Source organism: Saccoglossus kowalevskii, chromosome 7 (assembly GCF_978046115.1).
Source record: "Saccoglossus kowalevskii chromosome 7, keSacKowa6.1, whole genome shotgun sequence".
NCBI classification, from domain to species: domain Eukaryota; kingdom Metazoa; phylum Hemichordata; class Enteropneusta; family Harrimaniidae; genus Saccoglossus; species Saccoglossus kowalevskii.
The window spans coordinates 26,259,400-26,384,103 of NC_140647.1; the positions used below are offsets into that span (position 1 = coordinate 26,259,400).

The 124,704-nt window shown below is 35.8% G+C and overlaps 6 protein-coding genes across 7 annotated transcripts; 1 reads left to right on the forward strand and 5 right to left on the reverse strand.

Moving 5' to 3' along the window:
* Positions 1–2,542: 2,542 nt before the first annotated feature.
* LOC100313654 (mesp-like protein bHLH transcription factor) lies at positions 2,543–4,498 on the reverse strand. Its single transcript, NM_001168114.1, has 2 exons — positions 3,685–4,498; positions 2,543–2,912 (listed from the first exon to the last, which is right to left on the reverse strand). The coding sequence occupies exons 1-2, from the start codon at positions 4,426–4,428 to the stop codon at positions 2,877–2,879; spliced, it is 780 nt and encodes a 259-aa protein (NP_001161586.1). The 5' UTR covers positions 4,429–4,498; the 3' UTR covers positions 2,543–2,876.
* Positions 4,499–16,874: 12,376 nt separating this feature from the next.
* LOC102809938 (RNA-binding protein 45-like) lies at positions 16,875–44,774 on the reverse strand. Of its 2 annotated transcripts, none has more exons than XM_085501379.1 (10): positions 44,427–44,774; positions 36,972–37,098; positions 33,284–33,409; positions 30,238–30,426; positions 29,050–29,217; positions 27,260–27,470; positions 26,975–27,088; positions 26,192–26,334; positions 21,884–22,013; positions 16,875–18,535 (listed from the first exon to the last, which is right to left on the reverse strand). In XM_085501379.1, the coding sequence occupies exons 1-9, from the start codon at positions 44,733–44,735 to the stop codon at positions 21,895–21,897; spliced, it is 1,506 nt and encodes a 501-aa protein (XP_085357505.1). In that variant the 5' UTR covers positions 44,736–44,774; the 3' UTR covers positions 16,875–18,535; positions 21,884–21,894. The 2 variants fall into 2 exon arrangements, with proteins under 2 accessions (XP_085357505.1, XP_085357504.1); XM_085501378.1 differs by having other exon boundaries at positions 30,235–30,426.
* An 882-nt stretch (positions 44,775–45,656) lies between these two features.
* On the forward strand, positions 45,657–62,172 carry LOC100374658 (uncharacterized). Its single transcript, XM_085501380.1, has 16 exons — positions 45,657–45,781; positions 46,203–46,323; positions 47,560–47,778; positions 48,402–48,572; positions 50,045–50,183; positions 50,713–50,771; positions 52,463–52,528; positions 53,783–53,848; positions 53,953–54,060; positions 55,753–55,844; positions 55,937–56,002; positions 58,474–58,561; positions 58,855–58,965; positions 59,085–59,184; positions 59,345–59,417; positions 60,519–62,172. The coding sequence occupies exons 1-16, from the start codon at positions 45,684–45,686 to the stop codon at positions 60,583–60,585; spliced, it is 1,644 nt and encodes a 547-aa protein (XP_085357506.1). The 5' UTR covers positions 45,657–45,683; the 3' UTR covers positions 60,586–62,172.
* Positions 62,173–64,443: 2,271 nt separating this feature from the next.
* On the reverse strand, positions 64,444–78,715 carry LOC102809712 (short transient receptor potential channel 5-like). The gene is made up of 8 exons (XM_006825504.2): positions 78,712–78,715; positions 77,162–77,460; positions 76,735–76,888; positions 68,526–68,695; positions 67,565–67,768; positions 65,555–66,315; positions 64,939–65,203; positions 64,444–64,632 (listed from the first exon to the last, which is right to left on the reverse strand). The coding sequence occupies exons 1-8, from the start codon at positions 78,713–78,715 to the stop codon at positions 64,444–64,446; spliced, it is 2,046 nt and encodes a 681-aa protein (XP_006825567.2).
* A 4,146-nt stretch (positions 78,716–82,861) lies between these two features.
* Positions 82,862–98,069, reverse strand: LOC102810037 (short transient receptor potential channel 5-like). The gene is made up of 9 exons (XM_085501882.1): positions 97,830–98,069; positions 97,438–97,591; positions 96,641–96,810; positions 96,308–96,511; positions 85,476–86,242; positions 85,090–85,354; positions 84,270–84,449; positions 84,126–84,167; positions 82,862–82,984 (listed from the first exon to the last, which is right to left on the reverse strand). The coding sequence occupies exons 1-9, from the start codon at positions 98,067–98,069 to the stop codon at positions 82,862–82,864; spliced, it is 2,145 nt and encodes a 714-aa protein (XP_085358008.1).
* Positions 98,070–108,169: 10,100 nt separating this feature from the next.
* LOC100374506 (uncharacterized) lies at positions 108,170–120,362 on the reverse strand. Its single transcript, XM_006825503.3, has 3 exons — positions 119,368–120,362; positions 109,112–110,387; positions 108,170–108,892 (listed from the first exon to the last, which is right to left on the reverse strand). Exons 1-2 carry the CDS (start codon positions 119,451–119,453, stop codon positions 109,124–109,126), a joined length of 1,350 nt encoding a protein of 449 aa, XP_006825566.2. The 5' UTR covers positions 119,454–120,362; the 3' UTR covers positions 108,170–108,892; positions 109,112–109,123.
* Between the last annotated feature and the right edge of the window lie 4,342 nt (positions 120,363–124,704).

The window sequence follows — 124,704 nt, forward strand, 5'->3', positions numbered from 1 at the left end:
TCATGATGCTTGGCAGAGTGTAGTTGACATGGTGACCATGAGTCTTGTAACGCCTTCGTCATAACAACTGATATCAGTGCAAGTACCATTGTATAATGGGCGGTGATATGAAACCAGATGTCCCCTAACAGCTTCGTATTCGATTTTGTCTAACATCATAAAACAGCTTGTGAAACAGGTTACTGTAGGAACGATATCACGTGATTATTTGACTAGTACTAATTAATTGAACTTGATCGGAAGTCAAGCTGATTCGCGTCGGCAATGATCAAGGTAATCATCGCATTATAATTACTGTCTGTTGAATTACGTCGTTTACTGGGGTGTTATAAAACCTGTCTGCCAGACAGTGTGGCGCCTGGTTGACCAGGAAATGATTACCAGGTCAACTTGACAGCAAAGTGTTTAAAAATAATACAATTCAATTCAATTCAATACAATACAATACAATACAATACAATACAATTTATAAAATATGTCTAGGGATTCCATCAAATGTTACCAGGAAACGGTACTCGACTATTTTGGTGGTATATCGGTATGCATGTTTTGATATGTCCTAAATTCTATTATATTATTCTAGGCTTAGTGCCCTAAATTGCAAATTGTATAGTAGTATGTGGCGAAATCGCTGCTTGATATTAATGGACGGCGATGAAACAAACATGGTGTTCATAGCGAAAAAGTAAATAAACAAATCTAATCAAGTAACAGACAGTAGATAAAGAATAGCGGTAGTTCCGGCCGAATCTATACCGGTCATCTAACAAATTGGCTTCAAGAGTTCTTCAAATCAAAGACTATAGAGAAGATGTCCAAATGCAAAACAACCTTTGACATGTAATCCCGCCATGCATGGTGATCTTTAGTATCATAGGAACTGCATGCCGGTCCACCGGTTGTTTCCAGCTGCTTAGTTATCAGGCTTCTTTTAGCGAGATTTGTTTCTTGCTCTTGGTGGTCGCGATTTTCATTATATTTTCCACCACGATAACTTTTCTCATATCAATTTTTGGGTCTAATAACAATATCTTTGTATTGTGTAAGTATATCGTCAATAAAGCCTGTGTACTCATTTTTCTTAACAGCCTGGTATATGATTACAGAAGTGGAGCAATTAAACTGTTTAAAATATAGTTAGAAAACCTAAGTTTGGGCCCATCGCAATCAACATCGTAATTCACTGTGTTTAATTTGCTATTAGAGTAACACCATAACTGGTCTAGTGCACTGTTACTAGTCTGAGACTACACTAAGAGCATACGTCTTCTGACGAACAACGCAGCCACTTGTCAGTCAAAGCGTATTAAAATGAGTGCCACGCCTGAATTGACAAATAGTGTAAAGTTCTTTCTTGAAATCGCCCGCGTGTAGTTTTTTTATTGTAATATTTGCATACTGTATATTCTCTCTCTGTCGTTTATTACTGAACCTGAGATCAATACCAAGAATGAAGTTTCCAAAAATGATGGTTTTCAATACCTTCTTGATCATTATATCGAAGGTTTACTAATATAACTTACTCAATTGGCATAGTTATGCTAATTATGACGTAAGCTACCACGTGATGTCATGCTAACGTCACCAACGCACACACTGTTTACAGACGAATGGTCTCGTGTGTCGACAGTGAAACACAGAACCCGGACAATAATTTAGCTTTCTGGATATACAGAGTACTGCGTATAAGTTTCTTGAATTATACCACGGTTATTAAAAGTAACGTGATTTATATTGATACATTGCTTTCGGTGGACACACTGCAGCGATAAATCCATGCCACAGTCTCTGAATTGTGAGTGGTAAAGCTATCCGTGTCTTGGTGGAGTAAAGTGTTACGTAGTAGGTGACTGAGACATAGGAGCGGTAGGTTTGTCTGGATGACGGGGATGTTTTCGGGGTTACTGTAAAATTCTCCTGGTCACGGTGAGATGGATTTTCCCAGTGTGGACACGTGTAAGTTTTACCTGCGTCACGGTGGGGTGAAGATTACTCAGTCGCATATAGATTCTGGAAACGTCAAAAACATGAACCTATTTTCTGAGGTCTATGATCGACGCTAAGCGCGGACATTAATTTCATCTCTGAATATGTGGGCGCGTTTAACTTCCATTAACTAGTATACATTGAATGCTGACATTGCATCACAAAATTTTGACATTTTACCTTGTTAAAAATAAATTATTTGTTGCCATGGAAACAGCGAATGTATAACCCTATTGCATTAAACCTTATTCTGACAGTCATTTTAAAATAATATTGAGGGTCATGATTCAAACAGTTAATATAGGTACCCCATGTTTTCATAATACCAGTCCAGGGCATGCCAGAAAATCGATGTGTCAAGGGAGCGTCCACTTTGACTTCGATACGCCAGTCAGACCCACTCGACTCGAGTACAATATACTAATCTACATATAATGTATGTATGCATGGGGACATGGATGGGGGGAAAAGATCTTATATAACTTATGTAGATAGTTATCTGTGGTAAAAAGATAAAGTGTTTGTGGAAGAGAAACCAATTGACTCATTGACTCCATACAATCATATATTTACATCATGCTTTTAATTAAATTATTAAAATAAATAAAGTATAAAACATCCATATTTTACAGTCATCGAAATCAATTCAAAAACGTTGACTCTTAGTAATCGAGTCATAGCATAAGCACAAATTTATTTCAAACGAGCGTCTTAGTTTTGTGTTTTGTTTCTTCTTTCTCGGTAACAGTCCGGGTAACAGTTATAAGATGAAACGAAGTTGCTGTCGCGGTTCCTAGAGTCTTCGTGGCTCGATTATTGAATGAAGTCACGGTGGGCTCTGCCTCTGTAGTTGCAAGTTTACATCAAAGGGTATATTACTATAGTAGAAATCAGTGTAGCATGCAGTAGTCCGCGTCCTCGGAAATCTGTAAAATTAAAGAGAAATGAAAAATTTATAAAATCATCACATTCACCAGAGGGGTCATATTAATATTGGGGTGGGCCAGGCTCGATTTCCTTCTACAGGGAAAAAGATTTATTTGGCATGGAGGTAAAATAGAATCCACGTGGTTTCCGCGTATACCTATAAGGCTATAAGGTACTACGTGGTTTTACTGAAACCATAGAAATTTATAAAAGCACGTGCCTGTGTAAATAAAACCATTTACCTCTAGGATGAAACCATTGTTATTATTTTTTGGTGTGAACGTTTTATTTGCTCATCCAAAGTAACTTAGGATTGAATAATGCGTCTTTACAACTTGTACAATGGGTCAGATTAGGGTGGGACAAAATCACCTGTCAATCAGATGCATAATCCAAACAAGACGCTTACACAAGCGTGAAGTTTTGTTTTTGTCTGCTCGAAAATGAAGACAAATCAGAATAGATGACAAATACTGTAGAATACTTTATTTTCGCTTGGAATTTATTTTCGCTGAAGGGATGATTCCGTGAAAATAAAATCCAGCGAATATACTTTTTTTCCTATATTTCACATTCAACTCATCAAAAATCAGTGAAAATAAATTCCATAAATAACGCCCAAAAAGCCTTTTCAGAGAAAATTAATTCCAGCAAAAATAAAGTATTCCACAGTAGTTACTAACCCTAAACATGCAATATATTTCATAATCAAATTTCCAAAAAAAAGTACAATAGATCCTTTGAGCTTAATGTAATGAAATTATTTCTTACCGGACTGTAGACGTTGTTATTCATTGCAGTATATGAATGGACTATCTCTTCATTGGTGGCAAATTTCGCTTTGCTGTCATGGTGATGATGCTGACATGGTGATGCTGGAACTAAGGTTGAAACTGGTGTGGCTCGCCTGTAGGAGGTCTGCGTTTTTCGAGATACAATCTCATTTTGTGTCTGGTTGGATTGTTTTTGCTGACTTGTAGATGCTGGACTGCTACGCAGTTCTTGTATGTGTTTCCGGTATTTCTGATTGAGTATGGCGTCACAATTGTCCTCTCCGTGCTCCAAGAGATTCCCTAAATAACCGATATACTCAATGGCCGACTTTAGGGTGTTGATCTTCGAGAGCCGCTTCGTTGAAACTGACTTAGGTAAAACTTGTCGCAAACTGCCAAGACCGTCAATGATTTTGTGCATTCGGTCTCTTTCTCTCTTGTTAGCCAAACTTCTGTCTTTGACGCCGGTACCCTGACGCGTTCTGTCTCTTTTCCATGTGTATGACGGTGTTGGTTCTCTTTCTAATTCGCCACACTCGTCGTTGCCGGACAGACCGTGACATTCATCGTATTCCGTACCCTGTGAAAGATTTTGGAAGTCGATGGCGTTGACTTGATCTGCCAGGCTTGTGTAGGAGTGTACAGACATCGGTGTGCATTGTTGATCGTTTTTCGTAACCAGATGATTCCCGTGACACTCATCCTTGTCATACTCGATACACGGTATGGAATCTGGATACATAGAATCTTCAAATGGATACGTCTGGTGAGAGTAGTCATTATACTGGCAACTGGTGAAATCTGGAACTTGTCTCTCCATCTTGATATGTAACTCAGGTGGTATACGTCAGCAGACTGGAAGCTGTGATGCTATGAAGCCAATGCAAAGGGAGGGGGTACTATTTATACTTTTGACTTCGATTGACAACAACGAACAAACAAATCTAACTAATCCAACATATAAACAACCTTGCTTACGTAATGAATAGCTCAAACTTGGCGCGTGGAGTGGACGATTCCATTATTCAAAAAGTAAGATGGGAACATGAGACGTAAGTACATGTACCATGTACTGGTCTGGGTGTGCATGCGAAAGATAATAAACTATATTTTTCATAATAAAAATAAAATTAAACGTCAAACTGTACGACCAGATACTGAAGTTTCTCTACTCTACCATTAATTGTGTATAATTGGTCTATAATTAAACACGTGATAATTAAATAAAACCAACGCCTGGACTGGGATCCGACATTCATGGTAACATAGTTATAAATATGACCACTGCCCGACCTTTTTGGTTATTTCACCCACCCGTTCGTTGGTGTTGTTCATTGGGCCCTGTAAACACGTAGAGTGAATTTTGGCAAGTTTGAAAATTTTACTCGGTGCTTCGTTACAAAGGAGGCCAATCGTACTTCATTTGACAAGTGCTGCAAAATCCGTATGTGATACATGGAGATGCGTATGAATTCCTTGCTAAACTATCGGTGAACGGGAAACATTGAAGCACGTGGTAGCTCAAATAATGAGGCACCCAACTTATCCAATGTTGAATATTGAACATTTGTCGGTTTACATGTTAAGTTTTAAAAAATCCAGAAAAACAAAGAAAACAACAGATCAAGAGAAAAAAGAACAACGCCCTTCCAGTTCTAACATACACGTCTTTTTGAACACGATTGAAGCACAATTCGGCCGGCGGCATTGACTTCGGTCCTGGACGTATGTGCCGAGTGTTGCGTGGTTTAGGCCGAACGTTTCATTTCATTTCACATGTGACTTATTGTGGGGTTCTGAGATTTAAAAACAATTACATTTATTTGCCTTCAACATACAGCATATCATGTCTAAGTCGGGGTTGAAATGGACTTATTTGTTTTTGATTTTTTTGGTGTGTTTTTTTTAGTAAAATAAAATATTCATGATATATATATAATATTATGCGAGTGTATAAATGGCGAAGCCGGGTTAACGCGTAATAAATAAGGAATTTGTATTCTTTGCAGAGTCACCTCGCTATTAACTTTAATGATAATTTCAATAACTTCACAAATTGCGTAATTTACATATGACATGATTTGAAGGGCAGAGCATGCGTGTACATATAGGTTTTTACTCTCTCAAGATGACCGTGAATGGCGGGTACCAGAGTGCTAGCACGCCGACAAAAACGAGCCTCACAGCTATCGTTTAGCCGAGAATTCGGGAATGTATTTGCATTGTACGGGGTAGTATTTTATTTTTTTTATTGAAAAAAAATGTATGCACGTCTAGTATTACATCTTTTTTTTAATATTCGGTTTTCTGAATGTCGGAAAAAACGAAATTAAGATGAACCGTTAATTAAAAAGAAATAATAGTACTTATTCTTAGCTAGTAGATAAACAATGTTCGATGATGGTGGTTTGTTTACAGATCCAATTTCTGAAATAACGTTACACTTATCACAATAATGTAATTGTAAACCGAGAACAGACTTTTCAAGGCAGAGTGAACAAAGTGAGTATTGGTCACCAAATCCGGAAGGAGAATAATGCACTGGAGAGGAGCACTTGTAGCTAAGATGTTTATTGCTCAACTGCTAGGCCTCGAACTGAGTCTAAATACTCACGAGATGTTCTATACAATGTATCAATATCAATATCATTATGCAAATAACTAAACTAAACGTCATAGCCTCAAATCATTACAGTACTGTAATACAGTGACATCGTTATAAATTGTGCCCTCTATCGATCAAGGTAGAATTTCGCTGTACTTGCAGATTCGTCGAGACGTCAGTATCGATTGGATTTACCGTTGGGGGCGGGCATGCGAAGTTATCAATCAGTCGAGTAATCAGTCGCTGCCATAATTGTGATAAATAGCGTTGTCGAACACAACAAGTAGTTCCGCTTTAGAGTTAAATATAAATAACATAGTAATACATTCACAGAAATGTTAAGGAAATATGTATCAATATGTACCAAAAATTATTGACAGCAGAGACCACAACATTTCCCAGCATGCTTTGCAAGTTAAACATTATACCGTTTTTTCCCCAGACAAGCTGAGTGTGTGTGTGAACGTTGTACAAGTTGGGGTTGTTTCTTGTTGGGGTAGTTTGCGGAGGATTGAGTGATTGGTACAATGGCTGCAATGTTTTCATCACCCTGTGAAATAGGTTGGCCATTACTCTGGGTGGGTTAAAATTGACGTTAGGGGGCGTACGTTTTGTCACCTAATCATGTTTGTTGGTCTAGGATTGGACTGTTTTAAAGTTATAGATTTATGAATTTCTTTTGAATATGTGAGAGTGTTCCAGTGAGTTTTTTTTTTATCAGTATTCAAGCATCATTTTCCCAGAATATTGGCCCACAATGCATTGTGTTTCGTAACTTATTTGATGGCATGCAGTGCTTAGCCTATAATAAGTATATAGAAATATAATTTGGTCTATAATGGGATATATTTGTGGAAATAGTCTATAATCATGATGCGTCATGGGGTTTGGCCAAATTTGATGCACAGTTACCCTGGGCAATTACTGCTCTAGAATACAGAGAACTGCAGTACAATTATGTATTTACGGCTTTTTACAAAGCTTGTGTGGCGCGCAGGTTGTCTGACATGTCACTTTTAGTACATTTAGCAGTTGAGCCTCGGGCCGCAATTCTCCAATAATGAACATGGTTATTAGTATCAACAACGCCACCAGCGTTGAATTGGTTTAATTCATTTTTACCTTCGTTTAATTGAGGGCGGCCTTTATAACGACATACATCAGTCAGACAATACGGATCGATATTTATATACTAGTATATGAGATGTTGTAACTCGAAGTGGTTATTCCGAGTAATGTAGACAGCACGTGATGGTGCTTATATTTAAATTGAATCTAAGCAAAATCAAAATGAAATTCCGCGATTGTTCACATGGTGTGGGCGTGGCACTTTATGCCATCATACTAGTATACTGTGTTTCCGACTACATTCTAAAGGAATGAATGACGCTTCATAACTGCTGATATCATCGCGATTCTGAAACGCGCCGTCAAAATACTCACTCACTCCCAACTCGTTTTTTCCCGAAATCCTGAAATAAAATACACTGTATTTCATACGAGACATGGATTGCGAGATTTGGATTTGCTTACGGACAATTATTTGATAAATGAAGATAATAATGATCAAGACATTTCTTTGTCACTTACAGACTGTGTAATTATTGCACATCTCAAACTGTTTGTTTTCATTCGTTCGAAGTACAAGTGTTGAGTTATAGTCCTTATTGTTGAGTTCTAGTCCCTATTTAGATATGCTTCGTGTCTCATTTTGCGAGTACATACTTGTCACTAAACAGTTACTTGTACGGCTGTGTAGAGAACGAAGTGAAATGGCGGACTGAAAATCGGTTCTGTTTTCAGTCATGTGATTTTGAAATTTGTTGAAGGTTGTTCGACTTCGTTCAAAAAAATTAAACTCTCTTCATTCTCAGACTAGTCTGAGCTTCATTCAAGTTGCCTGCCCCACTACACCAAACGGTTTTCATCGCTGAATACAATAATGAGTCACACTTATAACTGGAAAGCCCAACATTTATTTTAATTTATTTTAACTGAATTACACGCAATAGCCTCATGACAAGGATGTTTAGGTACAGCTCTTTGATTTGTTTTCTATTTCCGGGGCTTTAAACACAGCAATATTTAAAAAAATTTAATAATATTGTCAAACAGTGCCTCTGTCATGAATTTGTTTTTGTGTATCCGTTGACCGACTTAATTAGCTGATTATTAGCGAATTGCTGTGTTATGTATGTCATCGTTCAGGCCTATTTGAAGTTTTGGACGGAACTTGGCTCAGTGATTTGGAACTAATTACGAGATAACCGCCGCTATTCGGACTACTCATTTTGACAGTTGGTATCCGTAGTTATTAATGTAGTGAACGATTAATCAAAGATATGACGTATTCAGTACTTAGTGTGATTGGCTTTATGATTGAAGGTTACGCCCTAGAGTCTTTTTACTGCTTTGTAATTGGTTAGAGTTTTTAAAATGAATAAAGAGAGTATGAGTTGGTCTTGGGGAGCACAGCACGATAGACGCAGTCGAGGGTGCAGTCCTGGAGAGCCTTGGGGCGAGCCTTGACGCAGTCTAAAAGAGTCTTGGGTCAGCCTTGCGATAGTCTTGGGGATTTTTTCCCCAGGACGCTGTGTCTTATAGAGTGCTCCACAGATCGACTAAGACGAGAGTTGAAACGTATTTCGTTGTGTGCGTCTTATTTTACTGTAAAGTATAAGTGACTTTCCCGATCCCGTACCTCAAGGGGACGAGATATAGAGACGAGACGAGATTCCCCCCCCCAGACAAGTGTGGAGAACCCAGAGGAGAATTTACCCCCTGATACCTCTACCATCCATACGGATTCAATACGATACACTATTGGGCTTATCTGGGTTATCGAACATAATTGTGCCTAATGAAAACAGAATTAAGTGATTTTCGAACAAGGGTGTCTGACACGAGTAAATAACTGTGTATTTATATTTTACACAACCCCTCCACCGGCTGTGGTTTTTGGACAACGTCACAACGGGCGAGAAGGTCATTAATAATAAGATTATCCATGTTACCGACAGACGGGAATTATTATCAAAACTTTACCTCTACCGTTCACCGCGACAAATACACGTTCAACAAACAGGATTTGGATATGAAAAACTAACTTTGAACTAAATGTATACTTTTCTTTCTACTAAGTGGTCAATTATATCCAATTTTACTTTATATACGCTGTTTATGTATACATATGTACTAGTAATCGTGACCGATGCGAGATTCCTCCCACAATCCATCGCTTCGTACAAAGCGAGGAAATGACTATTACTATTAGAACCATAGGACATAACCCGTGATAGTATACAAATGTCCGTAGTTCTGAATAAATAGAATCGTCGCTTCGGTCTCACGCCCGTGATTTTTATGTTGTCAGATATTCGTGAAGTGAGTTATCCTTCCACAAAAGAGCTGTGATTTGCCGTAAAATCGCCAAATATTTTCTTGTTCGTTTATATTCGTTCGTGGTTATTTACGTTGTTGAATATTGGAAACCCATCGGTATCTATAGTGTACTAGTAGTACACGATCCCCAGTGTCGGTCAGTGGTGTCGGTCAGTGGTGTCGGTCAGTGGTGTCGGTTCACGCATGTGTTATAATAAAGCCATTACCAAAACGCGTGAATTCTAAACATATAATACTCAGTTATTCGCTTTTGTGTTTATCAGTCTAAGACAATTGTGTATCGCATACATTGAACATGTTTAAATCCAACAATGCATATCGACACTTAAATGTGGCCTTCTCCCGATGATGGCTGTCGGTTTCCGGATAACTGTTGGCGAAGTATAGCAAATAAGCCACTGTATGGTTACAGTGTCACGCGATGAGTGCGTGCCTTTGTCATCTCTTGTTCATAACTAAGTCGTGGTATACTTAAAACTAGTCTGCTCCAAATATTGCGTTGAACATAACGAATTAGTAAATATAAGATTTCACGGGAACGCGAAATTAAAACATTATACAGTCGCATGGTACCAATTTGTATATGCATGAGTCACATCGAACTAGCCTACTACTAGGTGACGTAGTCCATGGAGGTAAAATAAGACTCTCCATGCGTAGTCCAACACACTAGAAACTAATGTTAAATCACAGTCCCTCTATATGTGGACTGTGGTTATATTCACAAGCGTGTCGAAGGACAGAAACGTAGGAAGTGGAAGTAAGCGTTCACACAACCACAGTCCCTCAACACCGGTGTCGGGAGACTGTGACACAACCTCAACGATGGAAAACGCGAATTGTGCCATTAATGAAAACCAGTCAACATTATTACATATAGTAACATGCCACATCCTACATAATGGTACGATTTACTGACAAATATGTCGAATTGTCCGATACTTGACTAACCACGGACTTAAATAATTTAATAAAGTTGTTTTATCGCCATACGGAAATTATTATTAAAACTTTCCCTCCTCCGTCAACAATAAACAATCAACAAACACACTTATCACAGAGTTCCTTTAAATAGTCCATGAACGGTTACCATAGTGACGTCGTATTGCTGCAGTACCTCGTAGTGACAAGCAGCGAAATGTCTATGTTGAATTAAACCTCTCTCTGGACAAGGGTATATGTCTAAGCCTGATTATTTGGAAGTTATACCTATTATCAGTATACGTCACGGTTAAACAACAAGAGCATATGTACGCATTCACGTGACCTTCAACCAGATTAAATGTTATGATTTAACGAAGAGAAACTGACTCATTCACCGTGTTTGCATGTCCTTAATGTGACGCGGAAAACGTAATCTTCGAGAGTTACTATAGTATCACCCTCAAACTCTACGTCGTGTAAATTATCGTGAGTCGTGGTGTCTCAGGTCATGTGGTTGATATCATTTATTATTATTATTATTATTATTATTATATTTCCATTTCTCTAAAGAAATATACCCCACTAACCTGGGGGAACAGGTTACAATGCATATAAAAAAAGTTACAGGCGTGACTTTAATCGCCTTAATAAAATAAAATATTATAACTCCTGTATTGAAGAACTCACACTAACAAAATATATCTAATCTGAAAAGCTGTGTATACAAATCTTGCAAGAAATTGGATGATTCCATGGTTATCCTGAGTCTGTTTTAGTAACCGTGAATGCAGTTAATTCGATCAAAAAGTGGTTTTCGAATATGGTTAGACTAGACAAACTACCAGAAAATGAGTCTCATCTTCAACAGCATATATACATATTTGGCAGGTTCTGCCTTTATAAACTGAATGCGGTCGTACAGCTTACGTGCCCTCGCAAGCTCATGTGCTTCTGTCGCACCTCAGTCCGCAAAAGCCGTATAATAATCAGTGGTATTAGCCCGATGACGAGTCGCGTGAGTTGCGCCCTCCGCGGTGCTCCAAACCCAACATGAGGTCTGGTGCCGTTCGGCCGGTGAGAGCCTACTCACGTCTACATGTCAGGCTACAGTGGTACTTGTATATGATGGCATATGCCACGCCCATATTAGAATCGTGGAATTTCATTTTTATGTTTTCAGATATTCAACTTAAATGTATGCACCACTACGAGACAAGAAAGTAGTAAGTGGTGTTTTGTCTGTGGAGGGGCGAACAATCAAACGCAGACATGTTAACACAGAACACAATTCGATCGCCATGAGTATTTAGATATTAAATATGTTGGTAATAGATCTCAGACGGATCAGAGAATAGATGGAGAGACAGTGATGATGTGTATTCACGCCTGCCTAAGTGTCTATCGACTTTCGACTGCCACAACGGCGAATGGGTTACATTGTTCGAAAGACACTTACGCTCAGTGATGGACAGGCCTTTGAACAGTTCCGGTACATTGCGATATCGTGTAGGTGACAATTAGCAAACACATGGTCTACTTCCTAACATCTTGACATAGAGTCTGGTGAAGAAACGTCCGTCCATCCATAGTGCCATATTGGGAAACCCGGAAATAAAAGATTTTCTAATACTAGTAGACATTATGACCTTAGACACGGTTACGTTAGTACCTTCAATGCTTTTAGTAAGCGTCTTAAACAATGTAATACAGCAGGCGCAGCAATACATTTGTTCTTAGTTATTTTATTTCAGAGTATTCTTCGTCGTTTACAACATTGTATGAGTGAAAATTACGTATCGTTATCTAAACACAGACATCGTTTAGAAGACGTTTGATTATTTCACTCCACACATTGCTCATTTTGTTTGTGCTCTACCTCTTGTTAGTCACCGATAATCACGAAAATACTGGCCCTGTATGTAGTTTCGGATTGTTACGAATACAAAGAGTTATTATTATTAAACTAGGACGTCTTTTTTTTTACTTTCATACTTACGTATACACGACTGTACAGAACGAACGCTACCAACGGTTACAAACAATATTCTTTCATTCGGTGAAGGCGCAAATCATATACATGTGTACCTGTTGTTTCGATACAAGTGATCTCAACTTGCTTATGGCTGCCAAAACTTTCTGTATTTTATGTTTGTTTTTATTTCTGAAGCCATGTGTTAATGTCACCATAAGTTTTCAAACTGCGTAAACTCTTTGGTGTGCCATGTTTTTATAATCGTTTTTCCAACGATCGATCTGTTGAGATATTGAGCGTCTTTGCTCATTGTCCATATACCCACAACTTGAGTTAAATTCCTGACAAAGTTGACAATTATAAGAAATATAACCAAACAATTAAACATTGATTTTCCCAATTTAGAAACACCACCAACAACAGTAATGAATAGAGTGTGATTAAAACAAGTAACACACTTTATATTGAAACGATAGCTGTGATAAAGGCATGCTATCATCTAATAATGGTTTACTGACTAGATAGGTTTTGTCCGCGACTGTTCTAAAACTGTACTTTAAGAAAGTGTTTTATCAGAGTGTGACCCAAAATAAGGTGTATTTTGTCCGTTGGAGAGAGCGAAAAATCATTCGAGACAGGTTGACACTGCATTTACTTACGGCGATCGCCACTATTTCGATTTTCCGGTATATTAATAATAGATCCCCGACTGGTCTGAGAATAAATAGACTGTGATAAAAGGGATTGACACATGTCTAAGTGTTTACCGGATATCGCCCGTCACAACATCTGATCTGTTACATTGTGAAAAAGATAACTATACGCTTTGTGTTCGACACACCTTTGAACAGCACCGGTACTTTGCGATATAATGCATGTGACAATGTGAAAAACATGCATACGTGTGGCTCACTTCCTAACATCTGCATAACAATAAAGCAAACTACTTTTTATAAAAAAAAAACAAAAAAAAAACTATTTATTTATTTATTTTCAATTTCACTATTTTGATGTTTTGAGCCATTTCACTAGGTTTTAAGTTACCAAACTTTGCAGAGAAACGAGTTCTTTTGTTATTCCACAAGCTCACGTAGATTATTAGCGAAAAGAGCGAAAATTAAAAACCGGTGAAAAATTAGTGCATTTACACTAGTTTGAGGTTCAGCCAGGCAATTGGAAACATTTTGGCACCGTGTGAACAGACGTTTCAGTTTTAGATTTTTTTCTAATCGCGGTTACTGAAACATATTGTTTAAGTAACCATGATTTGTTAAAGAAAACGGTCATAATCCATCTAGAAAAAATGCATTTTACTGCGTATTATGGGCGGGAAAACCGCGTCTTTATATGCTCCTCTTTGTATAGCTAGCGTTATGTCATATTCCCGACATACCACACTTTAAATTATTTTGTGTGTGATTTTTTATGATATTAACAACGTGTGTGAGTACCCCCATAATGTAAGCCCGATGCCCCCACACTGTCTCGCTTCATTTGGCTTATTTTTAGTTTGTGTATATGTACGCTCTCATAAGTATGTGATTGAAACGTATGATGTCGAGTACCAAACCTACTTATAAGTGTTACCAATGCATTTATTTGACGAATATACGCATGTTTTATTGACGAACTTCAGTATATTGTTGAACTACAAATAGATTGAACGGAAAACGCGAGAAACGACATGTCACTCTCACTTTTGACGATCAGACTCGTCAGTATTGTTCTCGAAATCAGCCAATCAGCAAGCGTACCCATCGTAGAAATTATGATCTTTTGTTTTATTCTTTAGCATTCAGATATGTTTCTAAAGACAATGCCATTATGCAAAGTAGGTTCAGAAGATAAATAGCGCCACGTCACTGCTTCTAAAATCAGTACGTTCCTTGGCACGATAAGGCGAACTCTTCAGTTATAAACCATACTCATTCCTTGTTATTCGATTTAACATGGAAAGACGTGCCCCAGACGTTATCGATGCTGACATTCAGACAAAGATATCCACCGAACTCTCGAAACCGACTGAATTACCTGTATGCAAACTAGTTGATGAAACTAAAAAAGGTTACCCAGAAACAATGACATCCAAGAAACGGAAAACGTGTACAAAAGAAGCAAGAGAATTAGCAAACGCGAGGGAGAGAGCTCGAATGACAGCCATGAAGGAGGGCATCAACACTCTACGAGACAGATTACCCAAGTCATGTACACCGATTGGAAGTAAACAACTATCGACGATGAGCACATTAAAAGCAGCCATCGAATATATCACGTATCTAGGCGAAGTTTTGGAATTTGGTGCGGAGAACTGCGACCGTCGTCTTAACCTGAGATATGACAAGCATATACAAGGACTCCGTGAACGTCCAGCACCCGATCATCTCAAGAAACAGACTGTTAGTTCACTGGTTACTGGCCAGGAGAGAAAGACAGTTAAAGCGAGAAGACGACAGATGTCATCTAAGAAGTTACCACCAATTTCTTCTGTCTTACCAGCCGTGACAGTGCCAATTTCGTCAAGATCAAACCGAAGGGCAGAACTCCGACCAGAACGCAAGGACGAATAGTTAAATACACATTGCAAATTAGTGTAATAACTTCCCCATCCCTCTATCAGGACTGTTAATTACAGTATAAGCATTATTTTGTATTATTTACAGACACCCCGATGAAAACTTTGCCACGTGCTTTATTCGACTAACTTTTAACGTTTCAGATTGTCGGTACGCCGTATGGTGAATATCACTGAACATTGGTGTGTGAAACGGACAGTGTCTGCCACTTTCTTGACGCTCAGACTGGTCGACGGTGATGGCGCATTATCTATATACTAATAATTTCTAGATAATGCCATCACGCGACACGTTCCTGTTAACCAGACCAGCGCGCGACAGCGTTTGACATTTTAGCATGCAACTATTCTACGTAATATATGCATTTTTTTATCGCTTGATAATTCTAGTTAATTATTCAATAAAATTATTGTTAGTCACAAATATTGGCTGTGGTGACGTATATTTAACTATCCCAAGAGCCAGATATTCCCCATGTACATTACACTACGTGTATTTGTACATTTAACTATCCAAAGAGCCAAATTTTTTCCATGTTGTTATTCTACGTATATTCAACCATCCCAATTATCAGATATTCCCAGTAGTCCTTACATTACCTATATTCGTACATTTAACTATTCCAACAGCCAGATATTCCACGAGGTCACTACGTACACTTACCTATCCTAACAGCCAGATATTCCCTTTGGTCGTTACACTACGTATAATCGCACATTTAACTATCCCATGCAGTTGCCAGATATTCCACGAGGTACATTTCGTACATTTAACTATCCCAATTACCAGATATACCCAGTGACCCAATTACCAGATATACCCCGTGGCTGTGCTTTTATTCTACGTATATTCTCGATGGTCACAACACTACGTTAGTACCTTACATGGTATATTTGACTATCACGACAACCAGATACTCCACGAGGTCGATGCACGACGTACATTCGTACATTAAAATATCCAACCAGCCAGATACTCCATACTTATCTTTAATCATCCCAGTTACACAATGTATATTCATACATTAACAAGGCACGGGAGGCCAGATAGTTATTTGCACACATTACATGTATTCATATAAAATATGGCACCAACACCAATGAAGCAAACTTTGCAATTCGCTTCCGATATGCTTGTTATACTTGTTGGAGGTAATAGTTAATAGAGCACATTAAATTTAGGCGCAGCTGCCATAACCATGGTTGCAGAAGATGTTCTTTTGCTTGGTTACAATAGTGAATGTCATCTAAACTAGGTGGGGATGGGGGGAAACAAGCAATCCTGGAAACTTGTGTGCTTTTAAAACTCCTACACATGCAATACTCGCCAGAAAATTTCTTCAGTCTTACCACCCGTGACAGCGCCAATTTCGTCATGACCAAACCGAAGGACAGAACTCCGACCAGAACGCAAGGACGTATAGTTAAATATATATTGCAAGTGTAATCACTCCCTCACCCCTCTATCACGACTGTTAACAGTATAAGCATCTATTTTTTTTGTCCGAAGTTTTTCTTGCCATACAAAGAGTAGTGGTTTGCGACAATGGCTCGTGCTACTAACTTTGTCGACTACACTACCAGAAAATAGCGCCCCCATCAGTGATTACAATTTTTCTTTCTTTTTATACAGTCCCAAAACCTGATTTTATATGGAGCAAAAAAATCAGATTAAATCATTGGAGGGTTCAACAAAAAGACAAAAGACCAAGATTATTTCAAGGATATTTTTTTGTTTCATTTATTTTAAACATGCAAACAAAGTTATACTGCATAAAATGACAGCCACACACTGACCATAAAACACCACTAATAGAAAACATCCTTCAGGTTCAAGTCAACTTACCGTTTGTGTTAATAAAACTAGACTAATTGATCTGAAAAAAGGATGTTTTCTTTTTTTAACCAATGTTATAAAAAAAGTACATAATTATCACTTTATTCTCCCTCAAATAAAGTTATTTTAAGTCAATAAAACTATGGGGGAAATATGACTGCACGTGATTTTTAATACTGGTTTATACAAGATCATGTAATATTTTTTTTTACATGTTTTGTTTTCAACAAGAAAATCATCAGAAAACTTGTGTCTGACATGTAGTATATTTTTCTACACTAGATGGCAAGAACCAGACAATTCAGAAAGGTAAAAACAAAAAGATTAAGTTCTAAGGGTACTGACAGGAGAGGGGGAGGGGTTTGTGCTTCAACAGAGCAAGTAGTTTTGCAGCATACGACTTGGAAGCCCCCTATTGCTCCTACAGCACCACACTGAATTTAATGCACGAAGAATTGATGAAAATATTCATGAGAACTTACTTTTCAGTTTCAGTCCCAGACAGGACAAATATTTAAATTTGAAATACAAATCAACTTGTAACAGACAATCTGACAATCCATCCATGGTACACATTTTACAATAATTACTAAAGACATGATCACATGTGATGATCGCCATAGCAACTCTGAAAGAAAGCTAGTGATCTTTGAGCATCGGCCGAGCACTATTCAAATAAACATAAAGGAAGAAAGAAAGGACAACCATTCCCAAACATTTGATAAAGAGGTGAAAATTTAAATTTTTTTCCTTTTATTTACTGTATCGACCGAAAGTAAATTTAATGCTCACATTTAGGAACCTGCTTACTGAAAAACACAAAGAGGGAATTATTTTGAGCAACAAATTCAATAAAGTTGAAAATATTATTTTGACTTGAATAAACACTTTTCGGATATTCTAAAGGGTGGGTATCTGGATATATATATATATATAAAAAAAACACATAAAATCTGATTTAAATTTATAACATAATATTGGCTAAAGCAGTTAAAAATACTAAACTACAACAAAAGTGCATGCTCTTTCTCCATGCTATCTCCTTGCATCTTATCATCCCTGTCACCCCACAATGAGTTAGTCCAATAAACTGAAGGTGATTCATGGGAAAAATGATCTCAATAAAGAGAGCGGTGAACTTAACGTCAGTGAGATGTTAAAACTATAAAACCAGAGCACAATTTGAGCTGTAACATGTCCGGGTGCCTTCTTAATCACACGTTTGGTTAGTCGGTTCACTGCACTGTTAACTTGTATGGTAGTCTTCTGTCTGTTATTTTCCCAATGTGTATCATAGACGGAATTTACATGCTATGTGCATATGCACACACGTACACTCTCACACATGCATGCATGTATGGGCAGTGTCTTGTTCATTTGCACGTAGTCCTTCAGTCGGTCAAGCTCACTGTCGAGTAAAAAAAATGATCCTGTCAGCTGTCCAGTCTTGTCTTGCCGTTGTTGTTTTTGTTATCTGGTTGGGTATAGGGTTGTTTTAACAATCTGTCAGGTAGTCTCTGTTCTCACACTTGTATGTCTGTTAAAAAAGAAGCAATTATATATGATAGGATAATTGGAACATTTACTTGCTGGCCCTCTAACAGCAGTCCACCATCTCCATCATTATGTCTTTCTCAAAATAAAGAAAATGGCCGAACTTGATTAATGCACATTTGGAAAGACCGATCACAGAATAGGGCATTCCTATTCACTTGATTTGGCCTAGATGACCATTGGATAAATAGGTACACCCCCCAAAAAAATCAGATGATTCAAGATGCACATCCGATTGAGTACATTTCTTCCTGCCCGATCTTGATCGGCCCACACAATCTGCATAATCAAGTTCAGCTAAAGAGAACAAACTACTGATAGTCATTAGTCATAATTGTCTATCTTCCCACAATGCACCAGTTGTCACTTTTTACTAAATAATACTAATTGTGGGTGAAAACTAGCCAACTGTCAGATTCGACAGACAGCATGGCGGTTGAGCATGGATACAATACCAACTCACCTGCTATTACTAAATCTAACGGTATAAACCAAATAATTTGTCAACAAGAGGCAAGAGAAATATTTTTAAAAATAAAGGAAAGCATAGCTACATGTATAATGACAATGATACCATACTTACCACAAGGGGCAAAGGTTGAGAAGCCTTTATTCATTGAAAAAGAATTGGGTACCCTAACTTAAATATATTAAATACTAAGTAAACAAGTTTCTTTAATGACACAAAGATATTTTTAGCCCAGCTAGTAAAGGTGCAAATGATCAAAAGATATATATTTCTAATTATGGGTTCTTTTACTTTCCAGATTGTGTACACTGGTTTTACCTTAGAGGCCCAATGCAGTATTTGTTTAGTGATGTGCTAACATAAATGCATTGGCATTAAAATGGATTTGGAATGTTTAAAAGTCCCTCGAAACAATCAATTTTAGATCTGATGCCCCTCTCTGAAAAAGGAGCTTGTATTCATGGATGCAAACAAATTTTTTTTTTCTTTCACATGAAGCACTGAAGCTAGTGAAAGAAAAAACATTTAATTATAGTATTGGAACTGATATTTACATTAGACAGCTCACAGTTTTAGCTGCAATAGCAATCTGGTATGATTTTACTTTTTTTGCAAAAATGGAGAAAAATCACACATCAGGGGTTTGGATTCAAATTGTCAGCATGTGAATTACCATGTTAGTCATAAAAACAGATTTAACGCCTCGCATACAATTTTCTCTATTTTCATTGTAGGGGTGAAATAGCGAAAATCAAATCTATTGCCAATGTTCTTTCCCTTGATGCTTTGTCATATCATGACAAATAATTTAGCATTTTTTAGCAGATTAATACCAGCGAAAAGTACTTTGGATGATTGTAAGGAAATAAACAAAAACACTGAAAGATACTATACCTACCGCAACTGTGCAATAACCAAGCAAACAAACAAAAATAAAACAAAGTAAAGAAAACAGATTGAATTTTGTTGTTGTATTACTATTATTATTCTGTATTGTGCATACAGCGACATGGAAGCAAGTCAGTCCTACACTCTTGGCAGTACAAACCAGATGTCACAAGAAAATAATTTGCATAAACCTCCCATGATGCAAAGTACTTTTACCACACAATCTATTCAATATTTGTTGCTTATTCAATAACTTTCTACTTTTGACAATTCAATAAATTTAGGCCATACATCCATGTAATTTACTAAGATTGAGACACTATGACATTCTGGACTAAGTGAAAAATAAGAAGGGAGGACGTTGTGTAAAAACATGACCTGACTGCCAGAGTGGGATCTCTGAAAAACCAGTATGATGGATACAATTGTCGTGTGCACATCATCACGCGGTTCATGAATTTATAATTTAAGTATTTAAATGCTTGAGACAGGAGATCGTCAAACATAATGCTTGGCAGTTTAATAAATTCTTATTATTGGATTGAAAACCTTTTTTCTTTCTGTGATAAAACTTTGCACTTTGCTTAGGATTTATTGACAAGATAAACTGAACTAGATTGTGAAAACATTGACAGAATAATATCACTGAGTATATCTGGAAACTGGTAACCAACAATACAGGACTGTTACTTGCATCCACTGTGCCAGGTATCTTAACTGTTGCATCAAACAACGTGGCACAACGACTGTGATGTTTTAGGATCTTTAGAATTGCTAACTACTCATTCTTGTCATCTATGTTAAGAAAGTACTGTAAAACATGTTGAAAAAGCGGCATGCAATTTTAGCGAATTGTGGTAAAATGACGTAATAGCGAAATGTTGATTTAGCGAATCTCTCTTGTCATTGTTGATTTCTTTGTTTGGCGGCCATTTTGAATTGATAATAAGGTCATTAGCGACATCTTGAATTAGCGAATCAGTTCTCTCGCTAAATTCGCGAAAAAAAAGACATGCTCGCGAAAAAGACATGTTTTACAGTAGTCTTAAGCACATCGCCAGCCATAACTAATAACGCCATGCAATGGTGCGAATTTCAAGGTCAATTTCTCGGTGGCTTTTGTACCATGTGACGAGACAACAGCAAGCCTGCTTGTTATAAATATATGATCAGCATCAACAATGTAATAAAATGCATTCACAAGAAATGGCTGGAGATGTATTAATTAATATTGTAATTGACTGTAAGAGCATAGGGAGAGAAATGCACACACAAACAAGAAGAGATAAGTTAAGGCAAAAAATTACTCAAGAAATAGGGTCACTATAAAGCTATGGTTACCATAGTAATGTTCCAAAACTCCTCTCTATGTTATTGCCATCCTACAACCAGACTTAAGCGCAACTCTAATGAAAGTAACATGCATGAGACTGATTTGTTGTTAAGGACATTTTACTTCATTTTAATAAAAAGTGTTTACTTTACAAAATTCATTAGAAGTGTAATCACAAAATTTACATTTTGTATTTACTTCAACAGTTGAAGATAAATATAATGTACATTTCAAAAACTGTAAAATACTTTATTTTCGCTTGGAATTAATTTTCGCCAAAGGAATGATTCAGTGAGAATAAAATCCAGCAAATATCCTTTTTTTCTTATATTTTGCGTTCAACTCGTCAAAAATAAGTGAAAATGAATTCAATACAAAATACCCAAAAAGTCTTTTCAGCAAAAATTTATTCCAGCTAAAATAAAGTATTTTACAGTACGTGCCTTGCAACAAATAAAGACATTTATTCTGAGATTTGGTAAATAGGTCAAATGAATTCAAATATGTGCATGTAAAAGATCTAGTTTGGAATGGCAATACCACAGACAGAACCCATGGAACACTACAGTACGTATATTAACAAGAAAACAGTAAAGAAGAAACCAAGATAGCTGTGCATTGTTATTTGCATATATACATACCTCCTTATTAATTAATCAGTTTTTTGTCTTTTGCGCGATTCTGGCGGTTCAGCCGGCAGTACCTTCAACCTCATGCCGAATACCTCTTGCCCATGCAAGGTCTGCATTGCCTGTCTGGCACTCTCTTTGTCTGTGAATCAAAGCAATAATTGTACATGGCTAACATACATAATGGCACATTTAATGGTATTCATAAACCTAATTCAGTTACCGTAACAAGAATTGTTTTTGAACCAATGATCACAGGTTACAATGAATGTAGTCTCAAAAATTACTACCGTAGATACCCTAATTTAGGCGTCCTTTTTGCAACATTTCAATTCTTCATGGCGCCAAAATTAGAATACATTTAGCACAATTTGTTGCAAGCGGCGCCTATTCAAGGGTCACAGGGTCAAACAAGTATGATTTTTTTTATTTGCACCTTTCTGGTTTGTGGAATGTGGGGCATCAAGAATATATAACTTCTGGTTGAGTGTTAATTGGAACAGGACTTTTTAGAAGGATTGTCAACAAAATGGAACAAGACATATACTGATGAAGAACCAGGTGATTTACTCATGTAAATGTAAACTTTATATACAAAATAAACAAGCAGTGATCAACACATTTTTTTGTACTTGACATGAAAATTTATTATTACAGTTTTTAATACAACTGTCAGGTTAGTGATTTAAAAAAAAAAGTATATTACCAACATTTTTATGAAAAATTAAAACAAAATAGTGTGCATGATATCACGATAAAATAATTAAGAAAAATTTCAGGAGTTCAAACATCGTCCACATTAGACAAGTGTAAACAAAATAACTCACGAAATACGAAACCTGAAAAAAAAACAAGTAAAAATACGTTTCGTTTAGAACATATTTAAACAAATCAGAATCCCAGAAATTCCTCTTCATCGTCATCACTGTCACTGTTGAAAAAACGTTCAATCATTTCTTCATTGGACGGAAGGTTCTCGGAGTCGCTATCGTTGCTGGAGTCGGAAGCGTCGTCGTTCTGATGTTCGTCCTCCGCTTCTGTCAAGTTGACATTCATGTTATCGGCTGCCGATGACTCCACCTCTTTCTGTAGTGTTGGGCATCTGTACAACTGATCTTCGCTGCCGTCCAACGAATTTGTAATCCCAGTAACTTTGAACGACTTCTTCACCATTTCCGGGTTGTCTATCAATTTCTGCCATGCACTCGCGACCCAGTCGACAACATTTTGTCTGGTTGCCGTCTTCGGTCGCTGTCCCTCTGGGGTGTTCTCTACTTGTTGTCGTATAAACGCCAACCATTCTTCTCTCATGTATTGCTTAAATGGTTTATTTATACAAACATCAAGAGGCTGAAGTTTGGAAGTGCACCCGCCTGGTATAACAGCACGTCGTGAAGTGTTAGCTTTGAGCAGAGCAGTGATATCGTCGTGCAAGTGACCACGGAAAGAATCAAAAACTAGTAGTGACTCGCGTGACTTTGTATAACGAAACCAAATTCGCCGCAACCATATTTTCATCATATCCGTGTCACACCAGCCCTTTTTCTGGACTTCGACAACCATACCAGGCGGGACGTTAATGTTGAGCTTACGCACCCCTTTGAAAATAACCATAGGGGGGAGGGACTTTGCCATTACCAGTCCGGTCAAAATCACAGTGAGGTGACGTTTTTCAGCTCCCGTCGACCTTACCGAAACAGACTTCGCCCCTTTTCGCTCCAAGGTGGTTGTCGGCAGTAAATCAAAATACATGGGTGTTTCGTCCATGTTTACAATCAAATCCAGGGGAAAGTCATACCTCTGTGGCTGTGAAACTATGAATTCATGGAAGGCAGTTATTTTTTCTTCTAAATCTCTTGGGAGGCGTTGTGCAACAGAAGTGTGTCGACGAATAACCAGCGAATGGTGCCTACAGAATCGTTGGGCCCATCCTTTCGATGCCTTAAAATCGATACAATGTTGGCTGATAAGTTTTTTTGCCTGCAGTCGTAACAACTGCGTTGTAACTGGAACGTGGTTGTCCCACAACACCAAAATTAACTTTACAAGTAAGTCTTCTATTTCTTGTGGGTACGTCAATTTTTTTCCGGAGCCGGGCTTGTTGCCATATTTCGAAACACGCTGTCGGCTGAGATTTCCATTCATTTCATCTTTTACCCAACGGTAAACATTTTTGGGATGAACGCCATACTTTCTAGATGCAGATTTTTGGCCATGTTCCCTCGCATGTCGGACAACCATTCTCTTCTGATCTGTCGAATATCAACGACGAATGATCGCTGTATCAGCGCATCCGGCTGTGGAGTTCGTGTCACCGGCACGACTCAAGCTGTCTGATTGATCAGGTGGCTGCTCATAAACTGTTTTACCAAGTTGAGTACGTGGTAGCTGGCCTATTTTCTTTTGAAAAATAGGAAATGACTTCTTCTTAGGCGATGGAGTGCATGGATCATCTTCTGTAGGACGTTTGGCAAAATAATTTGTAATAGAATTCATTGTCGAGTGGCGTTGTGCATCACGATGCGAGAAAGAGTGATTCATCGACTATATTGGTTCTATATTTATACCGTAAAAACAAAAGTGTTTATCACAGGTACGTGCCAGACTCGAGAAACGATGCCAGGAAACCACCCAGGCAGCGGTTATCAGTGTCAAACTTGGTAAACGAGTATCCGGTGGCCAGCTTTCGGGACTGTATGCCTAGCACGAGAGGCGAGAGATAATTTATACTCAATTATTTGAAAGTAACTGGCCTCATCGTTCAGTCGAGAGTTACGATTAATCCGGGATAAATGTATTTTAAACAATCTTGTTTTTAATCGTACAACCGAGATTTGTTTTGCCGACTGTACCAAAAGTTGTGCTCAAACACTCCGCAATATGTTGCAATCATGGAACGTACCTTCCATGTTGCAATAGAAGTGCGTGAACGCGGCGTTTTGATTGGATGTTAATGTGACCTCCTGTCAAACGATGCAGAAACTAACGCATTAAGGCGGTCCTTTATCACGCGATGAATTCGTGAGACCGAGAGGTAAAAAAAAGCGAAAATATATAGTGGTCTGTAATCGTTTTTTAGAATGAGAACTATCTGTTTTCCACATTTAATGTGAACAACATTACATATAGACATAATTTACAGCATGCGCATAATATTTACATACACCTAACTCCCGCACCCGGTAGTTAATTACCGAGGGACTTAGCAACATCCCCAGACACTTTCCGAGACACTCCATTGACCGCTGCAGACGCAATAAAGTTACATACTCGCTCACGCGACAGTTAATCAAAACATTGGACGCGGTATGCCTTTGATGTTTTTTAGGTACAAAAATCATTGCTGTGTAACACTTGGAAGAAATATAATACGAACATAAAACTGGGAATGAATATTAACAAGAAATGATAAATGTAAATTCCTTTGATTGGTAGTTTATTGAAATGGCATTGTTTTGTCTCGTGCAGACGCCATAAGCTCCTTTGGTGTACTGCATTCACTAAATTTTCTTGTTTTAATTAGCCATGACGTCGTTTAGTTAGAAGCTACTGTAAAATGACTAATTTTCACTGGGTTTAAATTTCACTGATTTACCATTTCAGGCATATTCAGTGGGTTTTAAATTCACGGTTTCGTTATTTAGATAATGTGTTTTATGCTAAATTTTACATATTCACTGGGTTTTAATTTTGCGCATTTTTCCATTCAGCGAAATAAGCTAAATTAAAACCCAGTGAATAATTACCCCCTTTACAGTATCAGACTTTTAGATAAGCCACTTTGCATCATACCAACTATGGCAGTACATGTACATCGGAGATCGAACGAAATACGGTAGCGGTATATGACTGTGCCCATGTGATCATCGCTCGACCAAAATTGTGAAGTTGTTTTTGCATGGATTGGTAATTCACACTTGATGTACTAGGTCTGAAACAAAGAAAGTGCCTTTCTAACAGGAAGTCAAGCTGTCTGGATTTGACTGGGAAATTTAACACATGTTCTTAGCTTGGTGCACTTTACAACTTCGATACATTGTGTACAATTTCAGGTTTGGGTGACGCCTAAATTAGAATTCTTTTGTTAGGTTTGACCTTTCGGGGACGCCTAAATTAGAGGGACGCCTAAATTAGGGTATCTACGGTAGTCTGGATCTGCCTATATGTAAAATATCTGCAACCACACTTGTGCTGACAAGAGGCATAATTATTTAAAAGCGTGAGCGAAACAAAACAATTGATTTCATCACTGCAATGTATTCATGCAATTTACGTAGGAAATCTTGCATGACATAGATTATCATTAATTTCAACACTCACCTGAATATTTAGCATAACCATAGTTTCTATTCCCCAACATGTATATATCAATCAAGTTTCCAAATCGACTGAACACGTCTCTGAGCAGATGTGCTGGTGGTGGTTGCGGGTGACATATTACAAACAACCTCTCCGCAGTTTCACTGTGTGGTAAAATTAATAGACTGTTACTACACTGTCAATCCGCAATACATTTAATAATACTTATTTCCAGACCTACTGTAAGGAAAAGTTGATCTGTGTTGACGACTACAATGTTTTCTATTTTAACAACTCTCTGCAATACATCTCCATATTTTCGTTTTGAGACCCAAAACATTTTTTGATTTAACGGATGATCAAGTTTTTTTTTGGAAAGCTGTATACTATACAGCCAAATGCCACACATACAGAAAGTGAGTCATACCCTCCAATGACAAACAACTACTACAACATAAACAGACAGTTTGCTGCTACAGCTTTGATATCAGCCACCATTCAAATGCAGTCTTTGAGAGATATGCAATTTTCTAAATGATTTTTAAACCACCGCACAACCAGTCTACCTCAACCCATCATTAATATAAAGTGCAACTGATTGGAAAAGTGACATATTTTGATATGGTTGATAGAATCACGGTCTAGCCTTTAATTCATGCTTTCAAGATCTCACATATTAAAGCATGGGTTACTATTTTTAGAGGAAGCCACACGAGAATAATAAATTGTAGCAGTTTTCCCAGATGTTAAACTGATTAATATATCAATGAATGCTTCCACACATATGGGAATATGCAGACGTACCTGCCATTAGGAGCAAGCGACTGCTGTCCTGGCAGTGTTGCCGAAGATAATTGCGCACCTCCATTACCAAATCTTTGCTGTTGACCGCCACCGCCACCTCCTCCTTGCTGAAAACTGAGTTATGGACATTAGAATCAGAAAATTGAACACCAAACTCGTACAATAAGAATTAAGCCTATTAAAAGATTGATCAGTTTCAACAAAATGATCACATGTATCATTCCAGTTATGAAAATAAGCTTGATGTTGAAATTGTAATGAATAACTTTGAACGCAGTAACTTACAGTGATTGTGGAGCTGTTCCTAACAAGCCACCTGCTCCAGAACTATCCATATGAAGACTATTATTACCACTACTCCCTTCTTTACAGGCACCAGGGTCATCTTGGATATACTTGACAGCAATTCGGTAACCAGGTGGGTACTCAAAGCCATTCAGCTTTTCTTTGGCATACATAGCAGCGGCAGTGGTATTGTACCGTACAACAGCGATAGCTGACAAAAAGAGAGCAATTGTGGAAACAGTTCAGGAAATAAGAAGGCTGAAGGAAAGCAGTGACAATAGACAACACTGAATGAAGCATATCCAAGCGTCCAATGATGTCTAATATTATAACTATGTCTGCAGTGCAAGACCAAATAATATAAACATCATTAATCTATTAAACAGCACCCTCTAGTGTTATATATTGGAAATCTTATCTGAGGGTTAACTACCGTATTTGTCTTCAGTTAAGCGCCACCTTCAATTAGGCGCCAGTGCCACAAAAACTTTGTATTTTACACCTCAATTAAGCGCCAGACAAAGTTGAAATTTTGGCACGTAATGATCGTGAATTGGGCGCCGGCGGATCGACTACCGGTTACCGGTTCGTAGCGATGGACGCGATCGCAGAAGTCCCTCGCTGTTACTGTACGAATGGCTTTTATGTAAAAAAAAATTGGTTTTGTTTCTAACAATTTTTAAGAAATCGGTCTATAATCTCTTGAAACATGTCTTTTTAGTCTACTCATGGAGCTAAAAAAAGAGCTCCATGGTCTACTGTAGAAAATATCAGCGTGGTTTTTAATTTCGCATAGTCCATAAAAACGAAATTAAAACAACGCAAAAATGTTCTGTTTCAAATGCGCTGTTGTCACAGTAAACAGTGTTAAATTATTCTTTAAATGCTCAGTTTACTTTCCAAAAATAACTAATTTCTTGATTTGAAAAAAAAATCATGCCGTTTTTCCCACCAAAATCAAAGCCAAAATATCGCAAACATCGGCAAATCACTTCCGCATTGCGTTCATACATTATTTAAATGAGCTATGGTAATTTGATCACGTTGGCATCATCCAGCATTTTGATTGGTTAATTAACGACTTGACCTATCAGGTCAAAAAACGCGTTCCAGGTCAAGTCCTAGACAGGAAGCATGGCAGACATCGAATCGCGCCGAGCGTTTACATGCGACCAGAATCATTCGCTTACGATGAAATTAAGTTGAATTTTACTTGCATTTTATTTTTTGTACGTTATTATAACTACTACTGAGTAATAATCGTAACCGTGGAATGCAGCATAACCGGATTTTGCTACCGTGATCATTGACTAATAAGCGTTGAATTTGTGTTTGTTTTATTTTTCTGTTGATTGTACGCAAATTGTGAATGTTTTCTAAAGAATGATATTTTTTGTATAACTTTCTAAACTGTCTGAAAACGGGTCATTTACTCAGTATTTAAAATAAAGGCTACAGTGACTAAGCGTCAGACTGTAATGTAAAATATTGTCAATAATCTATCACCAGAATGGAGCAAAAACAATGGCTTGTAACACAATTACCGGTACTAGAACTTGAAGTGCTTGAAATAAGCGCCATTTGAAACAAAGTTGCTCAAATTTAACCACAAATAAGCGCCACCAGGACATGAAAGTGTAACAAAGTGGCGCCTAATTGAAGACAAATACGGTATAAAGGTAAAAATGTAAGAACTGAGAAACAACCGATTATTTTCAACTTTAAAACAATCTATATTTGTATATATATATGACCAAAGAAGCAATATGTTTTAATATGGTGTCCCATACCTTTAGCGTTTCCAGTTGTGTAATCCCAAGTTAAATTACAGTATTCTAAACCTGGTACTAAATCAAATAGTCTGGATAACTGGTCTTGAGTGACAGTTGACTCTGCCATCACTTGTAGTTTTTGGCTAACACTGAACAGATCTGGTAAAGCCATACCAGAACCAAAATCTGAAATGAAAAAATAAACGTGTAGAATCACAAGCAAAAATATTTTTTTTTCACCCTGTGCTACATCATCAGATGGTTATGTAATATATGTAGTTGGCGTAAGAGATATGCAGATCACTTATTTAAACATGCATATAATTCAGCTAATGTATATGAATGCATCTTTGATCGACTATGGCCCTCGCTGTGTGGATGTGTGATACAAGAAGATTGTTGTTGATTTCGGTAATGAAGGATGATGCACTGACCATTAATGCATCTTATAAATCACCAATATCAGAATACTGTAAAATACTTTATTTTTGCTTGGAATTATTTTTGCTATTTTCGCTGAAGGAATGATTCAGTGAAAATAAAATCCAGCGAATATACCATTTTCATACAAAATTCCATACAAAACATTCAAAAAGTTTTTTCAGCGAGAATTAATTCCAGCTAAAATTAAGTATTTCACAGTAAGAGATTTTTATGACGCCATATATTTACATTATCACACGATAATGTAAACCTCTATTTGCAAGAAAATTTATTTTCCACAAATAACTGTTGTTTAAACGATCTATACAAATGTGAGGAAACGCTGAATGTAAACGAGTCGCTAGCATGCACAATCTTGTTCGTATGCTTGTGCGTTGACCTCAAAAACTGCACATGGTAACGATCGACCAATGAGAATATGGTGTTTCAATAACAGGCAGTGCACGGTATTATAATCCTAAATGACATTGGTCTTCACAATTGCATGATTTCAAACACATTCAAGCCATATATGGATAGGTCTCTAGAACCTACATCAAACACATATTGTCATGAAGACCACTACTCTTCATGTATAGCATGTACTCGAGGGAAGCTTTTAGAAGCGGGCACACATCAAACCATTTTACACCATAGATTCAGTTTTACATACGATAAATATTAATTGATGAACAACTGAATGCGAACATTTTTTTTTTTGAATAATTTGCTTTGATTCAAAAATAGATACAGGGAATCACGTCAAATGTCAAATACTACTACCTGATTTTCCTTGTGAACCGGTATTATAAACATTGGCGGCATAACTCTGATAAGGATCATTATAAGGTATGCTGTTCTGATGTTGCATTGGCATGTGGTCTCTGTCTCTGTCTCGATCTCGATCTCTCTCACGCTCTCTCTCTCGGTTGATCTTAGAAATTTTGGGTTCAGCCAAAACTGCCTTGAAACCTGGAAAAGAACAAAATATTCAAAACATACACTTAGTCTGAAAGGGGAACTAAATTGGTGTATTAACCTAGATCATTCAACTATGAACTATAGCTAGTTTATGTTTATCAAAATATAACAAGGTTTGGGTAATTTTAATCAATTTATCGTGACCACCATCATTATTGTTAACACCGACAATGAAAACATTGCAGATTGTTGTAATTTTCATCATCACTGCACACAAAGTAAAAATTGAGATATACCAAGAAAAACAGCAGTTTGTTATGTTTTCTACGAAGCAACAACTACTAAAGGTGAATCTGTCTCTAAGTCACTGAGCAAGCTTGCCAATAAAAAAACTGTCGGTAAATTTAATTCAATTTAATCACTGTTAATAAACTAATTTCGTTTTAACAGATTAAGATTTTAGTAGCATTAATCCAAGCCGTCAACCTAAGGGAAAATATAAGATTAAATATAAATATATTTTACAAGACTATATTGAAAACACATCAAATATAATCCCTCATAATACACCACCATATGGGAATCAACAATTGAATGATTGATGGAGATTACAAGCCACTTTGACTCAATACTTCAGTATTTTAATAGAACCCTGTAGTTACTGGGGTTTTTTTTGTTTAAATTTGAATTAATCACCCACAAGTGCTGGTATCAAGCTACATTGTCAGGATGTTTATGCAAAATAAAAAAACACTTTTGCGTTCAAATCATCACCACAATTCTGTTACATGTATATATATAATTTGTTTGAGAAGGAAAAACGAATGTTGTATTCAATGAATGATATATTTGACAAAGTAGATCTCAACAGGTATCAGGTATATGATCTATTCACTTCATTTGTTGCTATCTGAATACAAATGGCCCTTGACAACTGGTGAATTTTATTATTTTTCAAAACTCTTCTGTCATTCAAATACAGTTTATTTTGATTCTGACACCAGCATGTAACCCTATTTTTTTTATTATATTCACATCCTTTTATTAAACATTGCTATCAGAACTAAAACAAGCAGCCTATCGGCTGAGATAGCTCCGCTGTTAGCAATGCACATTTCAATTAAAGAACTGAAGACATCATTAGAAAATGAACAATATGAATAGTATCAAAGCAATCGGACTTGCAGTTTTTAACAAGAAGTCAAAAATATCACTTTTTACCAAAAATGACAAAAATATTCACCAAAATTAGAGAACTGAAGATATCATCACAAAATGAACAAATCTGAGAAAGGTCTACATGTAGTATCTATATATGTAATATCAAAGCAATTGAACTATTGGTTTTTAACAAGAAGTCGAAAATATCACTTTTTACCAAAAATTACAAAAAATTTTACCAAAATTAGAGAATTGAAAATATCATCACAAAATGAACAAATCTGAGAGAGGTCCACATGTAGTACCTATATATGTAATATCAAAGCAATCGGACTTGCGGTTTTTAACAAGAAGTCGAAAATATCACTTTTTACCAAAAATGACAAAAATATTCACCAAAATTAGAGAATTGAAGATATCATCACGAAATGAACAAATCTGAGAGAGGTCCACATGTAGTACCTATATATGTAGTATCAAATCAATTGGACTTGCGGTTTTTAAAAAGAAGTCGAAAATATCACTTTTTACCAAAAATGACAAAAATATTCACCAAAATTAGAGAATTGAAGATATCAACATGAAATGAACAAACCTAAAAGAGGTCTACCCAAGGTACATATACACCAAGTATCAAAGCATTCAGGCTTGTAGTTTTCAAGAAGAAGTCGAAAAAGTAAAACATTGACAAGGACGACGACGACGGAGACGGACAATCACTCATATGATAAGCTCCGCTCGACAAAGTCGACAGCGGAGCTAAAAAACAAGTCATTGAAAATGACACAGTCCCCGTTAAGTTCTCTTTGTGCTCATCATATTAAAGCGGAGGGGTTGTCGCGAGCGTGTCCTTGAAACTTGAGTTCCAAGTGGCGCATACAACAGATTGTTTATTTACATCAAAACACGCGTTTCGTGTCATAGTAATATGGCCAAAATAAAAACAGCCGTTATTCAGCCATCTTTGATCTGATTATGAAACACACTGATAGGTATGATGTATGTGCCAAATACGAATGAAAATGGTACATAAATTGTGGAAATATAGTAGTAATCCAATTGTGAAATAAATCATCATGGACATGTATCCTAACATGTATAATCTATGTACCAAGTTTGAATGAAAACTGGCAAAGCATGTCCAAAATACAACATTTTCAAAAAACAAAATGGCTGCCAGTCGGCCATTTTGAATCGAATCGCTAAACAACTGCATGTGCATATGTCCCACATAAAGTACTAGGCACATGCAAAGAATGAACGGAATTCTGAGATACGACTCCGGACGGACGGACGGACGGATGCACGGACGGACGCACGGACGGACGCACGGACGAAGACCGAATTATAAGTCCCCGTTTTCGGACTTCGTCAAAGGTAATTCACACAATTTAAAAAAAAAAAAAATTATTTTCAAAAGTGCAAACATGGTCTTATTTCTTAGTTGTCACATGTGCTAGATCAGTCAACAAATCTGAAAAATCCTGATAATTCAATCAGTCACACGGGACATGACGCGCAACATTCCCTGATGATTCAATGATTTTACACCAATCTTATTTTTATATACATTGATTCAATTCATCATTCAGCCATACTGACTTCTCAGAATCATCAGAACGAGCTATAACTCAATCCTGAATAGCTGAAGTACAATCTTCAACATCCAATTTAATTTTCACTTTAATCTAAAAAGGAGGACAGATAAAAAAAAAAAAGGATAAATGAACCATTATAGTAAGCTTACTTCTGTCGACCTTCTCCAGTGCCAGCAATGCATTTGAGGCCTTGTGATACTTGACATATGCAAATCCTTTCGGATCTCCAGACTTTCTATCCCGAACCAGATTGATGTAGTCAATGTCACCGTATTCTGTTAAATTAAACCAGATACGAAATATTATTGGCACGTCAACCACACGAGTGTAAAACTAATGCAGCTGATCATTTCTGAATACATGCATTAATGCTGGGACACAATAGATGTACTGTAAAATACTTTATTTTAGCTGGAATTAATTTGCATTATTCTCAAATTGCATTTATTGGATACAGAATCATTAAGTTGGCCATAAAACAAAAAGTTGGCCATAGACACATTTTTTGTCATTGTCATTCAGAGCAAATACAGTATGTGTCAATAAACTTTTAGCAAACAGGATCATAAACCATAATATTGTATCAGAATTTTAATTTTTAATTGCGAGTTGGTAAATACTATTATAATAATACTGTAAAATACTTTTATTATTTTAGCTGGAATTAATTACGACTTTTTGGGTGTTTTGTATGGAATTTATTTTCACTGATTTTTGACAAGTTAAAAGTAAAATATAGGAAAAAAGGTATATTCGCTGGATTTTATTTTCACTGAATCATCCCTTCAGCCAAAAATCAGAAAATTAATTCCAAGAAAAAATAAAGTATTTTACAGTATATCCAATACAGTCAAACCTGTCTATAGCGGCCACCCAAGGGACTTTGAAATTTTGGCCTTTATAGACAGGTGGCCTTTCTGTACAGGTTCACTAATTTATTCATGAATATTAATTAGGCACTGAATGTATTAAAACGGATCTCGCAACCCCATTTGACACACTATTACACTACTGTACACAGTATCCAAACACTTTATTACAAATAAAAATGTTGATTTTAAATTGTATTATGTAAACTAAAATCGATCATTGCACAATAATGAGTAGTATGAAAATTATTTGAAGATTTGTACAGTAAAGTTGATGTTCAGCAGCAGTTTGAGTCTCATTTCCTACTAAAGAAATCACTCAGCTTGCTTTGCTTAGCTATTCTGAATTTCTTTGTTTCTTTAAATATCTATTGTGCCTGGTAACTGTTCTAATAAATCGGAATGTTTCTGGGTTATAGCAAATTCTTTCAAGGAGAAGGAAGAGGGACAGTTAGCAGTGCTTTATTGATCTCTACAACGTTACGTATACGGAAAGAACACTTATCTATTGTATCCTTCCAGTTACATGTACGTGACAACTTGAAAGTTTCCTCCCAAATCACAATTCCCTTAACATTTCGTTCATTTTTTTTCAAAAATCTTCTCGACCTACCTCACTTACGAAATGGTTGATCCCTAATCAAAACATTACTTTGCGCAATCGAAATCTGTGCGACTTCCATGTTATTGTACTGGTGCAACAATAGAAACATGTGAAATATGCCTGGCGGCTTTGGCCGGCCATGGAGGTAATAATGGGCCGGCGAACTGGGGCCAATTTAACATCATTGTTAAAAGCATCTATTGTTACATGTACCGAGGCAGTAGCGACCGAAAAAAAATTGTTGAACGAATTTAGTTTAGACAACGAGACGATACTGCACACACATTCCCTCGCAGTGATCGATACACACTGACGCAGGGCTAACGGAAACGACTCTACTTTTTGACCCGAGTTATCATAACCCCGGAAGAACAAGAACGCATATGCGCAAGGCTAATTAGCATAATTTATTTGGATGGATAAACAGGCATGGCCGTTGTGTTGATTTTTTTACTTTTTGCTATCAGTTCCAGTTACATGCGTATTTATCGGTATTTATAGGAGTTCAAAGTGAATAAATATCGATACTAAATAACAAGTGAGCTGTTATGTTTTTTTTGTTGGTAATCAATTTGATCGGGGATTTACTGTCGGCATTCCGATTCACCCCAGCCACATGCATAGGGACCGTGACTGTGTCCCGGCGACTCACACAACTTTTGCGGGTCGTCATCATTGTGATTGCTCGATTCATTAATTGAACAAAATTGTAAGTTATTCCAATGTATACATATTTCAACAAAACATTAATGACAGCATGACACTTTCAAATTCGTAATTATGTTTTTGGCGTTCCATAGCCATCGGTACGGTGTGCTTGCCGTGGTAAACTGAATTATAAACAAGAATAAAACATAATTGCCGAAGCCATCGGTTGAATGAAAGGTGTGAAAACGTGCTAACTTTGTCCTTTGTGAGCTTATTCGTTGTCTGAGGTGGAAGGCAGTAGTCCGCAAGACATCCGGGATCTATGTCCGTTATATGCAGTTCAACTGATCACTGCGGCCGCTGAAGCGTGGCCGTTGGCCGCGTTAGGCAGGTGGCCGCTGTAAACAGGGTACTTTACATGTAAAATTCGTAGGGACTGTTCGGTTGTGACCGCTATAGGCAGGTGGCCGCTATATCCAGGTGGCCGTTAACACAGGTTTGACTGCACTCAAAATTCCTGAAAGTCTAGATGTCGATACTGTTATAACAAATGTATGCCTACAATCTCATCAATATTGTTTCAAATACTGTGGAATACTTTATTTTCGCTGGAATTTATTTTCGCTGAAAAGGCTTTTTGGGCGTTTTGCTTGGAATTTATTTTCACTGATTTTTGATGAGATTAATGTAAAATATAGGAAAAAATGTATATTCACCGGATTGTATTTTCACGGAATCATCCCTTCAGCGAAAATAAATTCCAAGCGAAAATAAAGTATTCTACAGTAGTTGCTCAAGTGTCATCAGTAAGATTTCCATGTCAAATATCTATGCAATATGACAAAACCATGTTTTTCTATGGTGTACACTTTTTTTTTATTAGATAGAGGAAATAATAGAAGCAAAATAGTTACATTTCCTGTCTGTACTCAACAGGTGCAAGCACATGCATAATTATAATGAATAATATACGCGAGTAATCAATTATACATGCTGTGACCATTCAGGTAAAAAACGACACATCCCAGGCAGAATTCCATTACATTTTTCTATTTTATATAATTTTATTCAATTTTTTTTTTTTTTTATTCTATTGAATTTTATTTTATCACTATTATTTAATTTTCTATTTCTCTGATAAATTCAATTACCGATTGCTTTAGGAATACATTCTGGAGCCAAAACATATTTATCTCGATGCACATCCCAAAAATAGAATAGAAATAGAAGTGATGAGCGTAAATAGCTTTACTTTACTAAATACTTTTTTTTTCGCTTGGAATTTATTTTTAGCTGAATGGATGACGACTATACCTTTATTCTTCTACATTTTAACATTTAAAAATTAGTGAAAATAAATTCGCTACAAAACAACCAAAAATTCCTTTCAGCGAAAATTTAATTGTTTCTGGTGAAATTAGACTGCAGTGCTACTGAAAACACACGTACATAAAATTTAAAAAGAAAGAGATGCAACAGCAGCTGACACCCCTGCACATTGGAAACAAGTAATGCAGAGAGAATCACAAAAGTATGATGCACTAGATACATCAAGGTAATCGGTAACATCGTAATACAGTATACACAATAAGACCACGTTAAAGCTAGCCGACATTTGAGAAGGGATGGAAATGATATGCATTCTCGATATACGATTCAGATAATTGCCAGGTGCATTTCCTCGTAGAATACAAAATTACTCATCATATAATTCACCTTCAAATTTCTCTCTGATATCATCTTCTGTGGATTTCTTAGGAATGATTATAAATAGCCTCATTAACTCTTCGCTTTGGTCAATATCACGTGAGCTTCCAGATGATCTGGAGTTAGCCATCATTACCTGACAACAAACAAAGAGAATATTATTATTATTAAAAACATTCAACTGCAATCTCGTAAAAGCAAGATTTCTATTTACCAGTAATTCAGGTACCTGGTACTTGACAAAGAGCTATATAATACATCAGTACTATGTACAGGGTTTCTAAAAATAGTGTTTCCATTTGATAGTTAGATGCACATTCAAACTATTGAAATCAACAAAATGAATTGGGCATCTCCTATACAAATGTAATTCACAATACTGTATTTGATGTATTTTTAAGTAGCGAATACACTTTGATAAATGATGTCTATGGTTAAAATAAGTCATATTTTGAAGATCAAGCTCACAATAAATGCATTCCTAGTAGAGCAAATAAACAAGCTTCTACTGGAAATGCATATCTGCATTTTCCATTTGCTCTATTAGAAGTGCAATTGAAACACATGTAAGCCTTCAACAGCATTGATTGTATACTTGATCATTCAAATATTACATCTTTTAGTCATGACACAATGATGGAATTTCTGTAAGCGTATGCACTACTAATAGAGCAAATACTGTAACATAGCATTCAACATCATTTGCATATATCCAATTTCAAACTGTATACATCAATATAGTACGACTCTGATTTATACCTGTTCATGTATGCACAAATTCAATCCAACAAGCTAACCAATATACAAGACTCAAAGAACAATTACTACATCATGCGTGTTGTCATAGATTTTTATATCCTCTGCCACATCAGAAATGAACATGCAATTTTAACTGACAAGCGCAATGACCAGAAACGAATGTACTTTCTAGACTGAGCAATTACGTGGTCTGCTTTTTGATGTGGAAGGAATTGAAATATGAACAGCATAGACAGAAGACAGATAACATGAAAGTACATTAAAAAAATATAGACACGTCTCTCAGAATACCAATATATTTTACTTTTAACACTGCTACTGTATAATCTTTCCCTTAAAATGTGGGTGAAATATTTTGTGCACTTTAATAAAATTCATGTACATGCAAAGGTGACAAAAGAAGTTGACTTTGGCGTTCAAGGGGTTGGGAAAAAAAATTCCCAATATATCTGGCATCTCATGCACTTATTACCAAGAATCAGTTCACAGAAACTGAATAGTCAAAGAGGCAAGGCCAAGTCTGTGATACAAAAAAATACCTCTGGTGAAGAACTACTGTCGGTTGTCAACAAAAATACAAAGGAAAGTTAAATAAAACAACAAAAAGTTTTCAATAGCATTCCGGAAGGTAAATGTAACCTCTGCTATGAATTGAAAACATAGGCTTATAGTGTTAGTATTGTAAGTGGAGAACGCAGGAGTACAACAGAACTGTGTATAAATCTTACTCCACTTCCCAACACACTTGAATGATCCGCTATTGTACAAATACCAGACTTGTTCCCAAAACCCAGATTAAATTAAAAAAACACAATCTGATTTACATGATTGTATACTCGTGCCTTGGTATACAAATATGCAATGAGTGAAACTCTGGACATTGCCACTTCACTGGACTCGTATCTCGTCAATGATCAATGATTTATAGCAAACCAACAAACTGAGAGGGAAGGCTAGTATCGGAGTAAGAGCATTGTTGTCAGCAAGACTGAATTAATGACACCCCTACAGCACAAGTGGCTAAAGTTTCTTGCCTGAAATATGCAGAAAAGAAAAGAAATGCATCAATAAATACTTGGTTGACAGGCGATAATACCAATACTCCTCAGGGAAGATGTCTAAAATTCAAACTGCCCACTCTGGGCTCTCTCTGGAATTTGCTAGGTAATAGTAAATTTACTAATCAAGAAAAAAAAGTATTAGTAAACTTTGTCTGGAAACTGCGGAGCATTTTCCCGCGACCGAGCACAACGGGGAAGAGAGAAGGAGAGGGAGGTGTTCCCTCTGTCATCCGCCGACGGAAAACAAGAACAGCATGCTGAAAATGGTGCTTGCTGGTGCAACCTGAGCTCTAATTTTGTGTGTAATTTCATGACATCAAATTAGGCAGTCTGCTCTATAAAATGTACCATTTATGATGGTACAACAAAACATCACAACAAAATATAAAATGTAGACACCAGAACCTTTATTTGAATAACTCAGTATTAATTAAACATATTCATGATAAGCTCACATTGTTAACAGTGGGGAAAATAGTCATCATTCAAAAGTTCAATGCCTAGAACACAAGTCTGTGAATAAATTTTCACGGGAAATTTCTCAAAAAAAAAACTCTATGCCAATCAATATTATTATGAAGTAATCTCCCGTGCTCATCATGCAAACCCGCATGTTGACGTTTATGACGACACAAAATGACTATTTATTTTCATCGAAATTTCTGAATTAAAGTGAAAAAGTAACTAAAGTAACTTTCGGTCTTGTAACTCGATCTCAATGCTAAGAATGCCCGGTAAGAATGTTACACAAATTATAGTATTTTTCGATCGATTCGCTAACATTTTCTCACCTTCCATTAGCTGTGGAATCATAGCCCTATGTTGCCGACCGCATTATTTACGTGACAGACACTGGCCGGCCCATGTTCGACATACAACAACAAAAATAAAAACAAGACGTCCGAATGAAATTGGTAGGGCAAAATTAGATTGTATGTCGCACCAAAGAGCTACGGAACCGCAGCTAACCTTCCATTATTTCTGAAATCGTGCTGCAGTACGATCAACTTTCCGTTTCTTGGTGCTGTCAGGGTTAGGGCACCCATATGTTTCTGGTTCTGAACACGATTTAGCGGTTTCTCCATCTCGTCGTGAAAAATATTCGTCGAGCAGTTGTCTGCTTCTTTTTGACGTACTCTCCATTTTCAATAAATAAACAAATCACGTGTTTGATAAGGGCGACATGAAACCGTTCCATACTGAGAGTAATGTCGCGGGGTATCTTGAAACACATGTCGACTAAACTACGCATGTGCGATGACACCAAAATAACTTTAGAGTGGAAAAATACATTCAGTGGCAGTTTCATGTTGATCGTGATCACCATGTAACAATTGTTGCAATCTTAGAAGTAACGGGACATTGTTTAACTTTAAAATGACAATCACTCAAACCGTAACACGCGTGATGATCACAGTCGAGTCTTGACAATTAAATGAGGGCGATTTGCGAGGGTATTTTGTACAAAATGTGTTCGTAAATCCTACTAATAGATATTTATTTTGTTCGTAAATCTCGTCAAAATTTCGTAATTTACGACATTTGCGAGCGACAGCGAGAGCACAGCCACTAACTAACAATTTTGAATTTGTTGAGCTTATTACAGAATTTACTCTAGTATTAGAAGCACATCTCTCTAATAGAAACTCATAAGCTGGGAATCATATTCCATATATGATGGCTCATTCAAATATGGCTTATTTGAGCAAAGACCCACCTTCTCAGTCTGTCATTTCACATAAGCGTACACATAATAACATTTTTTTTTTTACACATGATATTCTACATTGGAGAGTGGGGCTTCAAATAAAATGCTTATTGCCCCCAAAAGACAGTAAAGCACTTCAACTACAAAACATATTTTTATAGCCATTGCTGGTAACACTAAACATGCCAGTACAACAGTCTTGAAAAGAAACAATTACCAAGTCATTGTTATCAGTCGTAAAAAACAGAATGCTGAATGCAATAAACAAAAAGCGTGGCATTCTGTTCCCAACAATACGACAACCGTCGCAGTAAGTGTACTAATAAAAATCACAAAAAACAGACACACACTACAATACAAACAACATATACAACATCTGTTTGAAAACCATACGCACAATTGTTATCATCAATCTAAAAAATATTCATAAAATATCTCATTTTGGATGAAATGCGTTCTATACAAAATAAGTACACAGTTAAAAAAATTTAATATCCAGGAGAGCCTTAATATAAAAGCTGTAAAACAGTTTCCCTCAAAAGTAGTGAGCTATACTGAATAGCAAAATGCATTCAAATGTAACGAGCATTGATGGAAACAAGAGCCTTTCTTAATCGGCAACAGAAAAAGATGAACAGGTCAATATCCCCGCAGTGCAAAAAAAAATATAAGTACCATTAGCACAAAACATTCCATACATGTATGTTCAAAGTTTAATATATTATTGTTATGGTAACAGAAATACTATTGGATGAAATGTTGACGCTATAGTAGGATATCCATATAAACAAGCTTTAAAAATAAATTTTTTCTTGGATGAATTGCAAACCAAGGTAACGTCAGTCCTTGTGTCAATATGTTGCGCATTCTGATTTTTAGTTCAATTTCATCTCCAAAATAATAAGTTATTCTAACATCACTTAACCATGAACATTTAATCGCATTTTTTTTTTTTTAAATAAGCATGTAGGGGCAAAGAGCAAACATTTTAATATAAATCTCCATTAATCAGCAAGAGGAATGATGTGGTTAGACGCATACTTTACACGCCATTAACTTAGTCTAAAACGAATAACATTACAACAAAGAAATACCGATGAATAAACTGACGATTATATGACTTCTGAAAGGTTTCACAGTGATTTAAGTCATCAGTAACGACCTAACAGCCAATGAAGTAAAAAAAAGAACTGAAAACCTTTCACACAGCTATAGTTACATGTACCTTTTTTTTGCAAGAGAAAACAATCTGCCAACACACGAGAAGTTGATTATACACTGAATTTTGATATTATCAGTAAATGTATAGGACACTGAAAATGTTAATTTTAAAACCATCAAGCTTTGCTCACTTCAGAGCCAATTTGAGCCTTATAATTGTTGCTTTTCATTTACTAAAAATACAAACCAAAGTAAACAGGTTATATACACATTAAGGAAGTAATAGGGAACTAATGACACTTTTGCTAACATACAAAACGGTAAATTCATCTTTTACTTCAACACAAGCATAAGTTCTAAATACAGCAAAGAAATCTAGTTTTGAACAATGTAAAAGAGGGCGAGCTTATAATACAAAAGAATGTGAGATCATGGGGGTAATGAGATAAAACAATGAATAAATTAAATTACATTTAAGGCCTTCTCTGATGATCTTTGTACAGTGTAATGTCAAATAGAAAGTCAGCCAATTTAATTTTTAGTGGCATAATACAGCTGCAGTGTAATGAATTCAGTTGTGCTAATCATCTCGTGATTTTTAACAAGCTATATTTCACTTAGTTGCCATGACTATACACAAGTCAAGTCCACTCAAACCAAACAGTGTTTGCTCAAACATTTGACATTTAACACATAAGCCTACTGAAAGCCTTGACAGTAGCTAAAAATGAATAGGGAAAACCCGAGATCTGCAGGCAATATGTTAATGAAATTGAATTTTATTTGTGTGGTAGTTGCTACAACTGTACATGTACCAGGGTACGTTAAAAACAATGAATCAATATGTAGCATTGTAAAGACATTTTCCTATAGTAATTAAATGACAAAGCTATTTATCTGAAGAGAAATAATTTGCTACATCACAGTATTTTTTGTTCACTTTTTATATATATATATTTAATTGCCATCATATTTTAAGTGTTTGGTAGACTTCTACGATAAGAGACAGATTTGGTCAGCGGCATTCTAGGAGACCCAAGTGTATTACAGTACAGTACAGTTTGGCAAAACGTGTTTGTTTTTTGTCACTCACCCCTCAGTCATCTAACATTTACATCACTACGAGGTCTTTGTTCTGGCCAGTGCACAATTCTCATTTTAGAAAAGGTACAAACTCTGAAGTACACATCAGTGAGCAAACTTAAAGTAACTGACTATCACAGTCGATGACAAGTGAAGCATGTTTTATTACTACATTTTGGATGCATCGTTGACTACTATATTAAATCATTCAAACTGTGAAATATCTCACTGGATGCAGTGACATTTTAGGCACAAATGACAAGCTTCAAGTGAACCGCTTCAGACAGACCATTCAGGTAAAAAAAATAGATCCTGCTTTTACTGTCAAAAACAAACAGAAAACTCGTGAATTCTGCAGCTTTGTTAATAAAAGTCAAGTGAGTTTTTATTCAGTTGTCTGATTGAAGATTTCCTAGTCTTGGGACTGCCCTTAGTGTCAAGCCCTACCTAAGGGTCTACAGCTAAAATTTTTTTTTTTTTTGTTTGTTTTAAATATACAAACAAATTATTGAAACATGTCAAATATAAACGGCAATATATTTTTATGGAACCTTGCATAACAAAATGCCCTCAATGTAATTCCAGAAATGAGTAATAGCTGAACGAAACTCAAAGATCATTATTGTTCTGTCACCATTTTAATTTGAAGAAATTACATTCCTTTTTTTTTTAAATACATGTAATACTTATTATTTTTAATTTGAATTTTTCCAACATGTTTGATACCATTTTCGCAGCAAGTCTGTAAACAGAGGCCTACCAGATTTCCATAGAACAGTGGATGTCACTAGTTTGATTTATTTTCCCCAAGTTAATTAAGAAAATTGCGAATTTAGAGCCAGTCTTAAATTTATTTGTTATCACTGTTCAACGAGAAAGCAGCCACACACAGTGCTCATTAGTGCTTTGCTGGATATTCAGCAAGTTGTTTAACAACAAAAGAAAAGAAAAAATACAAGTGATGAAATTAATCATGAGTTGAGATGCAGCTATTGACTCTTTAATGATTTATTTGTCAGTAATAATTATACGCAAGTTTTATTACACGTAATTAAATAACACACTTATGACAAGTAAAACCCCATCCTTTTTGGAATTATTATGTTGAATAAATAAAGTACTGTAAATCATCAAATTTTCAATTTTTTAAATGTTAACAATTTGAGAGTTTTTGCAAGGGCGAAAGTAACCTATTCAATGCTACAATATTTCAGTTTTCCCAGACTCAAAAACATGAGACATATTGACAGCATGGATCACAAATGTTGCATAGTCGAACCATTGTTTAAGCTACGTTACACATCACTGATGAAATAGCTATTAATTAATAGTGAACCATGTAGACGGGCAGAAAAAAAGTAACTTACTGACTGTATGTCCTTTGTAGAACGTATTCCACTGACTTACCTATCTTTTTCAGCTCTATGTTTTACCTAGCCTCATAATACATAATGCATTCATAAAGTTGGCTACATTATTAGTATATTCAAAGCTAAATGTGCCATACAATGCAAAACGCCATGCTTAAAGGAGAAAATGCAGTAAAATAAAAATAACTAAAATTTGGCAAAACGGTTGCTGACTTTATTGTTTAAATGTGATATCCCATAAAAACATAATCAGAACATGAATAGTTATCGAGCGCAATTTATGTATTACGTAGAAGGAATTACTAATTCAACAATAACCCACCTTGATTGGCTTCGTTTCGCTGCCCAGTGCCTTTCCGTTCATTTCCTCCATAGCCAGCGCAGCCTGTGAAGCCTTTGCAAATTTCACATAAGCCACGCCACGGCTTTCCTTCGAATTTCGTTCGCGCACAATCCACACATCCTCGATAACGCCGAAGCGATCGAAGTAACCCTTTATATCGTCTTCAGAATGATGCCTGGCACATACAAGAAACAAACGGCTGTGTGGTGGAAAATCACAATTTACCCCGCGTTTACGAGAACGATGACTGTGGTCGTCTCGCTCATCACCGTCAGTCGCCATCGCCATGATTCTAGGTTTAGTTTCCTCAATGTTTGGTGAAACCTCTAAGTTAGTGCGAATGAACTTTTTGCAAATATTTACCCGCGAACATTTGTTTTGTATTTATCTCTGTTCTCCACTCAAAATGTAATCGCTATACAAAGATAACCGTATAACATAAAAAGAGAAAAAAATAAACTAATGACGTTTTATTCCCTTTAAGACCAGAAAACGACTGTCACATAAGCAAAGGCTGCCAACTTATTATCATGATGAGTCACTTTTATACAAGACCTAAGTTGCCCTTATGTAAATGAGAGCATTGTGTTAGCAACAGATTTGCCACATATTCAAGTTGAGATTCCAGCAACAGAGAGCACACACAGTCAACAGTATTAAAATACAGCAATAATTTTGAAATAAAGTTAGGATTTTTATTCTTACACTTAAATTAACGTAAGAAATTGATTGTTTAAATCATGTATGTGTGAATTTCATGCCAGTAAATAAATAACAAAACTAAAATTAAAAAAAATGTTTGATATTGCGATAAAGTATTTTAAAAATAACTAATGAACTACATATTTGAAAAAAAAACATTCATTGCATAGATCTTAATTAAAATCAGAGTTTATTGACTTTACTACAGTAGCACAGTAAACTAGTACATGTACTTTACTATGATTATTACTAATACTTGTAATACAATCTGTTGCTGGAATCAGAATCTGAATCTGACTGAATCTGTTGCTAACCTCACTCACGTAATTTGCTGGACTTCAAAATTGCTGTTCATATTTATTGCGCCCACTCTTTCAAAGAAACAAAAATATCTAAATACCAATTTTTCAATTACACAATGTCTTTAATGTGTATGAAAACAGATATACTAGTTAGCTCTAAGCGACATGTTTTACAAGCAAATAACTCTCGCAAAGAATTGTGGGTAAAACCTCTGGTTAGCAACAAACCAATATGGCGGATGTCCTGACTTTCCAAGAGCTAGCGGCGCTGGCTCTTGAAGATTCGATACTGGCCAGGATAGAAACCTCAAGTGAAGATGATTACTACAGGTGAATTCTAGATATAACTAGTAACTTATCTAGCTAGCGAAAATACTTAGAATTTAATGGAATACCTTTCAAAATAACACTGAAAGTAGTTGTTTACATTGATCGTTTAACTACACTCGCCAATCAAAATATTATAGCATGCATGTTTCCTCATCGTCACTTTGCGCCGGGGATCTGTGGTTTCCTCAATAATGTTAAGAGTTGGGCGAAGTGCATGTGTTCCAATAGCCTGATGAACGTTTACTCACATATAATCATTATCACAGTAAACCCAAATATTAGCACATCATAAGAACTCCCCCACACCCCCACCCGTAATTAATCCACCGTTTTACCCATCACGTCTTGTTGGCAGTCAGTAAAAGCTGCATATTGCTAAACATTTATTTAATTCATGGTGATATTTTGTCTCACTTTTCAGGCCCTCCATTGCAGATCAACAAAAAGTGGGATTTTTCAGTCAAGACCGGGCTACGCAAACTACACACTCGGAAATTGTTGACTTGAAGGAAATGACAGATATTTTAATTAAACTCAGATCTGTAAGTTATCAATTGTTGTATTGTATGTTTTTTGTCATCTATGGCTGCATATTTTTAAATGTGAGAAAGTGACAAAAAGTGACCTTTGGAATATATTATTAAAGTTACAAATAAAACCTGTGTGATTGCTGTATGCTGGACAACTCGACCCAGTACCCATAGACATCTCGACCCACCTATTTCATACGACTCACCACCTCAACCCAATAATAGCGTCATACTTTTCCTAGTTCACTCAGACCACAGTGTTTGTTTCACTGATTTATTATTTTTTGCTGCTTTCGCTGTTCATTTCACAGCACGCGACCCCTGAAAATGACATCATTTTTGGATTGATCCGTTGCACTGGATTGCGTTTTAAGGATCGGTTTGATCTCTGGGTTCAATGTTTCGAATCAATAGATGTTGATCGTTCAAATACAGCACAATGTATAAGATCGCGAGAATATTAAGTTATCAAGGGCGACACTATCAACGTTGAACTAGATAGAGGTTTGCGTTGCCACATTGAGATAGGGTCGGGTTGATGCAGTTGGTCGAGATGCCAGGAGGGTGTCAGGGTCGAGATGTCCAATTTGGGTCAAAGTGTCTTGGGTCGAGATGTCTAGAAATCGTTATTGCGAAATGTTCATAAATGTTTTAAATCTAAAAATTCCTCCTATCATCTTAATTAGCTGTTGCGAATTACATGTGTTTCTTGGTGACAGTTTGGTTCATTTGCAAAATACTGGTATGATACAAATCATAAAAGTAAATAAATCAATCAGGCTACAGTGGATGCATTTGAATATAGATGAGAATATGTCAATATTTAGTCTTATTGCTTTATACTGTATGTTGATAAATATACTGCACTAAGATTTATCTTGAACTGAAAAGTTAGTTGCTGCATTCAGTTGAGTATTCATTCGATGAAACAATTTAATTCTCTTATCTGCATCTCAACTGGTTATTTTTCTACTTTAAATAAAACTCACGCATACTGGTGTTTTCTTATTTTCTTACAAATACTGTATGGTTTGCAGTAAATCATAATACAATTCTTTCATCAACAGGCAGTTGATCAAACATATATGTGGTCATTATTACATTTTCAAAGTTAACACTAAGAATTGGGAAACCAAAATTTAGTTATGGCAAATACTGTTTGCTATATGTAAATATTTTCTCACTACCTATATGTGTTCATATGTTACACACTAGTACAATGTAAATGTCATTGTTTTTCATCTTCAGGATGCCAAAACATTAAAGAGAGAACTATCTCTAGCCAAACAAGTTATGCAAGCTGAATATGAGAATAAATTACAAGAGAAAGCATTAGATTTATACTGTAGAGTTAATGAGAGGATAGATGATGTTGAAAGGATGCATGACGAACGAGTTGGGGTCGTTAGAAGAAGTTTTAGACAACAGTTAGCTGATGCACTCGTCAAGGTCAACAATGACTGGAAGGTAAAATTTTTACTCCTTTTACATGTAAGCATTTTAGTTGATGCCCAACAGCTTAAGCCAACCGAAATGACCGTGTAAACAGATTTAGTTTGAGCCAATCATCTAAACAAAGAGCAGTCAAGGGCTCGGCTATAAACAAACACGGTCTGACTTATTCTCTTATTCTGCCAAAGTTATGTCATAAAACCCTAATAAATGCACCAGATCTCCTGTTAATTGGTGAGAGGAGTACAAGTTCAGCTCCGATCAAATGCTGTTATGTAAACTTAGCAATTAGTTCAACATATTATTATGGTCTATAGAAGCTGAGTTAAAATCTTAATTGTTATGTAATATCATGTATCATGGTAAAGCTTATTCAGATTTGTTTGTTTCATGGTACAATACAATTCTCTATTAATAGATACAAATTTTCGTTCCAGCTGACCATGTGTCCACATTTTTCAGACATGCTATTACCAACATATGTACAACAAATTGTTAAACGTATTCTGAATGTATTGATTTTGATTAAATATATAATTTATATTACCTTGAGATAAATCTCACCGACTGAGTGACAAAGTTACTTACTTATCTACAATGACGTGTTTGCTGACTTTGTTTGCAAAATTTCTTGACAGCGACATTATGGCTTAAAGATGAAAGAAGAACAGAAGAAAGAAAAGAGTAAAAAGAATGAAGCTGCGGAAGAAATCAAAGATTTGCAAATGCAAATACAGCAACAAGATTCAGTAATTCACATGCTGAAAATGCAACTACAGCAATACACCGGACAACAACAACAACAACAAGTAAGATATTGGCTAGAAATGATTTTTATTTTCTCAAGTTATCAATGAAATTGTTAATAGTCCATTGGTTCTTATAGCAGGGTGTCACAGTGTTTTACAGCCATTATATTGTCAAGTCATGAACAATAGCAATTCTGAATGCAGTATGTATCTTTAATAATTACCATGAAATCTGTATTAGAAGCTTCATTCCTAATGGTCTCATGCCACTAATCAATTTAAATGCAAGTACCAATGAAATTTTTTAAATATTTTTTTTCTCGAGTGCTCCCTGTTTGAGGGCGTAATCACCTGGGTCAAAGGTGAGACCAATATGTGGTCTTTTGTTTTCAACTTAGCGGCTGTGTACCTGTGGGTTTATTCTGTGTGTATTTGGATGTTCTAATCTTGGTGTTTTTCCAGTGATTTCTCTAGGTGCAATCCAAATAAGAGTTTGAGCTGGCCAACATGTTCACTTTTTTCATATGGTTGATTACTGGCATGTTGATTTCCCACTTTTGAGCCATGTTTTCAACTTTCTTAATCATTTTCATATAGCAATCTCGTCATACGTTAACATTGTCGTCTATGGAAATTCAATTAGTGGTATGAGCCCTAATAGAAGTTGCACCCATTCTTTTTGAACAATTGAGAACCAAAAAATGTGTATGTAGATGCTCTAATCTTAATCCCCTCTGTTGCATTTAACCATTTTAATAGAGGCTTATAACACCGAATAAACGGCAAGGTAAAGACTATGTCTAATTATAGTAAATACGTACTGCGTGCGTGACTCGAACCGGCGCTCGCGTACGGCACCTAATCGCCTAGCTTCACGCCAACATTAGACATAGTCTTTACCTTGCCGTTTATTCGGTGTTATTTGCTTACTTTACTTCCTATGTCGACAGCAACTATGAGTTTAATAGAGGCTTGGCTTCTAATACAGAAATTACAGTCTGTTAACACTCTCCAATGACATCATCACATCTAGGCAATATTATTTTATTTTTGCTAATAAATTCTGACTACCAATAGTCGTTTTGTGTCACAATTTTAAGTTTTCTAGTAAAATCTGAGCTATATTATGTAAATCATAAATGGTGGATTAAATCTACAGGTATAGTGACATTACCAGTACTGCTGTTAATATTTGCAGAAATGTTGAAAAATTGTGTTATTTACATCTTTTGAGCACCATTGTCATCTTTTGACACCATGCTACAAAATTATTTTGTATAGACTGCTTCTCTTGACATAAAATAGTGATAAGATTTTGTAAAACCTTTTGATCAAAAACTAAAAGCAATATTAAAAACTGTCTTTATGGTTCAAAATAAATTTATTCAAAGTTTCATTGTTTTTTTTGTTTTGTTTTTAATATTTGCAAAATAATTTCATCTCTACTAGAAATAAATACTGCCCTCTCCTTCCCTGATCCAATGTCTGTTGTCTATTTCTAACATGATTGGTGCATTTCTTCTTTATTGTAGGATGATTCAGTGTCATCGAGGTCAGCTAGCTCTCTTCCTGAAGTACAAGAGTTGAAAACAGAATTAGACAAGATGTACAGTAAGATCGGCCATTTGGAAGATGCACTTGATACTAAAGAGGAAATTACAGAGCAGTTAAGTGAGTAATTTTATTTGTTTACAAATGTCATAGTTGGTAGTCTTTTATATAAAGAAGGTGCTGAAAGAAGTGTTCTACTTATGCAGGTTTCCAGTTTTCATAGGGTTCAGATTTCACTATAGGCAGGGATTAGCTGAACAATTTTGGGGAGGCTAAATTATGGTCCTACATATTGCCTATTTTTATGTATTTTTAGTTACCCGTAGTTGGATAATTTTGTACCACATTGACTACAAGTCTTGAACGAAACTTTTGAAAAAAAATATGAAAAAAATGTGGGTTTTATTTCAGTTGGCTATGGTGCTCAAAGAACAGGTTTTACTCTACTCAGGGTTTGCGGTTAGACAAATTTTACTCTACACTGGATTGCATCTATGATAAATATACATACATAGCATTTTGTTCAGAGACTCACATTTCAACAATGCCAGCATAGTCAGTAACAGAACAAGCAAAAAAAAAACTTGATCCTTGCATTTGTCATTTTTATAAAGATGCTGATTATTATGTCATGCTATTTTTGTTTCAGATAATGAAATAAGTCAGCTGCATCAAGAATTAGAAAAAGAACGAGTTACTATCAACCAGGTAAAGTACTTGGATTAAAATGGCATTGGTCTTGGTGCAGCATGTGTTTGAATTTCATGTGAACAAACAATGTATTTTACATGTGTTGTGTATGTCCCATATTCAACAGGGGCGTGGCACAACGACCGCTTCCATTTAAACCATACTTACTACTATACCTAGCACAGTGTACTAGGTCACTGTTATCTACAGTACATAGTCAAAAGGGTTTCGCCAGTTTTTGAAATTTCTGCAAAATTGTGTATGTATGATGGTTAATTTTAAAGTTATACCTGTCCTGCCAAATTGTTACCAGCCCTGCATTCAAAGGTATTTTTTTTCAACTCCTACATCAAAGTCAAGTACCAATAAAAATAGATTCATGTTTGATAAAATTACAACTAATTTGGAATCGGATTCAGTTGTGTACACTAGTTTCGTCTGAGTCTGTTGACATTTGTTTACATATGGTAAGAATTTTGTCTTTATTATATGAATGCTGTTTTTTAGCACTTAGATCATAAATTGATGTTGAAGAAGATTATAATCATTCTCATTTGATTGCCTTTGGATTTGTTTTACTTTACTAATGTCTATATTTTCAAATTTGTCATTATAAGAATCTATAGCTATAAAACTACCTAACATCTGATAAATACAACTGAGAAGTGGAAGAAATATTCATAGAATATCAAAAAGTTAAATCAGACAATTACTAAATAGTATCAGCTATTGAAGAGCATGTACCCCTTGTGCAAAACATTTTGAGCTTTTTACCTTGTTCGTATCATCATAGATTAAAAGGCAATGTACATGGGGGGGAAATGTCTGTGCTTATTGTTGTTGTTGTTGCTGATAATGCCGTAAAACGTTGTTTTTTTTGTTACAATAACACAAACAATTTTTCTCTGATCATCTTCAAATTTGGGAATCTTAATCAATTTTCATGAAATGTCAACCAAGTTCAGTTCTGCTGTATTTAGCAAGGGCAATATTCAAGATATGGAGTAAAATTTGACTGAAATAAACATTTAGATAAGTGTAGTAATCCCTATGCTTGTGAGTATAAATAAAAAAAGTGACAAGCGCAGTTTTTCCCCCCACCTTTTTCAAATCTGGTTCGTATTTTATTTTGCTTAAACATATTACTGCACTATTATTTGGGAACATTTTTACAATTCATGCTACATTATTCTTTAAGATACATTGTGATTAATACAGTATATGTAGTATTAGTTGAGAAACACATTGGCTAGTGTGTTTCTTGCCAAATTTTGCTTAGATATGTTGCCGTACTATTATATTTTAGGAACTTTCATACAATTCAAGTTGTATTATTCGATGTGGAGTATTGAGTATTATTCTTTATGTAATTGTTTTCCATATAAAATGCTTAAATAATATATTATTTTTATACTCACTTTTGCCATGCAAAAGATAAGATGTTGCATTGTCAGTTTGTATACATCCATTCATTTGTTTTTCTTTGTGGTAAAAGTTACGCTAGGTTGTTGTTGTTTTTTGCCACGATATGAGGATTTTATTATTTGAATTAAAGTATACTATCAATAGATTTACCTGTCCCAGGCATGCTGGCAGGTAATTTCAGCTGGTTTTGTATCACATAGCCCCAGCAGTGTACAGATACTGCAGCATTGATACTTCCCACCATATTATAAGCAGCATTTAATAATTTTCTCCTATCTTTTTAGCTTATGGCTGAAAAACAAGAGTTGTCTGCATCAGCAGAACAGGATAAAGCTGCCATAAGGAGACAGGTGCGTCAAGAGTTTGTTTTAGCTTCTCAGTTAACAACATGACACTTACAGTTCGTCAGTCATCTACTTGACTCCTGTGTGCGAAGCACACAAAGGGTGTCTTTGCGGTTAGTGCATCTGTATGTGTGTGTGTGTGTGTGTGCGTGTGCACATGTGTGGTAACAACGTTGTGATGACAGGACCTACATTGTGACGACCCTCACAATTTTTATAATTTATATTAATATTTAATCGAATTTAAGTCAAGTTTGCGAAGCTTAGGTTTGGTAAAAGGGGAAGATATGGTTCAATTTATATTAATATTAATATAATTGTACCATACCTTCCCTCATTACTAAACCTAAGCTTCGCATATTAATTTCAATAATACAAAGTTATTATTAGTTTTTGGATGAAGTTCATGCATATTAATGACCTAATTTACATAATAATAAGCCTATTTTAAGCATTTTCATTTACCATTCAACAGATTTGAATGAAACATGGTACATATATGCTCTTGGATAAATCGCAAACCTGATTAGTTTTTGGTTGAAATCCATGTATATTAATGACTGAATTTGCATATAAATTATTTAACTTTTCCACCAGCATCTCAATCACTCAGCAGATTCAATGAAACTTGGTACATATACATGTTTAGTTTAGGGTTAAAATTTGTGCTTACTAATCACCTGCCGGTAGTTTGCCTAAATTAACCATTTTATAGGTGCTCCATAAATATCTTGTGTACCGCTGATCAAATTTTAATGGCACTAGGTACATGGGTGCTTTTAGATAATCCACAGTACTGATTACTTCATTTTTGGTCATTATTTCGTTAAATATTTATAATTTATAAACAAGTACATATTTCAATGATTTTGCATTAAAAAAAACGCAATGCTTTATGTGTAATGAGGATGTGCTTCTAATATAGTAATAAATAGAGTATTCCTTAGTTGTATTTCATGTCTCCAATACTGCAGCACATGGGAGTTCTTTCTAAGCTTTCTTTGATTGTAAAAGACACTACTTCTCCAAAACTGTCATTCAGATTGTCTTTATTATTGGTATTCATGCCTTGGGATAATATCATTCAGATTTGTTTATTTATTGCCAATACCTAAGATTTCTTTTTCAAATTTTGCTATATTTGCCTTCTTCTTGCCTTCAGATGGCTTGAACATAGAGATTGAGGACATGCAATTAGTTTCACTTGCTATTTTCTCCTGCTGATAGTACCATTTTTTGTGTGTGAATTTTTGTTCACAGTTAGAAAAGCAACGATTGGAGCTGGAACGAGAAATGCACGACAAACTTTCAAAAGCCAAAGATGATGTAAGTTCAGTATTTTATTTGTAAATTGTACAAAAATTCAACCACTGCAATCATTTGCTAATTAAAATTTATTTACATTGTAATATCCATTGTTGATTTTGCAGGTTCTTAACTTAGCCAAAAATCAAGCAGAAGAATTACAAAAACGAGAAGAAGAGAAAAACAAACTTCTGATAGAACAGAAAAAAGCTGCTGAGTCTCTCATGGCTAAGGTAGAATCTTCATTTTAGTAGAGGCAAAGTGGATTACAATACATAATGTGTCTTGCTGTATTTAATCTTTTTTATCACCAAATTGTTGGTGCAAAGTTTTTCATTTTTAGCTCTGTTGTCATTGAAAATGACATGCAGGGTTGTCGGTATAGATGATTGTTTGTTGTCGTCTTGTGTCCTGCGTCAACTTTTTAGCTCCGCTGTCGACTTTGTCGAGCAGAGCTTATCATATGAGTGATTGTCCGTCGGCGTCCGTCGTCGTCGTCCGTGTCAATGTTTTACTTTTTCGACTTCTTCTTGAAAACTACAAGCCTGAATGCTTTGATACTTGGTGTATATGTACCTTGGGTAGACCTCTCTTAGGTTTGTTCATTTCATGTTGATATCTTCAATTCTCTAATTTTGGTGAATATTTTTGTCATTTTTGGTAAAAAGTGATATTTTCGACTTCTTGTTAAAAACCGCAAGTGCAATTGCTTTGATATTACATATATAGGTACTACATGTGGACCTCTCTCAGATTTGTTCATTTTTTAATGATATCTTTAATTCTCTAATTTTGGTGAATTTTTTTGTCATTTTTGGTAAAAAGTGATATTTTCGACTTCTTGTTAAAAACTGTAAGTCCGATTGCTTTGATATTATATATATAGGTACTACATGTGGACCTTTCTCAGATTTGTTCATTTCGTGATGATATCTTCAATTCTCTAATTTTGGTGAGTATTTTTGTCATTTTTGGTAAAAAGTGATATTTTCGACTTCTTGTTAAAAACTGTAAGTCCGATTGCTTTGATATTATATATATAGGTACTACATGTGGACCTCTCTCAGATTTGTTCATTTTGTGATGATATCTTCAATTCTCTAATTTTGGTGAATATTTTTGTCATTTTTGGTAGAAAGTGATATTTTCGACTTCTTGTTAAAAACCAAAAGTTCATTTGCTTTGATATTACATATATAGATACTACATGTGGACCTTTCTCAGATTTGTTCATTTCGTGATGATATCTTCAATTCTCTAATTTTGGTGAATATTTTTGTCATTTTTGGTAGAAAGTGATATTTTCGACTTCTTGTTAAAAACTGCAAGTCCGATACTATACATATTGTTCATTTTCTAATGATGTCTTCTGTTCTTTAATTGAAATGTGCATTGCTAACAGCGGAGCTATCTCAGCCGACAGGCTGCTTGTTTTCAAATGTATTTTTGATCATTTTGTGATAATATTTTCTATTCTGTATTTTTAATGAGTATTTTGGTAATTTTTGGTAAAAAATGTTATTTTCGATGACTTCTTGTAAACCTTTACTTCGATTGGTTTGTATACTTGATATATATATATATATCTTGGGTGGATTTCTAATAGATTTGAACATTTAGATATTTTCATTTCCCTAATTTTACCAAATATTTTTCTAATTTGGTAAAAATGCATGATTTTTCAAGGGGGTTGCATGACCCAACCACTTTGATTTTTGGAGCAGTCACCCTAGGTGCTAAATCAGTCAAGAACGGTAAAGAGCACATAACAGTGGTCTCTAGCATCGATAAGAGACAATAATTTTTATCTTGTGAGTGGGCAATATTGATCTTTATGGCTGCAGTTAATAAAATATTGCTTAAAAACAAAATGGGTTGTTATTATTTAGATACCTGAAATTACTGTGTTTCATTCTTTTCTGCAGCAACGAGAAGAAGCTTTGAAGAACACAGCAAGTGATAATGAACTTCATCAACTGAGAAAGTCAGACATGAAATTGAGGCAGGAAGTTGCCAAGTAAGTGGCTGTACTTCTGACAATTTATCTCATTATTTACTGAGCATGCTCGCATCTTCAAAGTATATTCAAGGGTCATTTTTTTTTTCCAGATTAAGAAGAGAATTAGATAAAACAAATAAAACCTGGGAGAAGAAGTTTGCCATACTTCAGTCCAGGTAAGAATTTTATGAATATTCATTCATTCATTTTTGCACATTAATTGTTTTCACTATTACCGGTATTATCTCAGTCAGTCTTTGTATTTCTTAATCCAATATGCCAGTTACATGATCTCTGTGTATGCTATACACTAGCAGCTTAAAATTGCTTTTTGTTGAAACAACAATACTTTCTTCATAGGTGCTTTTAACCTTTACACCACCAGTTCTCTCTTTTCATCACAAATTCACAAAATAGTCCTGTTTATAGTCTGTATATTCCTTAAAAACAAATTTAGTCTATTTTTTTGAGTAAAAACTGAAAATTTACTTAAATTTTGTCTGTTGGCTCCAAAATTAGTGTTCATTTCCAGAAATATTGAAGAATACTAGAAAAAAAGTGCAGACAAATTTGAGCGAGAAAGTCTGTTCGTGAAAAGGTTATTAGAAACCATATGTGTTCATTTAGTGCCACAACAAATTAATATTATTTTTAGCTCCGCTGTCGACTTTGTCGAGCGGAGCTTATCATATAAGTGATTGTCCGGCGTCGTTCGTCGTCTGGTGTTCGTCGTCTGTGTCAATGTTTTACTTTTTCGACTTCTTCTTGAAAACTACAAGCCTGAATGCTTTGATACTTGGTATATATGTACCTTGGGTAGACCTCTCTCAGATTTGTTCATTTCATGATCATATCCTCAATTCTCTAATTTTGGTGAATATTTTTGTAATTTTTGGTAAAAATTGATATTTTCGACTTCTTGTTAAAAACCAATCCAATCGCTTTGATATTACATATATAGGTACTACATGTGTATCTCTCTCAGATTTGTTCATTTTGTAATGATATCTTCAATTCTCTAATTTTGGTGAATATTTTTGTCATTTTTGGTAAAAAGTGATATTTTCGACTTCTTGTTAAAAACCTCAAGTCCAATTGCTTTGATATTACATATATAGGTACTACATGTGTATCTCTCTCAGATTTGTTCATTTTGTAATGATATCTTCAATTCTCTAATTTTGGTGAATATTTTTGTCATTTTTGGTAAAAAGTGATATTTTCGACTTCTTGTTAAAAACCACAAGTCCAATTGCTTTGATATTACATATATAGGTACTACATGTGGACCACTCTCAAATTTGTTCATTTCATGATAATCACTTTAATTTTCTAATTTTGGTGAATATTTTTGTCATTTTTGGTAAAAAGTGATATTTTCAACTTCTTGTTAAAAACCGCAAGTCCAATTGCTTTGATTTTACATATATAGGTACTACATGTCGACCTCTCTCAGATTTGTTCATTTTGTAATGATATCTTTAATTCTCTAATTTTGGTAAAAATTTTTGTCATTTTTGGTAAAAAGTGATATTTTCGACTTCTTGTTAAAAACGACAAGTCCAATTGCTTTGATATTACATATATAGATACTACATATGGACCACTCTCAAATTTGTTCATTTCATGATGATATCTTCAATTCTCTAATTTTGATGAATATTTTTGTCATTTTTGGTAAAAAGTGATATTTTCTTCTTGTTAAAAACCACAATCATTTATGGTTAAAAATTATATTTTTGAATTCTTGTTGAAAACAGCAAGTCCCATTGCATTGATACTATGCATATTGTTCATTTTCTCATGATATCTTCTGTTCTTTAAGTGAAATGTGCATTGCTAACAGCGGAGCTATCTCAGCCGAGAGGCTGCTTGTTTTAAACTAAAAATAACTCATGTACTTAATACTAAGCTGCAGCACCCTCTCCCCCTTACCAGTCTCTAATATTTGGTAAGATGAAATCAGTTACTATAGTCACTAAGCTGCAGCACCCCCTCACCCTTACCAGTCTCTAATATTTGGTATGATGAAATCAGTTACTATAGTCACTAAGCTGCAGCACCCTCTCCCCCTTACCAGTCTCTAATATTTGGTAAGATGAAATCAGTTACTATAGTCACTAAGCTGCAGCACCCCCTCCCCCTTACCAGTCTCTAATATTTGGTAAGATGAAATTTAATAGTTACTATAGTCACTAAGCTGCAGCACCCCCTCCCCCTTACCAGTCTCTAATATTTGGTAAGATGAAATCAGTTACTATAGTCACGAAGCTGCAGCACCCCCTCCCCCTTACCAGTCTCTAATATTTGGTAAGATGAAATCAGTTACTATAGTCACTAAGCTGCAGCACCCTCTCCCCCTTACCAGTCTCTAATATTTGGTAAGATGAAATCAGTTACTATAGTCACTAAGCTGCAGCACCCCCACCCCCCTTACCAGTCTCTAATATTTGGTAAGATGAAATCAGTTACTATAGTCACTAAGCTGCAGCACCCCCTCCCCCCTTACCAGTCTCTAATATTTGGTAAGATGAAATCAGTTACTATAGTCACTAAGCTGCAGCACCCCCTCCCCCCTTACCAGTCTCTAATATTTGGTAAGATGAAATCAGTTACTATAGTCACTTTGTGTATTTTGTTTTCACAGTTTACATGCTATAAAAGATGAGAGTTATATTCGCCAAACATTACAGAAACAAGCAGCAACATTAGGACATGCGGCAGTCACATATTCAGTGAGTCACAATAGTAATCATTCATCACCACTGACAGGGGTCATAGGCATCACACGTTGTACGCTTTGTTGTTGTCCTTGACTCTAGGTGTCTCAGACACTACCTTCATTGTACGATGGACATAGTCCAGCCATTTTGTCGCCTTGTAATCTTGTAATATTCACATTATTGTTCCATTAATACGTTTGGAGTTACCAAACTTGCAAAAACGTAATAGTTACAGCTAATGGTCCTGATGGTTAAAATTAAATTTTTCTCTTCTTAAGTCTCATCTGCGTATATTGTGTTTTCAGGCTGACACCCCTATGGGTATAATGCCAACACAGAACATGCCTGCGACAGTGCCACCTAGTGGTGGAAGTAAGAGAACAGCCAGAAAACCAGTACCACCTGGACATCCATTGGTGAGTTATATTTTCATTTAGTAGATCTGAAAATGATTTGTAGGCAAAGCATTAAAAGTAGGTGTTCACATGCAAACAATAGATTTAGATAAAATACTGCATGTTTGATTTTATTTCAGCCTGCTATAGGAAAAACACAGCAACAAATGAGAGATATAATGTCAGCATATACAGTCACACCACCTCCTGGAAGAGCCACAGCGATGTTTTCGGTTGGAGGTATGTATGACTTACTGTCACCTCTGTTGACGGATTCTTTTATTATCAGCTATGAGCAAGATTTATTATTGCTATAATAGTTTGGCCTTGAGTTGCAGTACCCTCAAACCAATACAATATGACATTGACAATGCTGCTGTTCTCTTCTGGTTTTTGCTAGAATCTCAAATCGTAGATGCAAATGAAGAAATTGATTTCGATGGAATTATTCCTTTACCTTCACCTCCACCCAGGTAAGTAACACCTAAGACGGGATTTGAGTCTTGAAATTCAGTTTAAGTACAAATAATACAAGAGTATTTGAAACAGGTAATTGTAATACATGTTCAGTTATGGAATCTGCATTATTGGGTTATGTTAGTTTCAAAGCATATTGTCACCTGTATGAGGGCTTTGGATTTTGTAAAGTGTTATATGTCATATACCAAATGTAACAGTCAGAAACCTCTTGCCGTAAATTTGCATAGATTTGCATAGATTCTTATGAGATTAGATAAGTTACATCATCTTAGGGTGTCAACAAGCCATTGAATAGCACTCAGAATTTAAAGATGAGAAAATCTTAATTTGATATGATGCATTTCTCATTTGGATTTGTCTGTGATACACACTAGGGCTTTTGTTTCTGGTATTTTATATTCTTCTGTAAATGTTCAAATATATCAGGCCACAAACTTTTTCTTTGTCGTGCACACTGTGAGCTTGTTTTGAAGATAGTCATTTTGTATGCATTGAAACCATACTACAGTATTACTAAATCCATATCATTAGCATCTAAATACTTTTTAGCGCCGCTGTTGACTTTGTCGAGCGGATCTTATCATATGAGTGATTGTCCATCGTCCTCATCCGTATCAACTTTTTACTTTTTCGACTTCTTCTTGAAAACTACAAGTCTGATTGCTTTGATATTATATATGTAGGTACCATAGGTAGACCTCTCTCAGATTTGTTCATTTCGTGATGATATCTTCACTTATCTAATTTTTATGAATATTTTTGATAAAAAGTTATATTTTCAAATTCTTGTTGAAAACAGTCTGATTACTTTGATACTATAAATATTCTTCATTTTCTAATGATATCTTCAGTTCTTTAATTGAAATGTGCATTGGTAACAGCGGAGGTATCTCATCTGACAGGCTGCTTGTTCAAAATGCTTATTATTCCTAATAATAAATTTTCCCAATCCAATCCAGTCACTTATTGTATGTAGCCGATGACTGAGAAAACAATTAAAAAACATTCTTGCTTCTAACCTGTGTCAGTTTTTTCATTTGTATTATCTGCTTTTTATCGTTTCCTAATTATGGTATTATTTTTATATTTTTCAGGATAAGAGGCGACTGCTTTGATGAGAGGCCGCAAAGTAGTCATGTAATTGTTCTTCCATCGGCGTAATTGGACATTTTATTTCTTTGTAAATACAATAAATTTGTATATATTATTTTAATTTTGTGCCAAAAGCTTACATGTTCAGACATTGTTTGTCTTAATATTTAATTATTAAATATTTGGACTTGACTCGTGATGTGCCAAAACTGACTAAAAGCAGTGGTGTTTATTTTTTACATATTTTATGATACATGTACATAGCATTTGCCAAATATGAGAGTGCCTGATGAAATGAATGCCTTTTCATCCGTCCATAAATTACTGCTAACATTTTGTTTGAAATATTCAACAATAACCTTCCATGGTTTCATTCTACTACATAAAGTGCTGAGCCATTGTTGCAAGAGTGCAGAGTATCTGGGCTATTAGCGAAAGATGAACAAGAAATAATTACATTTTTTTTTTAAATTGCTGATTATGTAACATTATCCTGAGTTTTTTATATTGATAGTAAAAATATATTGTGAGCGATATATTTATTGTGTAATTTTAATGTACATTTTCTTAACCAAGCCAAGTGACAGACTAAAGACAACTATTTCGATTTTCATACAATGAAAGGTCTTTTATAAATTTGTGGCATTATACACCATCTTGTTCATGTTATCAATAGCTCTAACTGAAATTGCTCTGTCTTGTCATTTTCAGGATGACAGTCCTAGTACATGTTGATCAAATACTTACAAAGTTTGATCCAAAAATTGTACATTTGAAGGGAATATGCATTTTTACAGAAACTAGTTTTTGATCTTTAAGAAAATTGAAAATATCATCGTGCAACACTTTTCTACTTGCTAATAAGACACAAATTACACGATCTAAAATATTGTCTCATAGACCTTTTTGTGCACTTTTTTTGGGTGTGGCGGCCATTATACAACAGACCTGTCTGGAATTGATTTTTTCAAGTTCAACAGACTCTATCTCCAAAACTAAGAGAAACATAATTCTGAGACCCACTTAATAGTAAAAAAATCTTCTAAGCAAATATTAGCGCAAAAAGTGAAATATATTGCCGTAGTTACATGCTTAGCAACTGGCAGAGGATGCCCTGATGAAAATTATACTATTTCTGTTTTTCCCCTTATGCTATCTTAAAGCAAGTCATTGTACAACTATGAAAAGAGGTAATATTTCTTGTTTTCATCCTGACCTTGTTGATTTATGGGCTTCTTTATAGACCAATAAGCCATCAACATCAATTCAATTATTTCTTTGATTTCAGTTTAGTACATTTACCAGTCAATTTAAAATCTAGTAAAGCCATTTATGGTTTTGGTAGCATTGGTAACAGGCAGATCACTGATGCATTTTACTGTAGAATACTATAATTTGTTAGGATCGTAACTTCTTGTAGTGAGAACCAATGTGACTGGCCTGCCAACAGGGTGCTAAGGGTTTCGTAGTAAAAGTTGCCTCCTTAACTAAGAGTTACAGTTGTCAAACCATGATACACATATTGGTATGTGATTTTTATTAACAATACTCCCTTTTTTATTTGTGTTTTTGCCAAACATTACAAGTCTACTCAGGATGTTTTTAGTTTTGTACAAAGATTGTAGAAGCAGATGTGAATAAATTTACATATGACAATTATGCATTCTGTTTCATTTAATCTATTGCCAATTGTATTCTGTTTTGTTTTTTGCTTTATTTACAAGTTTTAAAAGTGAGCCAAAGTATATCATTACTGAATAAATAAGAGCACCTTTTTCCTGAATTTTGATACATCAATCCCGCTTACAGATTACATTTGAATGACTGATGTCCCAACTTCACCTTAATGAGAGGGGGTAACTTGGTAGAATGTAGAAGCTTTAAACTATAGATCACGAGTTTTGCCATCTAGCAATAAAGTAATAAGCATGTACAAGAGTTATGAAACATCTCCTAATACAATCATAAAACATCTTTCATGTTACATATCTGATTAGGCATCAGTAGATTTACCGGTACTACAACTATTTCCCATATTTCAACACTAGAGACGCAATCAGCTGAACTTGCATCGCTAAACATACATGGACTACATATTTGGGATAATTGACGTCATCAGCTAAAATATCTTGAGTAACTAAGTTGCATGACAAAGCATGTACTAGAATTGTAACAAATCCCAAGGAATCGTGAATATAACACATCATTGTGATAGCGGGAAATCAATGAATACAATTACAATGCACTTTTCCTATCCTCGGGGGCGGAGCTACGTCACGGACGTTCTACGTTGCTAAGACGCGCACCACTGTACCACGTATTTCTATGGGCTTTGTGCGCGCTGCTGTGGAACGACGGTGGAGCCGGTGAAAACTCGAGAAAACAACACAAACTCAACTTAAAAGTAATCCTGAACAACCAGATTCATATATGTTACACACGTAGGGCTAATCTTGTTACACTGTTCAGAGGACTCTCAACAACCATCGCAAAGTACCGTTTTCTGCGAGTTTTTGGTATTTGTTTTCACCGCGAGGGTTGCCAGGCGGTAGAAAATGCCCGGATGTCCGCCCCCGAGGATTCCAATACTCGAGAGCGTTATTAGCAAAAAATTCTAAGCCTAGTTATATCACTAAACGTTTTTGTTTACTTTACACAGTATCATAAACATGCATTCTGTTCTACCTGTCTATGATACTAGTAATGGGAAACAGTTGACTTACCGGGTAATATTGCAATACCACTTTTTTTAACACTAGAGGGCGTCATCAGCTAAATATCCTGAGAAAATGAGGTACATCACTAATACTAGATTCATGATAAATCTCAGATTAAAAATACAACACATGCTACATATTTGTGATGTTGATCAACAGTTGATTTAATATTACAATGCCACTTTTTATATTCCAATGATAATGATCAACAATTGCAACACTAAACTATTATACTAGAATTTAAACAAATGTTGCAGTATTATGAATTTAACACAGTTCGTGCTGCATATTTGATAACAGGCCACACTCGATTAAATATTCAGGATTTCAGCTGATTCTGCCATCTTGCGTTGAAAAATATAAAAAAGTGGTATTGTGGCATGGAATGTTGGTGACGCACGAAACACGTTGTATTTACCATTATGCTTGGCACGTGACGTTGCTGCGTTCCACAGTAGCGGGAACGGTGAAGTAAAAAATAAATAAAGATATTACACAATATATAGACGGCAAAAAACATTTTTAATGTTGTTGTTTGACATTAGATGTTGTTGAACAATTATTATTATGATTAATCGTAAACTAAAATAATTGTTTCCCAGAACACAAACAAATATAGTATTTTTCTACGGAAATGAACTTGAACAAGAAAGCGCACGTGCACCAACTGTTATCGTATGCACCAGTACTATAATATAAGTTTTTCATTATTTTGCCAAACATATTTTATCATTATAAAGATTATAATACATGCGTCATCAAAAAATAATATTAAAAATTACACGTTCTCATCCATATTACATCGTTATTAGAACGACATGTTGAATCTTTCAGTCGAAGTACTCGCATCCTTAGTCGACGGGTATGATACGTTTTCGTCGCGGGCCTGGAAGTATCGACAAAGAAGTAGTTTCAACAGCTGGAACAAAAACATCGAGGGTAAGCAAAATTAATACAGTATTGGAGGTGTGAATAAATATCATTTGTACATACAACGCGTAATTGACACAGTATTTTTAGTTTCATTATACGAAATGTCGATTAAATCTTAAATTATAAATTAATTTCCAATCACCTTTTCATACGTAAGTCTGGGTCTTACAAACGTTGTCTCCACCTGTAACAATAACTATATAATTAGTCTTCAGTACTCATTACACTATGCTTTCTTAATAAATACAAATTATATTTGTCTCCACTGTTCATGAAGTCACTGTACCTGGTGTTCAGAAATCTGTATCCGTTTGCCACATCGACACCTTGTCCAGTGATGAAGGAAAGCGAACCATGGCCAGGCGACGATATTATAGGGAGGACACAGATTCCATCTGACTCCACTATCAATATAATGCATCCAATGACGCGTGCGCACAAACTTCCATTCAGTGTCGATTCCCTCCTAAGAGATAGATAATTAATGTTAAATATACAGTGTACAAATATAATATGAACAATTTACTATCGTGCGTTGTACAGTGGTTTCAGAAAAGCTGTTTGAAAAAAACACGATTTATAAACATAAAACAATTTTTAAATTTGGAAACTGAACTTGACCAATCAGATCAGAACGATCGCTGCGACGTCACCGCGGATGAATAATAGTACACGCCCCTGAAACGTACGACCCAATCTGTGCGCGTGCAGCAGGAGTCAATCAATCCGATTATAATCTTGAATATAATAATTCTGTCTTGGCTATGTTTACCTGAACTCTCGAGTACGTGTCAGACATCATGGCAATGAGTAAGTTTAAAAAGATTAGAATAACCGTGACACAGTAAGTCGAGTACATGACTATGCCTGAATGCTCGAGAGGCAAAAGTTCATCGTACGTGAGCGGGGAGTGGCCGTTCAATGAACCATTCGTGGTTGATGACGTATTTGGAGAGTAAGAGTCAGTGATGGACAGATACGCGACGTCGTGTACTCCGAATAGTGCCCAGAATAGTTTCGCTATCATATCTTTAAATCTGCAAGTAAAAAAGATAATTGCAAAGAAATCACTTTTGTGCGTTGTGTGTAATTTATTCTCGGATTCTTACGTCACCTGCACGAACATTCGTCCCGCCACAATGCTTTGCTGGAACATTCACCCTGAAAAATCAAGATGCACGCGTTATACAAAGATAAATGAATTTGTACAAAATATCTGGACCATGAAAAGGGTAATCATATTATTTTTCTTGAAACAATCCATGTGTAGGAGGTTATTGGAATGAAATCTGAATCCATCTTTTGGGACTATTGTGATCATTTACCAGAAGAACTTTTCCGCTACGGGACTGCGCAACCTTTAATGAAATGTATATCGTTCAGCTTACCCTTTATAGGCCACATGTCCACCAGGTAAGTTATCATATAATAGAAACATGCCAAAGGCAAAAGAGGTTGCCATAAGAAAGAATACACTGAAGAAACGTATAACATCGGGAACCATCTTCTGGAAGGAGAGCAGCATCTTCCCTAGAAAGCAGTTGTTCTCCAGTATGCGCATTCCTTGCATGACACCTAAGGTAATGCTAAAGCACGCAAGTGGGCGGATACTGGGTGTTGACAAGTCACGCACAACAATGATGTCCACGCCGACCATGATGTAAAATGCGAGGAGCATAAAGAGCCAAATTAGGTAGGTGAGTCTCCATACACCGTACAGTTTCAGACCACGATATCTGATTACATTATATTCTTTCAAAAAGGAACCTACCACCCACAGAAAGTGGTATGTCATCGGCAACGTAGTGGTAATTAAATGCTCTAAGTCAATAACTTGAAAGGCCCAATTAATTTTTGTGCCTGAGTGAAGTAAAGTCATACTGTTTTGGATGTGGATAACAAGGAAAAGGAGAAAAGAGAAGACTTCCATCATGAAAGATGTTCTTGGGAGAAAGACGTATTCAGCAATGCTGCTATATGGCCACACGATGGCGATCATTGCAAGGAAAGGTTGGAGAAATCCGAATATAAGTATCTCCATGAGTAATCTTACAACAGACCAACCAAAGCCAAATTTCCGACTCCAATGCGGCTGTCCTTTCATCCATTCATTTGATATGGCCTCTTGGCATTTATATTCAGATACGAACTGTAAAGGACAATAAATAAGATACACCGTTAATGTATGCGAAAAGAAGGCAAATATAGCAATAGTAATGTTGAGGCGAACTTTACTTTAAAAATATTAAGAGAAATTGAAAGCACTAAATTGGTAGCGGTGAACGTGGATAACAACTTAATTCAGAAATTACTTATTATTGAGGTTAAAAAAACAAATTCATAGATTGTCTGGTACATTCCATAAGTTTATTGGGTCACAAGAAATATTAGTGAAATGATTAAATCTTATACATATAAATCATATGAAGCTGATTTGTCAGAAAAATGAGCTAAAACAAAAAGTACCAAAAAGCCAATTCCCTCATATATATGTACTAGTATTGACAATGTGCTTTCCATTAACAGTGACTGCCTTAAATTCCAATCATTTATTCAGTTGAATTGAAATTAAAGGGCGGCAGTCGTCGTGCCGCGTCTTGTTCGATATGGGACTTATAGTGACGTATACAACGCGCGTAAAATACATTGTATATTTACATGAAATTCGAACACGCGCTGCGCGACGACCATCGCGCTTTAAGAAGACTGCAGATTTTGTTCCCTCTGCTTCAAATTTAGATGTGTGCCTTGATTTGACTGACCAGACTATATGGCGACAAAAGAGACGTTTTTAATTATTGTACTGTCATCTAATTATCCACATCTGTGCAACAATATCCAACTTTTTCCTATGGGATATATATATAGATTATTTAATAAGCCATGGCCTGTAATACATATGCATACTTTTTTATACAGACATTGTCTTCTTTCGTAGAAAACAACCATCCTTGACATTCTAAATGTTTTTTGGCAGAATGATTAGTATGTAGTTGAATACAATGAAAGATTATCTCAGATGGCATCAATGTTATTTGGCTGAAGTAGACATCAAGTTTCATACAGAATATTAATATGGCAGGAGCCACGTGTAGAACAGTGCTCACTCTTTGTGAAACACATGAAATCACTTTTTGTATACAGTGAGTACATATATATTTTTCCAAATTATTTGACTATGTAGTTTAGTGTAGTGTTTTAGTGTAGTGTTTATTGTAGTGTTTAGTGTAGTGTTTAGTGTAGTGTCAGTTGTTATGTTCTTGCCGATCGTCATTTGTTGTCATGCATTTATTTTGTGTTCTATTTTCTAGGGATTTATTATTAGGTATGTTATTTCCACTTCACAATATGACATAAATAATGCACGAACGGCAATATATAAATAATAACATAATTACCTCTTTTTGATAAGTATCTACTGCACTGTGTAGCAACTTCCAACGTTGTTTCGGGTAATATCCACAATTATAACAATTGTTTTGATTGGTGCATTTTTGCCGTGGCCCTTCTAATAGCACATCTACTTCTGGAGAGTCTTTGCAAAACGAGAGAATTTGACTGGAGAATGTTGCGAGTTTCATTATCAATTCTTCATATTCGCACTGTTGTCAGAAACCACATAAATATACAACTCGTTATTAATAATTATAATGGAGACTGACATATCTTGTTATTGCTGGTATTATGATGAAATTGTTTACACGTATCTGTTGATCGACTTATTTAGTTGATTACTAGCGAATGGCTGTGTTATGTCTGTCATCGTTTAGACACATTCGAGGTTCTGGACGGAACTTGGTTCAGTGATTTGGAACTAATTACAAGATAACCGTCGCTATTCGGACTACTACTTCTGACAGTTATTAATATAGTGAACGATTAATCAAAAGATATGACGTGTTCAGTACTTAGTATGATTGGCTGTATGATTGAAGGTTACGCCCTAGAGTCTGTATACTGCTTTGTAATTGGTTAAGGTTTTGAAAGTGAATACAGTTGTTTGAGTTGGTCTTGGAGAGTACATGAGGAGAGACGCAGTCTAAGACAGTCTAGAGAGAGTCTTGGGTCAGCCTTTTCCCCAGGGCGCTGTGTCTTATAGAGTGCTCGACTGACCGACTAAGACGAGAGTTGAAAAGTATTTCATTGTGTGTGTCTTATTTGACTGTAAAGTTTAAGTGACTTTCCCGATCCCGTACCTCCAGGGGACGTGATATAGAGACCAGACGAGATTTCCCCCTGGCATGTGTGGAGAACCTCAGAGGAGAAGAATTTCCCCCTGATAGTATCTCAAATATCTGTCGTAGGACAATTGTAAAATAGTTTGCTTTTATCAACAAAAGTATACAATATAAAACTGACCTTGAACGTGCCTTCAAAATCACTCAGAATTCGCATTCTGTCTATCTTCAATCTTAAATCAAAAGCTGTTGCTATGACATCTTTTTTCGTGAGGGAAATATACGCAGGACTGGAAAGAGCCGCATAATGCTTTAGGCGTTGCAAACTGTTACTCACACATCTTTCATCCACTATTATAAAAAAAACAAGATTTTTAAACAACAAAACACTAAAGACTTATAAATCAATAATATTCATAACGAGTAATGATATGAGTAATATAATAATAGTATATGACATGATGTGTCATTCACGTGACATTGTTTAAACTGCGTAACTACGTGACATTATGTGGTGCGATGAAAGACAGAACATGATCACGCAGACAGAAATGTCCTGCTTCAAAGTTAGGGTTAGCCTTGGAATTAATTTGATTTTTGCCAAAATTCAACCCAACCCGAGCCATTCTTGTTGTGAAATACAATTGAATGGGTGGCAGTCATTTCACATAACATGGCATGAGTAACAAAATTATTCAATGATTTTCAACATTTTTGAAAAATATGAAATATGACAGGTATTTACATAGTGTGAAGGTTTGCACTGGTACGGGAAATATTACAGTTTCTCTCATACAAGTATAAATTTGCCAGGATTTAGGAAATATGACAGTTACTCTCATACAGGTATAAGTTTGCCATGATTTAGGAAATATGACAGTTACTCTCATACAGGTATAAGTTTGCCATGATTTAGGAAATATGACAGTTACTCTCATACAGGTATAAGTTTGTCATGATTTAGGAAATATGACAGTTACTCTCATACAGGTATAAGTTTGCCATGATTTAGGAAATATGACAGTTACTCTCATACAGGTATAGGTTTGCCATGATCTAGGAAATATGACAGTTACTCTCATACAGGTATAGGTTTGCCAGGATTCAGGAAATATGACAGTTACTCTCATACGGGTATAGGCTTGCCAGGATTTAGGAAATTTGACAGTTACTCTCATACAGGTATAAGTTTGCCAGGATTTAGGAAATATGACAGTTACTCTCATACAGGTATAGGTTTGCCAGGATTCAGGAAATATGACAGTTACTCTCATACAGGTATAAGTTTGTCATGATTTAGGAAATATGACAGTTACTCTCATACAGGTATAAGTTTGTCATGATTTAGGAAATATGACAGTTACTCTCATACAGGTATAAGTTTGCCATGATTTAGGAAATATGACAGTTACTCTCATACAGGTATAAGTTTGCCATGATTTAGGAAATATGACAGTTACTCTCATACAGGTATAAGTTTGCCATGATTTAGGAAATATGACAGTTACTCTCATACAGGTATAAGTTTGTCATGATTTAGGAAATATGACAGTTACTCTCATACAGGTATAAGTTTGTCATGATTTAGGAAATATGACAGTTACTCTCATACAGGTATAAGTTTGCCATGATTTAGGAAATATGACAGTTACTCTCATACAGGTATAGGTTTGCCATGATTTAGGAAATATGACAGTTACTCTCATACAGGTATAAGTTTGTCATGATTTAGGAAATATGACAGTTACTCTCATACAGGTATAGGTTTGCCAGGATTTAGGAAATATGACAGTTACTCTCATACAGGTATAAGTTTGCCATGATTTAGGAAATATGACAGTTACTCTCATACAGGTATAAGTCTGCCATGATTTAGGAAATATGACAGTTACTCTCATACAGGTATATGTTTGCCATGATTTAGGAAATATGACAGTTACTCTCATACGGGTATAGGTTTGCCAGGATTTAGGAAATATGACAGTTACTCTCATACAGGTATAGGTTTACCATGATTTAGGAAATATGACAGTTTCTCTCATACAAGTATAAGTTTGTCATGATTTAGGAAATATGACAGTTACTCTCATACGGGTATAGGTTTGCCAGGATTTAGGAAATATGACAGTTACTCTCATACAGGTATAGGTTTACCATGATTTAGGAAATATGACAGTTACTCTCATACGGGTATAAGTTTGCCAGAATTTAGGAATAATGACAGTTACTCTCATACAGGTATAGGTTTGCCAGGATTCAGGAAATATGACAGTTACTCTCATACAGGTATAGGTTTGCCATGATTTAGGAAATATGACAGTTACTCTCATACAGGTATAGGTTTGCCATGATTTAGGAAATATGACAGTTACTCTCATACAGGTATAGGTTTGCCAGGATTCAGGAAATATGACAGTTACTCTCATACAGGTATAGGTTTGCCATGATTTAGGAAATATGACAGTTACTCTCATACAGGTATAGGTTTGCCAGAATTTAGGAAACATGACAGTTACTCTCATACAGGTATAGGTTTGCCATGATTTAGGAAATATGACAGTTACTCTCATACAGGTATAGGTTTGCCATGATTCAGGAAATATGACAGTTACTCTCATACAGGTATAGGTTTGCCATGATTTAGGAAATATGACAGTTACTCTCATACAGGTATAGGTTTGCCATGATTCAGGAAATATGACAGTTACTCTCATACAGGTATAAGTTTGTCATGATTTAGGAAATATGACAGTTACTCTCATACAGGTATAAGTTTGTCATGATTTAGGAAATATGACAGTTACTCTCATACAGGTATAAGTTTGCCATGATTTAGGAAATATGACAGTTACTCTCATACAGGTATAAGTTTGCCATGATTTAGGAAATATGACAGTTACTCTCATACAGGTATAAGTTTGCCATGATTTAGGAAATATGACAGTTACTCTCATACAGGTATAAGTTTGTCATGATTTAGGAAATATGACAGTTACTCTCATACAGGTATAAGTTTGTCATGATTTAGGAAATATGACAGTTACTCTCATACAGGTATAAGTTTGCCATGATTTAGGAAATATGACAGTTACTCTCATACAGGTATAGGTTTGCCATGATTTAGGAAATATGACAGTTACTCTCATACAGGTATAAGTTTGTCATGATTTAGGAAATATGACAGTTACTCTCATACAGGTATAGGTTTGCCAGGATTTAGGAAATATGACAGTTACTCTCATACAGGTATAAGTTTGCCATGATTTAGGAAATATGACAGTTACTCTCATACAGGTATAAGTCTGCCATGATTTAGGAAATATGACAGTTACTCTCATACAGGTATATGTTTGCCATGACTTAGGAAATATGACAGTTACTCTCATACGGGTATAGGTTTGCCAGGATTTAGGAAATATGACAGTTACTCTCATACAGGTATAGGTTTACCATGATTTAGGAAATATGACAGTTTCTCTCATACAAGTATAAGTTTGTCATGATTTAGGAAATATGACAGTTACTCTCATACGGGTATAGGTTTGCCAGGATTTAGGAAATATGACAGTTACTCTCATACAGGTATAGGTTTACCATGATTTAGGAAATATGACAGTTACTCTCATACGGGTATAAGTTTGCCAGAATTTAGGAATAATGACAGTTACTCTCATACAGGTATAGGTTTGCCAGGATTCAGGAAATATGACAGTTACTCTCATACAGGTATAGGTTTGCCATGATTTAGGAAATATGACAGTTACTCTCATACAGGTATAGGTTTGCCATGATTTAGGAAATATGACAGTTACTCTCATACAGGTATAGGTTTGCCAGGATTCAGGAAATATGACAGTTACTCTCATACAGGTATAGGTTTGCCATGATTTAGGAAATATGACAGTTACTCTCATACAGGTATAGGTTTGCCAGAATTTAGGAAACATGACAGTTACTCTCATACAGGTATAGGTTTGCCATGATTTAGGAAATATGACAGTTACTCTCATACAGGTATAGGTTTGCCATGATTCAGGAAATATGACAGTTACTCTCATACAGGTATAGGTTTGCCAGGATTCAGGAAATATGACAGTTACTCACATACAGGTATAGGTTTGCCATGATTTAGGAAATATGACAGGTACTCTTATACAGGTATATGTTTGCCAGGATTCAGGAAATATGACAGTTACTCTCATACAGGTATAGGTTTGCCAGGATTCAGGAAATATGACAGTTACTCTCATACAGGTATAGGTTTGCCAGGATTCAAGAAATATGACAGTTACTCTCATACAGGTATAGGTTTGCCATGATTTAGGAAATATGACAGTTACTCTCATACAGGTATAGGTTTGCCATGATTTAGGAAATATGACAGGTACTCTTATACAGGTATATGTTTGCCAGGATTCAGGAAATATGACAGTTACTCTCATACAGGTATAGGTTTGCCAGGATTCAGGAAATATGACAGTTACTCACATACAGGTATAGGTTTGCCATGATTTAGGAAATATGACAGTTACTCTCATACAGGTATAGGTTTGCCAGGATTCAGGAAATATGACAGTTACTCTCATACAGGTATAGGTTTGCCAGGATTCAGGAAATATGACAGTTACTCTCATACAGGTATAGGTTTGCCATGATTTAGGAAATATGACAGTTACTCTCATACAGGTATAGGTTTGCCAGGATTCAGGAAATATGACAGTTACTCTCATACAGGTATAGGTTTGCCAGGATTCAGGAAATATGACAGTTACTCTCATACAGGGATAGGTTTGCCATGATTTAGGAAATATGACAGTTACTCTCATACAGGTATAGGTTTGCCAGGATTCAGGAAATATGACAGTTACTCTCATACAGGTATAGGTTTGCCAGGATTCAAGAAATATGACAGTTACTCTCATACAGGTATAGGTTTGCCAGGATTCAGGAAATATGACAGTTACTCTCATACAGGTATAGGTTTGCCATGATTCAGGAAATATGACAGTTACTCTCATAAAGGTATACGTTTGCCAGGATTCGGGAAATATGACAGTTACTCTCATACAGGTATAGGTTTACCATGATTTAGGAAATATGACAGTTACTCTCATACAGGTATAGGTTTGCCATGATTTAGGAAATATGACAGTTACTCTAATACAGGTATAGGTTTGCCATGATTTAGGAAATATGACAGGTACTCTTATACAGGTATATGTTTGCCAGGATTCAGGAAATATGACAGTTACTCTCATACAGGTATAGGTTTGCCAGGATTCAGGAAATATGACAGTTACTCACATACAGGTATAGGTTTGCCATGATTTAGGAAATATGACAGTTACTCTCATACAGGTATAGGTTTGCCAGGATTCAGGAAATATGACAGTTACTCTCATACAGGTATAGGTTTGCCAGGATTCAGGAAATATGACAGTTACTCTCATACAGGTATAGGTTTGCCATGATTTAGGAAATATGACAGTTACTCTCATACAGGTATAGGTTTGCCAGGATTCAGGAAATATGACAGTTACTCTCATACAGGTATAGGTTTGCCAGGATTCAGGAAATATGACAGTTACTCTCATACAGGGATAGGTTTGCCATGATTTAGGAAATATGACAGTTACTCTCATACAGGTATAGGTTTGCCAGGATTCAGGAAATATGACAGTTACTCTCATACAGGTATAGGTTTGCCAGGATTCAAGAAATATGACAGTTACTCTCATACAGGTATAGGTTTGCCAGGATTCAGGAAATATGACAGTTACTCTCATACAGGTATAGGTTTGCCATGATTCAGGAAATATGACAGTTACTCTCATAAAGGTATACGTTTGCCAGGATTCAGGAAATATGACAGTTACTCTCATACAGGTATAGGTTTACCATGATTTAGGAAATATGACAGTTACTCTCATACAGGTATAGGTTTGCCATGATTTAGGAAATATGACAGTTACTCTAATACAGGTATAAGTTTGCTAGGATTTAGGAAATATGACAGTTACTCTCATACAGGTATAGGTTTGCCATGATTTAGGAAATATGACAGTTACTCTCATACGGGTATAGGTTTGCCATGATTTAGGAAATATGAGAGGTACTCTCATACAGGTATAGGTTTACCATGATCTAGGAAATATGACAGTTACTCTCATACAGCTATAGGTTTGCCAGGATTCAAGAAATATGACAGTTACTCTCATACAGGTATAGGTTTGCCAGGATTCAGGAAATATGACAGTTACTCTCATACAGGTATAGGTTTGCCATGATTCAGGAAATATGACAGTTACTCTCATAAAGGTATACGTTTGCCAGGATTCAGGAAATATGACAGTTACTCTCATACAGGTATAGGTTTACCATGATTTAGGAAATATGACAGTTACTCTCATACAGGTATAGGTTTGCCATGATTTAGGAAATATGACAGTTACTCTAATACAGGTATAAGTTTGCTAGGATTTAGGAAATATGACAGTTACTCTCATACAGGTATAGGTTTGCCAGGATTTAGGAAATATGACAGTTACTCTCATACGGGTATAGGTTTGCCATGATTTAGGAAATATGACAGTTACTCTCACACGGGTATAGGTTTGCCAGGATTTAGGAAATATGACAGTTACTCTCATACAGGTATAGGTTTGCCAGGATTTAGGAAATATGACAGTTACTCTCATACGGGTATAGGTTTGCCATGATTTAGGAGAGGTACTCTCATACAGGTATAGGTTTACCATGATCTAGGAAATATGACAGTTACTCTCATACAGCTATAGGTTTACTAGGATTTAGGAAATATGACAGTTACTCTCATACGGGTATAGGCTTGCCAGGATTTAGGAAATTTGACAGTTACTCTCATACAGGTATAAGTTTGCCAGGATTTAGGAAATATGACAGTTACTCTCATACAGGTATAGGTTTGCCATGATTTAGAAAATATGACAGTTACTCTCATACGGGTATAGGCTTGCCAGGATTTAGGAAATATGACAGTTACTCTCATACAGGTATAGGTTTGCCAGGATTTAGGAAATATGACAGTTACTCTCATACAGGTATAGGTTTTCCATGATTTAGAAAATATGACAGTTACTCTCATACAGGTATAGGTTTGCCAGAATTCAGGAAATATGACAGTTACTCTTATACAGGTTTAGGTATGCCATGATTTAGTAAATATGACAGGTACTCTCATACAGGTATATGTTTGCCATGATTAAGGAAATATGACAGGTAGTCTCATACAGGTATAGGTTTGCCAAGATTTAGGAATAATGACAGGTACTCTTATGCAGGTTTAAGTTTGCCATGATTTAGGAAATACTAGTATGACATTTACTCTCATACAGGTATAAGTTTGCCATGATTTAGGAATAATGACAGTTACTCTCATACAGGTATAGGTTTGCCATTATCTAGGAAATATGACAGTTACTCTTATACAGGTTTAGGTATGCCATGATTTAGGAAATATGACAGGTACTCTCATACAGGTATATGTTTGCCATGATTAAGGAAATATGACAGGTACTCTCATACAGGTATAGGTTTGCCATGATTTAGGAATAATGACAGGTACTCTTATGCAGGTATAAGTTTGCCATGATTTAGGAAATACTAGTATGACATTTACTCTCATACAGGTATAAGTTTGCCATGATTTAGGAATAATGACAGTTACTCTCATACAGGTATAGGTTTGCCATTATCTAGGAAATGTGACAGTTACTCTTATACAGGTTTAGGTATGCCATGATTTAGGAAATATGACAGTTACTCTCATACAGGTATAGGTTTTCCATGATTTAGGAATAATGACAGATGATCTCGTACAGGTTTAGGTGTGCCATGATTTAAGAAAAATTACAGTTACTCTCATACAGGTATAGGTTTGCCATGATTTAGGAATAATGACAGTTACTCTCATACAGGTATAGGTTTGCCATGATTTAGGAAACATGACAGTTACTCTCATACAGGTATAGGTTTTCCATGATTTAGGAATAATGACAGATGATCTCGTACAGGTTTAGGTGTGCCATGATCTAGGAAATGTGGCAGTTACTCTCATACAGGTATAGGTTTGCCATGATTTAGGAAACATGACAAGTACTCTCATACAGGTATAGGTTTACCATGATCTAGGAAATGTGGCAGTTACTCTCATACAGGTATGGGTTTGCCATAATCTAGGAAACATGACAGATGATCTCGTACAGGTTTAGGTGTGCCATGATGTAGGAAATCTGACAGATATGCTATCATACAGGTATAGGTTTAGCATGATCTAGGAAATGTTAAACTTACTTTCATACAGGTATATGTTTAGCATGATAGAGGCAATGTAAATCTAATATTGAACTCACAATTCAGTATTCTTGTTTCATCGATTTGAGTTGCTCCGTTTCTTAGCAACAAATCGATCATGTGAAGGTGATCGTTCTCGGCAGCAAGTTGTAATGCTGTGACTTTGTAGCTACGACGGGTACCTTCATAGTTTATGTCGAGATTTGGTTGGTTCTTGAAGATCAGATTGTTAAAGAAAAAGAGCAAAAATTGAAACTGATAAATTGTACACAAGAACATATTTCTTTTATTAAGATTACCTTTTGAATGGAAAGGAATAAAGCCAATGTTACTGACTCTCTACTAAGTGTACGATTTGTAATTCATTCTTAACTCGTTGTGACAGCTATCGTAACATTAATGAGAATAAGTTGGATAATTGGTTCTCGTCAATGCGTGTATCAATGCTAGAAAAAGTGGGGTAATAAAGATTAATCCATTCTTTACCTTCAAAACGTTTCTTACTCCTAATACGTCGCCTTTTTCTGTTAAATCGAGCAGTTTCTCTTCCGGGACATTCGCTTTCTGATTTAGGAAATCCTCCGATTGAAAACTGTCTATACTCCACAGACTCTCTTCGAATGCGAGTTGGAATACTGTAGAATAACGTCTTGTGACTCTGCAGTCGACTTTGCGTGGGTTCTTGGGGTTGGCACCGTAGCCTATTTCTTGTAGACATCTCTCCATTAGGTCTGCACTCAGGAAGGCGTGCTTGGTTTCTCCACTGGGAATAATGTGTCGATTATCTGAAATGATTAAATAATTCTGATAATTGCGGTCCTATACAGTGATTGGAGTTGGAACAGGTTTCCACGTCGTTTACCGAGTGTGCGCATGCGTACTGGAGCCACTAATATTTTTACTCTACAATTACGTTCAAGCGGGATGGAGTCTACATTCATTTGGGACAGTCCTCAAAGCAAACTTGTTTACACAATTATATCGAACTTCATACTGTAATTCGAAGTGCAGATATTCGTTAAACAGGTTGTCGCCACGGCTGCGTCTGTTTCGACTATTGCGCATTGCTCTGGCATGCATAGACCCACATATAACTTACGCAGTCACGACAATCCCCGTTTTCGCGGTAGATTGTCCCGATATTAACGTGCCAAGGAAAATGCACGGAACGTTATATTTATTACAATGTATATATTAGTACAGTGTTATTCATTGTCATGATTACACATTGCAACATTACTATTGTGTTGGAAATAAAGTCAATATGTATTTATCATAGACAATAAATCAATATATTGTTCAACTTATTATTAAGGTGTGAGTTGAAACTGAATGAGTAATTTGTGTTTTTATGAATTTATTCATGAAATTAAAGGTCTATAAGCCAGTAAATGAATGCATGATTTGGGTATTGGTGATGTCATATAAATTATCATCTACCTGTCATCTATCTGCAATGCAATACAACCATGAATCATAGACATAAATAATTGTGCGTCCCAAGGCTACTATCGAAAATATCAATGTCAATTCCACTTTGATAATGCGGGTCAGTACAAAATTAATCAACTTCCGATCTATTATCGGTTAATGTTATTTTCATATTGCCCTGACAACCTAAGTTGTTAAAGATTAAATTTGACATCACAAAGAACACTTTGATTTTAGTAACTACATAAATACGATCGATCCGTCAGAACAATTCTTCAAATTTAGTGTTTATTGCTCCCTCTTTCAATAAAGCTGTCCTCGTGGACGAAAAATAAAAAATAAAAACGTTTCTATATCATTTAGGTTGATATAGGGCGTGTAATTGTTATTTAACACGAAATTGCCTTAAGAAATAATTACGCATCGCCATATTAAATGTCATTGCCTTGAATCGCGCTTTTTAACTCATGACGCGCGGGTCTGATAATTTATAATGTTGAATGATCAACACAATATCGGATTTATCAAATGTTGACAATACGCAACGAGATTGAAATTTAGTAATAACAATATTACCGTTGCCACGCCAACCACACATCACTTACCCATATTGTTCCGTTGATATATCAATCTACTGAATATTCGAAACTATACTTAGGCATGGCGCTCACGTCTGAAATAAACGTACACCTAAGTAGGCCAAGAAAACGTCTTAGCATCAATAATACTTGTTTACATCATATCGCGGTAAATTTCAAAACCTGTGTGGGTCGGATCCCTCGTGAATTAATGGAATTTTCGTCATGCATTCTGTGTCATGCATTCCCGGCGGGAAGTATTCTTAATGGATTTACATCAAAGATTGTGTCAACCTAGACAATTCGTGGCCACAGGTGCATGAATAATAGACGAACCATCAAGGGAATGAGAACTCCGCGGGTAACGATCGTTTAATGTAATACGAATCATCGAATAATATATTTGTAACGAGTCGATGTTTTGATTTCAAAAATATGCATGTTGTACTTACAATGTATACGGGTGATGCGGGTCTATCATGTCATATTAGCGATGACTCTTTCAGTTTAAAACAATATTATACAATTTATCAATAGAATAATTGGGCAGAATGAACAATGTCATTTATATTCATGCGATGGACAAGTGTAATACCAATCAAGGAAACGTGAATAATATATTTGTCGATGATTAAATAAGTTAGTTTGATAGCGCATCTCGATAAAAAATATCATGGCTTGATTTTTCGTAAAATAATGAAATATATTTACCTATACGTACAAGTAAGTCCAAGCGCATGCGTACTAGTGTGTTTGTTATTCTTTTGCCAAATGTGCGTTTTCACTTTGGGATAATTAAAAACCTATCAGGACGAAACATCAAAAATATCATACTAAAAAAATCCAAGTTATCACATTGCATCTTTAACATGCAAGGCAGTTTAATTTTTGCTGTATTCGGAGTCGAATATCGATCCATTACCCTGAATACGATACTCCAATATCCATTTTTACAATTAAAATGTCAGAATGAATAGCAAACAAAATTAAATTACAACACTAGAGGGCGATGATACCATCAATTGGTGATGAATCCTCGGGGGCGAACATCCGGGCATTTTCTACCGCCTGGCAACCCTCGCGGTGAAAACAAAGACCAAAAACTCGCAGAAAACGGTACTTTGCGATGGTTGTTGAGAGTCCTCTGAACAGTGTAACAAGATTAGCCCTACGTGTGTAACATATATGGTTGTTCAGGATTACTTTTAAGTTGAGTTTGTGTTGTTTTCTCGAGTTTTCACCGGCTCCACCGTCGTTCCACAGCAGCGCACACAAAGCCCATAGAAATACGTGGTACAGTGGTGCGCGTCTTAGCAACGTAGAACGTCCGTGACGTAGCCTCGCCCCCGAGGATAAAATGATATCGCTTAACATTGAGGGAGCTCTTGCCTTCTGAAATTTGGACATGAATCACATTTTCCACGAGAAATTTTGTTTTTGTTGTTGAAAGATATTCATTCGCCTTGCCAACTTGATTGACCGAACATCACTCTGCAGTTTTGTTGCTTCGTTTGTGATACAGTTTTCATCTTCTTGTGGTGTTATCAAGACACCGAATCGAACGCAGAATTATCTATTCGACGATCGAAGCTGGACTATATTACAAAGCCAATATTCGATCTGAAGCTTTTTCCACTAAAACTTGTCGGAGTTGCACACTGTACCAATGAGCTGTTTGGTGGTCATTAGGTCCACCCCTCCCCCTTTGAATTTATATGACGAGTATTTTACTCATGTAATCACAGTATCCGAGCCAACTCGAACATTGCGTACCCCCTAGGTTAGTTGTGTTTAGTGCTCTCCGAAACAGAATGCATGATATGATTCATTGTAGTGAAGACAAATAATAAATTAGTGGGAAAAATGATGCAATGGGTCAGGCTTCGATCAGTATAATTCTCGAATACTGCAAATTTCTGATTTCATTTTTTTATAAAGTACTAAAAATTAAATTACTCCCAATTTTACGTTTTGCCGACAATACAACTTTAAAACCTATTGTAAAGTTATAATATTTGATGATGTTAACACTCCTGCCAGTTAAGATGTCCGCGTGTAGTTTGTCTCAGAAGCTTGCACAGTGTAACTTTCTGGTTCAAGTTGAAGAACCCGGAATCGCGAGGTGTATCACCAGTCCACGCTCGGCCTATAGATGAAGATGAAGTCAGTTCACCGCCTCCCACCCCATCACATGTTTGGGGGCCGAGTCTGACTCAATCAAATATTTGTTATTCACAAAGAATTTGTCAACACTACTGTACATATACAAGATGTCTTTCAAGAACTATCTTTTTCCAGTGTTTATGTTTCCCAAGAATTTTTATATTTATATACAGGTGAGTCATAACAGATTTTTATAACAGTGTTAAGTTCTGCACTCTCGTGGGACAGTGCCATTGGAATCAATTCTGGATTTTGACTGATTTCATTTGTGTTTGTGGTATGTTTTACTTTTATTATTTGTGCACTAACTAAGTTTGAATCTTATCGGCCTCTCTCACTACTAAGTTGTTTCAAACCCTTTCCAGCCGTCACTGTAAAAGCTTCGACCCACATTTTTGATACCTGATACATACAAAAAATGTCATTCGTTTTCATAAAACAACTACGGATACATATGTGGAATTACATATTTTTTTGCAAATGGAATTAAATATTTTTAAAAGTCCAATTACATAAATATGAAAATTGTAAATTGCATATATATACGTAAATCAAATTACACGTATATTAAATTAATTACATATATATGTGAAAATCTAATATATACGTATATACAGAAATAAGCACGTGTGGAGGCAATTTAAATTATACCTTGATATTTCAAGATGTATTAAATCAATTACTGTTCATTCGGACGAAATGTATATTGTGTGTGATTTGTTACAGTTCTAGTACATGTTTAGATGTGACTGTTATTTTCTCAGAATTTTATATAGCTACTGATCCAATCTCATGTTGAAATAGAAAAAATAGCATTATAATATTTACACTGTTGACCATCATAACGGACAATTGAAACGAACACATTGTATTTAAGATAATACTATGCGAGTTGTCACAATTCCTGTACATATTTAGTGTTCGATGGAAGGCTTGATCAATTGGAAAGGTATGTGTCGGAATAATTGCATACGAAGTCATAAGTCATAATTGCATACGACAGGTACGTGTGTTGTTTCATTCTGTCGACGTGTAATTAAACAGCCATCTCTATTATTATGTCATTATTTTTAAACATTCAAATTAATAAAAGACGTTATAATCAATTTCGTTTGCCCTTTATTAATAACCAGCCTGTGCCCTCCACCATACTGCACCATGCATTCAATATAAACATAGATACACTTTACCGACATCACTGTTCTAATAAAAATATTAACGACACTTACAATCTGTGCTTATAAATGTCACTGTCCTGATGTGTTGGAATACAATTACCGAGGATAATAAATATTAAAATTCTAATCCATTTTATTCATATATTATTACTGTATGATAGTAAGATCTTTCTTATGTATTGTCGAGGAGACTGTGTGATCTAATCAGTTGTCGAACAATAAATCGTATAAATATATTATAAATATATTATAAATATATTGTATAAATAAATTGTATATCCGTTGTATTGTTTGATTCACATACTCATAACAACGAGAAAGATGTGTTTCTATGTACGTGTTATCGTATTTATATTAACTTATTTTATACCAACTTAAAATCATATTTATATCAACTTAAAACCATGTGTATATCAAAATAAAATCATGATTCGGTAAACTTATACGATGCAATACATACAAACAAAAGTATGATTCATTTGTAATATATTTCTAAAAGTGTTTACCGTATTGTTTTGGCAATATTGATTTCACAAGAGTTTAGTTACAACCAGCACATTTGTCACAAATATTCCTTCATTTAGATACCATATTTACTTCTATTATGGTGACATATGGTCATTAATTACTAACAACTTTAAGCAAAGCTATCCCCTAACACCATCACAATTAACTGTAAAATAAATGTAAATTCTTTTGTTTTACAAATGTTGTATCTATCAATTATGCATCATCATTCACCCGTATGTCTGTTCGTCCATGTGTCCATGCATCTATACTTGTCTGTCTCGTCGTATGGAACATGGCATTTTTTTCTAAGTAGGTATTGCGAATAGTCAACTGTATTTAAAAAATTGTTCTCGTCTGGTTTCAGTTGAGGTACATGCATCCTTAGTTGGCGGGTATGCTACACTTTCGTCACGGGCTTGGAAGTAGCGACATAGAAGTAACTTGGTCAGCTAGAAGAAAAACAAATTGGAAATTAACTTAAGTTAGAATGCTACACAAAAGTAAAAATATTATCATTTTCTTTATTTTCACATATTGGATATATCAATCACGAGGATTAAGGAAATGAAATAAAAATATAGGAATCACCGTACTCAGTTCAGAGAAAATAACATGTTTTCTCTGTTTGCAGGGTATTTAATATTGTTTCCTATGGCAAGGATGTATCTCACAATTTTGCTCGGTGACAAAAAGATACACAATGTCTTACATGGTACTCTTTGATGTCTATTAAAAAAATTAATGTTTTCAGCGGGGTTTAGTAGTTCGATACCATTTAAACATGGAAAAAATAATCACAGTAAATCATTCACGTCATACATATTTAAAGAAAAAAAGAAGAAAGAAGGATGTGTTTCTAAGAAAACATATGCAAAATAATCTAAAAGCGGCTATTTGAAACGTTTTCTATAGGATTCCGCGTGAACACATTATTTCATGAATAATTACACTAATATTCAAAATTCTTCAATTTTTCGTCACAGCCATATATAGCCCTCATAACACTACACATCACTTTTTTAGCATTGGTCCCCGAACAAAATTGTGATATATAATGTAATGTTTCTGCCATAGGAAAACATTGTAAACTATTCATAAAACGCATTTTGATCATTTTTCTGGGGGGCATTATTTCAGAATTTCGAACATTACAGTAACCCAACTCTTCTTGCTAGATTTCAAGTATTTCTGAGTATTTTTTAATGGCAGCAAACTACCTTAACGTGGAATGTGTTTTCATTGTGGTCTATACACTGCAGTTGATAAAATAGCATTTTATTCGTATTATTTTACCGTTTTTCTCAAAAAGTCAGATTGACAGTGAACCAAAAAAGTTCAGACACTGTTGACTCATACTAAAATGAATAATTGTAGACAGAATTTTATACAAAATATTGATATTGCGTTATGATCTAGCATAAAAAATCTCGCGAGAAGCGCTCAACCTTAATTGTAATAAGGATGTGCAAACAAATATCATTCGTATCTACAATGTGTAATTGAAGTAACTCATACAATGATAATAGTTCCATACCAACTTACGCTGCGACATAAATGTCGATTAAATCTATACTATGAATTTCCAATCACCTTTTCATACGTGAGTCCGGGTCTCGCAAAACTTGCCTTCACCTGAAATGATAACTCCATAATTAGTTTTTAGTACATGCTATACTATGCAAATAACCCCAAATTATATTATATTTGTTTCCACTGTTTATAAAGTCACTATACCTGGTGTTCCGAAACCTGTATCTGTTTGCCACATCGACACCTTGTCCAGTGATTAAGGAAAGCGAACCATGGCCAGGCGATGATATTATAGGGAGGACACAGGTTCCATCTGACTCCACTATCAATATAATGCATCCAATGACGCGTGCGCACAAACTTCCATTCAGTGTCAATTTCCTCCTAAGAGACATTTCAAGTATATAATCGATGACAAATGTATGAATGTACGAATATGTTATAATCACTGAGAGCAACTGAAAACTAAAACTGTGTTTGCGTCTAAGAATTTGGAATTTCTATATGCTGTTGCAATCTGATTTGCTTGTACAATCAACTAAACCATGCAATTGTTTCGATTTTTGAAGGATGGAGTAATATTATATCCAGTGCATTTTTTCTGATTGAAGCGGGAGGGTCGTCACCTGCGCACGCGTGGGAGTTGTTTTCCAAGCGACGATAACAACACACGCTAAGGCGCATGGGTAGACGCTATGGCCATCTAATGCATGCGCAGGTAACGACTCCCCCGTCACTGAATCTAAGATCGTTAAAAGACAATATCCAGTGTGATAAATATTTCTTTTCAACGTATTTTCGTACATATATAGCTGTCCAACATTTTCACATGTTACGAAATTCGTGTCATGGCGTAAATAATATATTACATTACTAACGACTTGAATTCGTCACATTTGTCGTGGTTTGTGTAATGTACATGTTGCTTTAACGGAGAGTGATGCATCGCATGAGACCCATATCCGACGCGTCGCAGCGCGGCGTCCCATACATATTTACATTATGCTGTCTTGGCTATGTTTACCTGAACTTTCGAGTACGTGTCAGACATCATTGCAATGATCACGTTTAGAAAGACTAGAATAACAGTCACACAGTATATCGAGTACATGAGTTTACCAGACTGCTCTAGAGGCATAAGTTCATCGTACGTCAGATGGGAGTCGCCGTTCACCGAATCGTTCGTGGTTGATGACGTATTTGGAGAGCAGGAATCAATGATGGACAGAGACGCGATGTCGTGTACTCCGAATAGTGCCCAGAATAGTTTTGCTATCATATAATCAAATCTGCAAGGAAAAAAAAATGTTTGTTGTATGTAATTTATTGTCACATTCCTGACTAGTTACATGCAGTGAAGCGCTTGACTGGTAGAATGTGCGACATATAGGAACATTATGTTCAACGTACCCTTTGTAGCGTAAATGTTCACCAGGTATATCATCATATAAAAGAAACAATCCAAAAGCAAAGGAGGTTCCTATCAGCAAGAATGCGCAGAAGAAGCGTATTACATCGGGAACCATCTTCTGAAAGGAGAGCAGCATCTTACCTAGGAAATAGCTGTTCTCCAGTAATCGCATTCCTTGCAGGACACCTATAGTAATAGTAAAGCAGGCAAGTGGGCGCATACTGGTTGTTGACAAGTCATGTACAACAATGATGTCCACGCCGACCTTGGTGTAAAGTGCGAGAAGCATAACCAGCCAAAATATATAGGTGAGTCTCCATACATCGATGAGGTATTGTTTGAGACCACGATATCTGATTACATTATATTCTTTCAAAAAGGAACCTATCACCCACAGAAAGTGGTACATCATCGGCAACGAAGTGCTAACAAAATGCTCAAAGTCAATGACATTGATGGCCGCATTCTTGTTTGAACCTGAGTGAAGTAAGGTTATACTTTTCTTGATGTGAATCGCCAAGAAAATGAGAAACGAGAAGGTTTCCATCATAAAAGATGTTCTTGGGAGGAAGACGTATTCAGCGATTTTGCTATATGGCCACACGATTGCGATCATTGCAAGAACCGGTTGGAGAAATCCGAATATGAGAATCTCGTATGGTAGTCTCACCATAGACCAACCAAAGCCAAACTCCCGACACCATTTCGGCTGCCCCTTCATCCATTCAATAGCTATTGCTTGCTGGCAGTTGTACTCTGACACAAACTGTAAAATACAATAAATTGTATTCACCAATGAATGTATGAGAATGATCTGTATAAGAAAGGAAGTCAGACTCTGTATAATTTATTTAACATGTGTTATATAATAATATTATTATTATTATATTATGCCTCACATGTGATCGCAATTAAGCTGTGGGCTAAAACATAAAAGTAAATCAGAAAGCAACCTTGTTAAAATCAACCAGGGTTTACTGCTTGATAGGTGACAAGACCTAAGACTCAAGTCTTTCTGCTTCCTGGAAATTGTGACCTTCTCTGTGGTTGTTGGGTCTTCAATTAGGTGTCAGGAGTCGTTTGCATGCTGTGGTCTATCATATAGAATGTGACTTAGGCCATCAGATGTTAACCAAAAGTTCAAGTCAAATGTTCAAGTTGTTCAAGTCAAATATTCAAGTTGTTCAAGTCAAATGTTCACGTTGTTCAAGTCAAATGTTCAAGTTGTTCAAGTCAAATATTCAAGTTGCTCAAGTCAAATGTTCACGTTGTTCAAGTCAAATGTTCAAGTTGTTCAAGTCAATTGTTCACGTTGTTCAAGTCAAATGACCAAGTTGTTCAAGTCAAATGTTCACGTTGTTCAAGACAAATGTTCACGTTGTTCAAGTCAAATGTTCAAGTTGTAAAAGTCAATTGTTCATGTTGTCCAAGTCAAATGTTCACGTTGTTCAAGTCAAATGTTCAAGTTGTTCAAGTCAAATGTTCACGTTGTTCAAGTCAAATGTTCAAGTAGTTCAAGTCAAATGTTCAAGTTGTTCAAGTCAAATGTCCAAGATGTCCAAGTCAAATGTTTAAGTTGTCCAGGTCAAATGTTCACGGCGTTTAAGTCAAATGTTCACGTTGTTCAAGTCAAATGTTCAAGTTGTTCAAGTCAAATGTTCAAGTTGTTCAAGTCAATTGTTCAAGTTGTTCAAGTCAAATGTTCACGTTGTTCAAGACAAATGTTCACGTTGTTCAAGTCAAATGTTCAAGTTGTAAAAGTCAATTGTTCATGTTGTCCAAGTCAAATGTTCACGTTGTTCAAGTCAAATGTTCAAGTTGTTCAAGTCAAATGTTCACGTTGTTCAAGACAAATGTTCAAGTTGTAAAAGTCAATTGTTCAAGTTGTTCAAGTCAAATGTTCAAGTTGTCCAAGTCAAATGTTTAAGTTGTCCAAGCCAAATGTTCACGGTGTTCAAGTCAAATGTTCACGTTGTTCAATTCAAATGTTCAAGTTGTAAAAGTCAATTGTTCAAGTTGTCCAAGTCAAATGCTCAAGTTGTTCAAGTCAAATGTTCACGTTGTTCAAGAAAAATGTTCAAGTTGTAAAAGTCAATTGTTCTAGTTGTCCAAGTCAAATGTTCAAGTTGTTCAAGTTGTATGTTCACGTTGTTCAAGACAAATGTTCAAGTTGTAAAAGTCAATTGTTCAAGTTGTCCAAGTCTAATGTTCACGTTGTTCAAGTCAAATGTTCAAGTTGTTCAAGTCAAATGTTCACGTTGTTCAAGACAAATGTTCAAGTTGTAAAAGTCAATTGTTCAAGTTGTCTAAGTCAATTGTTCAAGTTGTTCAAGACAAATTGTTCACGTTTTTCAAGACAAATGTTCAAGTTGTAAAAGTCAATTGTTCAAGTTGTCCAAGTCAAATGTTCAAGTTGTTCAAGTCAAATGTTCACGTTGTTCAAGACAAATGTTCACGTTGTTCAAGTCAAATGTTCACGTTGTCCAAGTCAATTGTTCAAGTTGTTCAAGTCAATTGTTCAAGTTGTTCAAGTCAAATGTTCAAGTTGTTCAAGTCAAATGTTCACGTTGTTCAAGTCAAATGCTCAAGTTGTTCAAGTCAAATGTTCACGTTGTTCAAGAAAAATGTTCAAGTTGTAAAAGTCAATTGTTCTAGTTGTCCAAGTCAAATGTTCAAGTTGTTCAAGTTGTATGTTCACGTTGTTCAAGACAAATGTTCAAGTTGTAAAAGTCAATTGTTCAAGTTGTCCAAGTCTAATGTTCACGTTGTTCAAGTCAAATGTTCAAGTTGTTCAAGTCAAATGTTCACGTTGTTCAAGACAAATGTTCAAGTTGTAAAAGTCAATTGTTCAAGTTGTCTAAGTCAATTGTTCAAGTTGTTCAAGACAAATTGTTCACGTTTTTCAAGACAAATGTTCAAGTTGTAAAAGTCAATTGTTCAAGTTGTCCAAGTCAAATGTTCAAGTTGTTCAAGTCAAATGTTCACGTTGTTCAAGACAAATGTTCACGTTGTTCAAGTCAAATGTTCACGTTGTCCAAGTCAATTGTTCAAGTTGTTCAAGTCAATTGTTCAAGTTGTTCAAGTCAAATGTTCAAGTTGTTCAAGTCAAATGTTCACGTTGTTCAAGTCAAATGTTCAAGTTGTAAAAGTCAATTGTTCAAGTTGTTCAAGTCAATTGTTCAAGTTGTTCAAGACAAATGTTCACGTTGTTCAAGACAAATGTTCAAGTTGTCCAAATCAATTGTTCAAGTTGTTCACGACAAATGTTCACGTTGTTCAAGACAAATGTTCAAGTTGTAAAAGTCAATTGTTCAAGTTGTTCAAGACAAATGTTCAAGTTGTTCAAGACAAATGTTCACGTTGTTCAAGTCAAATGTTCACGTTGTCCAAGTCAATTGTTCAAGTTGTTCAAGTCAATTGTTCAAGTTGTTCAAGTCAAATGTTCAAGTAGTTCAAGTCAAATGTTCACGTTGTTCAAGCCAAATGTTCACGTTGTTCAAGACAAATGTTCAAGTTGTAAAAGTCAATTGTTCAAGTTGTTCAAGTCAATTGTTCAAGTTGTTCAAGACAAATGTTCACGTTGTTCAAGACAAATGTTCAAGTTGTCCAAATCAATTGTTCAAGTTGTTCACGACAAATGTTCACGTTGTTCAAGACAAATGTTCAAGTTGTAAAAGTCAATTGTTCAAGTTGTTCAAGTCAAATGTCCAAGTTGTTCAAGTCAAATGTTCACGTTGTTCAAGACAAATGTTCACGTTGTTCAAGTCAAATGTTCAAGTTGTAAAAGTCAATTGTTCATGTTGTCCTAGTCAAATGTTCACGTTGTTCAAGTCAAATGTTCAAGTTGTTCAAGTCAAATGTTCACGTTGTTCAAGTCAAATGTTCAAGTAGTTCAAGTCAAATGTTCAAGTTGTTCAAGTCAAATGTCCAAGATGTCCAAGTCAAATGTTTAAGTTGTCCAGGTCAAATGTTCACGGTGTTTAAGTCAAATGTTCACGTTGTTCAAGTCAAATGTTCAAGTTGTTCAAGTCAAATGTTCAAGTTGTTCAAGTCAATTGTTCAAGTTGTTCAATTCAAATGTTCACGTTGTTCAAGACAAATGTTCACGTTGTTCAAGTCAAATGTTCAAGTTGTAAAAGTCAATTGTTCATGTTGTCCAAGTCAAATGTTCACGTTGTTCAAGTCAAATGTTCAAGTTGTTCAAGTCAAATGTTCACGTTGTTCAAGACAATTGTTCAAGTTGTAAAAGTCAATTGTTCAAGTTGTTCAAGTCAAATGTTCAAGTTGTCCAAGTCAAATGTTTAAGTAGTCCAAGCCAAATGTTCACGGTGTTCAAGTCAAATGTTCACGTTGTTCAAGAAAAATGTTCAAGTTGTAAAAGTCAATTGTTCTAGTTGTCCAAGACAAATGTTCAAGTTGTATGTTCACGTTGTTCAAGACAAATGTTCAAGTTGTAAAAGTCAATTGTTCAAGTTGTCCAAGTCTAATGTTCACGTTGTTCAAGTCAAATGTTCAAGTTGTTCAAGACAAATGTTCAAGTTGTAAAAGTCAATTGTTCAAGTTGTCCAAGTCAAATGTTCAAGTTGTTCAAGTCAAATGTTCACGTTATTCAAGACAAATGTTCACGTTGTTCAAGTCAAATGTTCACGTTGTCCAAGTCAATTGTTCAAGTTGTTCAAGTCAAATGTTCACGTTGTTCAAGTCAAATGTTCACGTTGTTCAAGACAAATGTTCAAGTTGTAAAAGTCAATTGTTCAAGTTGTTCAAGTCAATTGTTCAAGTTGTTCAAGACAAATGTTCACGTTGTTCAAGACAAATGTTCAAGTTGTCCAAATCAATTGTTCAAGTTGTTCACGACAAATGTTCACGTTGTTCAAGACAAATGTTCAAGTTGTAAAAGTCAATTGTTCAAGTTGTTCAAGACAAATGTTCAAGTTGTTCAAGACAAATGTTCACGTTGTTCAAGTCAAATGTTCACGTTGTCCAAGTCAATTGTTCAAGTTGTTCAAGTCAATTGTTCAAGTTGTTCAAGTCAAATGTTCAAGTTGTTCAAGTCAAATGTTCACGTTGTTCAAGTCAAATGTTCACGTTGTTCACGACAAATGTTCACGCTGTTCAAGACAAATGTTCAAGTTGTAAAAGTAAATTGTTCAAGTTGTTCAAGACAAATGTTCAAGTTGTTCAAGACAAATGTTCACGTTGTTCAAGACAAATGTTCAAGTTGTCCAAATCAATTGTTCAAGTTGTTCACGACAAATGTTCACGTTGTTCAAGACAAATGTTCAAGTTGTAAAAGTCAATTGTTCAAGTTGTTCAAGTCAAATGTTCAAGTTGTTCAAGTCAAATGTTCAAGTTGTAAAAGTCAATTGTTCAAGTTGTCCAAGTCAAATGTTCAAGTTGTTCAAGTCAAATGTTCACGTTGTTCAAGACAAATGTTCAAGTTGTAAAAGTCAATTGTTCAAGTTGTCCAAGTCAAATGTTCACGTTGTTCAAGTCAAATGTTCAAGTTGTTCAAGTCAAATGTTCACGTTGTTCAAGACAAATGTTCAAGTTGTAAAAGTCAATTGTTCAAGTTGTTCAAGACAAATGTTCACGTTGTTCAAGACAAATGTTCAAGTTGTAAAAGTCAATTGTTCAAGTTGTTCAAGACAAATGTTCACGTTGTTCAAGACAAATGTTCAAGTTGTAAAAGTCAATTGTTCAAGTTGTTCAAGACAAATGTAATAGTTGTTCAAGACAAATAAATGTTCACGTTGTTCAAGTCAAATGTTCACGTTGTCCAAGTCAATTGTTCAAGTTGTTCAAGTCAATTGTTCAAGTTGTTCAAGTCAAATGTTCAAGTTGTTCTAGTCAAATGTTCACGTTGTTCAAGACAAATGTTCAAGTTGTTCAAGACAAATGTTCAAGTTGTAAAAGTCAATTGTTCAAGTTGTCCAAGTCAATTGTTCAAGTTGTTCAAGACAAATGTTCACGTTGTTCAAGACAAATGTTCAAGTTTTAAAAGTCAAATGTTCAAGTTGTTCAAGTCAAATGTTCAAGTTGTTCAAGTCAATTGTTCAAGTTGTTCAAGTCAAATGCTCACGTTGTTCAAGACAAATGTCCACGTTGTTCAAGTCAAATGTTCAAGTTGTTCAAGTCAATTGTTCAAGTTGTCCAAGTCAAATGTTCAAGTTGTTCAAGTCAAATGTTCAAGTTGTTCAAGTCAAATGTTCACGTTGTTCAAGACAAATGTTCACGTTGTTCAAGACAAATGTTCAAGTTGTAAAAGTCAATTGTTCAAGTTGTTCAAGACAAATGTTCAAGTTGTTCAAGACAAATGTTCACGTTGTTCAAGACAAATGTTCAAGTTGTCCAAATCAATTGTTCAAGTTGTTCACGACAAATGTTCACGTTGTTCAAGACAAATGTTCAAGTTGTAAAAGTCAATTGTTCAAGTTGTTCAAGTCAAATGTTCAAGTTGTAAAAGTCAATTGTTCAAGTTGTCCAAGTCAAATGTTCAAGTTGTTCAAGTCAAATGTTCACGTTGTTCAAGACAAATGTTCAAGTTGTAAAAGTCAATTGTTCAAGTTGTCCAAGTCAAATGTTCACGTTGTTCAAGTCAAATGTTCAAGTTGTTCAAGTCAAATGTTCACATTGTTCAAGACAAATGTTCAAGTTGTAAAAGTCAATTGTTCAAGTTGTTCAAGACAAATGTTCACGTTGTTCAAGACAAATGTTCAAGTTGTAAAAGTCAATTGTTCAAGTTGTTCAAGACAAATGTAATAGTTGTTCAAGTCAATTGTTCAAGTTGTTCAAGTCAAATGTTCAAGTTGTTCTAGTCAAATGTTCACGTTGTTCAAGACAAATGTTCAAGTTGTTCAAGACAAATGTTCAAGTTGTAAAAGTCAATTGTTCAAGTTGTCCAAGTCAATTGTTCAAGTTGTTCAAGACAAATGTTCACGTTGTTCAAGTCAAATGTTCACGTTGTTCAAGTCAAATGTTCAAGTTGTAAAAGTCAATTGTTCAAGTTGTCCAAGTCAAATGTTCAAGTTGTTCAAGTCAAATGTTCACGTTGTTCAAGACAAATGTTCAAGTTGTAAAAGTCAATTGTTCAAGTTGTCCAAGTCAAATGTTCACGTTGTTCAAGTCAAATGTTCAAGTTGTTCAAGTCAAATGTTCACGTTGTTCAAGACAAATGTTCAAGTTGTAAAAGTCAATTGTTCAAGTTGTTCAAGACAAATGTTCACGTTGTTCAAGACAAATGTTCAAGTTGTAAAAGTCAATTGTTCAAGTTGTTCAAGACAAATGTAATAGTTGTTCAAGACAAATGTTCACGTTGTTCAAGTCAAATGTTCACGTTGTCCAAGTCAATTGTTCAAGTTGTTCAAGTCAAATGTTCAAGTTGTAAAAGTCAATTGTTCAAGTTGTCCAAGTCAAATGTTCAAGTTGTTCAAGTCAAATGTTCACGTTGTTCAAGACAAATGTTCAAGTTGTAAAAGTCAATTGTTCAAGTTGTCCAAGTCAAATGTTCACGTTGTTCAAGTCAAATGTTCAAGTTGTTCAAGTCAAATGTTCACATTGTTCAAGACAAATGTTCAAGTTGTAAAAGTCAATTGTTCAAGTTGTTCAAGACAAATGTTCACGTTGTTCAAGACAAATGTTCAAGTTGTAAAAGTCAATTGTTCAAGTTGTTCAAGACAAATGTAATAGTTGTTCAAGTCAATTGTTCAAGTTGTTCAAGTCAAATGTTCAAGTTGTTCTAGTCAAATGTTCACGTTGTTCAAGACAAATGTTCAAGTTGTTCAAGACAAATGTTCAAGTTGTAAAAGTCAATTGTTCAAGTTGTCCAAGTCAATTGTTCAAGTTGTTCAAGACAAATGTTCACGTTGTTCAAGTCAAATGTTCACGTTGTTCAAGTCAAATGTTCAAGTTGTAAAAGTCAATTGTTCAAGTTGTCCAAGTCAAATGTTCAAGTTGTTCAAGTCAAATGTTCACGTTGTTCAAGACAAATGTTCAAGTTGTAAAAGTCAATTGTTCAAGTTGTCCAAGTCAAATGTTCACGTTGTTCAAGTCAAATGTTCAAGTTGTTCAAGTCAAATGTTCACGTTGTTCAAGACAAATGTTCAAGTTGTAAAAGTCAATTGTTCAAGTTGTTCAAGACAAATGTTCACGTTGTTCAAGACAAATGTTCAAGTTGTAAAAGTCAATTGTTCAAGTTGTTCAAGACAAATGTAATAGTTGTTCAAGACAAATGTTCACGTTGTTCAAGTCAAATGTTCACGTTGTCCAAGTCAATTGTTCAAGTTGTTCAAGTCAATTGTTCAAGTTGTTCAAGTCAAATGTTCAAGTTGTTCTAGTCAAATGTTCACGTTGTTCAAGACAAATGTTCAAGTTGTAAAAGTCAATTGTTCAAGTTGTCCAAGTCAATTGTTCAAGTTGTTCAAGACAAATGTTCACGTTGTTCAAGACAAATGTTCAAGTTTTAAAAGTCAAATGTTCAAGTTGTTCAAGTCAAATGTTCAAGTTGTTCAAGTCAATTGTTCAAGTTGTTCAAGTCAAATGCTCACGTTGTTCAAGACAAATGTCCACGTTGTTCAAGTCAAATGTTCAAGTTGTTCAAGTCAATTGTTCAAGTTGTCCAAGTCAAATGTTCAAGTTGTTCAAGTCAAATGTTCAAGTTGTTCAAGTCAAATGTTCACGTTGTTCAAGACAAATGTTCACGTTGTTCAAGACAAATGTTCAAGTTGTAAAAGTCAATTGTTCAAGTTGTTCAAGACAAATGTTCAAGTTGTTCAAGACAAATGTTCACGTTGTTCAAGACAAATGTTCAAGTTGTCCAAATCAATTGTTCAAGTTGTTCACGACAAATGTTCACGTTGTTCAAGACAAATGTTCAAGTTGTAAAAGTCAATTGTTCAAGTTGTTCAAGTCAAATGTTCAAGTTGTAAAAGTCAATTGTTCAAGTTGTCCAAGTCAAATGTTCAAGTTGTTCAAGTCAAATGTTCACGTTGTTCAAGACAAATGTTCAAGTTGTAAAAGTCAATTGTTCAAGTTGTCCAAGTCAAATGTTCACGTTGTTCAAGTCAAATGTTCAAGTTGTTCAAGTCAAATGTTCACATTGTTCAAGACAAATGTTCAAGTTGTAAAAGTCAATTGTTCAAGTTGTTCAAGACAAATGTTCACGTTGTTCAAGACAAATGTTCAAGTTGTAAAAGTCAATTGTTCAAGTTGTTCAAGACAAATGTAATAGTTGTTCAAGACAAATGTTCACGTTGTTCAAGTCAAATGTTCACGTTGTCCAAGTCAATTGTTCAAGTTGTTCAAGTCAATTGTTCAAGTTGTTCAAGTCAAATGTTCAAGTTGTTCTAGTCAAATGTTCACGTTGTTCAAGACAAATGTTCAAGTTGTTCAAGACAAATGTTCAAGTTGTAAAAGTCAATTGTTCAAGTTGTCCAAGTCAATTGTTCAAGTTGTTCAAGACAAATGTTCACGTTGTTCAAGACAAATGTTCAAGTTGTAAAAGTCAAATGTTCAAGTTGTTCAAGTCAATTGTTCAAGTTGTTCAAGTCAAATGCTCACGTTGTTCAAGACAAATGTTCACGTTGTTCATGTCAAATGTTCAAGTTGTTCAAGTCAATTGTTCAAGTTGTCCAAGTCAAATGTTCAAGTTGTTCAAGTCAAATGTTCAAGTTGTTCAAGTCAAATGTTCACGTTGTTCAAGACAAATGTTCAAGTTGTAAAAGTCAATTGTTCAAGTTGTCCAAGTCAAATGTTCAAGTTGTTCAAGTCAAATGTTCAAGTTGTCCAAGTCAAATGCTCAAGTTGTTCAAGTCAAATGTTCAAGTTGTCCAAGTCAATTGTTCAAGTTGTTCAAGACAAATGTTCACGTTGTTCAAGTCAAATGTTCAAGTTGATCAAGACAAATGTTCACGTTGTTCAAGACAAATGTTCAAGTTGTCCAAATCAATTGTTCAAGTTGTTCACGACAAATGTTCACGTTGTTCAAGACAAATGTTCAAGTTGTTCAAGTCAAATGCTTAAGTTGTTCAAGTCAAATGTTCAAGTTGTCCAAGTCAATTGTTCAAGTTGTTCAAGACAAATGTTCAAGTTGTAAAAGTCAATTGTTCAAGTTGTTCAAACAAATGTTCAAGTTGTTCAAGTCAAATGCTTAAGTTGTTCAAGTCAAATGTTCAAGTTGTCCAAGTCAATTGTTCAAGTTGTTCAAGACAAATGTTCACGTTGTTCAAGTCAAATGTTCAAGTTGTAAAAGTAAATTGTTCAAGTTGTCCAAGTCAAATGTTCAAGTTGTTCAAGTCAAATGTTCAAGTTGTCCAAGTCAAATGTTCAAGTTGTTCAAGTCAAATGTTCAAGTTGTCCAAGTCAAATGCTCAAGTTGTTCAAGTCAAATGTTCAAGTTGTCCAAGTCAAATATTCAACTTGTTCAAGTCAAATGTTCACGTTATTCAAGTCAAATGATCAAAGCGATACGAAATAGTACTTATAGCAGTCACCCACAACCACAAGAATAATGAGAAAAAAATTAACATGGATGCTATGCTGCTGGAAATGGTTATTATGATCTGTACAGCCCATAATTGTTGCCACCTTGACCTACACTTTAAATCTAAAGTGTACCGTTCCTATATTGTTTAGAAGTAAAGCAAATGTGTTTTTCATTATGATATACAAATAATAGACATATCAAAATATTTTGAGCGTGGAATTGATGATAATTGTCATGAAAAAACCATTACTTGTAAACAATAATAATTTTATATACATGTAATATAATTAAATCTCATGAAATATAAATTAGTGCACGAACGCAATTCATAAACAATTACATAATTACCTCTTTTTGATAGGTATCCACAGCACTGTGTAACAATCCCCAACGTTTTTCCGGGTATTGACCACAAGTATAACAGTTGCTTTGATTGGTGCATTGTTGCCGTGGCCCTTCTAATAGCACATCTACTTCCGGTGAGTCTTTGCAAAATGACAAAATCTGACTCGGGAATTTTGCGATTTTCTTAATTAATTCTTCATATTCGTACTGCTGACATGACCACATAAATTCACAATGAGAACTCGTTATGAAGCGCAGCACCATATCTTATTATTACTGGTATCTTGCGTAGAACAGTTGTAAAATAGTTAACTATTAAACTATATATAAACTGACCTTAAATGTGCCTTCAAAATCACTCAGAATTCGCATTTTCTCTAGCTTCAATCTTAGGTGAAAAGATGTTGCTATGACATTTTTCTTCGTGAGGGAAATATACGCAGGACTGGAAAGAGCCGCATAATACTTTAGGCGTTGCAAACTGTTACTCACGCACGTGTCATCCACTGTTATTAAAAACGATGTTATATATATTTTTTATGATTTTCTATAGTATTAAACTAATGTGTATAGCAAGATATTTTTTATGTGGCGTTAGTCTACAAAGACTGGTGGCAGAGAGTTAAAACCACGTCCATCCCATACAACTCTCATCACCAGCGTTTCGCTTTTACATTTGATTTAAATAAATTTAATAGGTGATTTTCCGTACAATTGCGAGATCTCGCGAGATGCATGAAAGACGCGCGTCGAACGTCTGCCGCAAAAATCGCTTACATTGACCGGCCGATCTTCGACAGAGGAATATTGCTTCCGAATACCCTTACTTAATCGAATTGCCCATCATCAAATGTGGACAGCACATTATTAATCATGGAAATGTCCCCAAAATACTTTCGCGTTTGTCGAATCGCACGCGATGTTTGACGCGACTACGACGCTATGACCTTTGTTTGTCCTGTTTTACGTTCGATTTCACGCATAACGCGTGATTCTCGCAGTGAACGGAAAATGGTCTATTATGAAATGTGACACACTCTTATAAAAGTATATGTTTGCAAAGATCTAGGAAATATGAGAGTTATCAATTTTAAAAATGACAAAACTGTGGTTTAATCTAATAATGAACTCACGATTCAGTAGTCTTGTTTCATCAATTTCGGCTGCTCCGTTCCTTAGCAACAAATCGATCAAATGTAGGTGATCGTTCTCGGCAGCAAGTTGTAATGCTGTGACTTTATAGCAGTGGCGGGTACCTTCATAGTTTATGTCGATGTATGGTTCTTGCTGGAAAATCAAAAATCGAAGGAAAAAAAACAATCTGATAACTTGTACACAAATCAATAGATTTTCTTCCCAGGAGAATAGTATTTTAATGTGATACAGAACATATCTACCCCACGTGTCTGCATCCCGACTTTTGATGACTGATAACATTACATTTAATGAAAGAAGTGGAATAATACATTTTCATTGTTGTGTATCTCAATTTTAGAAACAGCGTGGTGTTGTAGATTATTCTTACCTTCAAGAAGTTTCTTACTCCTAATACGTCGGCTTTTTCTGTTAAATCGAGCAGTTTCTCTTCCGGGACATTCGATTTTTGATTTAAGAAATCCTCCGATTGAAAACTATCTATACTCCAAAGACTCTCTTCGAATGCGAGTTGGAATACAGTTGAATAACGCCTTGTGACTCTGTAGTCGACTTTCAGTGTGTTCTGGGGGTTGGCACCGTAGCCTATTTCTTGTAGACAGTTCTCCATCTGGTCGCCGCTCAGGAAGCCGTGGTTGATTCAAGTTTACCACTGGGAACAATGTGTCGATTATCTGAAATGATTAAATTATACTAACTATAAACTTACGTGATATAATATTCACGTGATTTTTGCAATTTTGAACATTCATCAAAGCTCTCACGGGGTTCATCTTGTTACTCACAATCTAAATATTCATTAAAATTCGATGGTCGTCACGGCCTCGTCCGTTTGAATTGGTTCGTCTTTTGTGTAAATTAATTAAACAACGCATTCGACCCACGTTCGTATACGTCGCCTTGCGTTGCATGGTACTCATCCTCAACGCACGCGATCGCTACGATCCCCGTGTTTTAAAACTCACCTCCCAGTGGATTGTTCCGATACTACGCGTAAAGTATATTTTGTTTGTCACTATTTCGTACCTGGGAAAAGTACATATATTATTGGATACGGTGGATTTATTTTAATACACAGCACGTCAAACATAAGTCTTGTTATGCGTCGTGGTACCGTCATAACTACACAAAAACGTGCTGGCAGTATATCCAATGTGTATTTGTCATTGAATACGCCGGTAGAATACGTAAATCAATGACTCGTTCAGCATATTAATATTTTAATAAATATGTGTTTAATTTATGGACCAATTCATGAAATTACATGTCATAATATGTATGATATGGTGCAGATAAAAACAAAGACTACAATCATGTGGGGGTATAGACAATCAAAAGGCAGCTCCTGTCATTTTATTTCATTTTGCCATAATAGTAATCAATGACGTCACTAAAATGAAACACTTTTTGGTCTAATATCGGCCGATATTGTTGCTATATTACCTTGGCAAACTTTAAAATTTAGTTTAAACTTGATATTGCAAAACACACTTGAATTTTAGCAACACCATAAATACGATTGGTCTGATATGTAATTGGCATAGTTGCCAGAAATATTCTTCCAATGAAGTCGTCCTTGTAAACGGAACAAAATTAAACATGTTTCTACATTTGTATATTATTTAGGTTAATATAAACCATGTAATTGTTCCCAGGAATAGGAATACGTATTAAGGTAGTTTGCTACCATTAAAACATATATGCCTATATAGGTGAACATATATTTGTTTCAGAATTTTGAACATTCCAGTAACCCAACCCTACTTGCTGGATTTCAAGGATTTCTTAGTATGTTTTTAATGGCGAATTAACTTAAAGACGTTGTATCGAATCGTACTTCCTAATCACAGAGTGCGGTTTGTACAATCTATATTGCTGACTTATCAATACAATGTCCAATTAATATTTAAAGGGAACCTCAATCCAAACAACATAATGAACTCCCAAGAAAAAGCTCCATAAATGTAGGAGAATGCAATTTACATTTTTGTTGTATCACTTTTCATTCTCTAGATATTCCACTTTTCATCAGTATTACGTAGTCATACTACGGATGAAATAATTTTCTCAATTTCTGACAACAGATTCTATGATGTCATACTTTACCCATAATCCTTTGCTTGAGAATCAAGATGGCTGACTACATAATAACGATGAAAAGTTGAATATCTAGAGAATGAAAACTGTTATAATAAAAGTGTAAATTGCATTCTCCTACATTTGTGGAGCTTTTTCTTTAGGGGTCATTATGTTGTTTGGATTGAGGTTCCCTTTAATGATGACAAAAGTAACGTATTATCATTTAGTCGTAACACAGATTACTGTCGCCATGCCTACCACACATCACTTACCCATCATGCTCCGTTGAGATTACAATCTTCTGAATATTCAAAAGTATACTTGGGCATGGCGCTCACGTGAGAAAGAAATGTTGTACATCCTGGTTTTCGCACGAGCCTACTTCGTTAGTACCAATGTCACTTGCGTTGCCTCATATCACAATGAATATGTGTAGATCGAATCCCTCGTGGATTATTTGAATTCCCTGATACAAATCACCGAATAATGTATACGCAACCCGTTGTGTTGTTTGTTTTTTTTGTTTTTTTAAAGTATGTATGTGGTGGTCCTTACTATGTATACTGGTGACGTGGGTCAAACGTGTCGTGATGGCAATAAATCTTTCAGTTTAAAATATAGAAAATATATAGAATAATTGTGTAGAATAAACAATGAAATTTCTACTCATGGAATGATAGATGTGTCATGAATTTGTTTTTGCGTATCTGTTGACCGACTTAATTAACTGATTATTAGCGAATTGCTGTGTTATGTCTGTCATCGTGTAGGCCTATTTGATGTTTTGGACGGAACTTGGCTCAGTGATTTGGAACTAATTTCCAGATATCCGTCGCGATTCTGACAGTTTATATCCACAGTTATTAATGTAGTGAACGATTAATCAAAAGATATGACGTATTCAGTACTTAGTGTGATTGGCTTTATGATTGAAGGTTACGCCCTAGAGTCTTTTTACTGTTTTGTAATTGGTTAGAGTTTTGAAAATGAATAAAGAGAGTTTGAGTTGGTCTTGGCGAATACTCCACGACAGACGCAGTCCTGGGCAGTCGAGTCTGGGTCCGAGAGAGTCCAGGGGCGAGCCTTGAGGCAGCCCAGTCTTGGGCGAGTCTTGGGTCAGCCTTGGATAGTCTTGGGGACTTTTCCCCAGGGCGCTGTGTCTTATAGAGTGCTCCAAAAGATCGACTAAGACGAGAGCTGAAACGTATTTCGTTGTGTGTGCCTTATTTGACTGTAAAGTTAAAGTGACTTTCCCGATCCCGTACCTCAAGGGGACGAGATAGAGAGACGAGACGAGTTTCCCCCCTGACAAGTGTGGAGAACCCAGTAGAGAGATTTATCCCCTGATAGATGTTCATTAAAAGAATGCTTGCGATAATTCATGTACTAGTATAGAAGTGGAATACAGGATTATACTCACTACTGCCCATGCCCGGTACTTTGTAAGGAAAGTGTTTTTTTTTTTTTCTTTTCCAATAAAAGTGGCAATAAGATGATAAATTTGAAGTTTGTTGAACCAGATTGAATAATTTAGTTTGACAGTTTATCAAACATGGTTTGATTTATCAAAAAATAATCAAATGGATTTACCATTACGTACAGGTAATTCTAAGCGCATGCGTGCTAGCGTTTTCCCCTACTTTTTTCTTTACTTTGCGATAAATCAGACCGTATTGTTTTTATCAAGATGAAGTGTGTAAATGCAAGTTCGGCATGCTCTTGTGTTTAGATGTTGCCAATAATGTATTTATTGTTTGTTTAACTTTAGTTAACAGATGGTAAAGTTATTAATATACATTTGCTGGCCTACTGTTTGTTTTATATTTATTTTCTGCAACTTGTCCGAATCATATTTTATTTTTGTCTCAACTGTCACGTTTGCAGTTCGTAGCTTGGCAGTAACAGCGCCACCTATGGTGGAATGTTTGAATACTTTTGTCCAAGTTTGTTTCAAGTGGAAACGTGAACGTGTGACTCATTTGTACACATGACAGCCACTGCTGCGTCGAAACAGTATTATTCGAATAATCGGTGGATCGAACAGAGTTGTCGAGCAACTATCTAACAACCAGCCTGCAAACAACTAAAAGTGTATGACATGAGATTTAGTTTATCCCAGAAACGTCGATGTTTGTATTTCAGCTAATATTGAAAAATGTCACTGTTTCAATCACATTTTGCGATCATGTATTTAAAATTGATCCTAATAAAGCATTGATGAATGTTTGCTCTGTCATAGAGGGCGCATTGTATTCAAACGGCCAAATCCAGTTTAATTTTACATAATATTAGCAACACGGACTAGTAGATCTAACCTCAGACAACTAATAAATGAGATAAAGCGGAAAGTCGTCATCTGCGCATGCGTCAGATGGCCATAGCGTGCCATTGTTTACAAACAAGCGTCTACCCATGCGCCTTTGCGTTTTTAGCGTGTGTTGTTATCGTCGCATGGGACTCAATTTCCGCGCGCGCGCAGATGACGACCCTCCAGCTTTAATATAATAGCCGCAGGGTGAACTATTTAAAACGTCCTTACATGTGATTATTAATTTACATGTGTTGTTACTGGTATTTATGTTATTATTCAAACCTGAACTACGAGTATTTATAGGCTCCGGCAAGATAACGATATCCACTCAATGGCTTTCCTTATTTCGCCGTCATGTGGCGTAATATCGAAATATGCATGGACCATCTTGTCAGGATTTAAAAACAGACAGTTTAACAGTCAATGTCGCTACTGTAAAGAGTAGTACATGTTGTCACCCGTTTCTACAGGGGCAGTGGCGGATCCAGAGGGGGGCAGGGGGCCATGGCCCCTCCCAAACGCATGACGATTCGTATCATCTGGATTACGCATAGCTTCTCTTCGATTTACGCTCCGTGTATCTTAAGCGAAGCTTGGACCCCCCCCCCCCAATACATTTTGCTGGATCCGCCACTGGACAGGGGGTGGAAAATAACAAAGTGGGTCCAATTCAATACAAGATTAATTACAGGAAAAAGCGAGCATTTGTTCGGAGATGACAAAATTGCCCGTGCACGGACAATAGAATCCTCCGCCGCAGTAAAATAAACGTACATTTAATGTATTCCATACGTCACGCTTGACGCAAATACAATTTGTATGACTTCTACTGATGTATATCTGAGCCATATAGTGATGTACTCATAATATAAAGAGTCTGCTCTTTGTTGTGGTACATATCCGATTACGCCATATTGGTCAGTATTGAAAAACAAACAAACAAATAGCCAATAACAAATTATGTTCATTTCGTCCAAAATTAAGAAAAAACATTGCAGGAAAATACACATAAATGTGTCAAATGTTACAATAACATTTTAGCGGGAAAATTATGGCCATCTAGATTATTTCTGTTGCTGATTGTTCTCGATAGCCTGATGTTGCACACATTGGAGCCAACTTCATCATGACTAAATACGTTGTTTTTGTCCCGTTCCACACTAGTTCATTTGTTTATTATTTAGAAAGTCAATCATAATTTACATGCAATTGGCATATATTTGCATAATTCAATGTTTCATCGAATAAATACGTACAAAACAGTACTCCTTAGAAGAAACAGTACACACAACTGGATCTATTTATTGCACAGATTCATTGCTGAGCAACTTCATTGTCACGTGATATATAGATATGAAAATATATAATTCTTTTTTTAAGAAGCATTGTGATATAGATATTATTAGTGTATTATGAATGTAAAAAATATACAAATTATATGTCTTATACAAAAATCATAGAGTAACATTACAAACGTATAAAAAAATAAAATAAAATAAATTGAATAAGCTGTTATAAATGTGAAGCCTGTTGGTCTGTGTGGATATATGAACACTCTGTTAAGTAATTAAACATACAATGGACGGAGATTGCACACAATAAAATGTTGACGGCTCTCTCCTCGGCCTTGGGTTTCCAACGAACTAGTTATACACATACATCATTGTTCTTTCAGTGCATAGCGCCCGCTACGTTGGGTAGTCTTAAGCAATGTGTAAATTACAATAAAAATAACATATTATCAAAAGTATTCATTACAAGTTGATTAGTGTTAAAAAATATCAACCATGTTTACAATTGATGAGAAAATATATATTTAGAAAATATCCCTATTATATTATATAAAAAAAATCTAAATTCTTCTACTAAATTCTACTAAAAAAGTATATCACAAACGCCCTCCAGTGATCGCGTTACTGTTGTCATGGCAACCCAATTTACGATTATTTGTAGAAGAGAATGAATGTTTATGTTCCCATTGGCGGAGTGTTGAAATGTTTTTCACTGATTTGAAATTAAAGGGTCATACCTGTACGTGACGAGATACTAAGTATATACAACTCGTTTCATAGCGCATTCATGGCAACACCGGGTACTGACAGTAATAAACATAGTATGTGCACCTTATTATTGCCCCACGCTTTACAAATATTAGTCTGAAAATAATAGACAAATAAAGGCAGTGTCCCACTTTTGAGTTGGGGGTGACCCGTAATCAGCGCAAACAAATCAATCTCTTTCAGAAGTCATGTCAATAGCTATATCTGAAATAATAATGTCACGTTTCGACAACAAACGGACAGAAAATAATCTATTGAACCCGTAGCTCTTCTTGCATCCCATATATTAGGGTCGTCCTATTGTGAAATCGCAAAATGGAAGCGGTTATCATACCGGTCAAATGTTTATAAACCAACGCATAATGTGTTACAGTCTATTCACCTGGCGAGCTTCTGCAATGCGCCATTTTGTTTTTATTGCCGCTCGCAGCTCTTAAATGAAGCAGCGACATATTTTGCAGTATGTCGGTCCCTAGGGAGTTTCAAACATGCAAATTATAACTATGAGCACCAGGCGGGCGCCGATCAAAGAAATGGCGTTAACCTTGGCAAACATATCATATAATATTACTACTAAATAAAATTAAAGCAAGGGGTATTAGACACAAATTCAGAAATAAATCAACTTAAGTTAGTGTCATTTATAATTTTATTCGCGAACGACCCAAATTGGAAGGGGTTTGTGTGTGAGCTCGGCTCCTGGGCTAAGATGTGTCACTTCGCATTCAAGTTTGGAGGTGTAATAACCACAGAGATATACATTGACAGTCAATTAATTGATTTTTGTACAGTATTCCGTGTAGAAATACAGTTTTATTTTTTTACTCGGAAAGAATTGGCATAGACGACTGTCTAAACCCTTAGAATAACATAGTATTCAACTATTAAATGAACGAGCCTAAACAAAGAATAAATTGCCAATCGTGACAGTCACCATAGGAACAACAATTAGTTGCGATATTGTAATATGGAGTTTGTTATCTTTTTCGTTCATTCAAATTTATGAAATATTACGAGTAGTTATGGGCAACAAGTTATTGATTCTCTTTTATGCTGAAAACATACATAGTAGGTTGTAAAATCTCATTCAATGAGAATGTGAATAATCCTTGCCTTTTTTCATCTGTCTGGTTATTTGTTCACAGCATCGAGAAGTATTTATAAAACCTACTACGGGCAATACAAAAATCCGGAATATACAACCCCTTTTTGCCGCTGAGTAAGCTATCAACAATTTGGTTTCTATTTAACTATATTCATTTCGCATTTTACAGTGGGCATTTCATTTCACTGTAGGGGTGATTTCAATAAACCTCTAGACGGGGATTACACTTACTATACAATTTCTGATCAACGAAAAGGTTCATATTAGTTTGGAAATAATTCAACTTGAAATACGATTACAGGAAACCGCACTGCATGCTGGGGGGTGTGAAAACTCGGATGATGATATTAAATGGAATACTAGTATATATGTAGATAGAACGTGAATTTTGAGAATTTTGGATCAAGTTTAGAAAACTGCATATGTTATGTATATTCCCTTCTCCAGCCAGCCAAGTAGATTAACCGAAACTGAGAATTCACCCATTATCAGTGTATTCTGTTGTCATGATAAATGCAATTCAGGTGTTGATAATAGCCAACAGGATTCGTTGCGGAAATAATTAGCAATGGCATTACGTCGCGTCACGGCATGCCTCTTAATATTTGCTAAGTTAGACTTGTTATTTCCAGCGTGTCGTATTTGAAAAACTGACATATATTTTTCTCTGAATGCATCAGTAAATTGGATAAATATGTGTTTGAATTCACTCATTTCGTAGCTCCGTCTATATTCGAGTTACTAATCTACAAAATGACATGTTGATTGGCGGTACACAGTGGAAAGTTTCTTTCATTCAGCTTTCCTACCAATGAATCTTAACGCTTGATTAGCGAAAGAAAGTGAGTGCATAAACGATTTATGCAATTAATTTAGAAATAAAAAAACGCTGCCAATCTTTTCAAGAAAGAAAGACACGTGAAAATGATGGTATAATCAAGGTGTCAATGGAAATATACGCCAATGGGTTCGTGTCTTGGAAAATGGGGCGAGTAATATAATTGACGTTCCCTTGGTGCAGGTGCTCTTTTTTATTTGTTTTTTGTTGTTGTTTTATTTGAATAGTGTTGTTTTATCCTGAAAGATGCGAGTATGTAGTTTTAACCACGCGTGATTGGCCAAGATTGGGTGGCGTTGACGTGGCATTGAGCGTGGGAAAGTATCCGTGACTGTCACGGGGTTTAACTTAAGTAGACTTGGGTGCGGTACTCTAGGGAATAGTAACATGGAGAAGATTAAAAATTGAAAGCAACTTTCATTTGCACACTAGGTATTCCGGCTGTTAGGAAGGTTATTGTTATATAACTGCCGGTTGTTGCCATGGAAACTGAACAAAACGCGTCACCGTCGCTTAAGAAGAAGCAATTTTCCAAATTCATCCGATGTACGGTTGTTCGTGTCTCAAAATTGTATTTACGTAAGTAATAATTTGAAAACAAGTCATCGACTTTTTTATTTTTAGTAAAATATATTTTTGATGAAAAACTGTCTGAAATAGTGCATAAATGGGCAATTATGGGAGAAGTTACATAGAAATTCATGTTAAAGCTTTGTAAATATAGAATACCTAATTAATCACTATAACTCGTAAAACAAAAATGTTTTTTTTAACAATGTCAACATTACACTGCATTGTGGAAAGATAATGTATTATTTTGATCTGTTTTAATTGAAACCTACTACCTCAATAGTATTCACGTCCAACGAGCTGGTGGTATTTACAGACTTTGAAAGGGAGACGGTTGTAAAGACGCCCGCAATGAATGGGTGACTAATTCGTGGGTCTTGTGGAGTGGCCAAAGAGGCACTTAGCCAAATAATGCCCAGAGGAGCCTTTGGCACAGTTTCAAACGTGTAAAATATTTGTTGTGATCAGAAAGGAGAGTTTAATTGATTTAAAGTACTCGATTTCTGAAACCTATGTTGAACGTATTGCTGTTTTTGATCGTGAACACTATCGCAATGTCTGTGTCGCCTACATCACATGACGTGAGTGTGCAATATGACGTTATCATGTCAATATGTTTGTTTCCATGACAACATTTAGAAAACCCATTTCTGCAATAATTATGTTTTCTAAGATATCAATACGTATAAGTTGTTACTCAAAATTAGTCGTAAAGAAAGAAAGAAAGAAAGAAAGAAAGAAAGAAAGAAAGAAAGAAAGAAAGAAAGAAAGAAAGAAAGAAAGAAAGAAAGAAAGAAAGAAAGAAAGAAAGAAAGAAAGAAAGAAAGAAAGAAAGCATTGGGGGTGGTATTTATTCATGAAACTTAAGGCGGCTCCAGGAAATTGTATTACAAAGTGTGGTAACAAAATTGTGATGGGATGGAAGACGTTGAAATTAAAGGTATAGCGTATCGCTATAAGCAAAGAAAGTAGAAACAGCTCAGTTCGTATAATCCAAACGCACACTGCATAAACTGTGAATAAAATGTTGATGAGAGAATGCCCTGACGTATTCACATGCACACATGTTCTATTAACATTGTCGCGTTGTCCGGATACCGGGTTGACGCTGTACTATAAGATTCACGTCCGTCGAAACACAAATGATCGATGTTCCTCGTGTAATTGGATCACCGAGCAAATTCCTTATTCAGAATGAAAACACGGCACATGCCTAGAAGACACTGTGGCGGACACCCGGAGACGTTCAGTGCCTTAGGAACATTTCTGGTGACATTAATCACGATAGCATGACATGTACACTCACCCCAACAACCAAATTAAACGGGCTTTAATTTCCGATTTCTTCCAAGGGTTGCGTCGAACCTATTTTTCATTTCAGTGGTGAAGTGGTGTAATTAACAATACAGCGGTGTTATGGTTACGCTATCGAACGCAATAAGGTTTTCCATTCAAGTGGATTTTCAGAGCGTGTCAGAAAATGACCACGATAATTATGTCCCTGAATGATAAACTGTCTCCAAATACATTACTGACCCACGTAACATTCGTTTAACGCATTCAAAGCACGCGAGGGAATGTGGTAAACGTTTTCCATGTTGTGACAGGTCGAATGATGACACGTGTCTTTTTGACGCCGTGAGCACAACATAGAAACATGCTGTAATTATTTTCCTTCTTTCAGCAATTGGTAATAAATTAAAAAAAAAAGTAATTAGAAATATAGCATTATTACACACATGCATAATTAATAAGCCGCTCAGCGGGAAAGAATTTATTAACATATATTTACCACTTTGTTGAAAACATACTAGATTTCAGCAATTTGTAAATGACAACACCCATTGGGTGGAATTTAAGTATCATGGTCAATAAATGTCGAGTATTTGTCTATGAATTTGTAAACGGTGTGAAACAATTGTGATTTCGATGGATGGACGCAGTTTTACTCTCTTGAATACATCATAAACATGTTGTGTTTCGTTGTACGGTGACCTTGACATGTTGTAACTACAACGTCACAAAATAGTCCCGATTACTGGGAAGGCGTGCTGTACATTGACCATTGCTTTAATTTGGACATATCGTGGCCTTGACATCAACAATGTGTCTAACGATGTACTAGGATGTTACAATGAAAAAAATGTCTGATTGTTAAAATTAATTGTCAACTCTATAGTTACTTTGAGAAACAATTTGTAAAACTGTTCTTTGAGCTTCTAAGGTGTGAGTTGTCACGTTGGAAAGCGGTATTGTGTAATTTCCAAAACAAGCTGAGTGCACCTGATTAGTTTTGATCAACAGGTGTCTACGACACTGTCAACTCAACGTTCCAGCAGGTATACGCCAGAGACTTGTCCAGTCTTGTGTGTATATATATTAAAGAATTGATTTACTGAACCACAGGACCAGAGGACAGCCATGCCGTCTGTATAAAACTATCATTCCAGTAAATCTTGGGTACATCTATCTGTGATATAAACATAATAGACAAATTACAAATTTTAAAACGTGACATGTATGTATGTATTTCAGTAATTGCTTTTCAATAAAAGTATTCCTTTGATCCAAACTTGTCACAAAATGTCAACAAATTGTCGAATTAAAATTACACATATAAATCAAGCTGTATTGTCAACAGTCTAGCGGATCAATGAAGGAGATTAATTCTCGTTTATGGGCTACTCACTGTAGAATGACGTCATTCAGATATTACCCATTTGTTCAACCATGCACGGCATTTCTCCACCGACTCCGATTGTAGTTTTTTCTCCATTGGGTCGAGTTTCTTGTGGTAGTTGTAATAAAGTGGCTGCTGGTAACGAATGTCGTAAGCGGGTCCAGTGACTTGAAAAGAACGTTCCTTGTATAGTCTGGGTGGTGGTGGAGGCGGTTCTGGGGAATGGGAAGGAGACGGTAGCAAAGTATTCTCAGCGTGCTCGGCATTCACCTGTTTGATTTTATTCATCACATGTATTGGTATGGGCGGAGTTTTCCGGTATGCTCTCCTTTCCGTGTATTCCCCGGGGTTCTGCAGCATTCTGTTTTGTTGATTGCGCCTGCCATAGAGTCTGATGTTGTTATTAAGACTATTATTATTGATAGTTCGATTTTGGTATTTGCGGTACGTTTTTGGTCGTGTCCGTGTCCTTGGCGCAACAAGGGGTGTAGCCGGCAAGGCACTAAATTTGTTCCTTCGAACATCAAAATTTAAAGAGTACTCTTCGTCCTCCAGAATTGCGTCGTTCATTAGACTTGTACGACTACTGGAACTTGGTCTCGTTGAATCTGGCGGAGTCGACACCATATCGTCCCCGTTACTCATATCACGTTCACTGTCTGTGAATGTCGTAGCTGATCGCGATTCAGTCGTCATAGTACTGTTCGTAGCACTACCGGTGCTGCTTACTATGGATACTTTGTGCACTTTGTGTGGCTTTGTAGAACTGTTTGTAATTCCTTGATCGTCTTCGTCTGCATATTTTTCCCGAGTAATGTTATTGTCTATTTCATCCAATGAGTCAAACTCGTCTTTTAATAAGTGATTGTCACGAGGTGTATCCAAAATGTCAGATATATGTGTACTGTTTTCCAACTTCTCCTTCTCCATCTCCTCACGAATCTCCTTCATCACTTCTTTGGCTTCCTCAGAAAACCTTGAGAACAACGTCGGTCTTTCCCGCCCCCGCGTTCGAGCAGTTCTTTTCCGAGCGGATTTCACCCTGGCCCTTGAATCCCCTCGGTCATTTTGGCGGTTACTACTATTTATTATCGAGTACGTCCGTAGCTCACTTCCTTCGATGTCGGCCGGACAAGACTGTGTCGACATTAAAATTCTCTTGACTGGTGTACGTGACTCTCGTGCAGCGGGCAGATGGAATTCAGGAGAACCGTCATTGCCAGCATCCCGTAACGATTCGTCAGTATTTGTTCCATCCCTATTCACTATGCCAGACTTGTTCGACCTGCGAAATAATTTATTTTGTCCTTCGTTAGATGTGTACGTTATATCAGGCATATTACCCTTACCCTTAATACAAACCACGGCGGTATTTCCATAAATTTTACGTTTAAGTTGCCGCGGAGTAAGCACACCGTTGTACGCACGTCTTGTAGCCATGTTTGAAACAGTCAGCTCAGATCCCTCCGTGGCGAACGTTCAGACTGCAAACACACGAGGTATTTAATACATGTCAACTGTCGTATATAATGTAATGGGTCTGTACTGTGTACTAGTATATAGCAGCCGTTCTCGACCGCTGAAATCGGCTGCTTTTTCTAAGGTGTCCGCGGGGAAAGCGCGATGTAAACACGATCATTTGTTCTGATCTTGTCAAATATCCAAACATTAATTGAAGCATACAGAGATATAAACAGCTAGCTACGTAATCCCTAGGTACACGACCTACTACAGACACACGCGACATATACTAGTATCCCCGAAGATCTCATTACATACGGGACACACACGGAACAATCCATCCAGGTGGGAAGCGCGTTTTAGCGTTTTGAAGTCCATGTAGTAATTAAATAGCGAATGATACTTGCAAAGAGATCCGCAAAAAAACGGGGGTGTTGACTATAAGCGCTAAAGCCTGAGATACAACAATGCCTTATACCGTATCAGCAGTCCTGATCGCCTATTCCATTCACGTGTGTGGGGATACACTTTGAATCCTTTTATCGTGTTGTGTGTGCTCATACGGCTCTGCTAGCTTAACAATGGTGCGTATACATTTAAATAACAATGCTATTCTTATTCCTCTTCGTGTATTGTTTGTCAAATTAATCGGTCGGTGCCTCTCATTAAATCGCTAGTGATTCACTGACACGTCAAAAGAACTCCTGTTCTTCCGATATTCATTATTGGACACCACTCATGGAACAGAAATACAGTTTTTTGCATTGATTACCCGCAGTAAATAAAAGTCTCACAGATCAGGGGTCGGTAAACGCCTGGGTAACGTCAAGAAAGCGTATTCTTCGCCAGCCTAGCAACGACAAATATTCCCCTAACTGTGCGAGGTATGAACACAAGTGAACTATCGTGACCCTATAATTATCACACGCCCCTCGAAGTTGAGTTACACACCATAGCTTATATTTTCGGATTATATGTATATTTTAAGCGAATGATTGTTGCCAGAGGCTTAAAGCCTGAAGGATTTATATTCTACAATAAATCTGAATGGCCGTATCCTGTCACATCAAACGAGCATTCGGTCGTTTATTGTCGAGTAAATTACACTTTATGTTAAGCATTTTTGAAACGTGAATTCAGGGCAGACTCGCCTTCTCTGCTCTAGCCTACATGCAAACCTACCTCCATGCCTACATGCACGCCTACTTAAAATGCCCCCGTTCTATTATAATCTGTTTCACCTTAAATTAACGGAATGTTTTGGTTATATATAATAGAACCGATGTTATGGAGATTAGTATTATATTACATTTTTTCGCTTCGATCTAAATGTTTAATGCCCGTAGCGTTTAATACATAGCCGGGGGTACATGGGCTGAATGCGTCCATTAGTCATTATCTATATAATGGTCCAGAATTCGATAGTTGGACAATTAGTCACGGTATAAGACAATTCTAATGTCTGGAGACACGGTATCGATCGGTTTCTACTAGTTCTTTCAAAGGAGATGGTCGATCGTCCAAATATCAGGCACGTGACAGTTGTAAATAAACTGCATGCATCGTCATAGCAACCGATACGGTTAATCGACTCTTGGTGGCGCTACTCCATCATATGTTGACGCGCATCGTGAATATGTGTCTGACTGTGCCCATAGTTCCAATAGTTGTCGAAACAACATGAATGGTCTTGCTCAATTGGAAAGATATGTGTAAAATGGGGCATGAAATTGTGTGGAACACTCGCACAATGTACTCCAGTCAGAACATCAAAACAAAACTAAATTATTATACTGGTATTTGCTTCTACTCGATCATAGCATGACTGGTTACTCTATTAATATTTCGTTTGGACGGATCGAATAATTAATTAAATGATCGTCGTTTTCATCCCATTCGGAATCTACCACGGCATTTTCTCCTGAGTGTAATCAATAAAAACGAAAGATTGTCACATTAAGTCACTAGAGGGCGTCACATATGGACGACTTCACGTCGCCCTTTCCTGGGAATCCTCCAAACCACACCAAGTTATGTTTTCACAGGTTAACATGTCCGAGTTGTTTTGCTCCCGTGACAACGTGACAATGTCATTAATTGTCATGCGAAATTGCCACAGAGTTGTGGCCGTGTGTGTTCTGTTGGACTGTATTTGGTGGTGTTAATAGTGAACATTAATGCCAAGAGTAGACATTCTACTGACAAATTCGTCAATTTAATAAATTCACAGATATACATATTGATGTGCTTGTAATATCTAATATTTTCCCCTAAAAATCATTTTTGAAAAACTAATTATTTTGTTAAGATATATCTTCATTTCCCTGTCTGTAATTGATTAAATATTCTAAATGCTCTAAATATCAACGCTGTAGTTTAAATATACTGAAAAAAACCCATTTATTTTCACTTGCATTTAATTTCACTATTTTGATGTTTTCATGCAATTTAACTAAGGTTTAAGTTCAGCAGGAAAACAAAGAGGTACGACACGGTTGATTACATTTAGCGAATTTAACTTATCGGCGAAAATAGCGAAACTAACAACCAGTGAGTACTAGTAATTAATGCATTTACAGTAATGTGTTCTGGGTGGGCACACGTATAAATAAAAATCAGAATTGCTGTTTGGCGCCATCCACCTCCTAGAACTTGTCGGCTGCCTGCGTGTTTCGGTACGCATAACACAAACCACACTGTTGTTTTAGACCGTATTGATTTACTTCTCTGTGCTTTGTATACATCGTGACCGCCACGTTACTACAATATCCACCGTGAAATCATCAACAGCAAGCGTATGTCTTTACATTCCGATATTGCCAGGCACTGCATATCGAACGAGTTCAAATCGGCTTGCCTTACAAAGCACAGTCCACGCATCGTTTAACAGCTTCGCAGCGCCTATAATTTTGAAAGATATCTGAATTCCCGTCGCACCGACGAATTGCGGTTGCTATAGCGCCCCCAGGGATATAAAACGCAGCGACTGATTGTTATCATAGCGACCCTTTTCACTCGCGAGACATTAAGAATTAATTCAGTCTATATTTCACATCAACATGCTGGATTAAGTTGTCAACAACATACTGAGATCATTTCAATCAGTTGGTGAAATATACATATAAATTAACGAGTCTACAATTTAAATATAATTTACTAGTACTCAAGCTGTTGATCTCATCCGGTTTCCTCTCTCGTTGAAATGAAATGAAATCTTTTACTTGTTTTCAGGTTTATATCAAATTAAATATGTTTCATACTCTAGTTTATTAAAAGCAGGGGAAGTGAAAAGAATGGCCGACATTTTTATCACTCTACAACATGATTAAAAGACAAGTCGCGGGGGTCGGAGCGAACAAAAGATTCCGCCGCATGAACAGTTGATTGTATTAGTAGAAAATATCGCTTTTTCATGTACATATTGTTGTTTCTTAGTTCATGCATGTGTTATTACTGCAGAGCATGACATTCCAACAACTGTACCCCCCCCCGCCGCCGCGATTATCTATACGCCTCAGGATGTGGTTCGATTTATCCCCCACTGAGACTCACTATTAATCGGCATAATTAAATCGAACGTTTCCGATTTCCCGTCAAACGCCCTCATCGCAAAATGACACATCACATTTTATTACTGTCTCCTCATATAACGTTTGTTCAATGCGATATAAACATTTTGAAGGGCACAGGATCATACAAAATTCATTCGCGAGGGAAACGAGTTCTGGTTGAACGACTATAATTTATTTAATGACTAAAATAATTATATGGGTAAAACAATTCTGTACTGCAAATTGTTTATAGTTTGATGAGCTGTTATTTTATGTTATAAAAATGGCTACCAGTGCCTATTTGCATATTTGAAACCGTCGGCTAACTCTGACCGCCATTTTGATTTTGGTTATCATATAAAGTAATTATTGCGCTTTTAAAGTTTTTTTTTCAGAAATAGGGATATTTTTTTCCAGAAATCGGGTATTAAAATTGTGTTATTATATAATCTCCCGTCGTCAATAATGTCGAATAATTGTGTAAACACAGTGTTCGTTCCATGGTATCGCGCGATTGTTGGCGCCATTTGATCTTCACCATCATAAATTGCAGACTGACCTTTATTCTATCAATCCTAATAATTCACCCAGTAATCCCCGATGGCAGGTACGTATTGATTTGTTGTCATGCAGCGAATAAGCAATTCGCGACTTATCAGCAAAACTGAATGTTTTCGGTTGAGAAAAAAATCGGATTGATGATAACCAGCTGTGAATTACCAAATTTTGGGAAGTCAAACAATTAACCCGGCGGATGGAGTGGCAAAATGACGGGTCGTCTTGGGTGAAAGGGAGGGGTAATATGTGTGCGTTTTTATTCTAACGTTCGGAGTTTTGACGGAAAATATATCAACCGTAGTATGCGCATTGTGAAATAACGCCATGCAGAATTGATACAGTTCGGTGACACGGTGAATTTACTCCATCACTATGACACTATCCTAAGACGATTCCCGAATACTGAATGACGTAAAGAGCGTTGTTGAAATTATTATCAACACGACAGTCAGTCTGCACTGCCCCCTATGCAAGTGAAATTATATTTCTTAATTATATGCCTTGTTTTACGTTTTACGGCATTAAACACAAGATTATGGACGCTAAAAATAGTGTTAACAATGCAATCTGGTAAAACACTTTGTTCAATTTTAGAATTCCGCAATATTTCAAGTAGTCAATTTTCTCGTCTCAGGCAAAATTACTATAATTTGCCGTGCTACTAATTGCCGACACAGACCGTTTCTGTCTGTCCAATTCACTCAATTCATTACGAAAAATGAGAACACACAAGCTTCCACGATTACCAAATATTGAGCGAAAACATAATTAAGTTGCTATGGAAACTGACGCTCACGATCCCGAGACGCGCTATATAGTTTTATGAATAGACGTTATATAGTCGGTTTTAACATAAGGTAATCTTTTCATCGTTCACGTGATTTCACGTCCATATTTCAATTATACATGCACGAATGTGATCCAACAACCTGATTTTTTGTCTAAATTGCCAAGTGAACGCCATCTTGTTTATGACATTGCTACGTACTGCCCTGTCGCACGTATGTTAAGTCCGAATCTCCTAGCTACAAGCAATCAGCCCATATATTTGCACGACAACTTTTATAGTAGAATATTTCCACACGCAGATTAATCAATAATTCATTTAACTCTGACATATTACGAATTTATTTAACACTTGTTGTTTTATAGCGTGAATAATTCAGAACATGCACGTCACTGTTGGCTGAAATCATGCGTGCGATAAAAAAAAAAAAATATTCTTTGCCGTGAGCGACAAACACACATTAATGCTTGCATGGAACAGAGAAGGGAGCAAACAATACATACCGAGCAGATTAAATCGGACAATAAACGTGGTTTAATATAGTATTACACATGTATACGACATGAAATTATAATGCGTCAAAATAAACATGATTTGAAAAGACTGTTCTCTCGGATATTGCATTCTGCGTCAGCAATGCATGATAGATTTGTATACCGCATGAAGGTGGCAAGATAGGGAGACCGTTGCTCTGACGTCGGAAATAACGTTAACAACCGTGGCTTTCTTGTCGATTTCAATGCGAGATCACGAACTTATTCGAAATAGATCGTTAGCTGAAGTCGTATTCCGCGATTTTATAATAGAATCAATAGCGATACACATGTCTTTTTTGTTTTTAACTGTAGAATCTGAAATACTGAATGTGTGAAGAAACGTTCGATACTGTCACGTTTACAATGTAATTGTTGTCGGAATTATGTCAGTTCGTGCGTCATACCCGGTGGCATCAATGTGTGTTTAATACCAGCTCAATAGTAGCATGCATTTGCGATGTTTATAAATAGACATGCAAAGGTTTCCGTAATGCAGGGGTTCCAAATCATGAAGCAAAAACAAAACTTGTTTTGTTTATTTCATATTAATAAGAGAGTCCTTTCAACAAAACGTACATTAACCAGATGAACATGCTGAGTGAAAAATAAAACAGATATACATGGTAAGTGTATATGAAACATATGTACACGGTGTACCAGATGGTAAGTTTAAATGAACAAGTAACACATAGTAAGTGTAACTGAACCAGATGTACACGAACCAGACATACACAGTAAGTGTATATGGAGCAGATGTACACGGTGTACCAGATGGTAAGTTTAAATGAACAAGTAACACATAGTAAGTGTAACTGAACCAGATATACACGAACCAGACATACACAGTAAGTGTATATGGAGCAGATGTACACGGTGTACCAGGTGGTAAGTATAAATGAACAAGTAACACATAGTAAGTGTAACTGAACCAGATGTACACGAACCAGACATACACAGTAAGTGTATATGGAGCAGATGTACACGGTGTACCAGATGGTAAGTTTAAATGAACAAGTAACACATAGTAAGTGTAACTGAACCAGATGTACACGAACCAGACATACACAGTAAGTGTATATGGAGCAGATGTACACGGTGTACCAGATGGTAAGTTTAAATGAACAAGTAACACATAGTAAGTGTAACTGAACCAGATATACACGAACCAGACATACACAGTAAGTGTATATGGAGCAGATGTACACGGTGTACCAGGTGGTAAGTATAAATAAACCAGATGTACATGGTAAGTGTAAATAAATCAGATATTCATGGTGAGTGTAAGTGATCCATGGTAAGTGCAAAAGAACCAGGCGAACATGACCATGAACCAGATGAAATGCATGCACCAGCCTGAGATGTATATGATAAGTGTAAATGACCACATGTACATGGTGGGTGAATTCACCATATGCACACGATAACTGTATGCACCAGATATACATGGTAAGTGAGCATGGCAAGTGAATGAACCGCATTTTTACCGATGATTAAGAAACATACTTGATTTGCTGTATTTCAGACAAGGTTTGCTCAATTATAATTAGCCGGCCGTATTTAAATAAAAACTTGCTGTTGCGTAACACCTAACGATTCAACAGTTAAAGTTACAACAGTTACAATCAACCCTTTGTTGAGCGTTAATAGACATTGTGGAGGAGTTCAAACTAAGCAACAGTCGAGCATTTAAATCGATTAAAGGGCACAGGGAGGTCATTCATGGAGAGTTGCAGGTTTCCACGACAACGTGCGTTTGCATGCCTGATTTTGACCAGAATGTAATACCCGGGATAACGGTCTAGTTTTTAAATTTAACAGTTAGTTCTGTTGGTTGTCAAGAGATGTGTGTATTTTTATTTAATCATCGGTCATTTAAATTGACTCTGATATTGAGGTGGGTTACCATGACGTGGTCACGCAGCTCACTGCGGTCATTATAGAAGGTCACACTTACCAATTTGGTTCCTGTTGTAAACATCGTCAACACCATTGGTGTCAGTGCCCGTTATCTCAGTGTCCGTTTAACGATGTATTTGATGCTAGCGCTGGGCGGATGAGAGCTACTTTATGCACGTGTTATATACAATCAAATAAACTGATAAAACACACACAATGTGACATACATTGCTAGGGTATGTGAAACTCACGTTATGGTATGCTCGAAGGAGTGACGTCGGCAAGATACAGGGAAAATAAATTAAAAAGTTACGACAACACTCTTTGTATGAGCAGCCATACGTTTAGTTTTATTTATTAAGTGTTTCAAATGCATGTGTCGCGCAGGTGAAATATGCTGCAGCTAAAATACGTACTTTAGCCAGCGACTCGGAGTCGCGTATCTGTAACTTGATACGTGTACTCTTTGATCGTTGGTGTGCTTTTTAGAAGATCGGATTTTTACGTTGCTTGTTATTGCCGCTAACTTTGCGTGCGATGACCAAGACGAAAAACTAGGGCGGGCGTGTATGTATGTGTGTGTATGTGTATGTGTACAGAATGACGTGTTATGTTGGTTTATGAGTCTTGGCATCTGTACGGTGCGTGTCGAATTGTGTGAGAAAAATAACGTTACCCTGTAATGTGTTTTGACTCGAGTGTTTACCTGTCTTGTCCACGGAATAGCGAAAGAGTCTGAGCCGAGTGTTTCAAAATGGCGACGTTGGAGTAGTCGGATGTAGCGTCGGTGATTATTGAGGGTTATTAGAGAAATAACTGAATAATGAACCCGTCAATGAGAACAGAACACACCACCTGTTGTTCGCATCAATGATTTTCATCCTTATCGGCAGAGGGGTCAAGTTGAATAAGATCAAGTGCTTGATTGCCATGTACTGCAAGATCACATGTCTGTTTACCAATGGACCAATAATCAATACATACTAACACTGCGAGTTGAACCAACGTCAATGACAATGTTGGTTAAATCATGCGTGAAACAGAACTGTGCAAATAATGTGTTTAGTAACCCCTATCCCGTGTTTCTTCGGTCATAAGTGCCAGATAAAACCTATTAAAAATCTTCGGTCAAGTCTACTTACTTTTTTTTTATAGTGAAACTTAAAAATGTCGCGCGTTTCCCGTGGGTCTGAAGGGTCGTATTGAGTAGTGCATGTAATAAGTGGAAGCATGAAATTGGCTTTTATCGACATAGCGTGTAAAGCTTTTAGTTTGTTTTGCATCTGACCGACAATACGAAGTAGGTACAGGAAACACACACTGCGCCTATTTCGTCTATACCAAGTCTGACTACATATACTTATTAGCAACAGATTAAAAACAGGTACACTTACGCTTAACTACATGGTATTACACATCTGTGTGTATTTAACATGATTTCCGACAAGCTATGTGTAATATTATATTTTTACTTACGTAAAACGGTTCACAGGTACGGCCCAAGGAGAAGTGGACCGCAATAGCACCGTTTTAGGCGCTGTGTGGATGTCCGGTAAGTCCATAATCTTCGGGTACGTGTCTGTTTCAATCGACCGCACGTCCTTCAGTTTCTACCGAGTTCCGTGCGGATAGTCACACTCGATTGCCAGCTAGCACCTGATGTATGCTCTACTACGCTGTCCATGTTAATTAGCGAGTAGTGATCGGGGTTATTCAATGACGAATCTACGGTGTCGTCTTCATAAACAAGAGAAGAAAGACACATGTCATAAATGCCAGTAGTATGTGACGTCGATTCCTGTCTGAGTCTATCAATCTTGTGAATGAATAAGACGGTCCTTGTCTTTGAAAAGTACACAGTATTCACCGCTATTCAAAATAAAGCCACAGCGTAGCTTAGCTGAGTAATTATGCCGCTTCGACGAATAGCACTTTGATTCTGTAGCTGATATTCCGGTGGCTTGTGGGAAAATCGCAAGAACCCATACACTCAGCACGTAGGGGGATAAAGGAGGTCATGAAAACCCATTCACTGAAGAACCACCAATATGCGACGAAACATATGTTTGTAGCTAAGCTACGGCGCCGTTGGTTAAAAATCTTATCAATCGTCAGTTTGATAACGCCTCTACGTGTGATACCCAGATACACGCAACTCTACAAAAAATATCGATCGTATCGTTTTGAAACGTTAACAACCTATTAGCTTTGGCACCGATTTATGTCTGTTGCATCGACGATAACATATTAAGTAAGTAAAATTGTCAGTACTCAGCCCTGTGATACGCCCGCTGAATTTCCATTTGAAAGAGACAATCATCCATTATTGCGCGATGGACACGGCTCATTACCGCGCACACACTGGATACAAACTGGAGATATGTCGTGTACTGCACCTCGTACAAGACACGCCTATTCGTGCCAAACACTTGCCAGCGTGAGTTATACAGAACGCATGCGGTAAAAAGGAAGACTTCCTGCGTCCTGTACTTTTTTTTTGTTTTGTTTTTTCTTATTTCAGAGAAAGAGTGTTTTTTTACCTTGCGAAGAATATAGCTGTATGCTTTTAATATATATGAAAAGGTTCCTTTGTTATAACGTGTAACAATCAAGGCTGCTCCCATGCCCGAATGATTTTTGTAATGACCCCAAGACAATCAACACTTTAGCGTGTCTAACAATGGTGACAATAACACTGCTAGGTTAAGGGGAAAATTATTTGTATTCTCGTCCTCTTTGTGTTTCGGGTATCTCTACATCGATGATGATAGATAAACACATTTGTAAGCACTTCTACAATGCCGTTTTAATTCTTCCAGTGCACACCCGCTATAGATTACATCTCCTTCAAGTCGAAATTATTGCCATGACAACCACTTATAAGCGGAGAGTGTAGGGTTAACAAAAACATTGCCAATACGGTGCTAGTCTTTCGTGTTACCCTATAAAGTAACAACACACATTCGCCAGACACGCAGCACAACAAGTAAACAGATATGGCGGCGATTTAGTTGTAACATCCACTAACAGTGCTCCTTAGTTTACCATTGAATAACGAATTAAGAAAAGTTCCAGCTCGAATTATTTGTTAGTTACTTTGTATTTATTTCCATACGCGGCATGTTTTTACACGTTTCCAATTTACGATGGTCACATCTTTGTAGCATGCTAATTTCACGCCTAGTCGTCATGTTTTAACTGTGGCTAATTGTGTTTATGTTGGCCGATCCGTTGCTTTGAAAAGAACGGGACATTCAAGATATAAAACTAGCTTTTGGGTAAATCTTTTGTAATCGAATCGTTCTAGTTTATATTAACGCCCTTGGCGGCCAGAAATTTCCATTTACGTTGGCCATGTTTGTAATATAATAGAACAATCGCTAGAGGTGGGTTTACAAGACTCTTATTTGGAAGAGTTATTTTGGGTTATTGTGAAGTAAATACATTCTCCGTTTCAATGACATTTAACCCTATGCCGTATACAGACATGCAAGCTACAAGTGGTTCACTTTCACTGGCGGGTGTATACCGTCAGTTAAATTGGTTTCTTTCACAACTTCCTTTCTTAAGTGTAAATATGTACTTGGGCAAGCTAAGCTGTGCGTAGTTGATCCGCACTGATGTTATTGAGTGTGTGTTCGTTACGGGAGGTCCGGATTACGTCACGTGTCACGTGTCGTTTCCTTCATTCACGCGAACACACGCGATTATATATGATTTCTGTAGAATTACATAAAAATGTCACATGATTACTACATCGAATCACATCACATCGACATTTTGTCGAAAATTACTCTCTCACGAGCGCACCTGAATCTGTATTATTGGCGAGCCAGCAACTGTTTCGGCCTCGCTAGAACGCACATATCTGTACACGTTTTATTACATTATTTGAATAGTTTTCAAAGAGTGACTCTGTGCGTCGTAGTTGAAAATGCACTCAAGCGTTCTTGGAAACGACATCGCGTCTTTACGACAAATGAAATCATAACGACAAAGACCCCAATGAATGCATAAGGGAACGACTGTATTACTCACAGTACCAGATAATTAGTATGAATAGTTACTATGAAGACGTAATAATAATAATAATAATAATAATAATAATAATAATAATAATAATAATAATAATAATAATAATAATAATAATAATAATAATAATATTTATTTATAATATGTATTTATTTATCCAATAATAATAATAACAATAAAAAACACTGGAAAAAAATAACAAAAGTAAGCCATACAGAAAAACAAATACGAAGAAAAACAAATGGTAAGAAAAATACATATATATATTGGGTAAAAAGGAAATCAGAAAATAGCTTACTGCTAGTCTAGTCTGATTTCCTATACACACTGGAAGTAAATTATAATGTATATAGTAGAGGGCCAAAAATAAGTATATTAATATGAAGATTAACTAACAAAAGACGTAACTAACTAACGACACTCAGTCACTTGGAAATTGCATAACCAATGCTATAAGTATAAGTATAAAGTTCATTATCACAAAACCGAATGCAGTCAGTTGTAATACCTCGTAAAAAGGTACGTAAATGATGTATTACACCATTCAACAATTATAAATCAATTTTATTACCGGTTCCCTTTACGGCATGAAAACAAAACAACATGAACTTGTTCAACAAAAAGAGTCATTGATCAAAATGCTTCTGGCCATTATTAAGACCATATTCTACAGGTGTCACTGTGTCTATTTCCTAAAGAAACTGGTTTTATTACTGTTCAGTCTTATTAAATATCTGAAGCAATTTTGATATTGAATTTCAAAAATGTTATAATGAAATAAAAAATGTGAGGAATCACATAACAAGTGTCATATGTTTTCAATAGAATTACATAACACTGTCATATTACTACTATAGAACTACATTACCAATGTCACATGATTAAATAGAATTACATAACTAATGTCATATGGTTACTATAGAATTACATTACCAATGTCATATGATTAAATAGAATTACATAACTAATGTCATATGATTAAATAGAATTACATAACTAATGTCATATGGTTACTATAGAATTACATTACCAATGTCATATGATTAAATAGAATTACATAAGTAATGTCATATGGTTACGATAGAATTACATTACCAATGTCATATGATTAAATAGAATTACATGACTAATGTCATATGGTTGCTATATAATTACATAACACTGTTATATGGTTACAATAGAATTACATAACTAATGTCATTAGAGAATTACCTTACCAATGTCGTATGGTTACTATTGAAGTACATAACCAATGTATTACGGTTACTATAGAATTACATAACTAATGCCATATGGTTATTAGAGAATCACCTTATCAATGTCGTATGGTTACTATTGAAGTACATAACCAATGTCTTACGGTTACTATAGAATTACATAACACTGTCATATAATTACTATAGAATTACATAACTAATGTCATATGGTTATTAGAGAATTACCTTACCAATGTCGTATGGTTACTATTGAAGTGCATAACCAATGTCTTACGGTTAGTATAGAATTACATAACACTGTCATATAATTACTAAAGAATTACATAACTAATGTCATATGGTTACTATAAAATTACATTACCTATAGCGTATGGTTACTATTGAAGTACATAACCAATGTCTTACGGTTACTCTATAGAATTACATAACACTGTCATATAATTACTATAGAATTACATAACTAATGTCATATGGTTACTATAGAATTACCTTACCAATGTCGTATGGTTACTATTGAAGTACATAACCAATGTCTTACGGTTACTATAGAATTACATAACACAGTCATATAATTACTATAGAAGTACATAACTAATGTCATATGGTTATTAGAGAATTACCTTACCAATGTCGTATGGTTACTATTGAAGTACATAACTAATGTCATATGGTTACTATAGAATTACATTACCAATGTCACATGATTAAATAGAATTACATAACTAATGTCATATGATTAAATAGAATTACATAACTAATGTCATATGGTTACTATACAATTACATAACTAATGTCATATGGTTACTATAGAATTACATTACCAATGGCATATGATTAAATAGAATTACATGACTAATGTCATATGGTGAATAGAGAATTACATAACTAATGTCATATGGTGAATAGAGAATTACCTTACCAATGTCGTATGGTTACTATTGACGCACATAACCAATGTCTTACAATTACTATAGAATTACATAACACTGTCATATAATTACTATAGAATTACATAACTAATGTCATATGGTTACTATAGAATTACATAACTAATGTCATATGGTTACTATAGAATTACATTACCAATGTAATATGATTAAACAGAATTACATGACTAATGTCATATGGTTACTATAGAATTACATAACACTGTCATATGGTTACTATAGAACTACATAACACTGTCATATGGTTACTATAGAATTACATTACCAATGTAATATGATTAAATAGAATTACATAACTAATGTCATATGGTTACTATAGAATTACATTACCAATGTAATATGATTAAATAGAATTACATAACTAATGTCACATGGTTACTATAGAATTACATTACCAATGTCATATGATTAAATATAATTACATGACTAATGTCATATGGTTACTATAGAATTACATAACACTGTCATATGGTTACTATAGAATTACATAACACTGTCATATGGGTACTATAGAATTACATTACCAATGTCATATGATTAAATAGAATTACATAAATAATGTCATATGGTTACTATAGAATTACATTACCAATGTAATATGATTAAATAGAATTACA

Coding starts and splice junctions, on each gene's coding strand:
- LOC100313654 (NM_001168114.1), bottom strand. CDS start 4,428: ATGTATCCAGATTCCATACCGTGTATCGAGTATGACAAGGATGAGTGT. Junction 2,913..3,684: donor ATAACAACGTCTACAGTCCG/GTAAGAAATAAT, acceptor TTAATTTTACAG/ATTTCCGAGGACGCGGACTA.
- LOC102809938 (XM_085501378.1), bottom strand. CDS start 44,735: ATGGCGATGGCGACTGACGGTGATGAGCGAGACGACCACAGTCATCGT. Junction 30,427..33,283: donor ACTGGAGAAGGTCGACAGAA/GTAAGCTTACTA, acceptor GTTCTTTTCCAG/GTTTCAAGGCAGTTTTGGCT. Junction 27,089..27,259: donor GGAACAGCTCCACAATCACT/GTAAGTTACTGC, acceptor TCCATAACTCAG/TTTTCAGCAAGGAGGAGGTG.
- LOC100374658 (XM_085501380.1), top strand. CDS start 45,684: ATGGCGGATGTCCTGACTTTCCAAGAGCTAGCGGCGCTGGCTCTTGAA. Junction 50,772..52,462: donor AACGAGTTACTATCAACCAG/GTAAAGTACTTG, acceptor CTATCTTTTTAG/CTTATGGCTGAAAAACAAGA. Junction 58,562..58,854: donor ATGCGGCAGTCACATATTCA/GTGAGTCACAAT, acceptor TTGTGTTTTCAG/GCTGACACCCCTATGGGTAT.
- LOC102809712 (XM_006825504.2), bottom strand. Junction 68,696..76,734: donor TGAAACAAGAATACTGAATT/GTGAGTTCAATA, acceptor TTTTTATAATAG/TGGATGAAAGATGTGTGAGT. Junction 64,633..64,938: donor ACACGTACTCGAGAGTTCAG/GTAAACATAGCC, acceptor TCTATCTCTTAG/GAGGGAATCGACACTGAATG.
- LOC102810037 (XM_085501882.1), bottom strand. CDS start 98,069: ATGGAGAACTGTCTACAAGAAATAGGCTACGGTGCCAACCCCCAGAAC. Junction 85,355..85,475: donor GAACATTTACGCTACAAAGG/GTACGTTGAACA, acceptor TTTTCCTTGCAG/ATTTGATTATATGATAGCAA. Junction 84,168..84,269: donor TACAGGTTTCGGAACACCAG/GTATAGTGACTT, acceptor TTATCATTTCAG/GTGAAGGCAAGTTTTGCGAG.
- LOC100374506 (XM_006825503.3), bottom strand. CDS start 119,453: ATGGACTTACCGGACATCCACACAGCGCCTAAAACGGTGCTATTGCGG. Junction 110,388..119,367: donor GTACCTGTGAACCGTTTTAC/GTAAGTAAAAAT, acceptor ATTATTTCGCAG/GTCGAACAAGTCTGGCATAG.